The following is a 121,896-nucleotide window of genomic DNA, read 5'->3' as shown; positions in this document are numbered from 1 at the left end:
TCTGTGGTTTCATCACCCCTTGATCCATCGAGCCACAAGTGAGCCGTCCCTGACTGAGCCAAGGACAAAGTCTTTCCAATTGCCCCCGGCAGAACCCAGCCTGAGCTAAGAGCCAGTCCCACTAGTGACCAATTCCACACAATCTCTTCCTAAAAGTACAAAGGACGATAAAAATCACAGGTGTCAGACATTCCCAACGGATCTTCACCAGTGCATTTGGTAGTTTCGAAATTGGAACGTGAGTCCACATCCCCGAGGCACAGGTCACGCCTTATGCTTCCACCTGTGTTAGGATGGCTTCCACCTGGTTAGATTGGCCTGCCACCTTTGTTAGGTTGGTGGAACCCTGTTTGAACTTGTTGTTTCCGTTTCTTTTGTCTTCTAGACAGATTTCAAAGGTTGCAGCACCGGGGCATCTCCACCATAATGCACAACCTACTGTCTAGCAGTGTTTTCAGGCTGACAGCATCCAGGAGTTCCAGAAAATGAAAAAGTAGCCCTGCCACTCTCCACACCTCTTTAACCAAACCCTTCAAAGCAATAGCTCTAAAACTAAGTAAATGAAATTAAAAGCTTTTAAATGCAATCTTTTTTTTTTTTTTTTTGAATTAAAAAAGTGAAATTCCCTGGGGCAGCCCCGGTGGTTCAGTGGTTTAGCGCCGCCTTCGGCCCGGGGGCGTGACCCTGGAGACCCAGGATCGAGTCCCCACGTCAGGGCTCCCTGCATGGAGCCTGCTTCTCCCTCTCTGCCTGTGTGTGCTAATGTCTCGCTCTCTCTGTCTGTCAGGAATACACAATAAAAATCTCTTTTAAAAAAAGTGAAATTCCCTTCACCTGAATCCTAGAGCAAGAAATCATACCTATAAAAACCACCACCACCACCACCACAACAACCAAATACAGCAGGAGTTCCGGGCACTTGCACAAAAAGCCTAAAAGCAGTAATAGTAAAAATAAATACATTTCTGAACTTTTAAAATAAAATGAAAAAAAATAAAAATAAGATTAAAACTAAATTACAGTATTTTATAATTGAAAGATAAAATTGCTTTCGGTGTGAATCCTACAAAAAAAACATCATGTATTAAAAGTGAACACCAAGAGCAGGAGGCCTAGGCAGTTGTACTTTATGCTACACACCCTCCCCATAAGTCTCAGCTTAACTGGACGTAAGGTTCTTGCTTTCTCTGCTGTGTCATAGGTGTGACATCTTCCCCGAAGCCAATGCCCAAATATTTGTCAATTCACTCCTTTTGCAAACAGCTTATGCTTGTTTTCTGTAGATTAGTCTAATTAAACTCCGTGGTGCATTAATGTGAACGATTTTCTACTTCAGACTCCATCTGGATGTGTCCCGACAATGAAGTGTCGCCTAGTGATAACCCGTTCAGAAGATGCGCTCTGTGTGAGTATGTGTGCTTTTGGGCATTGATTTCTTTATAGTTCTATAAATACATATGTTTAAGTATTAGTATTATAAAATGTGCTCTGTCTAAATATATTATGTATAGGGACACCTGGGTGGCTCAGTGGTTGAGCCTGTGTGCCTTCCGCTCAGGGCGTGACCCCGGACTCCCGGGATCGAGTCCCGCATCTCCGGCTCCCTGCGAGGAGCCTGCTTCTCTCTCTGCCTGCGTCTCTGCCTTCTTCGTGAATAAATAAAAATCTTTTAAAATATATATATATATGTTTACATATATATGTATATGTAAAATTATGTACAATATCTACTGGTGTCTCCAAGTTAAATGTAAGTAATTTATACGTAAATATATATATGAACTCCATAAATATACCATCATATTATACTGATCAAATAATACGCGATGACTATATTCTAGAGAACCATTAATACCACATAATGATCTTACGATATCAACATATTGATGTGCTAATGAATAACATCAATTCATAGTACGTGACCATTGATTCGTATTTTTGTTTTAAGGTTTTATTTATTCATTCATTCATGAGAGACACAGAGAGAGGCAGAGATATAGGCAGAAGGGAGAAGCAGGCTCCATGCGGGAGCCCGATGTGGGACTCGATCCCGGGACTCCAGGATCGTGCCCTGGGCCAAAGGCAGGCGCCAAAACCGCCGAGCCACCCAGGGATCCCATTGATCTGTATGTGATCCGTAATTAATACAGTAAGGGACACGCTATTGGCTATATTATTATACAGGGATTATAATGGGCAATTCTATGTTACAGATGACTATCAATATGGGTGATAATTATATGAATGGATATGACCTCTATAAATGTATTTATGTTGGCTATAGCAATGATGTCCTACGGATATCTATGGTGTTTATCTGCTATAGGAGATACTCAGGAACTCCAATAAAAAAATATACGGGGAACACATAAAAAAGGAGATACTTAGGAAAAGAAAAGAATATGCTTTTGATATCCTGCATATTTTTACATGTACACTTAACATATCAAATACATATTCTGGGGATCCCTGGGTGGCTCAGCGGTTTGGGCGGCCTGCCTTTGGCCCAGGGCAAACGATCCTGGAGTCCCGGGATCGAGTCCCGGGTCGGGCTCCCGGCATGGAGCCCTGCTTCTCTCCTTCCTCCTGTGTCTCTGCCTCTCTCTCCTCTCTCTCTCTCTCTCTCTGTGTGTGTGTGTCTGTCATAAATAAATAATAAATAAATAAATAAATAAATAAATAAATAAATAAATAAATCTTTAAAAAATACATATTCTGTATTAGATAAATATATAGGCATATGTTCTACAAATTAAATGTATTTTATGTATTCTATAATTTATGTTACTACATTCCATATATTTCTACAGTACATATTTATAATATATAAAGTATATGTTAGTATATAGATCTATATTGCGTACAAAAACAGCACATATACTGTATATGATCTATACTTGTGATTATCTTTCTATTTCCATTTTTTTAGTTAGTTAATTTTTAAAGATGCTCTTTATTTATTCGTGAGAGACGCACAGAGAGAGAGGCAGAGACACAGGCACAGGGAGAAGCAGGCTCCATTCCGGGAGCCCCATGTGGGACTCGATCCGAGGACTCTGGGATCACACGCCCTGAGCCAAAGGCAGACGCTCAACCGCTGAGCCACCCAGGCGTCCCTATTTATACTACCTTTAAAAATCTATATAAATATGTGTATTATTCGTCTAATTCAGTGACATCTAAAAGTATACATAGGTACAGTTAATACAAACGTATATGTAGATTTGTATATAAGCGATCCCCTACTATACTAATTTTTCATTCCTTTTAGGAAATGACATTCCCTCTGGAAATGGGCAATTTCCAAAACCTGGGCTTTAGGTATCCCATGTCCCGTACCCCCCGCCTTCCCCACACCCCCCCCTCCTGCCCCAGACCCAAAAGTTCAACAACACTCCGTTCCCAAATCTAGAAAAGGCAACAAAAACCCAGGAAGGTGAGAAGCTCTCTCTAGGACAACGGTGCCCAAGTCCTGATGCCAGTTTTAGAATGCCTCCCAGCCACTTTGTTTTTTTGAGGTTTACTGACCTGCACTCTGGCTTCAGACACATCCATGAATCTTGCAAGCTCCTGGCTGAGGGGAGAAAATCACAAGTATTCAGTATGTGGAGTTTGGGGTGAATTAAATAAAATACAGTGTATTTTGTTCCTCTCTTTAAAAAGTTTTTTTTTTTGGGGGGGAGGGGGGAATGTCAGTGGCATTTTTCTGAACCAGTCTCTACACTGGAAAAAGTCACACCATTTCAGGATTTACAGCGAGATTCAGTTGACAGAGAATTTCAGGAAAGCCAAGTGTCGCGGGTAAAGGAGGCACAGTCCCCAAGAACACACGACACTCTGATGCAGTGTCTTTTAGTGTTACCAACTTGAAAATGAAGAAAAATGCCTGAGGAACTACCTCTATGGACTTTCAGTCGTTGCTCTTACCCATTTTATGGGATTAAACTAGAGCCCTAAAACAAGGTGCGGCCCATCCATCTCTCTCTCTCTGTCTCCCTCTCTCAGCGATGATCAAGTTGGAGTACATTGCTGCTGGGTGCTAAGGGATGGCACAAACTGCTGTTCATTCTTTGGTTGTGTTTAAAGTGTGGGTATCACTAAATTCCCCCCCCTCCTCTGTCCCCGAGCACGGCAGCAGAAACCATACCCCCCCCCCCCACAACACACACACACACACACACACACTGTTCTGTAATGGCTAGCTTGAGGCTTCCTTTTCTGGGGCAGTTTTCTGCCAAGCAAAATTTAAATTTAATTTCTATTCAGATTTAACTTTTATTTTTTTCAAAGATTTTACGTATTTATTTGAGAGACAGTGAGAGAGAGAGAGAGCAAGTGCACAGGAGCAGGGGCAGAAGAGAGGGAGAAGCGGACTCCCTGCCGAGCAGGGAGCCAGCCCCACTTGGGGTCCAATCCCAGGACTCTGGGATCCTGACCTCAGATGAAGAAGGCAGAAGCCTAACCCATCGAGCCACCCAGGCGCCCTCAGATTTTATTTTCAAAGAATCTCTACAGCCGGTGTGGAACTCCAACTTCCCACCCCAAATCAAGAGTCACATTCTCTACTGCCTGAGCCAGCCAGGCGCCCCCTTTTTCTTTTCTTTTCTTTCTTTCTTTTTTTTTTTTAATTTTAAGATTTTCAAAGACCTTGAGCAAAATTTCAGGGCATGCAGAATATTCACTCATCCAGTTTTTCAGCTGCAGTATTTAAAAATGTACAACGCGGGCAGCCCGGGTGTGTCAGCGGTTTAGCGCCTGCCTTCAGCCCAGGCTGTGATCCTGGAGACCGAGGATAGAGTCCCACGTCAGGCTTCCTGCGTGGAGCCTGCTTCTCCCTCAGCCTCTCTCTTTGTGTCTCTCAGGAATAAATAAAAAAAAAAATCTTTTTAAAATAGGACATAGCTACTTAAAAAAAAATGTACAAGTTGGTGCAGGGGCCCTACGGTGAGCGTAGAGATTCCTTCAACCCAATAAGATTTTAGAAATCAGCGCAGAAATACTTGAGGACGAGAGGACTGATCAGGATTTCATTCATTCATTCATTCATTCATTCATTCATTCATTCGACACACACACACACACACACACACACACACACAGAGAGGGAGGCAGAGACACAGGCAGAGAGAGAAGCAGGCTCCATGCAGGGAGCCCACGTGGGGCTCCATGCCGGGTCTCCAGGATCACGCCCTGGGCGGAAGGCGGCGCCAAACCTCTGAGCCACCCGGGCTGCCCTGCCGCGATCAGGATTTTAAACCACCTTAGTAGGTAGGACCCTAAGCCGGTTGCGCCCTCCGCCCCCCTCGCCTCTCGCCCACGGTGTTCGGCGGGACTTGTTTATGTCACCAGCTGGTGGACGCGCTGGCCCGAGCACATGGGCTTAACTTCCGCCGTCGCCGCCCTGGCCCCGCCCCCGGAGCGCTGGGCTCCCGACAACCGCCCGAGGCCGAGCCCGGAGCCCCAGTGCCCAGCCGGCCCCCCCGCCGCCTCGAGGCCGGTAGCTTAGACTTCAGCCTCGAGGAGAGAGACGGGTGATAACCGGCCCCGGGCCCTCCCGCTCCCCCGGCGCCCCGCGGGGCAGCCGGCTTACCGCGTAGGCGCGCTGGGGTACTGGGTGCGCTGGAACACGCTCTCCAGCTCATGCAGCTGCACGCGGCTGAACACGATGCGCTGGCCCGCCTGCTGCCCGTTGCCCGGCAGGGGACACGCGACGGTGGCCTGGGGGCGGCCGCCCTGGCGCTGGGGCCCTGGTCGCCGTGCCCCTGGGGGGTCCCGTCGCCCGCCGGCAGTGGAAATCCCGCGGCCTCGTCACCCATTGCCTCCTCGCCGTCGCGCTGGCCTTCACCGTCACGGTCGCGCTGGCCCTGACCGTCGTCACCGTCGCGCTGGCCCTGACCGTCACCGTCGCGCTGGCCCTGACCGTCACCCTCGCCGTCACCGTCACCGTCACCGTCACCCTCGCCGTCAGCTGCCTCCATGACCTGGTCTGCTCCCCCGCCGTGGTCAGGTGTGAACTCGGCCGCCGCTCCCTCGTGGGTCAGCGACATGGCCACAGGCTGGGTTTCTGCAAAGGAGGAAAGCCACACGGAGAGATCAGGGCATCGGAGCCTAGGCTGTGGGAGGCGGGAGGCAAGGGGCAGCAGCATCTGCGGGGCGTCGGGCCTGCTCCCCTCGCCCAGGGAACCTTCGTTTCTGGGGCTTGATGGAGGCACGTGTCCCAACCGGCACCGACCCTGCGGCTCTTCCCCGCCCTCGTCGACTCCCGGGCCGAGGAAGCCCATGACTTCGTCCCTGCGTCGGCTCAGAGGCTCCATAGCCCTCGCGCTGTTCCCTGCAGATCCCGCGCGGGGTCCTCCTGGATCCGTGGGTCGGGCGCAGAGAGGTGCCGCGCCGCCAGGCTCCCACGGAGCGGTCCTCGCGCTGTCAGGTTCCCCCCGCTTCTGAGCAGACGGCCTCTCTCTATCTATATACACCCCCTCCGGAGCGGGGCGGGGTGGGCTCGCCGAGGTGCGCATGCGGCTGGGCTTGGTACCCCCCGGGCGGTGCACTTGCAGGGAGAGCTCCGGTGGGGAGCACTTTCTTTGCCCAGTGCATCCGTCGGTCAATGCCTAGCGAGACAGGTTGAGTCTTCTTCAAGTCCCAGCTAGGCTCATGCGCCCCAAATCTGGGGAGGCTGAGAGGCAGACCTCCCCCTAGCTCTGGAGCCCTTGCAGAAGAAGTGTTGGGAGAATGTCTCTTGGGCCGGCCCTGCGTATCCAGCGGCGGCGACTAGGCAGGGAATAGGCATCCGACGAATGTCACGGGCTCCGAGGTGCCACTTGGAGGTTTTTCTGTGAGGCGCCTCAAGTCAGAGCCCGCCAGACTCCCCCTTCCCCCCCCCGCCTCCCCGCCAGACTCCCGGGTACCCGAGAACAGAAGCTTGGGCTCGGCTCTTCTGAGCGTGCCTGGTGCTCAGACGCGCACTATGCACAGAAAACCGAGCTTGCGCCTTGAGAATGTCCGGCGCCTCTAGAATTTGAGTAATTTGAGCCCGTCTCGGTACAGGGCTCCGAACCCGCACAGCGCTCAGGGCGTTCCTGGTCTGCTGGAACTGTACGAGCTCCGGCTTGGTGGCGTTTTTCCCAGGCCCTTGGCTCAAACCTTTGTTTCTCTCATTGCAACCATGGATCCTGAATCCCGTTTGGGCTCAGCGTCTATGCCTCTGCCCAGATGCTCTAGACAAGCATGCATGTATGCCCCTTAGGGTGGGACCCTTGGGATCTGGGTGATGACCCACCCACTTTCTTGCCACCGTTTCTCCCCCACCCCTTTCCTTCCTCCCCTTAGTTTTTCTTCGTGTGTGTGTGTGTGTGTGTGTGTTTCAAAGATGTTATTTATATATTCATGAGAGACACAGAGAGAGAGGAGGCAGAGACACAGGCAGAGGGAGAAGCAGGCTCCGTGCAGGGAGCCCGACGTGGGACTCGATCCCGGGACCCCAGGATCGCGCCCCGGGACCGACGACGGCGGCCCTAAACCGCTGAGCCACCGGGGCTGCCCCCAGAGCTGTTTTACAGATGCCCCAGCACTTTTGTTAGTATCCTGAATTTTGAACATAGATTCCAACAACGGGTCCTGTGCCGGACAACGGACTTGACTTACCCTACGTTTACCGCACAGCCTCACTCCTCCAACTCCATTTGAAATCAGAAGCTGGGCAGCCCGGGTAGCTCGGCGGTTTAGCGCCGCCTTCGGCCCAGGGCCTGATCCTGGAGACCTGGGATCCAGTCCCACGTCGCGCTCCCTGCATGGAGTCGGCTTCTCTCTCTGCCTGTGTCTCTGCCTCTCTCTCTGCCCCCACCCCCACCCCCGTGTATTTAAATAGATAAAAGATCTTTAAATAAATTGAAATCAGAAGCTGCCTCATTTCTGTGGGCTCCTAAAACGCATCTCGGGCCCTAGGTGCCTCACTAACTGTGCCTAAGGGGATGGAAGCGCGCCCCTTGCCCCGTGCTCCTGCAGGAGGGGCAAGAAACTAACTACAAAAGGTCTGTGGACCGATTCATTTTCAAAGAGGCGGTAAGGGATGGCAGTAGGACTGCCTCCTCCTGGCTCACACCCAATGTTTCCTCCCCAGGTTGGCCCCTCGTTGGGTGCCACAGGCGCCCACCCCACCCCACGCCCTCTTGGCCCGACTGGACCCAAGGCACAACTGTGGACTTGAGATCAGTTACTGCGTGAGAGACCTACAAGGGTTTTCCTCCTCTTGGTGTTCGACTACCTACGATATCTGTGGCGGCTTCCGTGGCAGGTTCTTTCCTGTCTCAGGGCGCCACGGAGCGTTCACTCCCGGGTGCTCTCCTTCAGTCACTCACGGGAGCCTGGCCATGCATCGCCCTACCTGGGCATCGGTTGTGGGTAGCGTTTACTTATTAAAATGTTTACTTAACCTTCTTCACACGTCGCACATTTTAAAAACCGGAATGGAGCATCATCCTCAGCAAAAACAGCCACGACTCATGGTTCCGTGGGCCGGCGTCATGGGAGGGGGCTCTGGAGCCAGTCGGCCGCAACCTGCACCCCGGCTCGCTCACCCCTTGTTAGCTGGCTAACCTGTGGAGCTGCTTATTCTCACTTTACCCTGGTTTCCCCTTCTGTAAAAGGATAGCAGCGACAACTACCTCACCAGGGTGTGGCCGAACTCACCGAGACGACAAAAATCACACATTCCCGGTGGCCGTACCTTGCCCGTCGCACATGTCCGATTTCAGTCCATTTGTGTTTTTTTCATTAACGAGGGTCCGTGAGAGCAGCGAGGTGATGGTCACCCACTGGCAGATGGCAATGAGGACAGCACGCTATCCTGTGACTATCAGGTCTGTCTTTGCCCTACCTGTCTTTGGGGGGGGACTTTCTGTTTTTCTGATTTTTTTGAAGTCCTCTCCACACCCAGTGTGGGGCTGGGGGCCGGTGACTGCAAGACCAAGAGTCGCCCGCTCCACCCGCTGAGCCACCCGGTCTCATTGTACCCCCGTAGGCTTCAGTCCATAAACCTCTTTGGCTGCTGTGTTTACAGGGCCCTCTGCCAGGCAGCGTGGGGAGCGTCTCTGGTCCAGACTCCGCCGCCGCCGCCGCCGTGCATCCTGCCCCTCCCAGGCTGGGGAGAGACATCAGCCCACCTGAGGGAAAGAAGCAGAGACTGATGGGAGTCCCACCACCTCTAACTGGCTCTGTCTGTGTCCCAGGTAAATAAATCAGCTGACATCTCTATGCGGCGTCCCATGCCGCCCCTCTGTAGCATGGGGCTCCTCGTGCTGGCCCCTGCTCTCCTGAGCTGTGCCATTTCCATTGATTGACACAGGGCCCACGGGGAGGGCTCAGACACCTGGAGCTGACGCTGGAGCTAAGAAGGGGTCAGGACCACGTGGGGTCAGGCTGCACCTGGGCCCTCACCGGGATCGGAGGTGCCGGCCCGGGAGCCTCGCCCCTGCTCCTGAGCGGCTATGACCTCCTGTGAGTGCTCACTGTGCCCCAGGGCCTGGCTCTCAATCCTACTACTGCCCCGAGGAGGGAAGGGGGTTTGGGTGGCTGGGGGCGGTGGAGGCCTCACTTTTTTTTCTTAACCAAGGCAGTGAAGGCCTAGAGAGTGTCCGTGACTTTGACAAGGTGCAGAGCTTGGTGGAGGTGGGGCAGGATACAAACCTCTGAAGAGACTGTTCCTCGCAGCCACGGGTAGAAGCACATTGGGCTTTTGGGGAGCAGTGGGGGTTTCCCTTACACCTCAGAGGGAGTCCAAGTTCCGCAAATGCTAAGCAGGCCGTGCATGGAACCTCAGTGCAAGGGGGTAGTAGGAGCAGCCCCAGGAGGGAAGAAGCATACAGCTCATCTCAGGGGGACCCAGACACAGCCAGGGTGGCTCTGGAGTGTGACCTGGAGAGGAAGCTAGAGAGGTGTCTGCAGAGAACTCTGTAATACTGAGGGGCACGTAGAGTTTACATGTTAGGTGGGTGGGGGGTGAATTCAAGGAGGGCGTTGGAACGTGTGTGTGTCTGGGATGATGGTTAACGTGAGAGAGTTTGGGGCCAGGGGGAGCCCTGGCGGAAGCAGTGTTTTAGGATGAGTTTCTAGGAGGCGATTCTCTCAGCTGGTTCTTGGTTCAGTTCCTTGCGGTTAGTGGGGGGGGGGGGGGGTGGGCACCCAGGTCCAGAGCCAGAGTCCCTGCTCGGAGGCCACCGCTGTCCACCAGGTACATCGGAGGTCCCCTTGAGTTGGAATGTAAAATTCTGTGTGTGTAGTGGCATCTGTCTAAGTCACGTGTGCACTTGCATGGGCTCGAGTGGAGACGGTGCCCCTCACCACCCGCTCCCACCTCAAGAAATCTTCTAGGGAAGACCAGGGAATTGAGGAAAGTAAGCAGGCCCTGGACTTGGAGCGCTTGCATCTGGTTTCAGGGCACAGTTTCACTCCTTCCGCTTTCCTGCTATCCGCTCACTATGTGACACTGGCAGGCCTGACTGTCTCTCGCCGCCTCTTCCCCAACCGAAAATAGGGCAACTATTCCTGTTACTACCAGGGTTCACTAAAATAATGGTAATCACCTCACAGAATTCTTATGAAGTACGGAAAGATGGTTTCCCTTTCTCTCTCCTTTCTTCTCTCTTTTCTCTCTCCCCCCTCCCCTTCCTCCCTCCTTTCTTCCTTCCTCCATCATCTACTCCTGTCTTCTCCGTCCCTCCCTCCATTCTTTCCTTTCATCTTCCTCTCCTCTGCCCATACTTCTCTTCTGGCTGTGATCATTTAAAAGAAACTCAAGGGCGGGGCACCTGGCTGCCTCAGGCAGTGGAGCATGGGACTCTCGATCTCCAGGTGGTGTGTTTGAGGCCCCTGTTGGCTGTCGAGATTACTTAACAAACAAAAGCAAAAACCAAACAAACAAACAAAAACAACCTTTTAAGAAATGAGTGAAACTCAAGACAGTATGTCTTTTCATCTCTACACTTTTATAGTATGGAGTTTCCAAAAAACTTAGACACTTCACCTCCATAGCCACAGCGCAATCCGAGCCTCGAAATAGCAGCAACAATCTGTTGGAGGGATGCCTGGGTGGCTCAGCGGTTGAGCGTCTGCCTTTGGCCCAGGGCGTGATCCCGGGGTTCCGGGTTCGAGTCCCGCGTCGGGCTTTCTGCATGGAGCCTGCCTCTCCCTCTGTCTGTGTCTCTGCCTCTCTCTCTCTCTCTCTCTCTCTCTCTCTCTCCTGTGTCTCTCACGAATATATAAATAAAATCTTTAAAAACAACAACAATCTGTTGGAATCATGGCCCAGTTGCCTACATTTAGAGTTTTCTGATTGCCTAAAAAGTAACTTTTTACAGGTGGTATTTTTAGAATTTAAGAGGCACCTGGGTGGCTCAGTCGGATAAGCGTCTGCCTTTGGCTCAAGTCATGATCTTGGGGTCCTATGGGACCAGTGGAGCTCCCCGCTCAGCAGGGAGCCTGCGTCTACCTCTCCCTCTGCAGCTCCCCCTGCTTATGCTTTCTCTCTCTCTCTCTCCTCTCCTCTCCTCCCCTTTCTGTCTCTCTGTCAAATAAATAAACTCTTTTTAAACATTTCTAGAACTGAAGATTTATTGTGTCTGCAGTGATAAAATATGGAAGTCTTGGGAGGCATCTGCGTGTAGAATTCTAGCCTTCAGGGGGTGAGGGTGAAATCAGAGATAGCTCCAATTTAACTATTACTGCTGATGATTGCAAGTGGCAATAAAGCACTGCAGATTTTGTGTTCTCTGCCCTATCTCAGGGCACCGTGGACCCTTCAGGTTTGTTCCAGGGAGCTGTATCATTTGGCTGCTGAATCCCAGTCTGCAGGAGCCTGGTACTGCAGGTTCCTCTGCTATACTGAAGTGTTAAGAGTAAAATTCCATGGATTTTTTTCTTTAAATTATGTCTGTTACATTAGTGCATTATGACAAAATGACCACGGTTAGTGGCTCCATGTGGTGAATATATATATATATACACACATACTTAAATATGTGTATGTATGTATGTATGTATGTATCTATCTATCTATCTATATAATGGAATATCATTTGGGCTTTAAAAATTAGGAAATGTCATTTATAAAAACTTGGATGAACCTGGAGGAAGTTATTTTGAATTATTAAATAAGCCAGACACAGAAAGACAACCTGCGTGATCCCATTTATATATGAAATCTAAAAAAATCCAACTCCTAGGGACCCCTGGGTGGCTCAGTGGTTGGGCGCCTGCCTTCAGCTCCGGGAGCGATCCTGGGGTCCCAGGATCGAGTCCCACGTCGGGCTCCCTGCATGGAGCCTGCTTTTCACTCTGCCTGTGTCTCTGCCTCTCTCTCTCTCTCTCTCTCTCTCTCTCTCTGTCATTCATGAATAAGGAAATAAAATCTTTAAAGAAAAATAAATAAAAGAATTCAACTCCTAGAAGCAGAGTGCAGAATGGTGGTTTTAGGAGTTAGGGTTTAGGGAAAACGTGGAGATGTTGGACCAAGGGTATCAAATTTCAATTATGCAACATTATTACGTTCTGGAGATTGAATGTACAGCATGGTGATTTCGTTAAAAACATGGTCTTGATACTTGAGATTCACTAAGAGAGTGGATCTTAAGTGTTGTTACCAGAAATAAAAGGCAACCAGGAAGGTGATAGGTATGTTAATTCCCTTGATTTTGGCAATCTTTTCACGATGTATACATACATCAAAATATCAAGTTGTAACTTCAAATATTTGAAATTTTAATTTGTCTTTTATACCTCAATAAAGCTGAAAAAAATTTTTCTTCTTTTTTTTAAAGATTTTATTTATTTATTCATGACAGACACAGAGAGAGAGAGAGAGAGGCAGAGACACATGCAGAGGGAGAAGCAGGCTCCATGCAGGGAGCCCGACGTGGGACTCAATCCCGGAACTCCAGGATCACACCCTGGGCTGAAGGCAGGTGCTAAACCGCTGAGCCACCCAGGGATCCCCGGAAAAAACTTAAAATAGACACAAATAGAGGAGAGGGGAGAAGCTGATAAATAACACCAGGTGAGGGAAGACATTTAAAAGAACATCGAGGGCGCCTGAGTGGCTCAGTGGTTGAGCTTCTTGGGATCCAGTCCGCCTTGGCCTCCACCACCACCACCACCACCCCTCCCCAGTCTGCTTTTCCCTCTGCCTCTGTCTCTGCCTCTGTGTGTGTGTGTGTGTGTGTGTGTGTGTGTGTGTGTGTGTGTGTGTCTCATGAATAAAATCGTTTTAAACATAAAAGAATACCTACAGCAATAATAATAGGAAAAACAGCTAACCATCCTTAGAGGAACTATAGCTAAGTTTATAGAGCGCTTAGGAAGGTCTTTTGTTCTACTCTGCTGCTTTAACTCTCCACCCTCCCCAACTCACAACAAAGAATTCGCATTCATAAATGGTGTTATTATCTCAAGCCAGAGATGTTTGTTCATCATCCCATAAGCAGTGGTCGAGTGCCTCCTTAGTGCCAGGCACTTTGAGTTCTGTGATGAATAAAACAGAGCTCCTAGAGTACACGTGTCATGATGGGCAACTGAATCATGTATAGAATTGTTGAATCACTATATCCTACACTTGAAACTAATACAACATTGTATGTTAACTATACTGGAATTAAAATAAAAGAACTTTAAAAAAATAGGACTCCTTACTTCCATGAGCTTTAATCTAGTGGCAAAAAATAATTATATATATAATTATATATATGTGTGTATATCTATATATATATATATATACACACACACACATACTCTGGAAAGATAACATAGAACAAGTAAATTCCTAATGTGGAGGGGATCTGGCTGCAGCATCTGTCACCCCACTGATCACCAGGGTTGATTCGTCTGCTCTGGCTGGAAAAAAGAAGAAAGGAAAGAAAGAAAGAAAGAAAGAAGAAAGAAAGAAAGAAAGAAAGAAAGAAAGAAAGAAAGAAAGAAAGAAAGAAAGAAAGAAAGAAAAGAAAGAAAGAAAGAAAGAAAGAAAGAAAGGAAAGAGAGAGAGAAAAGAAAGAAAGAGAAAGAAAGAAAAGAAAAAGAAAGACAGAAAGAAAGAAGAAAAGAAAGAAAGAAAGAAAGAAAGAAAGAAAGAAAGAAAGAAAGAAAGAAAGAAAGAGGAAATTAAAATTAAAATTAAAATGAGTAAATTCTAGTAGGTGGGAGCTCCCTGGCCGCGTCTGCTCCAATTCGGGAGGTGGCAGGTCCCTTACGAAGGGACTTGAGTAAGAGTGAGGATCTAAGGATCTAGGGATTTATAAGGGCTTGTCCTAGATGGATTGAAGACGAGGAGGAAACCGAGTGCAAGGCAGGCAGAAAACGCCCAAATAGGATCAGTCCAGAGCGGGATGAATGGTGAAGGGGCCTCTGAAGGCAGGCGGGCTCTTGGGGGCCACGATGCCTGCCCTCTCTCCTCGCCCGGGAGGCCAGGCCCCGCCGTCGCCCCCAACTCGCAGGCGCGCGCGGGCTCCGCGGCGGGGGCCGAGGCGAGGGCGTGCCCCGCGGTGCGCAGGGCGGGCCCTGGAGAGCGAGGCCGCGGACGGATCGGCAGGACCGGTGTGGGGAGCCTGGGGCGAGGCCGCCCCCCCGACGGCTCAGCTGAGCGGGGGACAGCAGCGGGCCCGCGGGGAGCGGGCGGGCCGGCTGCGCTCCGCGCTCTTGGAGCAAATGCGACGCTGCCGCTCGGAGTCCCGAGTCCGGAGTCCGAAGCCTCGGGCTCGGGGCGGTGAAAAGCGGCCACTGGAGCCGCTGTTGCCGCGAGCGGTGCCCTGGCTTCCGGGCTTCGATGCCACCCAGATGGATCTGCCCCCCGCAGAGACTTGGGACCAGCGCCGCAAAGTCCACGGGCCCTTAGCGCGGGCTCCTGCCCCGACGGGAGCCGCTGTGTGCATCCGCGCAAATGCGCCACGGAGCCAACGAGATCCCCGCATCCTTCCGGATGCTCAGGAGCCTCTTGGAGTCTACGCTGAACAGGACACCGCGTCTTTTCTCAGCCAGCTGCCCGAAATGACGGAAGGGAAGGGCGATGGGCCACAGGACACTTCACAGAGAGCCAGTTGGACAGGACAGTCAATTCATCAGCTTTTGCATTAAGGTGTGCGCGTGCGTGTATCACGTGTTCCATAATATAGGGTGCGTGCTCCGTCGTGTATAGATGCGTTTGTGTGTGTATATATATATGTATATACGCATGTAATATGCGAATGGCTCAAGTTGAAGTCCAAGTTTTTTCCAAAGGTTGTTTATTATTATTATTATTATTATTATTATTATTATTTAATGAGCGACACACACACAGAGGCAGAGACACAGGCAGAGGAGGAGCAGGCTCCGTGCAGGGAGCCCCACATGGGACTCCATCCCAGGTGTCCGGGATCACGCCCCGGGCTGCAGGCGGCGCTAAACCGCTGAGCCACCGGGGCTGCCCGCAAGTTTCTTAATCTCTCCTGAATTCAAAGAAAACTCTCTCTCGGGGCGCCTGGGTGGCTCAGTGGTTGAGCATCTGCCTGTGGCTCGGGACATGATCCCCAGTTCTGGGGATCGAGTTCGCATCGGGTTCCCTGCGGGGTGCCTGCTTCTCCCTCTGCCTGTGTCTCTGCCTCTCTCTGTGTGTGTCTCTCATGAATGAATGAATGAATAAATAAATAAAATCTTAAAAAAAGAAAAAAGAAAAATCTGAATGGAATGGGGAAAAATTACCAAGTATTGAAAATATTTTCTATGGAAATGGCACTATGTTTATATTACAGTTGCATTATTTAGTAGAAAAATACAGGAGGCTGAATTACATTTTTAAAAATATTGTATTTATTTATTTGACAGAGACTATGAGAGAGAGAGACAGAGAGAGCACAAGCATGGGAGTGGCAGAGAGAGGGAGAGGGAGAAGCAGGCTCCCTGCTGATCAGGGAGCCCAGTGCGGCGATCCATCCCAGGGCCTCAGGATCAGGACCTGAGTGGAAGGCAGATGCTTAACTGCCTGAGGCACTCAGGCGCCCTGAATTGCAGCTTCTAAAAGATTTTATTTATTTACTTGAGAGACGGAGTGCACAAGCTGGGGGCGGAGGGGCAGAGGGAGAGGGAGAAGCAGGCTCCCCACTGAGCAGGGAGCCCAATGTGGGGCTCCATCCCAGGCCCCTGAGATTATTTGACCCAAGCCAAAGGCAGGCAATCAACCAGTTGAGCCTCCCAGGTGGTCCTTTTTTTTTTCTTTTAGATACTTAAGAACATCTTAATTACAGATAAACAACAATATATTTTTCAATAAGAATGTCCCATGCAGAGGATCCCTGGGTGGCTCAGCAGTTAGGCGCCTGCCTTGGGCCCAGGGCGTGATCCTAGAGTCCTGGGATCGAGTCCCATGTCGGCCTCCTTGCATGGGGCCTGCCTTCTGCCTGTGTCTCTGCCTCTCCTCCTCCTCCTCTCTCTCTCTGTGCATCTCTCATGAATAAAATCTTTTTTTAAAAAAAAAAAGAATGTTCTATGCAATTTTTGGGATATACTTCTACGAAAAGATTATTTGTTGCTTATTTGAAATTCACATATAAGGGAAAGTTCTGCACCTTATCTGCGAATGGAAGTTTACTTCTGGATCTTGAAAATCAACAAGATTAAAATATTGAGGGCAGCCCAGGTGGCTCAGCGGTTTAGCGCCATCCTGGCCCCAGGGCGTGATCCTGGAGACCCGGGATCGAGTCCCACGTCGGGCTTCCTGCGTGGAGCCTGCTTCTCTCTCTCTGCTTGTGTCTCGGCCTCTGTGTGTGTGTGTGTGTGTCTCTCATGAATATATAAATACAATCTTTTTTGATTAAAATATTGATGCATTTAGGGGCACCTGGGTGGCTCAGTGGGTTAACCGTCTGCCTTTGGCTCAGGTTATGATGTCAGAGTCCTGAGATTGAGCCCCACGTTGGGCTCTGTGCTTGGCGGGATGTCACCTCCCTCTCCCTCTGTGTGCACATGCGCGCTCTCTCTGTCTCTCCCTCTCTCTCAAATAAATAAGAAATCTTCTTAAAAATAAAATATTGATACATTTAAAATCTTTTGAATTTCTGTTCTTTCATTCTTTTATATAATACCTTTAGTCATAAATGGTAATTGGCATTATGAAATTTCAGGGAATTCATAGAGGTCCAAAGCAGAAAGATCAAATCTACTCACAGCTCAGGAAGAAAAAATACTCTTGGTATTGGTGATACTCAGTCTTGCTTGATATCCTCAAGGATATTCCTACACACACAAGGATAAAGAAGAGGGGTGAATGGACGCACGTATGTATAGAGAGAATCTAATAAGGCTGGAATCATACTGTATGTGCTTTGAGAAATAAAAAAGTATTACAGTTAAATTTTACTGCATTTAGTAGAAGAAAAAGAAACCTAGGAGACTGAAAAAACTGCTGAGCTTCAGGAAATTGTTTCCTGACCAACAAGAGACAATTAGTTCCCTAAAATCCCCTTTTTCTTCTCCAGAGCACTCTGAACTTCCCAATCTGTTACCTTGTCTCCGAAGCATAATATTTTCTTAAGACTCTCCCCGAGATGCCCACTTATCATGAAGAACAGCTACAAAATGTTCCAGCAAGTATGATCAGGTCCTGTGGGGTCTGATTCATCACCAGAGGGCCTCCTGTCCTGGTCACTCAGATGTCTTCGTCCTCAGTGCTCAGAAATTTGAGATCAAAACCAGGTGAGTGAAAAATAAATAATAAAATTTTTTAAAAAAAGAACGAGGCAAGTGGCGTGAGAACTAAAGAAACTCAGAGGGACGCCTGGGTGGCTCAGCGGTTGAGCATCTATCTGCCTCCGGCTCAGGGCGTGATCCCCCGGGTCTGGGATTGAGTCTCGCATCGGGCTCCTTGGGGGGAGCCTGCTTCTCCCTCTGCCTGTGTCTCTGCCTCTCTCTCTCTCTCTCTCTCTCTCTCTCTCTCTCTGTCTCTCATGAATAAATAAATAAATAAAATCTTTAAAGAAAATAAAGAAACTCACAGAGGGGGACACAGAAGGGAGAGAACAAAGCATGTACGAGAGCAGGGCTTATAAACAGAAGTAGGAGGGTAGAATAATGGCATCCTAGGATGGTTAGCTTTTGTAGGTTCTTTTTTTTTTCTTTTTAAGATTTTTATTTATTTACTGTATTTATTTTTTTTAATCTCTTAAAGATTTTATTTACTTATGAGAGGCACGGAGAGAGAGATTGGGATTCTGCTTGGGATTCTCTCTCTCCCTCTCCTCTGCCCCTCCTTCCACTCATGTTCTCTTTCTCTCGCTCTCTCTCTCAAATGAATAAATAAATCTTTGAAAAATTTAAAAACAAAACAGAACATGTTTTCTTAGGGGTGCCTGGCTGGCTCAGTCAGAAAAGCATGGGACTCTTTGATATCAGGGTTGTGAGTTCAAGCCCCACGTTGGCTGCAGAGAACACTTAAATAAATAAAACTTAAAAAAAAAAAAAGCCCCAAAGCATGTTTTTCATTACGTGAAATGTCAGGCATACGCAAAAGCAGAGAGAATCCCAACAATATGCATCTTTTAAAGATTTTATTTATTCATGAGAGGCACGGAGAGAGAGAGAGAGAGAGGCAGAGACAGAGACACAGGCAGAGGGAGAAGCAGGCTCTGTGCAGGGAGTCCGACGTGGGACTCAATCCCGGGGTCCCCAGGATCAGGCCCTGGGCTGAAGGCAGGCGCTAGGCACTAAACCGCTGAGCCACCCGAGGTGCCCTATTTATTTACTTTAAAGAGAGCAAGAGCACAAGCGGAGGGAGCGGCAGAGGGAGATGGAGAGAGAGAATTTCAAGCAGACTCTGCTGATTAAGGAGCCTGATTTGGGGCTCCATCTCATGACCCCGAGATCCTGACCTGAGCCAAAACCAAGAGTCAGATACTTAACCGACTGAGCCACCCGGGCACCCCAGGTGTTGGTTGGTTGGTTGGTTGGTTGGTTTCTTTCTTTCTGACTTTCTTCGATGATGTTCTTCTGCTCCAGACAATGAAAATTGTTTAATGTTAGCTTATCCTGCAAAGGTTGCAACCTGGCAGCTGCAGCCTGACTCTAGTCCACAGACCTCTTTTAGATAGCTGGCACACTTTTCAATAAGACCTATTTCAGTTAGTTATAACAGTTAAAGAAATGGAAGGTTTCATATAGACGTTTGGAGTTGGGGCCAATCTTGAAAAAAAACCCGGAAAATCTGGCCATCTTGGCCCAACATTCCCCTGCAGCACAGTGAGCTGGGACTGAGTACAGGCCGTCCCCTTTGAAAGAGATGTGTTCTTCCTCAGTTTGCCCGTCTCCACTCTCCTTGCTGTTATGTTACCTGCCTTCATCGGCATTTGAGTTGGTAACTCCAGCCATTAAAGAACATGTTGTTTAGAGGCGCCTGGGTGGCTCAGTTGAACTGTCGAGCATCCGACTCTTGGTTTTGGCTCCGGTCATGATCTCAGGATCGTGAGATTGGGCTCGGAGCTCAGCGCACAGTCTGCTTGGGATTCTCTCTCTCCCTCTCCTCTGCCCCTCCTTCCACTCATGTTCTCTTTCTCTCGCTCTCTCTCTCAAATGAATAAATAAATCTTTGAAAAATTTAAAAACAAAACAGAACATGTTTTCTTAGGGGTGCCTGGCTGGCTCAGTCAGAAAAGCATGGGACTCTTTGATATCAGGGTTGTGAGTTCAAGCCCCACGTTGGCTGCAGAGAACACTTAAATAAATAAAACTTAAAAAAAAAAAAAGCCCCAAAGCATGTTTTTCATTACGTGAAATGTCAGGCATACGCAAAAGCAGAGAGAATCCCAACAATATGCATTCATCTCTCAGTTTCAACAATTATTCAGAACCAGCCTTGTTTCATCAATACCCTCACCAATTCAACACACTTGCATATGCCCCTGGATTATTTTGATGCAAATCAAGACATCACATAGTTTTCATCTGGAGATATTCCAGTGTCTCTAAAAGAACGAGAATGTGTAATTTCTAATCATGCCTCTTTCCGTTATGCCACGTATGCCATAGGTTATACTGTGGTGATAGGATATTTTATGCAATAATAGTAGTGAATTCTTTTGAAGATTTTTATTTATTGGGACGCCTGGGTGGCTCAGCGGTGAGGTGTCTGCCTTCATGCTCAGGCCATGATCCCGGAGTCCTGGGATCGAGTCCCGCATCGGGCTCCCTGCATGGAGTCTGCTTCTCCCTCTGCCTCGCTTTCTGTGTCTCTCGTGCATAAATAAATAAATGAGAGAGAGGCAGAGACATAGGCAGAGGGAGAAGCAGGCTCCCTGCGGGGAGCCAGATGTGGGAATTGATCCCAGGTCCCCAGGACCACGACCTGAGCTAAAGGCAGATGCTCAACCACTGAGCCACCCAGGTGCTCCTAAAAATAAAATCCTAAAAAAAAAAAAAGAAAAAGAAAAAGAAAAAAGAAAAGAAAAAAGTTATTTTTCGAACATGGCTAATTATTTCTCACCAAATAGTTTTTTTTTTTTCAGATAGATTAGCCTGGGTGCTGTCTTCAGTCACTTGCATGCATCTTGCAAGCTCCTTTCTGAGGTGAGCAACCCACAAATATTCAGTATTTGGAGCTAGAGGAAATGAAATTCATCATCTTCAGTTCATGCATGCTTTTAAATACCTACTCCCAGTGGGGTGCCTGGGTGGCTCAGTCAGTTGAGCCTCTGACTCCTGATTTCAGCTCAGGTCATGATCTCAGGGTTGTGACATCAAGCCCTGCATCCGGCTCAGGGTGGAGTCCGCTTGAGATTCTTTTCATTTGCCCCTCCCTCTGCTCTCTGGCTCTCTGGCTCTCTCACTCTCTCTCAAATAAACACAAAGATAAACTCAAAATGGATGAAAGATCTAAATGTGAGACAAGATTCCATCAAAATCCTAGAGAAGAACACAGGCAACACCCTTTTTGAACTCGGCCATAGTAACTTCTTGCAAGATACATCCACGAAGGCAAAAGAAACAAAAGCAAAAATGAACTATTGGGACTTCATCAAGATAAGAAGCTTTTGCACAGCAAAGGATACAGTCAACAAAACTCAAAGACAACCTACAGAATGGGAGAAGATATTTGCAAATGACACATCAGATAAAGGGCTAGTTTCCAAGATCTATAAAGAACTTATCAAACTCAACACCAAAGAAACAAACAATCCAATCATGAAATGGGCAAAAGACATGAAGAGAAATCTCACAGAGGAAGACATAGACATGGCCAACATGCACATGAGAAAATGCTCTGCATCACTTGCCATCAGGGAAATACAAATCAAAACCACAATGAGATACCACCTCACACCAGTGAGAATGGGGAAAATTAACAAGGCAGGACACAACAAATGTTGGAGAGGATGCGGAGAAAAGGGAACCCTCATACACTGTTGGTGGGAATGTGAACTGGTGCAGCCACTCTGGAAAACTGTGTGGAGGTTCCTCAAACAGTTAAAAATAGACCTGCCCTACGACCCAGCAATTGCACTGTTGGGGATTTACCCCAAAGATACAAATGCAATGAAACGCCGGGACACCTGCACCCCGATGTTTCTAGCAGCAATGGCCACGATAGCCAAACTGTGGAAGGAGCCTCGGTGTCCAACGGAAGATGAGTGGATAAAGAAGATGTGGTTTATGTATACAATGGAATATTACTCAGCTATTAGAAATGACAAATACCCACCATTTGCTTCAACGTGGATGGAACTGGAGGGTATTATGCTGAGTGAAGTAAGTCAGTCGGAGAAGGACAAACATTATATGTTCTCATTCATTTGGGGAATATAAATAATAGTGAAAGGGAATATAAGGGAAGGGGGAAGAAATGTGTGGGAAATATCAGAAAGGGAGACAGAACGTAAAGACTGCTAACTCTGGGAAACGAACTAGGGGTGGTAGAAGGGGAGGAGGGCGGGGGGTGGGAGTGAATGGGTGACGGGCACTGGGGGTTATTCTGTATGTTAGTAAATTGAACAGCAATAAAAAATAAATTAAAAATAAATAAATAAATCTTTAAAATAAATAAATAAATGATTACCTATTCCAGGGGCACCTGGCTGGCTGTCGGTAGAGCATGTGACTCTCGATCTCGGGGTTCGTGAGCTTGAGCTCCGTGTTGTGGGGTTGACTTTACTTTTAAATACATACGTACAGGGCAGCCCTGGTGGCTTAGCACAGCCTTCTGCCCAGGGCCTGATCCTGGGGTCCCGGGATCGAGTCCCACATCGGGCTCCCTGCAGGGAGCCTGCTTCTCCCTCTGCCTGTGTCTCTGCCTCTCTCTCTGTCTCTGTGTCTCTCATGAATAAATAAATAAAATCTTAAAAAAAAAAGAAGGAAAACCCTTAAAAAAATACAGACAGACAGAGAGATTTACCTATTCCACCACACTCTCTCCCGGTACATTGTTTTGTAATATTCAGATTGAGGCCTTGCTTTAGGGATGGTTTTTTTTCCTCCACACTAAGGGTTTTTTAAAATATTTTATTCATTTATTAATCAGAGGCAGAGACACAGGCAGAGGGAGAAGCAGGCTCCCTGAAGGGAGCCCGATGTGGGACTCGATCTCGGGTCTCCAGGATCACGCCCTGAGTCAAAGGCAGACCCTTAACCGCTGAGCCACCCATGCATCCCAAAACCTCAGGATTCCTGGTAAATGATACCTTTTGCACAACTTTTTAAAATAAAAAGTAATTATTATTAACAATTTATCAAAAAAATTTTATTTATTATTTTTAAAGATTTTGTTTATTTATTCATGAGACACACACACAGAGAGAGAGAGAGGCAGAGACTTAGTATGAGGGAGAAGCAGGCTCCCCCCAAGGAGCCTGATGTGGACTCGATCCCAAGACCCCGGGATCATGACCTGAACCAAAGGTGGATGCTCAAGCACTGAGCCACCCAGGGGTCCAAATTATCAAAATTTTAAAGAGAGACGGAATCTGATCCTTCACTTACACAACTGGCCACTCCTTACTCTTCTCACCATGATTTTAGTTAAACACGGTTTACAAAAACCTAGGTAGCATCAGGCTAGCATTTCCCTGCTTGATTGTTTTTTAAGAATTTTAAATAAATAAATAAATAAATAAATAAATAAATAAATAAATAAATAAATAATTTTTAGGGGCGGCCCCGGTGGCGCAGTAGTTTAGCAGCGCCTGCAGCCCTGGGTGTGATCCTGGAGACCCGGGATCGAATCCCACATCGGGCTCCCTGCATGGAGCCTGCTTCTCTCTCTGCCTGTGTCTCTGCCTCTCTCTCTCTCTCTCTCTGAATAAATAAAATCTTTAAAAAAATAACTTTTTTATGATTCATTTTTTTAAGGGCAACCTGGGTGGCTCAGCGGTTTGGCACCTGCCTTCAGTTTGGGGTCTGATCTTGGAGTCCCGATATCAAGTCCCACATCGGGCTCCCTTCGTGGAGCCTACTTCTCCCTCTGCCTGTGTCTCTGCCTTTCTGTGTCTGTCATGAATAAATGAATTAAAATCTTTAAAAATAAATAAATAAATAAATAAAAAGAGAGATAGACCCACTGAGTTTATAGCCCCGCAACTAGGGCAGTACTGTAGACCATGGTCTTGGTGGTGATTCTGAACATGGAAATGCCCTTAGCCCTTCACAGCATCTCGGAAATCCACAGGGCAGGACTCGGTCACTTGCATCTTTCTTTTTTAATATTTTATTTATTTATTCATGAGAGAGAGAGAGAGGCAGAGACACAGGCAGAGGGAGAAGCAGGCTCCCTGCAGGGAGCCCGATGTGGGACTCGATCCCAGGACTCCAGGATCACACCCCGGGCTGAAGGCGGCACTAAACCCCTGAGTCACTCGGGCGGCCCTACAGGTTTTATTTTTAAGTAATCTCTACACCCAGGGAGAAGCTTGAGCTCATAACCCTGAGACCTAGAGTCACAGACTCCATGGACCCTAAATGCTTAAAAGAATTTAGATTGAGCACCTGCTTGAAAGAGAGCTATCAGCTTGGATAACTACAGTAGAATAACTAGAGGTGGTTGTCCCTCTAGCAACCTCCAAGTCCTGTTTTTATTTGTTTGTGTTCTACTACCCACCAGGCCCCTAGGATGTTGGCCTACTATGCTAGGGACTAATGCTGCATGTAGGGAATCTCATCTTCAATATCTGTGAGGGACTGAAAATGAAGAAGCTGTAAACATATGTCAGCAGTCCAGATCCCAAAGCACAGCCAATGGCTCATGGTGTCAGATTCCAAATGCAACTGAACAACTGTCAGATCATATCCATATATAAAGGGAGAAAGGGGGATCCCTGGGTGGCGCAGTGGTTTAGCGCCTGCCTTTGGCCCAGGGCGCGATCCTGGAGACCCGGGATCGAATCCCACGTCAGGCTCCCGGTGCATGGAGCCTGCTTCTCCCTCTGCCTGTGTCTCTACCTCTCTCTCTCTCTCTCTCTGTGACTATCATAAATAAATAAAAATGTAAAAAATTAAAAAAAAAATCTTAAAGGGAGAAAGGCGCTGATGTTTGGTGAGCAAGAGTGAACACCATGCCTTAAATCTGGGGTCGCTTAGTGCTGAAACTGAGTGAGAAACCTTGATTGAAGAGCCCTTGGAAGGAGAGCTGTGTGCAAGAAGCTGAACCCTTCAACCCTAGTGAGCATTGCCCACACCTGGAAGGCTCCAGGCCCAGGGGAGTGCATGGCTGCCTAGAGCCTGAACTTCTGTGGGATGAACTCTGCATGCTCTTTCTTGCGGGGTAACCCCAATGCTCTGGGCTTGTGTTCCCTCATCTGTAATATGAAGGGAATGGACTGGATGCCTGCAAAAGTCTCTCACAGAAGAGAGACTACTGTGATTTATTCCTTTAACTTGGGTGTCACCTAGAAGACAAAGAGGTACTTTCTTTGGAAGAGCAGCATAAGATCGTGAGACTGGTTCTCTTTTGTTGCTGAACTATTACAGGGCCCGTGAACATTTGTTTCACTTGCCCAATGAAAGTAGCTTAAAGAGAGTCCCACAAAGGAAAATGAGTACTAGTTTGCCAAGAGGAAGTAACTGAGACAAGGACTGGCTCTCTCCGGGACGTCTTACTGCCTTGGCTTACTGGGAGTGAGCAGAAGTCTCAAATGAATCCCCAAATAAAAGTAATGGCATGCAGCATTCCTAGGATGAGGGGCATGTTACCACAGCTCCTGACTCCCAAGGCGTCTACTCAAGGTTTGGAGAATCCCAGTCAACATCCAGGGCTACAGCAAGTCGTTCGAGGCCAAGTTCAGCTTACCTACCAGGAAATGCAGTGAAGGACTCTATTTTTGCTCCATTATTCCACTTCTAGGATTCCAACATTTCGTAGAGGTGTCACATCAGCACCAAATGACTGCATGGTACGTCGGTACATGCCTCCGGGTGCTCAGAGTGTGTCCAATTAGCCCGACACCCCACAATCAGAACTCTGGCATATATATTTCTGTTCTTTTGAAGGCAACTCAGAACAAACTCCATTCCTCTGTTTTGTATACATTTATAGTAATTATTATCGTTATTTAAAATGTCACTTTTCATATATGTTTGGAGGGACCACTTTTTTTTTAAATCAAGAGTCACATGCTCTACCGACTGAGCCATCCAGGTGTCCCTGAGCGACCACACTATTGTATTGATTTTTTTTTTTTAAGTAATCTCTAAGGGCAGCCTGGGTGGCTCAGTGGTTTAGTGCTGCCTTTAGCCCAGGGTGTGATCCTGGAGACCCGGGATCGAGTCCCACGTCAGGCTTCCTGCATGGAGCCTGCTTCTCCCTCTGCCTCTCTCTGTCTCTCATGAATAAATAAATACAATCTTTTTTTAAAAAAATAAGTAATCTCTAAGCCCAACATGGGGCTCAAACTCATGACCCCAAGATGAATACTTGCATACTCTACTGACTGAGTCAGGTGCACCCCTACACTCTTGTACTGAGAAAAAGAATTATTTCTGGTCCCCTCCTTGCCCCCCTGGCTCTTTGTTTCTAGTACTTGTAGTTAAAATAGTTGTCTGGAATTTTGATTGTCAAGTACTTGTAAGTTAAATCTCCCAAGGTTCTGATCATGTTTGTTTGAATCAAGATCCAGGTTACATAAATCTAATTTTAATCAAAAAAAGTTTTTTCCCGAAAATAGTTCATGCTTTCCTCCCACTTAATTTGACCATCAACCTTACCATTTTGAAAGTTAGCTGGCATGTGTCGTTTATTGTGGAAAACTGTAGAAAGCAAGACTACATCCAGAACTATTAGATTACATTAAAATGCTAAATCTACTGTACTACTTAAAGGTTGTACTTACAACTTTTCAGCCCCAACCAACATCTATAGGGGTGCTTGGCTGGCTCAGTCAGTAGAGCATGCAACTCTTGATCTTGGGGTTGTAAGTTTGAACCCTACAGTGGGTTATACCCACTTAAAAAATAATAAAATATCGGGATCCCTGGGTGGCGCAGCGGTTTGGCACCTGCCTTTGGCCCACGGCGCGATCCTGGAGACCCGGGATCGAATCCCACGTCGGGCTCCCGGTGCATGGAGCCTGCTTCTCCCTCTGCCTGTGTCTCTGCCTTTCTCTCTCTCCCTGTGACTATCATAAATAAATTAAAAATTTAAAAAAAAATAATAAAATATCTTAAAAAACTAACATCTACAAAGACAACCTATCTCAGGTCAATGAAGTTGTTGGTAGCTAGTTTCTTTTTCCTTTTTTTAAGATTTTATTTTTAAGTAATCTCTGCACCCGACCTGGGGCTCAAACTTAAAACCCCAAGATCAAGAGTTGCCTGCTCCACCGACTAAACCAGCCAGGCGCCTCATTGGTAGCCAGTTTCTAAAGATTTTTTTTAATAAATCAAAGTTATTTCCTTATATTATAATAATTAATTCTTGTCTATGCCTCTGGGATATTTGAAATGTACATTAAGAGAAATTCTCTTTGGGGGATGCCTGGATGGCTCAGTTAGTTTAAAGTGTCTCTGGGTAACAATAACATCCTCCTTTTTTTGTTTGTTTTTAAAAGATTTTATTTATTTATTCATGAGAGACACAGAGACAGGCAGAGGGAGAAGCAGGCTCCCTGCAGGGGTCCTGATGTGGGACTCGATCCCAAGACCCCGGGATCATGCCCTGAGCCAAAGGCAGATGCTCAACCACTGAGCCATCCAGGTGCCCCTCACAACTGATCACTTTTAACACAGAACTCCATTAAAGGAGCCTCACATTGCTAAAGAGTCCTTAAAACCAAAGGTTGAACTGAGAAGTATGCTTTTTAAAAAGTGGGCCTGTACTCGCTTCAGTAGCATGTATACTAAAATTGGAACAATACAGATATGATTAGCATGGCTCCTGCAGGTGGATGACATGCAAATTCGTGAAGCATTCCTTATTTTAAAAAAAAATGGGCCTGGCCTCTTCACCAACCCTTCATTTTTTTTCCTACACTTGGCAGTTTCACACCAAGAAGACAGCATGAACAAAGCAAAGGTATGACTGTTTCTTCAGAAGTTATTATTCTAGAATACTGCTCTGGAGACCATCTCCTTACTCATGCTTTGTTGTTGTTTTTTTAAGATTTTATTTATTTATTCATGAGAGACAGAGAGAGAGAGAGAAAGAGAGAGAGAAGAGACACAGGCAGAGGGAGAAGCAGGCTCCACGCAGGGACCCCGATGCGAGACTCGATCCCAGGACTCCAGGATCACACCCTGGGCTGAAGGTGGCGCTGAGCCACCCAGGGATCCCCCTCTTGCTTTGAACAGTAGTAAACCAATAGGTCCCTTTTCAGTGTTTAACAACAGGAATCAGGGTCCTCTCAAGGATGTGGAAGGTGACAAAATACTTTTGAAGGTATGATAGTCAGCTTCTCAGCTGGGGAAAAATTGATAACATGCTTCTTTCCTAGGCTGGTGGGGGTGGGAGAAAGAAAAGGGAGAAGAGCCTCTTTCTGGCCTTGATGGAATCTCTTATTTTTCTTTTTATTATTATTATTTTTTAAAGGTTTTATTTATTTATTCATGAGAAACATACACAGAAAGAGAGGCAGAGACATAGGCAGAGAAAGAAGCAGGCTCTATGCAGGGAGCACAATGTGGGACTCGATCCTGGGACTCCAGGATCACGCCTTGGGACGAAGGCAGACACTCAACCGCTGAGCCACCCAGGTGTCCCTGCCAGAATGGCTTCTATTCCTCAATCTCCTCCACAAAAAGGATAGGTAGTTAACAGAATTTGAAACATACTGGATGAATGTTTGGTGGCCACCCTCCCATAAATCCCTGGGTAGCCTCTTAGGTTTTCCCTAGATTCCAGTGTTCAACTTGAACATGTCAGCATGAGGGGAGCTCCTTTCCCGAAACAACACTATTCTTTCACTAGGACTCATCACACCTCATCTTGCACCTATTTGTGGTCCTGAAGGGGCAAGGTGGGGATGAAAATGGGGTGAGGGATGGAAGAGAAAATATATGGGTCAGTGCAAGCTTATCATGGGTACTTGGGGAGCTTCTGTGACATGCAGGGCCTATATAGTGATTCAGGGATGTCGCCACATAAAAGGAAGCCTCCTTGTCATTCTGTTTCGATGGCATTTCCTTAACAATTTACGTACATACCCTATTTGCCCCCATTTGGTACACAAAGACAAATGCATGGTGAATTCACTTCTTTATTGACAACGCAACAAACTATTAGAGGAGATATGGGTGGAAGGGGCAGCATAGTTGGCCCAAGTGTCAGTGACACCAAAAGAACCCATCTCCAAACTGGTTTCTGAACAAGGATGGCATTCTAGGGCCCATCCAACATGAGGATGAAAAGGTGGTTCAGGTTGGTAGGTGGTGTGTTTCTGAGCTTTGATGCCCTCTCATCTCTCTTATACTTGGCTCTCCTGTTCTTAAACCAAACCTACAAGCAGAGAGAAAATTAGCAAAATTTAGCATATCGAACACTCAAAGTCATAACAGAAAAAAACCCTACATGCAACCGTATATGCCTTCGAGATTTTTCGTGCAGCACCAAGAGAAGCTGTTTACTCAGGAAAGCTAACACCACATCCCCTCCCTTTAGCTCGTCCTCAGTGAGCACCAGCTACGTGCCAGGTTCTGGAATACGCTTATTGCTTTGTCTCTCTTCTCCTAATTTTAATATTCAAATTTTTTTCAGGTATTGCATGCAGGTCTAGCTTATGAGTTGCACTGGGTCCTTGCTGTTGATCCAATGCCTGGTAACAGGACAAAGAAAGGTCTGTATCCTGACAGCTGATCATTAGCTCTCCAGTTAGCTTCTGCCCCTCCTCACTGGAGAGAATGTCACCTTGTTTTGGGGACAATCTGGGCATTGCAAATAGAGGGCCCTATTTAAAGACATATTGAGGGGAATGGCTCCCTACTTGAAAAGCCTATCATCAGGATGAAGTAAATAATTAACAGGAGGAAATGCATTGGGTTTTTAGACAGATTTCCTTTAAGGATGTCTAAAAGATCATTTGTCCTATGAAACCTCTTGAGAGTTAAAAAGTAGTCTGGCAAGGAAGGCCTAGTCAAGGGGTCCCGTGGAGTTTGTGCTTGTCTAGCTGGGACATGAGAGCTGCTGAAGCCATGAACATTCCCTTGATTTTAGCCTGCAGTGTTAAGGAAAGTGGAGACCAACTTGACCCAAATTAACTAAAATGCTCACTGAGCGCACTGAAGCTCACTGAGCTTTGGCCACCCAGAAGTTTAAGGGAAAGAGACACACCATTGTCGCTGTTGTCAATTTGGCATGCTCCAACCTGCCCCACCCTACAAACCTTCCTGGGCTCAGGACCAGGTCAGCTCACTCTGCTCTGGCTACAGTTCCAGGATCCTGGAGGAGCCGCTGTTGTCCAGCAGGGCAGGTTATCCTAGGCGTTGCTACTCAACCAGGAGGTCCCAATCCCATCCCTTATTCTTCCGGCAAGAAGGTGGAACAGGCATTTTAGGAAGATAGTCAACAATAGTGAGGGTAAGGGGTCATAAAATGGCTCCTTTCTACATATCTGCCAACTACTTTTGCAAACAAACACAGAAACAAAACTGTCACACTTTACCATCTTCTTTTTTAAAAAAAGATTTTACTTATTTATTCATGAGAGACACAGAGAGAGAGAGAGAGAGAGAAGCACAGACCCAGGCAGAAGGAGAAGCAGGCTCCATTCCATGCAGGGAGCCTGACATAGGACTCGATCCCGGGTCTCCAGGACCACACCCAGGACTGAAGGTGGCGCTAAGCCACTGAGCCACCCGAGCTGCCTTACCATCTTGGTATCCTAGTTGATGTGGTTAACATTATATTTAAATCGTTTCAGAAGTTTCCAAACTGCACATTTTAAGTGACACAAAGGGCTTTCTCTCTCTGAGGCCTCACATTTGCTCTCCTACTTTAAGATTGGTGGTATTGGGACACCTGGGTGGCTCAGTAGTTGGGTGCCTCCCTTCAGCCCGGGGCGCAATCCTGGAGTCCCGGGATCAGGTCCTACATCGGGCTCCCTGCATGGAGCCTGCTTCTCCCTCTGCCTATGTCTCTGCCTCTCTCTCTCTGTCTCTCTGTCTCTCTGTCTCTTATGAATAAATAAATAAAATCTTAAAAAAAATATTAGTGGTATTTCTGCAGCATGAATACAGAACTTTGACAAGGGCAGTGTAATAGAGCTCATGGGCGGGGGGGGGGGGGGAATCCAAGTGTATCAGTGGTCAGATCTCCATAGACATCAGGTAAGTAAAGCCCATAGCTAGCTGTCGTATGGGCCGTACCCTCAATATTGGTTTCACACAACAGTTCTATTTGCAAAACAAAGGAGGAAAATCATGTATTAAGTATCTTGGGGAAAATTCACGCTGTATGGTTTGGAAATATATGAGAACACTTAGTTTTCTCCCTGATTTATTTCTTGTGGCTTATGTTCCTTTCAGAATGCCGTGGAGAGAGCACTATATAAACCCAGAAAGGAGAAAAAGCTAGTCACCAAACCTTGCATTTTTCTTTTCCTCTGCACATGCCTTATCAGCCTGAACAAGTGCTCCCAACCTCTTTCCAGTTTTTCCAATCTGAGCTAAGCCTGGGGCCCCAGTCTCTGGGGTTGGGATGCCATTACTCAACGGTCAGCTTTGTTGGGCTGCTTTTCAGATATTCCCACCACCAGAGCAGCAACTCCCCTTCTTAAAATATATTTTTATTTTTTTTTAGTAATCGCTAAGCCCAGTGTGGGGCTCAAACCCACGACCCTGAAATCAAGAGTTGCACGCTCCTCCAACTGAGCCAGCCAGGCACCCCTGTAGCAACTCACATGCACTCTGTAGCAAAGCCAATACATCCATCCTGATTTCCTTTCCTTTCTTTTTTGGGCAAATATCACTTTGAAATAACTTAAATGGGTTTTGGGGGGTCACCTTTTTATCCCATGACCCACAAATTAGTCAACAATGCCCGAGGGAATAAAAGTATTTAAAATTAGCACTGTGAATCTACTCCAAAATAAGGGACACCTAAACCTTAAACAAATCCCACAAAACTCAATTCTTTAAAATAGTATCACCAAAATGAAAAAAAAAATCCTTAAATGTTAGAAATCCTCAAGAGAATATTCACTTATACATTTAGCAGATTTGTAACACTGAATTTGTGTAGCATCTATAAGGCCTATTTTAGCTATATGTAATTCTTCTCTAACCTTTTTTGCCCTTCTTAGGTCAATTAATAATCATTCGATATTGGATTTTTTTTTTGCTTGTTTCATTCTTTTTTTTTATTTTAATTTTTTTGTTTTATTCTTTAGACAAATTTCCAAAGCTTGCAAACTCTCTCCCCATTCTCACCATAACAGGACTGTTCTAGCAGTGTTTTCAGGTTGATACATCAAAGTATTCCAGAAAATTAAACCGTAGAGCTGCCATTCCACACTGCTTTATCAAACACTTAAACATAATAGCAGGACGACCAGGTACTCCAGGTACTCGGACTTTGAAGCTGTCTCACCTCATCAGTTTCAGCACCAATAAACAGACTTTAGTTACTTATATAGTGTGTTCTGAGGATACATTTCTCCCTCACCCCACTGTTTGGAATCCACCCACTTAGCTAAGAAGTTATGTTTGGCTTTAATATAGTACAACGGAATCCTCTCGTAACTTGCTCCTCTGTGCATTAATTTGAAAATTTCTACAGCCAGCCTCAGCCCCAATATGACTCCACACAATATGACTCTAAAGAAGATGTTAGAAGGAGCTAAACTTTACTGAAAACACACATATACATATATATATGTACTATATAGGTATATGGATATACCTATCTATATGCTTGCTATATAGATACACACATATATATACTTAATTTTGTATACAGAATAGGAGAAGCAACTCATTTCTTATTTTCCTTTAAGAAATCATATTCTGGGGCACCTGGGTGGCTCAGTGGTTGAGCATCTGCCTGTGGCTCAGGTCATGATCCCAGGGTCCTGGGATCAAGTCCCACATCAGGCTCCCTATGGGGAGCCTGCTTCTCCCTCTGCCTATGTTTCTGCCTCTCTCTGTGTGTCTCATGAATAAATAAATAAAATCTTTAAAAAAAGAGAGAAAAAAAGAAATCATGTTCCCTCTGGTAATGGGAAATATCCATAAGCTAGAGTTCATATATCCCATTTTCTACCCACAAAGACCCCCTACAGTCAACTTATTTGCCAATGTTAAAAAAGACAACTGAAACACACCAACTTGAGAATGTCTAGGACAAAAGTGCCCAAGTCCTAAAGCCAGTTTTAGAATTGGCTGCCCTGCCATCTAGGTTTACTGACCTGCACTCTGATTTCAGTCACATCCATGCGTCTTGCAAGTTCCTGTCTGAGGAGAAAAAAAACACAAATGTTCAGTATTTGGAGTTGTGGATAAAAGGAAATGTATCCATATACATTTTATGCTTGTTTAAAAATATGTACCCTCCCCCCTCAACCCCCCCCACCAAGGGTGCCTGGGTGGCTCAGTCGGTTAAGCGTCTGCCTACGGCTCAGGTCATGATCCCAGGATCCTGGAATCAAGTCCCTCGGCAGGCTCCCTGCTCAGCGGGGAGTCTGCTTCTCTCTCTGCCCCTCCCCCCACTCATGTGTGCTCATGCTCTCTCTCACTCTGTGTCTAATAAATAAATAAAATCTTACAAAAAAAGACCCCCTTCAAGTAAACTTTTCTGTCATTCTCAGCTCCAGCCTTGCTTTATAGATAGTTTCCCCTCAAAATTTAAGGTGTCATCAACAACTCGGTACTCAAGATAAACAATTTTAAAGCACTATTTAAAAAATAATAATTAATGCAAAAAATCTATGATGAACAAATTATCACAATTTTACTTATTTATTATTATTATTATTTATTTTTTTAAGTAAGCTCTATGACCAACATGGTGCCCCTCCCTCTAAATTTTATTTATTTATTTATTTATTTATTTATTTATTTATTTATTTATTTATTTTTAAAGTAGGCTCTATGCCCTATGTGGGGCTTGAAGGCTTGAACTCAAAACCCCAAGATCAGTAATCACATGCTCTTTGGACCGAGCCAGCCAGGTACCTCCCCCCTCGAGATTTTAAATGAAAGGATCTAACATCCTCGAGATTTTAAATGAAAGGATCTAAGGTTGCAAGAGTACCTTATTCTCCTTACCCTTATTTCAATAAAATTTTATTTACAAAAAGCCACCAACACAGACAATAACTGAAAAAATGTATAAATTAAACTACATCAAAATCAAAAACTTTTGTAGATCAAAGTACAAAATCAATAGAGTGAAAAGGCAACCCATGCAATGGGAAAAAATATTTGCAAATCATATATCTGATAAGGAATTAATATCCAGTGTATATTAAGGACTACAACTCAATAAATAAACATCATCCAGATTAAAAAATAGGCAAAGGACTCGGATAGATGTTTCTCCAAAGATTATATACAAATGGGTGTGAAAGACGCTCAACATCAGTAATGAACGTGCATATCAAAACCACACTAATACCACCTCATACTATTAGAATGAGTACTATCAAAAAAACAGAAAATAACAAGTGTTGGTGAGGATGTAGAGAAATTAAAGCCCTTGTGCACTGTTGGTAGGAATATAAAATAGTATAGCTGCTAAGGAAAACAGTAGAATAGTTGCTCAAAATTAAACACAGAATTGCCATATGATCCAACAATTCCATTTCTGAGTATATACTGAAAAGAATTAAAAACAGGGTCTTGGGAAGATATTTTCACACGTATGGTCATAGAAGTATAATCATAATAGCCAAAAGGAGCAACCCAAGTGCTCAATAATGAAAAATGGGTAAATAAAATATGGTATACACATGCAATGGAATATTATTCAGTCTTAACAAGGAAGGAAATTGTAGCATATGCTTCCACACAGAAGAACATTAAAGACTGTATGCTTGGGGAATAGGAGGATGGCCAAAATAGGTGAAGGGGAGAAGATACAGACTTCCAGCTATGAAATAAATAAATCACAGGAACTAAAGACACAGCTCAGAGAATGTAGTCAATGATATTGCAATAGGATCATATGATGACAGATGGTAGCTATACCTGTAGTGCACATAGCACAACATATAGAGAAGTTGATTTACTATGTGGTATATTTGTTGTTTTTTTAAAAAAGATTTTTTTTATTTATTCATGAGAGACACAGAGAGAGAGAGAGAGAGAGAGAGAGAGAGAGGCAGAGACACAGGCAGAGGGAGAAGCAGGCTCCATGCAGGGAGCCCGATGTGGGACTCGATCCCGGTCTCCAGGATCACACCTTGTGCTGAAGGCGGTGCTAAACCTCTGAGCCACTGGGGCTGCCCCTATGTGGTATATTTGAAACTAATGTAATATTGTTTGGCAACTATACTCAAATAAATAAAAAAATTAGTATTTTATTTATTTGAGAGAGGAGGGGGTGGGGAGAGGGACAAGCAAACTCCATGCTGAGTGCAGAGCCTGATGTGGGGCTTGTTGGAAGCTCAAGTGATTGAGCTACCCAGGGCCCCTAATTTTTTTTTTTTAAAGATGATACACGGGTGCCTGGGTGGCTCAGTTGGTTGAGTATCTGCCTTCGGCTCAGGTTATGATGACAGGGTCCTGAGATAGAGCCCCACGTCGGGCTCCCTGATCAGCAGGGGAGTCTGCTTCTCTTTCTTCCTCTTCCTCTGCCCCTGCTGGTGTTTGCTCTCTCTCACTTACTCTCTCAAATAAATAAAATATTATAAAAACAAAAAAATTCCAGCTATAAAATAAATAAGTCATGGAAATGAAAATACAACATAGGGAATATAGTCAATAATACTGGAATAACGTTCTATGGTGATAGATGGTGACTACACTTATCAGGGTGAGCACTGAGTAACGTATAAAATTGTCGAATCATTATGTTGTACACTTGAAACTAATACAACAGTGTATGTTAATTATACTTCAATAAAAAACCAAAAGGCTTATAAAAAATTAAAAGACTGTAGGCCATGTAAAATAAACCAGTGACAAAAAGGCAAATACTGCCTAATTCAACTAATATGAGGTGCTTAGTGTAGTCAAAATCATAGCCAGAAAGTAGAATGGTGGCTACCCAGGACTGAGGGGTGAGGTGGGAATGGGTGTCACTATGTAATGGTAATAGTTTCAGGTTTGCAATATAAAAAGATTTCTGGAAATAGATGGTGGTCATAGTTGCATGATAAGAAGTACTTTATACTACCCAACTGTACACTTTAAAATGGTAAAGACATTACATTTTATGTTAAATGTATTTTACCAAAATAGATAAATCAGGAAAAAATTAATAAATTAGTCTTAATAAAGAATAAAATGGGTCAGACTTGAATATGCATATTAAAAGATGCTCAACAGGGCAGCCCGAGTGGCTCAGTGGTTTAGTGCCTGCTTTCAGCCCTGGGTGTGATCCTGGAGACCTGGGATCAAGTCCCACATTAGGCTCCCTGCATGGAGCCTGCTTCTCCCTCTGCCTGTGTCTCTGCCTCTCTCTCTCTCTCTCACTTTGTCTCTCATGAATAAATAAACAAATAAATAAATAAAATCTTTCAAAAAAGAAAAATGCAAATCAAAACCATAATGAGATACCACTTTTCACATCCTTTGAGATGGCTAACAAAAAACGGGCACCTCACTGGCTCAGTCAGTGGGGCATGAAACTTTTTTTTTTTTTTTCCGGGAGAGAGCACCAGCAGGGGGAAGGGGAAAGGGAGAGGGAGAGAGAAAATCTTTTTCTTTTTTAAAAGATTTTATTTATTTATTCATGAGAGACACAGGAAGAGAGGCAGAGACACAGGCAGAGGGAGAAGAAGCAGGCTCCATGCAAGGAGCCCGATGCAGGGAATCCTGGATCACGCACTGAGCCAAAGGCAGTCGCCCAACCACTGAGCCACCCAGGCGTCCCAAGAGAGAAAATCTTAAGTAGGTTCCACACTCAGCATCCCAGCCACTCAGGCACCCCAAGCGTGCAACTCTTGATCTCCGGGTTGTGAGTTCAAGCCCCACCTTGGATCTAGAGAAAACTTAAGAATAAAACATTAAAACAGCCAGAAAATATCAAGTGTTGGGGTGCCTGCATGGCTCAGTCAGTTTAGCATTCCAACTGTTGATTTTGGCTCAGGTCATGATCTCAGGGTCAGGAGCTGGAGGCACGCATCAGGCTCCTGGAGACTGTGAAGCCTGCTTAAGATTCTCTCTCCCTCCCTCTGCCTCTCCCACTGTGCACCCACACTCTCTCTCACAAACACAAAAAAAGAAAAAAGAAAAAGCAAATAACAAGTGTTAACAAGAACTTGAAGAAATTAAAATAAATCCTTGTGGACTGCTAGTTAGAATGCAAAATGGTGCAGCCACTATGGAACACAGTAGAACAGCTACACAAAAAATTAAAAACAGGATTACCATATGATCCAGTAACTCCACTTCTGGGTATATACCCAAAATAATTGAAAACAGTGACTCTAACTGCAATTAGCACACCCAAGTTCATAGCAGTATTATTCACAATAACCAAACTGAAGTGCCCAATAATAAATGAATAAACAAAATATGGTATTTACAAACAATGGAAAATTACTCAGCCCTAAAAAGGAAGGAAATTCTGAGACATGCTACGTCATGGATGAACCCTGGGGACATCATACTAAGTGAAATATACCAGGCATAAAAAGAAAAGCACTGTGTAATTCTTAAATTACTTAAATGAGGCACTTACAATAGTCAAATTTATTAAAACACATAGTAAAAAAGGCGACTGCCAGGGGCAGGGGGAAATGGGGGAATAGTGAGTTGTTCACTGTGTAATCCTTTCAGTTTTGCAAGGTGAAAGGAGTTCTGGAGATTAGTTGTACAAAAATATAAATGTAATTAATACTACTGAACTGTACACTTAAAAATGGTTAAGATCACAAATTTAATCTTTATATTTTACCACAATTTATTGTTTTTAAAACTTTTTTTTTAATAATCTCTAAGCCAGGGATCCCTGGGTGGCGCAGTGGTTTGGCGCCTGCCTTTGGCCCAGGGCACGATCCTGGAGACCCGGGATCGAATCCCATGTCGGGCTCCTGGTGCATGGAGCCTGCTTCTCCCTCTGCCTGTGTCTCTATCTCTGTCTCTCTCTCTCTCTGTGACTATCATAAATAAATAAAAATAAAAAATATATATAATCTCTAAGCCAAAGGTAGGGCTCAAACTCACAACTCCAAGACCAAGAGCTGCACGTTCCTCTGGCTGAGCCAGGCAGGCACCCCTATTTTACTTGTTTTTTTTTTTAAGTCTTTTTATTTTTTTAAAGATTTTATTTTGGGCAGCGGGGTGGCTCAGCGGTTTAATGTGGCCTCCACACAGCGGTTTGGCGCCTGCCTTTGGCCCAGGGCGCGATCCTAGAGACCCGGGATAGAATCCCACATCGGGCTCCCGGTGCATGGAGCCTGCTTCTCCCTCTGCCTGTGTCTCTGCCTCTCTCTCTCTCTCTCTCTGTGACTATCATAAAAAAAAAAAAAATTTAATGTGGCCTCCAGGGCCTGATCCTGGAGGCCTGGGATCGGGTCCCGCGTCGGGCTCCCTGCACAGAGGCTGCTTCTCCCTCTCTCTCTCTACTCTCTGTGTCTCTCGTGAATAAATATTTGGGTTTTCTTTTTAAGATTTTATTTATTTATTCACGAGAGACACAGGCAGAGGGAGAAGCAGGCTCCAGGGAGCCCAACATCGGACTTGATCCGGAGCTGCAGGATCACGCTCTGAGCCAAAGGCAGATGCCCAACTGCTGAGCTACTCAGGTGTCCGTCATTTATTTATTTATTTATTTATTTATTTATTTATTTATTTATTTATTTATTTATTTATTTGATAGAGCACCGGAGAGGGGCAGGCAGAGGGAGAGGGAGAAGCAGGCTCCCTGCTGAGCAGAATGCCCTGCAAGCCAGCTCAGTGCTCTATCCCAGCCCCCACCCCCGCAAGGCAGCCGCTTAACCATCTGAGCCACCCAGATGCCCCTAAAGTCTTTAAGTTTATTTATTTAAGTAATCTCTATACCCAAATGGGGCTCAAACTCATGACCCCATAGATCAAGAGCTGCACCCTCCTCTGACTGAGCCAGTCAGGCACCATAGTTTACCACAAAATTTCTTTTTTTAGAAAAAAAGACACAGAGAGAGAGGCAGAGACATGGGCAGAGGGAGAAGCAGGTTCCCGTGGGACTTGGTCCCCGAACCGGGATCACGCCCCAGCGTAAGGCAGACAGACGCTCAACCATGGAGCCACCCAGGTGTCGCTATGACACATTTTTAAAGTTTTTTACGTTTGTTTATTTTTTTAAAGATTTTATTTATTTATTCATGAGAGACTCAGACTGAGAGAGAGGCAGAGACACAGGCAGAGGGAGAAGCAGGCTCCATGCAGGGAGCTCAATGCAGGACGCGATCTCAGGACCCCGGGATCACTCCCTGGGCCGAAGGCGGCGCTAAACCGCTGAGCCACCCCGGCTGTCCCTTTACGTTTATTTATTTAAAGAATCTCTACAGACAAGTGAGGCTCAAACTCACGACCCCCGCCCCACACCGCAGATCAAGAGCTACACGCTCCTCTAGCCGAGCCAACCAGGCGCCCCTATTTTACCACAAGTTTTTTTTTTTTTTAAAGCTCATTTAAGTAATCCCTGCTCCAACTCATGACCACCGCCAACGATCAAGAGTCCGGGCTCTCTCAACTGAGCCAGCCCCGGTGCCTCTACCACAATTTAAAAAACAAAAACAAAAAGACTACCCACCACAGTGTCCAGACTTGTTTCACGTAATTACTGTATAAAAATATTTCTCTTGATGCACAGAAGGCATTCTCCTTCCCTCAACCCTTGGCCCTTTTGGTTTCGACAGGAAAGAAGGAGGCTGAGGGGTGGGGGGAGAACCAAAGACACCTAGAAATGAGCCCACGGTCCCGGGAGAACTGGGCACCTCCTGGAACAAGCCTCTTACCTTGTGAGCACATCTGGATATTGAGTGTGCTGGAAGGCACTTTCCAGCTCCTGAACCTGCACCTGTGTGAACTTATTGCGCTGGGCTCGCCGTCTCCTTCGGGGCTGGGGAGCCCTAGCAGCCACCGCCTGGGGTAGCTCTTCAGGTGCCAGCTGCCCCAGCTCCTGGACGCCACCGCCGACCTCGTGGATCCCTTCACCTTCATGGTTCACGATGCCCTCGCGGTTGAAGTCACCTTCGCAGTTGATGTCGCCTTCGAGGTTGAAGTGGCCTTCGTGGTTGAAGTCGCCTTCGAGGTTGAAGTGGCCTTGGCGGTTGAAGTCGCCTTCGAGGTTGATGTCGCCTTCGAGGTTGAAGTGGCCTTCGCGGTTGAAGTCGCCTTCGAGGTTGATGTCGCCTTCGCGGTTGATGTCGCTTTCGAGGTTGAAGTCGCCTTCGGGGTTGATGTCGCCTTCGAGGTTGAAGTCGCCTTCGGGATTGATGTCGCCTTCGAGGTTGATGTCGCCCTCGCGGTTGATGTCGCCTTCGAGGCTGAAGTTGCCTTCGCGGTTGATGTCGCCTTCGAGGTTGAAGTTGTCTTCGAGGTTGAAGTCGTCTTCGAGGTTGAAGTCGTCTTCGAGGTTGAAGTTGTCTTCGAGGTTGAAGTTGTCTTCGAGGTTGAAGTTGTCTTCGAAGTTGATGTCTAGGTTCATATCGCCGTGGAAGAAGTTGATGGCACCTTCCAGGTTGATGTCCCCTTCGAGGTTGCTGCCATCGCCGTGGTACATGAATTTGTCCACAAGGCCTGGATTTCCTTCATCGATGTGGCTGCCTTCAGCTTCTGGTGCTGAACCCTGCACAGATTCACATCTTACTTGCACTTGATTCATTCCCAGCCAGTAGTTGCTGGGGTCATAGTAGTCACCCGGGTCATAGTAACTGCCTCTGGGCAGAGGATCCATGGCTGTGGCGCTGTGGAAGACCAGCGCTTCCACAAACCCTCTGTGGTTGAGAACAGAGGTGCAGTCTGAGGCGGAAGTTCCTCCTCTTTGGCGCCAGGGGGTTTGCGGCAAGTTCTACCCCCACGCACACCCCCTTAGACGATTGCTACTGGCTGTCCTTTTCCCGCCAATTGCAGTGGGTGGGGCTTGCTTACGCATGCAAGTGGCTGGGGTGTGGCCAAAAAATAGAGGCATGATGGGAAAGGTGGGGGCTGGTGGGGGGCTTGGCTGTGTGGAGAAGGGGAGGATCTGATTTACAGTTCAGTTTGCCACGCCCCACTTGACCAGAGTGCATATTCTGTGGAAGAGGCTATACTGGATTCAAACTGATCTGGGGGGGCGATCCCTGGGTGGCGCAGCGGTTTGGCGCCTGCCTTTGGCCCAGGGCGCGATCCTGGAGACCCAGGATCGAATCCCACATCGGGCTCCCGGTGCATGGAGCCTGCTTCTCCCTCTGCCTATGTCTCTGCCTCTCTCTCTCTCTCTGACTATCATAAATAAATAAAAATTTATAAAAAAAAAACTGATCTGGGGGCAATGGCTGGGGTAGGGGTTTGCGGGAAGAGATGAGGGCTATAGACTTCACACTATCTACCGAGCTCTTTTGGAAAAGTTTGGAGAAAGGCTCACGGTTCAGCCCTTTATGTTTGGCAGGCGGTGCACACCACAGTCTAGTAATAAAGTTAAAATCGTTAACTGAGTTTCTGCAAGGATACAGAAAGCACACCCCACTATGTTCCCAAGGGTACCCAGGGTGGGATCCTGGAGCTGGGTTTGCAGAGCTTTCTGGGTAAGATACACTCCACAAAATCCGAGGTGCCCCTTGAAAAAGTTCAAGTACTCCAGATTTTAAGTGATGAAACCACACCAGAGTGTAAGTGTAAACCCCCCAGTGCTTAGTGCACCCAAAAACTGTTGCATTTTACTAGCGCTGCACACCACAGATTATGTATCTTCTGTAGCGTTCCATTCCAGCATCTGTGGTCCCCGATACAACCTCAGCTGGTTCCTGTGCTGGGCTCGGGCAATGAACCCAGGTGAATTTCGACCTTTCCCCCTACAGCTCCCTCTACCCCTCCCTCCTCTCCACTTCCATTCCGAAAATTATCAACCTGATCTTTTGAACAGGAAAAAATAAAATTCTACTTATTGTCAAATAAAAGAGATGCAGGACGGTGCAGGGAAGGAAAAATTTTGCCCGCTAGCTTTCAAAGTCTTCTAGCTAGTCTAAGAATTAAATTGAGGGCAGCCCTCGTGGCTCACCGGTTTAGAGCTGCCTTCAGCCCAGGGCGTGATTCCGAAGCCCTGGAATCGAGTCCCGTATCAGGCTCCCTGCATGGAGCCTGCTTCTCCCTCTGCCTGTGTCTCTGCCTCTCTATCTCTCTCTCAGAGTCTCTCATGAATAAGTAAATAAAATCTTTAAAATAAAAGATTTTTAAAAAGAAAAAAAGATTTTATTTGGGGCACCCGGGTGGCTCAGTGGTTGAGTGTCTCCCTTTGGCTCAGGACCTAGGATAGAGTCCTGCATCTGGCTCCTTGAAGGGAGCCTGCTTCTCCCTCTGCCTATGTCTCTGCCTCTCATGAATAAATAAATAAAATCTTTTAAAAATTAAAATAAAAAGATTTTATTTACTTGAGAGAGTCAGCACAAGCAAAGGGAAGGACAACATGGGGCTCATCCTCGGACCCCAAAATTATGATCTGAGACGAAAGCAGGCGCCAAACTGCTGAGCCACCCAGGCTGCCCTTAAAAAAATGAATCATAAAAAGTTATTTTTTAAAGATTTCATTTATTCAGAGAGAGAGAGAGGCAGAGACACAGGCAGAGAGAGAAGCAGGCTCCATGCAGGGAGCCCGATGTGGGATTCGATCCCGGGTCTCCAGGATCACACCCGGGGCTGCAGGCGCTGCTAAACTACTGCGCCACCGGGGCCGCCCCTAAAAATTATTTATTTATTTATTTATTTATTTATTTATTTATTTATTTATTTATTTAAAATTCTTTAAAAAAAAATCAAGCAGGGAAATGCTAGCCTGATGCTACCTAGGTTTTTGTAAACCGTGTTTGACTAAAATCATGGTGAGAAGAGTAAGGAGTGGCCAGTTGTGTAAGTGAAGGATCAGATTCCGTCTCTCTTTAAAATTTTGATAATTTGGACCCCTGGGTGGCTCAGTGCTTGAGCATCCACCTTTGGTTCAGGTCATGATCCCGGGGTCCTGGGATCAGTCCACATCAGGCTCCTTGGGGGGAGCCTGCTTCTCCCTCATACTAAGTCTCTGCCTCTCTCTCTCTCTCTCTCTCTCTGTCTCTCTCTGTGTCTCATGAATAAACAAAATCTTTAAAAATAATAAATAAAATTTTTTTGATAATTTGTTAATAATAATTAATTTTTATTTTTAAAAATTGTGCAAAAGGTATCATTTACCGGGAATCCTGAGGTTTTGGGATGCATGGGTGGCTCAGCGGTTAAGGGTCTGCCTTTGGCTCAGGGCGTGATCCTGGAGACCCGAGATCGAGTCCCACATTGGGCTCCCTGCAGGGAGCCTGCTTCTCCCTCTGCCTGTGTCTCTGCCTCTCATTAATAAATGAATAAAATATTTAAAAAAAAACTTAGTGTGGAGAAAAAAAAACATCCCTAAAGCAAGGCCTCAATCTGAATATTACAAAACAATGTACCAGGAGAGAGTGTGGTGGAATAGGTAAATCTCTCTGTCTGTCTGTATTTTTTTTAAGGGTTTTCCTTCTTTTTTTTTTAAGATTTTATTTATTTATTCATGAGAGACAGAGACAGAGAGAGAGAGGCAGAGACACAGGCAGAGGGAGAAAAGCAGACTCCATGCAGGGAGCCCGGTGTGGGACTCGATCCCGGGACCCCAGGATCAGGCCCTGGGCAGAAGGCTGCGCTAAGCCACCAGGGCTGCCCTGTACGTATTTATTTAAAAGTAAACTCAACCCCACAACACGGAGCTCAAGCTCACGAACCCTGAGATCGAGAGTCACATGCTCTACCGACAGACAGCCAGGTGCCCCTGGAATAGGTAATCATTTATTTATTTATTTTAAAGATTTATTTATTTATTTGAGAGAGAGTGAGAGAGCCAGAGAGCCAGAGAGCAGAGGGAGGGGCAAATGAAAAGAATCTCAAGCGGACTCCACCCTGAGCCGGATGCAGGGCTTGATGTCACAACCCTGAGATCATGACCTGAGCTGAAATCAGGAGTCAGAGGCTCAACTGACTGAGCCACCCAGGCACCCCACTGGGAGTAGGTATTTAAAAGCATGCATGAACTGAAGATGATGAATTTCATTTCCTCTAGCTCCAAATACTGAATATTTGTGGGTTGCTCACCTCAGAAAGGAGCTTGCAAGATGCATGCAAGTGACTGAAGACAGCACCCAGGCTAATCTATCTGAAAAAAAAAAAAAAAAACTATTTGGTGAGAAATAATTAGCCATGTTCGAAAAATAACTTTTTTCTTTTCTTTTTTCTTTTTCTTTTTCTTTTTTTTTTTTAGGATTTTATTTTTAGGAGCACCTGGGTGGCTCAGTGGTTGAGCATCTGCCTTTAGCTCAGGTCGTGGTCCTGGGGACCTGGGATCAATTCCCACATCTGGCTCCCCGCAGGGAGCCTGCTTCTCCCTCTGCCTATGTCTCTGCCTCTCTCTCATTTATTTATTTATGCACGAGAGACACAGAAAGCGAGGCAGAGGGAGAAGCAGACTCCATGCAGGGAGCCCGATGCGGGACTCGATCCCAGGACTCCGGGATCATGGCCTGAGCATGAAGGCAGACACCTCACCGCTGAGCCACCCAGGCGTCCCAATAAATAAAAATCTTCAAAAGAATTCACTACTATTATTGCATAAAATATCCTATCACCACAGTATAACCTATGGCATACGTGGCATAACGGAAAGAGGCATGATTAGAAATTACACATTCTCGTTCTTTTAGAGACACTGGAATATCTCCAGATGAAAACTATGTGATGTCTTGATTTGCATCAAAATAATCCAGGGGCATATGCAAGTGTGTTGAATTGGTGAGGGTATTGATGAAACAAGGCTGGTTCTGAATAATTGTTGAAACTGAGAGATGAATGCATATTGTTGGGATTCTCTCTGCTTTTGCGTATGCCTGACATTTCACGTAATGAAAAACATGCTTTGGGGCTTTTTTTTTTTTTTAAGTTTTATTTATTTAAGTGTTCTCTGCAGCCAACGTGGGGCTTGAACTCACAACCCTGATATCAAAGAGTCCCATGCTTTTCTGACTGAGCCAGCCAGGCACCCCTAAGAAAACATGTTCTGTTTTGTTTTTAAATTTTTCAAAGATTTATTTATTCATTTGAGAGAGAGAGCGAGAGAAAGAGAACATGAGTGGAAGGAGGGGCAGAGGAGAGGGAGAGAGAGAATCCCAAGCAGACTGTGCGCTGAGCTCCGAGCCCAATCTCACGATCCTGAGATCATGACCGGAGCCAAAACCAAGAGTCGGATGCTCGACAGTTCAACTGAGCCACCCAGGCGCCTCTAAACAACATGTTCTTTAATGGCTGGAGTTACCAACTCAAATGCCGATGAAGGCAGGTAACATAACAGCAAGGAGAGTGGAGACGGGCAAACTGAGGAAGAACACATCTCTTTCAAAGGGGACGGCCTGTACTCAGTCCCAGCTCACTGTGCTGCAGGGGAATGTTGGGCCAAGATGGCCAGATTTTCCGGGTTTTTTTTCAAGATTGGCCCCAACTCCAAACGTCTATATGAAACCTTCCATTTCTTTAACTGTTATAACTAACTGAAATAGGTCTTATTGAAAAGTGTGCCAGCTATCTAAAAGAGGTCTGTGGACTAGAGTCAGGCTGCAGCTGCCAGGTTGCAACCTTTGCAGGATAAGCTAACATTAAACAATTTTCATTGTCTGGAGCAGAAGAACATCATCGAAGAAAGTCAGAAAGAAAGAAACCAACCAACCAACCAACCAACCAACACCTGGGGTGCCCGGGTGGCTCAGTCGGTTAAGTATCTGACTCTTGGTTTTGGCTCAGGTCAGGATCTCGGGGTCATGAGATGGAGCCCCAAATCAGGCTCCTTAATCAGCAGAGTCTGCTTGAAATTCTCTCTCTCCATCTCCCTCTGCCGCTCCCTCCGCTTGTGCTCTTGCTCTCTTTAAAGTAAATAAATAGGGCACCTCGGGTGGCTCAGCGGTTTAGTGCCTAGCGCCTGCCTTCAGCCCAGGGCCTGATCCTGGGGACCCCGGGATTGAGTCCCACGTCGGACTCCCTGCACAGAGCCTGCTTCTCCCTCTGCCTGTGTCTCTGTCTCTGCCTCTCTCTCTCTCTCTCTCCGTGCCTCTCATGAATAAATAAAATCTTTAAAAGATGCATATTGTTGGGATTCTCTCTGCTTTTGCGTATGCCTGACATTTCACGTAATGAAAAACATGCTTTGGGGCTTTTTTTTTTTTTAAGTTTTATTTATTTAAGTGTTCTCTGCAGCCAACGTGGGGCTTGAACTCACAACCCTGATATCAAAGAGTCCCATGCTTTTCTGACTGAGCCAGCCAGGCACCCCTAAGAAAACATGTTCTGTTTTGTTTTTAAATTTTTCAAAGATTTATTTATTCATTTGAGAGAGAGAGCGAGAGAAAGAGAACATGAGTGGAAGGAGGGGCAGAGGAGAGGGAGAGAGAGAATCCCAAGCAGAATCCCAATCTCTCTCTCCGTGCCTCTCATAAGTAAATAAAATCTTTAAGAGATTAAAAAAAATAAATACAGTAAATAAATAAAAATCTTAAAAAGAAAAAAAAAAGAACCTACAAAAGCTAACCATCCTAGGATGCCATTATTCTACCCTCCTACTTCTGTTTATAAGCCCTGCTCTCGTACATGCTTTGTTCTCTCCCTTCTGTGTCCCCCTCTGTGAGTTTCTTTATTTTCTTTAAAGATTTTATTTATTTATTTATTCATGAGAGACAGAGAGAGAGAGAGAGAGAGAGAGAGAGAGAGAGGCAGAGACACAGGCAGAGGGAGAAGCAGGCTCCCCCCAAGGAGCCCGATGCGAGACTCAATCCCAGACCCGGGGGATCACGCCCTGAGCCGGAGGCAGATAGATGCTCAACCGCTGAGCCACCCAGGCGTCCCTCTGAGTTTCTTTAGTTCTCACGCCACTTGCCTCGTTCTTTTTTTAAAAAATTTTATTATTTATTTTTCACTCACCTGGTTTTGATCTCAAATTTCTGAGCACTGAGGACGAAGACATCTGAGTGACCAGGACAGGAGGCCCTCTGGTGATGAATCAGACCCCACAGGACCTGATCATACTTGCTGGAACATTTTGTAGCTGTTCTTCATGATAAGTGGGCATCTCGGGGAGAGTCTTAAGAAAATATTATGCTTCGGAGACAAGGTAACAGATTGGGAAGTTCAGAGTGCTCTGGAGAAGAAAAAGGGGATTTTAGGGAACTAATTATCTCTTGTTGGTCAGGAAACAATTTCCTGAAGCTCAGCAGTTTTTTCAGTCTCCTAGGTTTCTTTTTCTTCTACTAAATGCAGTAAAATTTAACTGTAATACTTTTTTATTTCTCAAAGCACATACAGTATGATTCCAGCCTTATTAGATTCTCTCTATACATACGTGCGTCCATTCACCCCTCTTCTTTATCCTTGTGTGTGTAGGAATATCCTTGAGGATATCAAGCAAGACTGAGTATCACCAATACCAAGAGTATTTTTTCTTCCTGAGCTGTGAGTAGATTTGATCTTTCTGCTTTGGACCTCTATGAATTCCCTGAAATTTCATAATGCCAATTACCATTTATGACTAAAGGTATTATATAAAAGAATGAAAGAACAGAAATTCAAAAGATTTTAAATGTATCAATATTTTATTTTTAAGAAGATTTCTTATTTATTTGAGAGAGAGGGAGAGACAGAGAGAGCGCGCATGTGCACACAGAGGGAGAGGGAGGTGACATCCCGCCAAGCACAGAGCCCAACGTGGGGCTCAATCTCAGGACTCTGACATCATAACCTGAGCCAAAGGCAGACGGTTAACCCACTGAGCCACCCAGGTGCCCCTAAATGCATCAATATTTTAATCAAAAAAGATTGTATTTATATATTCATGAGAGACACACACACACACACACAGAGGCCGAGACACAAGCAGAGAGAGAGAAGCAGGCTCCACGCAGGAAGCCCGACGTGGGACTCGATCCCGGGTCTCCAGGATCACGCCCTGGGGCCAGGATGGCGCTAAACCGCTGAGCCACCTGGGCTGCCCTCAATATTTTAATCTTGTTGATTTTCAAGATCCAGAAGTAAACTTCCATTCGCAGATAAGGTGCAGAACTTTCCCTTATATGTGAATTTCAAATAAGCAACAAATAATCTTTTCGTAGAAGTATATCCCAAAAATTGCATAGAACATTCTTTTTTTTTTTTTAAAAAAAGATTTTATTCATGAGAGATGCACAGAGAGAGAGAGGAGGAGGAGGAGAGGCAGAGACACAGGCAGAAGGCAGGCCCCATGCAAGGAGGCCGACATGGGACTCGATCCCAGGACTCTAGGATCACGCCCTGGGCCCAAGGCAGGCGCCTAACTGCTGAGCCACCCAGGGATCCTCTGCATGGGACATTCTTATTGAAAAATATATTGTTGTTTATCTGTAATTAAGATGTTCTTAAGTATCTAAAAGAAAAAAAAAAGGACCACCTGGGAGGCTCAACTGGTTGATTGCCTGCCTTTGGCTTGGGTCAAATAATCTCAGGGGCCTGGGATGGAGCCCCACATTGGGCTCCCTGCTCAGTGGGGAGCCTGCTTCTCCCTCTCCCTCTGCCCCTCCGCCCCCAGCTTGTGCACTCCGTCTCTCAAGTAAATAAATAAAATCTTTTAGAAGCTGCAATTCAGGGCGCCTGAGTGCCTCAGGCAGTTAAGCATCTGCCTTCCACTCAGGTCCTGATCCTGAGGCCCTGGGATGGATCGCCGCACTGGGCTCCCTGATCAGCAGGGAGCCTGCTTCTCCCTCTCCCTCTCTCTGCCACTCCCATGCTTGTGCTCTCTCTGTCTCTCTCTCTCATAGTCTCTGTCAAATAAATAAATACAATATTTTTAAAAATGTAATTCAGCCTCCTGTATTTTTCTACTAAATAATGCAACTGTAATATAAACATAGTGCCATTTCCATAGAAAATATTTTCAATACTTGGTAATTTTTCCCCATTCCATTCAGATTTTTCTTTTTTCTTTTTTTTAAGATTTTATTTATTTATTCATTCATTCATTCATGAGAGACACACACAGAGAGAGGCAGAGACACAGGCAGAGGGAGAAGCAGGCACCCCGCAGGGAACCCGATGCGAACTCGATCCCCAGAACTGGGGATCATGTCCCGAGCCACAGGCAGATGCTCAACCACTGAGCCACCCAGGCGCCCCGAGAGAGAGTTTTCTTTGAATTCAGGAGAGATTAAGAAACTTGCGGGCAGCCCCGGTGGCTCAGCGGTTTAGCGCCGCCTGCAGCCCGGGGCGTGATCCCGGACACCTGGGATGGAGTCCCATGTGGGGCTCCCTGCACGGAGCCTGCTCCTCCTCTGCCTGTGTCTCTGCCTCTGTGTGTGTGTCGCTCATTAAATAATAATAATAATAATAATAATAATAATAATAATAATAATAAACAACCTTTGGAAAAAACTTGGACTTCAACTTGAGCCATTCGCATATTACATGCGTATATACATATATATATACACACACAAACGCATCTATACACGACGGAGCACGCACCCTATATTATGGAACACGTGATACACGCACGCGCACACCTTAATGCAAAAGCTGATGAATTGACTGTCCTGTCCAACTGGCTCTCTGTGAAGTGTCCTGTGGCCCATCGCCCTTCCCTTCCGTCATTTCGGGCAGCTGGCTGAGAAAAGACGCGGTGTCCTGTTCAGCGTAGACTCCAAGAGGCTCCTGAGCATCCGGAAGGATGCGGGGATCTCGTTGGCTCCGTGGCGCATTTGCGCGGATGCACACAGCGGCTCCCGTCGGGGCAGGAGCCCGCGCTAAGGGCCCGTGGACTTTGCGGCGCTGGTCCCAAGTCTCTGCGGGGGGCAGATCCATCTGGGTGGCATCGAAGCCCGGAAGCCAGGGCACCGCTCGCGGCAACAGCGGCTCCAGTGGCCGCTTTTCACCGCCCCGAGCCCGAGGCTTCGGACTCCGGACTCGGGACTCCGAGCGGCAGCGTCGCATTTGCTCCAAGAGCGCGGAGCGCAGCCGGCCCGCCCGCTCCCCGCGGGCCCGCTGCTGTCCCCCGCTCAGCTGAGCCGTCGGGGGGGCGGCCTCGCCCCAGGCTCCCCACACCGGTCCTGCCGATCCGTCCGCGGCCTCGCTCTCCAGGGCCCGCCCTGCGCACCGCGGGGCACGCCCTCGCCTCGGCCCCCGCCGCGGAGCCCGCGCGCGCCTGCGAGTTGGGGGCGACGGCGGGGCCTGGCCTCCCGGGCGAGGAGAGAGGGCAGGCATCGTGGCCCCCAAGAGCCCGCCTGCCTTCAGAGGCCCCTTCACCATTCATCCCGCTCTGGACTGATCCTATTTGGGCGTTTTCTGCCTGCCTTGCACTCGGTTTCCTCCTCGTCTTCAATCCATCTAGGACAAGCCCTTATAAATCCCTAGATCCTTAGATCCTCACTCTTACTCAAGTCCCTTCGTAAGGGACCTGCCACCTCCCGAATTGGAGCAGACGCGGCCAGGGAGCTCCCACCTACTAGAATTTACTCATTTTAATTTTAATTTTAATTTCCTCTTTCTTTCTTTCTTTCTTTCTTTCTTTCTTTCTTTCTTTCTTTCTTTCTTCTTTCTTTCTTTCTTTCTTTCTTTCTTTCTTTCTTTCTTTCTTCTTTCTTTTTCTTTTCTTTCTTTCTCTTTCTTTCTTTTCTCTCTCTTTCTTTCCTTTCTTTTCTTTCTTTCTTTTTTTCTTTCTTTCTTTCCTTTCTTCTTTTTTCCAGCCAGATCAGACGAATCAACCCTGGTGATCAGTGGGGTGACAGATGCTGCAGCCAGATCCCCTCCACATTAGGAATTTACTTGTTCTATGTTATCTTTCCAGAGTGTGTGTGTGTGTGTGTATATATATATAGATATACACATATATATATAATTATATATATAATTATTTTTTGCCACTAGATTAAAGCTCATGGAAGTAAGGAGTCCTATTTTTTTAAAGTTCTTTTATTTTAATTCCAGTATAGTTAACATACAATGTTCTATTAGTTTCAAATGTAGGATATAGTGATTCAACAATTCTATACATGATTCAGTTGCCCATCATGACACGTGTACTCTAGGAGCTCTGTTTTATTCATCACAGAACTCAAAGTGCCTGGCACTAAGGAGGCACTCGACCACTGCTTATGGGATGATGAACAAACATCTCTGGCTTGAGATAATAACACCATTTATGAATGCGAATTCTTTGTTGTGAGTTGGGGAGGGTGGAGAGTTAAAGCAGCAGAGTAGAACAAAAGACCTTCCTAAGCGCTCTATAAACTTAGCTATATTCCTCTAAGGATGGTTAGCTGTTTTTCCTATTATTATTGCTGTAGGTATTCTTTTATGTTTAAAACGATTTTATTCATGAGAGACACACACACACACACACACACACAGAGGCAGAGACAGAGGCAGAGGGAAAAGCAGACTGGGGAGGGGTGGTGGTGGTGGTGGTGGAGGCCAAGGCGGACTGGATCCCAAGAAGCTCAACCACTGAGCCACTCAGGCGCCCTCGATGTTCTTTTAAATGTCTTCCCTCACCTGGTGTTATTAATCAGCTTCTCCCCTCTCCTCTATTTGTGTCTATTTTAAGTTTTTTCCGGGGATCCCTGGGTGGCTCAGCGGTTTAGCACCTGCCTTCAGCCCAGGGTGTGATCCTGGAGTTCCGGGATTGAGTCCCACGTCGGGCTCCCTGCATGGAGCCTGCTTCTCCCTCTGCATGTGTCTCTGCCTCTCTCTCTCTCTGTGTCTGTCATGAATAAATAAATAAAATCTTTAAAAAAAGAAGAAAAATTTTTTTCAGCTTTATTGAGGTATAAAAGACAAATTAAAATTTCAAATATTTAAAGTTACAACTTGATATTTTGATGTATGTATACATCGTGAAAAGATTGCCAAAATCAAGGGAATTAACATACCTATCACCTCCCTGGTTGCCTTTTATTTCTGGTAACAACACTTAAGATCCACTCTCTTAGTGAATCTCAAGTATCAAGACCATGTTTTTAACGAAATCACCATGCTGTACATTCAATCTCCAGAACGTAATAATGTTGCATAATTGAAATTTGATACCCTTGGTCCAACATCTCCACGTTTTCCCTAAACCCTAACTCCTAAAACCACCATTCTGCACTCTGCTTCTAGGAGTTGAATTCTTTTATTTATTTTTCTTTAAAGATTTTATTTCCTTATTCATGAATGACAGAGAGAGAGAGAGAGAGAGAGAGAGGCAGAGACACAGGCAGAGTGAAAAGCAGGCTCCATGCAGGGAGCCCGACGTGGGACTCGATCCTGGGACCCCAGGATCGCTCCCGGAGCTGAAGGCAGGCGCCCAACCACTGAGCCACCCAGGGGTCCCCAGGAGTTGGATTTTTTTAGATTTCATATATAAATGGGATCATGCAGGTTGTCTTTCTGTGTCTGGCTTATTTAATAATTCAAAATAACTTCCTCCAGGTTCATTCAAGTTTTTATAAATGACATTTCCTAATTTTTAAAGCCCAAATGATATTCCATTATATATATAGATAGATAGATACATACATACATACACATATTTAAGTATGTGTGTATATATATATATATATATATATATATATATATATATATATATTCACCACATGGAGCCACTAACCGTGGTCATTTTGTCATAATGCACTAATGTAACAGACATAATTTAAAGAAAAAAATCCATGGAATTTTACTCTTAACACTTCAGTATAGCAGAGGAACCTGCAGTACCAGGCTCCTGCAGACTGGGATTCAGCAGCCAAATGATACAGCTCCCTGGAACAAACCTGAAGGGTCCACGGTGCCCTGAGATAGGGCAGAGAACACAAAATCTGCAGTGCTTTATTGCCACTTGCAATCATCAGCAGTAATAGTTAAATTGGAGCTATCTCTGATTTCACCCTCACCCCCTGAAGGCTAGAATTCTACACGCAGATGCCTCCCAAGACTTCCATATTTTATCACTGCAGACACAATAAATCTTCAGTTCTAGAAATGTTTAAAAAGAGTTTATTTATTTGACAGAGAGACAGAAAGGGGAGGAGAGGAGAGGAGAGAGAGAGAGAGAAAGCATAAGCAGGGGGAGCTGCAGAGGGAGAGGTAGACGCAGGCTCCCTGCTGAGCGGGGAGCTCCACTGGTCCCATAGGACCCCAAGATCATGACTTGAGCCAAAGGCAGACGCTTATCCGACTGAGCCACCCAGGTGCCTCTTAAATTCTAAAAATACCACCTGTAAAAAGTTACTTTTTAGGCAATCAGAAAACTCTAAATGTAGGCAACTGGGCCATGATTCCAACAGATTGTTGTTGTTTTTAAAGATTTTATTTATATATTCGTGAGAGACACAGGAGAGAGAGAGAGAGAGAGAGAGAGAGAGAGAGAGGCAGAGACACAGACAGAGGGAGAGGCAGGCTCCATGCAGAAAGCCCGACGCGGGACTCGAACCCGGAACCCCGGGATCACGCCCTGGGCCAAAGGCAGACGCTCAACCGCTGAGCCACCCAGGCATCCCTCCAACAGATTGTTGCTGCTATTTCGAGGCTCGGATTGCGCTGTGGCTATGGAGGTGAAGTGTCTAAGTTTTTTGGAAACTCCATACTATAAAAGTGTAGAGATGAAAAGACATACTGTCTTGAGTTTCACTCATTTCTTAAAAGGTTGTTTTTGTTTGTTTGTTTGGTTTTTGCTTTTGTTTGTTAAGTAATCTCGACAGCCAACAGGGGCCTCAAACACACCACCTGGAGATCGAGAGTCCCATGCTCCACTGCCTGAGGCAGCCAGGTGCCCCGCCCTTGAGTTTCTTTTAAATGATCACAGCCAGAAGAGAAGTATGGGCAGAGGAGAGGAAGATGAAAGGAAAGAATGGAGGGAGGGACGGAGAAGACAGGAGTAGATGATGGAGGAAGGAAGAAAGGAGGGAGGAAGGGGAGGGGGGAGAGAGAAAAGAGAGAAGAAAGGAGAGAGAAAGGGAAACCATCTTTCCGTACTTCATAAGAATTCTGTGAGGTGATTACCATTATTTTAGTGAACCCTGGTAGTAACAGGAATAGTTGCCCTATTTTCGGTTGGGGAAGAGGCGGCGAGAGACAGTCAGGCCTGCCAGTGTCACATAGTGAGCGGATAGCAGGAAAGCGGAAGGAGTGAAACTGTGCCCTGAAACCAGATGCAAGCGCTCCAAGTCCAGGGCCTGCTTACTTTCCTCAATTCCCTGGTCTTCCCTAGAAGATTTCTTGAGGTGGGAGCGGGTGGTGAGGGGCACCGTCTCCACTCGAGCCCATGCAAGTGCACACGTGACTTAGACAGATGCCACTACACACACAGAATTTTACATTCCAACTCAAGGGGACCTCCGATGTACCTGGTGGACAGCGGTGGCCTCCGAGCAGGGACTCTGGCTCTGGACCTGGGTGCCCACCCCCCCCCCCCCCCACTAACCGCAAGGAACTGAACCAAGAACCAGCTGAGAGAATCGCCTCCTAGAAACTCATCCTAAAACACTGCTTCCGCCAGGGCTCCCCCTGGCCCCAAACTCTCTCACGTTAACCATCATCCCAGACACACACACGTTCCAACGCCCTCCTTGAATTCACCCCCCACCCACCTAACATGTAAACTCTACGTGCCCCTCAGTATTACAGAGTTCTCTGCAGACACCTCTCTAGCTTCCTCTCCAGGTCACACTCCAGAGCCACCCTGGCTGTGTCTGGGTCCCCCTGAGATGAGCTGTATGCTTCTTCCCTCCTGGGGCTGCTCCTACTACCCCCTTGCACTGAGGTTCCATGCACGGCCTGCTTAGCATTTGCGGAACTTGGACTCCCTCTGAGGTGTAAGGGAAACCCCCACTGCTCCCCAAAAGCCCAATGTGCTTCTACCCGTGGCTGCGAGGAACAGTCTCTTCAGAGGTTTGTATCCTGCCCCACCTCCACCAAGCTCTGCACCTTGTCAAAGTCACGGACACTCTCTAGGCCTTCACTGCCTTGGTTAAGAAAAAAAAGTGAGGCCTCCACCGCCCCCAGCCACCCAAACCCCCTTCCCTCCTCGGGGCAGTAGTAGGATTGAGAGCCAGGCCCTGGGGCACAGTGAGCACTCACAGGAGGTCATAGCCGCTCAGGAGCAGGGGCGAGGCTCCCGGGCCGGCACCTCCGATCCCGGTGAGGGCCCAGGTGCAGCCTGACCCCACGTGGTCCTGACCCCTTCTTAGCTCCAGCGTCAGCTCCAGGTGTCTGAGCCCTCCCCGTGGGCCCTGTGTCAATCAATGGAAATGGCACAGCTCAGGAGAGCAGGGGCCAGCACGAGGAGCCCCATGCTACAGAGGGGCGGCATGGGACGCCGCATAGAGATGTCAGCTGATTTATTTACCTGGGACACAGACAGAGCCAGTTAGAGGTGGTGGGACTCCCATCAGTCTCTGCTTCTTTCCCTCAGGTGGGCTGATGTCTCTCCCCAGCCTGGGAGGGGCAGGATGCACGGCGGCGGCGGCGGCGGAGTCTGGACCAGAGACGCTCCCCACGCTGCCTGGCAGAGGGCCCTGTAAACACAGCAGCCAAAGAGGTTTATGGACTGAAGCCTACGGGGGTACAATGAGACCGGGTGGCTCAGCGGGTGGAGCGGGCGACTCTTGGTCTTGCAGTCACCGGCCCCCAGCCCCACACTGGGTGTGGAGAGGACTTCAAAAAAATCAGAAAAACAGAAAGTCCCCCCCAAAGACAGGTAGGGCAAAGACAGACCTGATAGTCACAGGATAGCGTGCTGTCCTCATTGCCATCTGCCAGTGGGTGACCATCACCTCGCTGCTCTCACGGACCCTCGTTAATGAAAAAAACACAAATGGACTGAAATCGGACATGTGCGACGGGCAAGGTACGGCCACCGGGAATGTGTGATTTTTGTCGTCTCGGTGAGTTCGGCCACACCCTGGTGAGGTAGTTGTCGCTGCTATCCTTTTACAGAAGGGGAAACCAGGGTAAAGTGAGAATAAGCAGCTCCACAGGTTAGCCAGCTAACAAGGGGTGAGCGAGCCGGGGTGCAGGTTGCGGCCGACTGGCTCCAGAGCCCCCTCCCATGACGCCGGCCCACGGAACCATGAGTCGTGGCTGTTTTTGCTGAGGATGATGCTCCATTCCGGTTTTAAAATGTGCGACGTGTGAAGAAGGTTAAGTAAACATTTTAATAAGTAAACGCTACCCACAACCGATGCCCAGGTAGGGCGATGCATGGCCAGGCTCCCGTGAGTGACTGAAGGAGAGCACCCGGGAGTGAACGCTCCGTGGCGCCCTGAGACAGGAAAGAACCTGCCACGGAAGCCGCCACAGATATCGTAGGTAGTCGAACACCAAGAGGAGGAAAACCCTTGTAGGTCTCTCACGCAGTAACTGATCTCAAGTCCACAGTTGTGCCTTGGGTCCAGTCGGGCCAAGAGGGCGTGGGGTGGGGTGGGCGCCTGTGGCACCCAACGAGGGGCCAACCTGGGGAGGAAACATTGGGTGTGAGCCAGGAGGAGGCAGTCCTACTGCCATCCCTTACCGCCTCTTTGAAAATGAATCGGTCCACAGACCTTTTGTAGTTAGTTTCTTGCCCCTCCTGCAGGAGCACGGGGCAAGGGGCGCGCTTCCATCCCCTTAGGCACAGTTAGTGAGGCACCTAGGGCCCGAGATGCGTTTTAGGAGCCCACAGAAATGAGGCAGCTTCTGATTTCAATTTATTTAAAGATCTTTTATCTATTTAAATACACGGGGGTGGGGGTGGGGGCAGAGAGAGAGGCAGAGACACAGGCAGAGAGAGAAGCCGACTCCATGCAGGGAGCGCGACGTGGGACTGGATCCCAGGTCTCCAGGATCAGGCCCTGGGCCGAAGGCGGCGCTAAACCGCCGAGCTACCCGGGCTGCCCAGCTTCTGATTTCAAATGGAGTTGGAGGAGTGAGGCTGTGCGGTAAACGTAGGGTAAGTCAAGTCCGTTGTCCGGCACAGGACCCGTTGTTGGAATCTATGTTCAAAATTCAGGATACTAACAAAAGTGCTGGGGCATCTGTAAAACAGCTCTGGGGGCAGCCCCGGTGGCTCAGCGGTTTAGGGCCGCCGTCGTCGGTCCCGGGGCGCGATCCTGGGGTCCCGGGATCGAGTCCCACGTCGGGCTCCCTGCACGGAGCCTGCTTCTCCCTCTGCCTGTGTCTCTGCCTCCTCTCTCTCTGTGTCTCTCATGAATATATAAATAACATCTTTGAAACACACACACACACACACACACACGAAGAAAAACTAAGGGGAGGAGGGAAAGGGGTGGGGGAGAAACGGTGGCAAGAAAGTGGGTGGGTCATCACCCAGATCCCAAGGGTCCCACCCTAAGGGGCATACATGCATGCTTGTCTAGAGCATCTGGGCAGAGGCATAGACGCTGAGCCCAAACGGGATTCAGGATCCATGGTTGCAATGAGAGAAACAAAGGTTTGAGCCAAGGGCCTGGGAAAAAACGCCACCAAGCCGGAGCTCGTACAGTTCCAGCAGACCAGGAACGCCCTGAGCGCTGTGCGGGTTCGGAGCCCTGTACCGAGACGGGCTCAAATTACTCAAATTCTAGAGGCGCCGGACATTCTCAAGGCGCAAGCTCGGTTTTCTGTGCATAGTGCGCGTCTGAGCACCAGGCACGCTCAGAAGAGCCGAGCCCAAGCTTCTGTTCTCGGGTACCCGGGAGTCTGGCGGGGAGGCGGGGGGGGAAGGGGGAGTCTGGCGGGCTCTGACTTGAGGCGCCTCACAGAAAAACCTCCAAGTGGCACCTCGGAGCCCGTGACATTCGTCGGATGCCTATTCCCTGCCTAGTCGCCGCCGCTGGATACGCAGGGCCGGCCCAAGAGACATTCTCCCAACACTTCTTCTGCAAGGGCTCCAGAGCTAGGGGGAGGTCTGCCTCTCAGCCTCCCCAGATTTGGGGCGCATGAGCCTAGCTGGGACTTGAAGAAGACTCAACCTGTCTCGCTAGGCATTGACCGACGGATGCACTGGGCAAAGAAAGTGCTCCCCACCGGAGCTCTCCCTGCAAGTGCACCGCCCGGGGGGTACCAAGCCCAGCCGCATGCGCACCTCGGCGAGCCCACCCCGCCCCGCTCCGGAGGGGGTGTATATAGATAGAGAGAGGCCGTCTGCTCAGAAGCGGGGGGAACCTGACAGCGCGAGGACCGCTCCGTGGGAGCCTGGCGGCGCGGCACCTCTCTGCGCCCGACCCACGGATCCAGGAGGACCCCGCGCGGGATCTGCAGGGAACAGCGCGAGGGCTATGGAGCCTCTGAGCCGACGCAGGGACGAAGTCATGGGCTTCCTCGGCCCGGGAGTCGACGAGGGCGGGGAAGAGCCGCAGGGTCGGTGCCGGTTGGGACACGTGCCTCCATCAAGCCCCAGAAACGAAGGTTCCCTGGGCGAGGGGAGCAGGCCCGACGCCCCGCAGATGCTGCTGCCCCTTGCCTCCCGCCTCCCACAGCCTAGGCTCCGATGCCCTGATCTCTCCGTGTGGCTTTCCTCCTTTGCAGAAACCCAGCCTGTGGCCATGTCGCTGACCCACGAGGGAGCGGCGGCCGAGTTCACACCTGACCACGGCGGGGGAGCAGACCAGGTCATGGAGGCAGCTGACGGCGAGGGTGACGGTGACGGTGACGGTGACGGCGAGGGTGACGGTCAGGGCCAGCGCGACGGTGACGGTCAGGGCCAGCGCGACGGTGACGACGGTCAGGGCCAGCGCGACCGTGACGGTGAAGGCCAGCGCGACGGCGAGGAGGCAATGGGTGACGAGGCCGCGGGATTTCCACTGCCGGCGGGCGACGGGACCCCCCAGGGGCACGGCGACCAGGGCCCAGCGCCAGGGCGGCCGCCCCAGGCCACCGTCGCGTGTCCCCTGCCGGGCAACGGGCAGCAGGCGGGCCAGCGCATCGTGTTCAGCCGCGTGCAGCTGCATGAGCTGGAGAGCGTGTTCCAGCGCACCCAGTACCCCAGCGCGCCTACGCGGTAAGCCGGCTGCCCCGCGGGGCGCCGGGGAGCGGGAGGGCCCGGGGCCGGTTATCACCCGTCTCTCTCCTCGAGGCTGAAGTCTAAGCTACCGGCCTCGAGGCGGCGGGGGGCCGGCTGGGCACTGGGGCTCCGGGCTCGGCCTCGGGCGGTTGTCGGGAGCCCAGCGCTCCGGGGGCGGGGCCAGGGCGGCGACGGCGGAAGTTAAGCCCATGTGCTCGGGCCAGCGCGTCCACCAGCTGGTGACATAAACAAGTCCCGCCGAACACCGTGGGCGAGAGGCGAGGGGGGCGGAGGGCGCAACCGGCTTAGGGTCCTACCTACTAAGGTGGTTTAAAATCCTGATCGCGGCAGGGCAGCCCGGGTGGCTCAGAGGTTTGGCGCCGCCTTCCGCCCAGGGCGTGATCCTGGAGACCCGGCATGGAGCCCCACGTGGGCTCCCTGCATGGAGCCTGCTTCTCTCTCTGCCTGTGTCTCTGCCTCCCTCTCTGTGTGTGTGTGTGTGTGTGTGTGTGTGTGTGTGTCGAATGAATGAATGAATGAATGAATGAATGAATGAATGAATGAATGAAATCCTGATCAGTCCTCTCGTCCTCAAGTATTTCTGCGCTGATTTCTAAAATCTTATTGGGTTGAAGGAATCTCTACGCTCACCGTAGGGCCCCTGCACCAACTTGTACATTTTTTTTAAGTAGCTATGTCCTATTTTAAAAAGATTTTTTTTTATTTATTCCTGAGAGACACAAAGAGAGAGGCTGAGGGAGAAGCAGGCTCCACGCAGGAAGCCTGACGTGGGACTCTATCCTCGGTCTCCAGGATCACAGCCTGGGCTGAAGGCAGGCGCTAAACCGCTGACACACCCGGGCTGCCCGCGTTGTACATTTTTAAATACTGCAGCTGAAAAACTGGATGAGTGAATATTCTGCATGCCCTGAAATTTTGCTCAAGGTCTTTGAAAATCTTAAAATTAAAAAAAAAAAAAGAAAGAAAGAAAAGAAAAGAAAAAGGGGGCGCCTGGCTGGCTCAGGCAGTAGAGAATGTGACTCTTGATTTGGGGTGGGAAGTTGGAGTTCCACACCGGCTGTAGAGATTCTTTGAAAATAAATCTGAGGGCGCCTGGGTGGCTCGATGGGTTAGGCTTCTGCCTTCTTCATCTGAGGTCAGGATCCCAGAGTCCTGGGATTGGACCCCAAGTGGGGCTGGCTCCCTGCTCGGCAGGGAGTCCGCTTCTCCCTCTCTTCTGCCCCTGCTCCTGTGCACTTGCTCTCTCTCTCTCTCACTGTCTCTCAAATAAATACGTAAAATCTTTGAAAAAAATAAAAGTTAAATCTGAATAGAAATTAAATTTAAATTTTGCTTGGCAGAAAACTGCCCCAGAAAAGGAAGCCTCAAGCTAGCCATTACAGAACAGTGTGTGTGTGTGTGTGTGTGTGTTGTGGGGGGGGGGGGGTATGGTTTCTGCTGCCGTGCTCGGGGACAGAGGAGGGGGGGGGAATTTAGTGATACCCACACTTTAAACACAACCAAAGAATGAACAGCAGTTTGTGCCATCCCTTAGCACCCAGCAGCAATGTACTCCAACTTGATCATCGCTGAGAGAGGGAGACAGAGAGAGAGAGAGATGGATGGGCCGCACCTTGTTTTCGGGCTCTAGTTTAATCCCATAAAATGGGTAAGAGCAACGACTGAACGTCCATAGAGGTAGTTCCTCAGGCATTTTTCTTCATTTCAAGTTGGTAACACTAAAGACACTGCATCAGAGGTCGTTGTGTTCTTGGGGACTGTGCCTCCTTTACCCGCGCACACTTGGCTTTCCTGAAATTCTCTGTCAACTGAATCTCGCTGTAAATCCTGAAATGGTGTTTGACTTTTTCCAGTGTAGAGACTGGTTCAGAAAAATGCCACTGACATTCCCCCCTCCCCCCCAAAAAAAAAAACTTTTTAAAGAGAGGAACAAAATACACTGTATTTTATTTAATTCACCCCAAACTCCACATACTGAATACTTGTGATTTTCTCCCCTCAGCCAGGAGCTTGCAAGATTCATGGATGTGTCTGAAGCCAGAGTGCAGGTCAGTAAACCTCAAAAAAACAAAGTGGCTGGGAGGCATTCTAAAACTGGCATCAGGGACTTGGGCACCGTTGTCCTAGAGAGAGCTTCTCACCTTCCTGGGTTGTTTTGTTGCCTTTTCTAGATTTGGGAACGGAGTGTTGTTGAACTTTTGGGTCTGGGGCAGGAGGGGGGGGTGTGGGGAATGGCGGGGCGGGGTACGGGGACATGGGATACCTAAAGCCCAGGTTTGGAAATTGCCCATTTCCAGAGGGAATGTCATTTCCTAAAAGGAATGAAAAAATTAGTATAGTAGGGGATCGCCTATATACAAATCTACACTATACGTTTGTATAACTGTACCTAGTATACTTTTAGATGTCACGAATTCGACCGAATAATACACATATTTATATAGATTTTTAAAGGTAGTATAAATAGGGACGCCTGGGTGGCTCAGCGGTTGAGCGTCTGCCTTTGGCTCAGGGCGTGTGATCCCAGAGTCCTCGGATCGAGTCCCACATGGGGCTCCCGGAATGGAGCCTGCTTCTCCCTGTGCCTGTGTCTCTGCCTCTCTCTCTGTGCGTCTCTCACGAATAAATAAAGAGCATCTTTAAAAATTAACTAACTAAAAAAATGGAAATAGAAAGATAATCACAAGTATAGATCATATACAGTATATGTGCTGTTTTTGTACGCAATATAGATCTATACTAACATATACTTTATATATTATAAATATGTACTGTAGAAATATATGGAATGTAGTAACATAAATTATAGAATACATAAAATACATTTAATTTGTAGAACATATGCCTATATATTTATCTAATACAGAATATGTATTTTTAAAGATTTATTTATTTATTATTTATTTATTTACTATTATCTATTCTATTTATTTCTGACCGACCCACACTACACAGGAGGAGAGAGGAGAGAGGCGAGAGAGGAGAGGCCGAGACACAGGAGGAAGGAGAAAGCAGGCTCCATGCCGGGAGCCCGCCCGGGACTCGATCCCGGGACTCCAGGATCGCTGCCCTGGGCCAAAGGCAGGCGCCAAACCGCTGAGCCACCCAGGGATCCCCCAGAAATATGTATTTGATTAGTTCAGTGTACATGTAAAAATATGCAGGATATCAAAAGCATATTCTTTTCTTTTCCTACGTATCTCCTTTTATTTGTTCCCGTATATTTTTTATTGGAGTTCCTGAGTATCTCCTATAGCAGATAAACACCATAGATATCCGTAGGACATCATTGCTATAGCCAACATAAAATACATTTATAGAGGTCATATACAATTCAATATAATTATCACCCATATTGATAGTCATCTGTACATAGAATTGCCATATAATCCCTGTATAATAATATAGCCCCATAGCGTGTTCCTTACTGTATTAATTACGGATCAACATACAGATCAATGGGGATCCCTGGGTGGCTCGGCGGTTTGGCGCTGCTTTGGCCAGGGCACGATCCTGGAGTCCCGGATCGCGTCCCACATCGGGCTCCCTGCATGGAGCCTGCTTCTCCCTCTGCCTACATCTCTGCCTCTCTCTGTGTCTCTCATGAATGAATGAATAAATAAAACCTTAAAACAAAAATACGAATCAATGGTCACGTACTATGAATTGATGTTATTCATTAGCACATCATATGTTGATATCGTAAGATCATTATGTGGTATTAATGGTTCTCTAGAATATAGTCATCGCGTATTATTTGATCAGTATAATATGATGGTATATTTATGGAGTTCATATATTATTTACGTATAAATTACTTACATTTAACTTGGAGACACCAGTAGATATTGTACATAATTTTACATATACATATATATGTAAACTATATATATATATTTTAAAAGATTTTTATTTATTCACGAAGAAGGCAGAGACGCAGGCAGAGAGAGAAGCAGGCTCCTCGCAGGGAGCCGGATGCGGGACTCGATCCCGGGAGTCCGGGGGTCACGCCCTGAGCGGAAGGCACACAGGCTCAACCACTGAGCCACCAGGTGTCCCTATACATAATATATTTAGACAGAGCACATTTTAAATACTATATACTTAAACATATGTATTTTATAGAACTATAAAGAAAATCAATGCCCAAAGCACACATACTCACACAGAGCGCATCTTCTGAACGGGTTATCACTTAGGCGACACTTCATTGTCGGGACACATCCAGATGGAGTCTGAAGTAGAAATCGTTCACATTAATGCACCAAGGAGTTTAATTAGACTAATCTACAGAAAACAAGCATAAGCTGTTTGCAAAAGGAGTGAATTGACAAATATTTGGGCATTGGCTTCGGGGAAGATGTCACACCTATGACACAGCAGAGAAGCAAGAACCTTACGTCCAGTTAAGCTGAGACTTATGGGGAGGGTGTAGCATAAAGTACAACTGCCTAGGCCTCCTGCTCTTGGTGTTCACTTTTAATACATGATGTTTTTGTTGTAGGATTCACACGAAAGCAATTTTATCTTTCAATTATAAAATTACTGTAATTTAGTTTTAATCTTATTTTTATTTTTTTCATTTTATTTTAAAAGTTCAGAAATGTATTTATTTTTACTATTACTGCTTTTAGGCTTTTTGTGCAAGTGCCCGGAACTCCTGCTGTATTTGGTTGTTGTGGTGGTGGTGGTGGTGGTTTTATAGGTATGATTTCTTGCTCTAGGATTCAGGTGAAGGGAATTTCACTTTTTTTAAAAGAGATTTTATTTGTTTATTCCTGACAGACAGAGAGAGCGAGGCATAGACCACACAGGCAGAGAGGGAGAAGCAGGCTCATGCAGGGAGCCTGACGTGGGACTCGATCCTGGGTCTCCAGGGTCACGCCCCGGGCCGAAGGCGGCGCTAAACCACTGAACCACCGGGGGCTGCCCAGGAATTTCACTTTTACTTCAAAAAAAAAAAAAAAAAAAGATTGCATTTAAAAGCTTTTAAATTTCATTTACTTAGTTTTAGAGCTATTGCTTTGAAGGGTTTGGTAAAGAGGTGTGGAGAGTGGCAGGGCTACTTTTTCATTTTCTGGAACTCCTGGATGCGTCAGCCTGAAAACACTGCTAGACAGTAGGTTGTGCATTATGGTGGAGATGCCCCGGGTGCAACCTTTGAAATCTGTCTAGAAGACAAAAGAAACGGAAACAACAAGTTCAAACAGGGTTCCACCAACCTAACAAAGGTGGAGGCCAATCTAACCAGGTGGAAGCCATCCTAACACAGGTGGAAGCATAAGGCGTGACCTGTGCCTCGGGGATGTGACTCACGTTCCAATTTCTGAAACTACCAAATGCACTGGTGAAGATTCCGTTTGGGAATGTCTGACACCTGTGATTTTTATCGTCCTTTGTCCTTTTAGGAAGAGATTGTGTGGAATTGGTCACTAGTGGGGACTGGCTCTTAGCTCAGGCTGGGTTCTGCCGGGGGCAATTGGAAAGACTTTGTCCTTGGCTCAGTCAGGGACGGCTCACTTGTGGCTCGATGGATCAAGGGGTGATTGAAACCACAGAAAGCCTAAGTGGAATCAAAGGATAATTTGGGGGGGAAAAAGAGAAATAAGAGGGAAAGAATGGAAAAGAAAACTCAGGGTGGGCTTGTTAGCTCTGCCGCACGCACAGGGTCTACTTCTGTGAAGGAAAGGGGCTGCAGAAGTGGACACGGGGAGGCCACCCAGGCAGCCCAGCAAAGCAGGCCCCAGAGAGCAGGGGCTGGGCTGCGGCGAAGCAGGCGTGGCCAGGGCTGGGGAGGCCCAGGCCCCTCTGCTCTGTCAAGCGGGCCAAGCAAGCTCAGAGAAGACAGACACCCTTGAGTGTGGGTGGGTTGGGGACGCCTGGGGACTCAGTGGTTGAGCGTCTGCCTTTGGCCCAGGGCGTGATCCTGAGTCACGGGATCGAGTCCCAAATCAGGTTCCCTGCATGGAGCCTGCTTCTCCCTCTGCCTATGTCTTTGCTTCTCTCTCTGTGTGTGTCTCTCACTAGTAAATAAATAAAATCTTTAAAAAAAAAAAAGCGTGGGCGGGTTGATTTTCCCCTCCATGGGCTTGCATAATGCTCTTTCAGCGGGGTTCTGAAGGGCAAAGGACCCATGAGAAACAAATGAGGAAAAACACCTAATGTCCTTCCTCCTCCCTTTGCAAATTCTACAGCATAATTTTCGCACACGTTTTCCCCAGTTTTTTTTAAAGATTATTTATTTATTCACGACAGACACACACACACAGACAGAGAGAGAGAGAGAGGAGAGGAGAGGAGAGAGAGAGAGAGACAGGCAGAAGGAGAAGCAGGCTCCATGCAGGGAGCCCGACGTGGGAGTCGATCCCAGGTCTCCAGGATCACACCCCGGGCTGAGGGTAGCACTAAACCGCTGTGCCACCGGGGCTGCCCAATTTTCCCCAGTTTTATTAAGACATGTTACATACAGCCTTGTATACATTTGAGGTGTACAGCATAATGATCTGCCTTACGTATATTGTGAAATGATTACCATGGTAGGTTTAGTTACCATCCATCATGTCCTAGAGAGAGAGATTTAAAAAGGAAAAAGAGAAAAAAGGAAAGCAAACAGTTTGTTCTTTGTGACTAGAAGTCTTGAAATTGAATCTCTAAACTGTCCTATATCCCATAAGGCAGGGCTCAGTATAGTCATCATGTTACTTCCTAGTCCTAGTCCTTATTTCTCTTAAAACTGCAAGTTTTTAGGCAGTTTCTGCACCCACCTCTTCTAGTGGTCACAAATCTGATCTGATTTCCTATGAAGTGGTTGGGTTTTTCATTTTTAGATTCCACATACAACTGAGATCATAGAGTGTGTGAAGACGATTTTTTTTAAACATGAGAGAGAGAGAGAGAGGGGCAGAGACACAGGCAGAGGGAGAAGCAGGCGCCTCACAGGCAGCCCGATGCGGGACTCGATCCCAGAACCCCGGGATCACGCCCTGAGCCAAAGACAGACGTTCAACCGCTGAGCCACCCAGGGGTCCCTGTGCGAAGACGATTTTGACGGATGTCCCCCACCTGCAGTGAGAGTTGTTTTCTGAATCCAGTATTAGAAATATGGAACTAGTATCGGTGACTATGTCACGTAGGCTACTTTGCATTTATGTAGATTTGGCCTCCGGTGAACTTGGATCCCCCAAGATGAGGTCCACAGCACTGGTGTTGTTAGACTACATTTTCATGCAGCAGGAAGGCCAACCAGGAAGATGGCAGAGGGAAAATGAGTCAACGGAGAAGAGTAGAGGCCCCTGGTCTCAAGGGACATTTGCAAATTGGGAATGTCTAATACGAAATACAAAGAAATTCCGTTAAGTAGGATGCAGAGAGGACAGTGGCCTCCAAAGCACAGGTTTCATTTGTAGGGTTCACAGTTGGCAGGTGTCAGAGAGGAGCCATTTTGTGACTCCTCACCCACACGGTGGCTGACGGTCTTCCTAAAATGTCAGTGTCACCTTCTTGCCTTAAGAATACCGTATGATCTTTTAAAAAGGATTTTGTTTATTTATTAGAGAGAAACAATAAGTAGTGAGAGAGAGCATGAGCAGGGAGGAGAGGGAGAAGCAGGTTCCCTGCAAGCAGGGAGCCCTACACAGGGCTCCACTCCAGGACCCTGAGATCGTGACCTGAGCCGAAGGCAGACGCTCAACTGCCACCGAGGAACCCCAGGAATACCATGTGATTGCACTTATACGTGTGGAATCATCAGAACAAAAGAAACGAACAAACAAAGCAGATACCGGCTCAAATACAGAGGACAAAATCGAGGTTGCCAGAGGGGAGGGGTGGGGTTGGGGGGACAAGCCAAACAAGTGAGGCGGATTAGGAGGTACCAAGGTCAGTTAAAAAAAGATAAATCAGTCCCGGGGATGAAGAGTATGACATAGGGAATATAGTCAGTAACACTGCCATCATTTTTGTATGGCCTTGAAGGGTGGTGACTCCACTTAGGGCGGCGAGCCATCTTGTGAGTAGAGAACCGTGGAATCAGTATGTCGTACGCCCGAGATGAATACAATATTGTAGGTCAATTATCCTTCAGCGAAAAACAGAAACAAGAATAAGGGGTGGGAAGGGGCCCTCCCGGCTGAGTTGAGGGGGTCTAGGGAGCCCCGCCCTGCTGGGCAGCGGGGGTCCTGTCCAGGGTGCTGGAACTGTAGCCCGAGCAGAGTGAGCTGACCGGGTGCTGAGCCCAGGAGAGCCTGGAGCAGGGTACGTCCGGGCTGCAGGCTGCAGAACTGACAACAGCGACAGTGGTGTGCCTCTTCTCCCTCAGCCCGTTGGCTGGGCAACGATTTTAAGGATTTCACTAAATCCGGTCCTAGTTAGTCTAAACATTCATTGCCCCCAACGTCTAAAATACTCAGGTCGCGTCCGCCGCCTCGGCTCCCTTCTGTCCCAGCCAGACAAGCCACGGGCTCCTGGGCCCTCCGTGCCCAAGCCTCGCTCACAATACCGTCTTTTCAAGCTAGGGAGAGGTTTCGGAAGATGAAACCTTTAGCCATCCATCCTTAAGGGAAAGCTGTCGTGGAAAGATCCAGCGCGTCCCTATTGATGATTTTCTGTACGTGGAAGGTGGGCGTTGTTCCCCGCAGCAGGACTTTTGAATGGCCCTGAGCTTCCCCCACAAGCGGCGTGACACCTGCCTGGTGACTAGGGGTGACTTGGACAGCTGGTGGTCAGCTGTGAGGGCACAGACATCCCAGGTGGAACAGCGGCAGCAGGGACGGAGCGCGGTTCCTCCGCTACACCTGCTGCTGAGAACAGGGGGCAAGAGCAATATGCAGGGTGGGAGGGCAGAGTCAGAGCAGTGAATCAGAAGAAAAACAGAAAGAAGGAAAGTCCCCCCAAAAGGGAACAGGTAAGTAGGGCAAAGACAGACTGATTAGTTCACAGGATAGCCGTCGGCTGTCCTCATTGCCACTTATGCCAGTGGGTCTGACCATCACCTCGCTGCTCCTCACGGACACCCTCGTTAATGAAAAAAAAACAAAAAAAAAACACAAAGGACTGAAAATAGGACATGTTGCGACGGCAAGGTTACGGGACACCGGCGAATGTGTTGGATTTTGGTCGTCTCTGGTGGTTGGAGTTCGGCCCACCATAGGTGAGGTGGGGGGAGGTAGTTGTCGCTGCTATCCTTTTAAAGAAGGGGAAAACAGGGTTTTTTTAATTTAAAGTGGAGGAAATTAAGAATAATAAGAAGTCCACAGGTTGTTAGCCAGCCTAAACAAGGGGGGTTGACGAGCCGGGAGTGCATGGGTTTTGCGGGCGGGACTGCTCCAGAGCCCACTCCCATGACGCCGGCCCCACGGAACCATGAGTCGTGGCGTTTTTGCTGAGGATGAGCTCATTCCGGTTTTAATTTAAAATGTGCGAGTGTGAAGAATGGTTAAGTAAAAATTTTAATAAGTAAAACGCTACCCACAACCGATGCCCCCAGGTAGGGCGATGAATGCCCAGAGCTCCCGTGAGTGGACCTTGAAGGAGAGAGCACCGGGGACCTGTGCACGCTCCGTGGCGCCTGAGACAGGGGGAGGAAAAGACCCTGGCACGGGGAAGCCGCCACAGATATCGTAAGGTATAGCGACCCCCCCGAGAGGAAACCTGGGTTCTCTACGACAGTAACTGATCTCAAGTTCCAGTTGTTTGTGCCTTGGGTGTCCAGTCGGGGGCACACGATGGGCCGTGGGGTGGGTCGTGGAGCCTGTGGCACCCCAACGAGGTGGCCAACCTGGGGAGGAAACTTGGTGTGAGCCAGGAGGAGGGAGGCGTCCCTACTGCAATCCTTTACCGCATCTTGAAAAAAAATGAATCGGTCCCACAGATTTTGTAGGTTTAGTTTCTTGCCCATCCTGGCAGGAGCACGGGGCGGCAAGGGGGCGGCGCTTTCATCCCTTAGGCACAGTTAGTGAGGCACCTAGGGCCCGAATTTGCGGTTTTAGGGAGCCCACAGAATCGAGACGGCAGCCTTTCTGCTTCAAATTATTTAAGATATTTTATCTATTTAAATACACGGGGGGTGGGGGTGGGGGCAGAGAGAGAGAGGCAGAGACACAGGCCAGAGAGAGGAAGCCGACTCCATGCACGGGGGAGAGCGCGACTGGGCAATGGGGATCCCAGGTGGTCTCCAGGATCACGGCCCGGGGCAGCGGAAGGCGGCGCTAAAACAGCCGAGCTACCCGGAGCTGCCAGCTTCTGATTTCAAATGAGTTGGAGGAGTAGTGAGGGCTGTGCGGGTAAAAGTGGGGTAAGTCAAGTCCGTGGTCGACAGGACCAGTTTTGTTTGCTTGGAAAGCTATGTTCAAAATTCAGGATAACTAACACAAAAAGTGCTGGGGCACATGTTTAAAACAGCCTCTGGGGGGCCAAGGCAGCCCCGGTGGATCAGCGGTTTAGGGGCCGCCGGTCGTCGTCCCGGGCGCGATCCTGGGGTCCGGGATCGGCGTCCACGAGGCTAACTGCACGGAGCTGCCTTCTCCCTTGCCTGGTGGCTCTGCATCTCTCTCTCTGTGTCTCTCATGAATATTATAAATAATCTTTGAAAAACAAACACACCACCCCACAACACACGAAAGAAAAGAGAAAAGAAAACGAAAAGAGAAATAAGGGGAGGAAGGCAAATAAAGGGGGGTGGGGGAGAAAGAAACGGTGGCAAGGGAGAAAGAAAAGTGGGGGGGTCATCACCCCCAGATCCCAAGGGTCCCACCTAAGGGGCATACAGCATTGCTTGTCTAGAGCATCTGAGGCAGAGGCATAGACGCTGTGGAGCCCAAACGGGAGTCAGGATCCATGGTGCATTTGAAGAGAAAACAAAGGTGTTTTATTGAGCCAAGGGCCCCCTCGGGAAAAAAAAAGGAAAAAAAAAACGCCACCAAGCCGGAGCTCGTTACACCGTGCCAGCCACAGACCAGGAACGCCATGAGCGCTTGTGCCTGGGTTCGGAGGCCCTTGTACCGAGACGGGGCTCAAATTACTCCAAATTTAGAGGCGCCGGACATTCTCAAGGCGCAAAAAGCTCGGTTTTCTGTGAATGTTTTAGGCGAGTTTCTGAGCACCAGGCACGTCAGCAAAAAGAATGAGAGAGCCGAGCCCCAAGCTTTATGTTCTAGGGTTTAACCCGGGAGAGTCTGGCGGGGAGAGGAAGGGGAGGGCGGGGGGGGAAGGGGGAGGTCTGGCGGGTACTCTGACTGGTAGGCGCCTCAAGAGAAAAAACCTCACAGTGGCTACACTCGGAGCACCGGTGCATTCGTCGGATTTGTGCCTATCCCCTGCCTAGTCGCCGCCGCTTGGATACGCAGGGCGGGCCCAAGAGAACCATCATTCTCCCAAAACACTTCTTCGCCAAGGGCTCCAGAGCAGGGGGAGGTCGCCTCTAAGCCTCCCCAGATTTGGGGGCGCCGCAACAGGAGCCTAGCTGGGGACTTGCTTGAAGAAGACTCAAACTGTCTCGCTAGGCATTGGACCCGACGGATTGCACCGGGGCAAAGAAAAAGTGCTCCCCACCGGAGTCCTCTCCCTGCAAAGTGCACCGGCCCGGGGGGTACCAAAGCCAAGCGCACATGAGCAACCTCGGCCGAGCCCACCCCCGCCCCGCTCCGGAGGGTTTTTTGTATATAGAAGAGAGAGAGGGCCGTTGCTCAGAAACAGAAGCGGGAGGGGGGAAAATGAAAGCGCGAGGAACCCCCCGCCTAAGTGGGAAGCCATGGCGGCTCGCGGGGCCACCTCTCTGCCGCCCGAACCAACGGATCCAGGGGGGGACCCCGCGCGGGAATCTGAGGGAAACACAGCGCGAGGGCTATGGAGGCCTCTGAGCCGACGCGTAGGGACGACAAGTCATGGGATTTTTTCATCGGCCCGGGAGAACAGTCGACGCAGGGCGGTGGGGGGAAAAAAAAAAAAAAAGAGAGCCGCAGGTCGTTGCCGTTTGGGACACGTGGCCTCCATCAAGCCCAGAAACGAAGGTTCCCTGGGCGAGGGGAGGGTGAGCAGGCCCGACGGCCCGCAGATGCGCTGCCCCTGCCCCGCCTCCCCACAGCCCTAGGCTCCGATTGCCCTGATCCTTGTTTTCTTTCCCCTTTTCACCGTTGTGGCTTTCCTCCTTTGCAGAAGGAAGAGAGAAAGGAAAAACCCAGCCTGTGGACCATTTGCGTGCTGCCCACGAGGGGGGAGAGCGCGCGGCCGAGTTCACCATGACTACGGCGGGGGGGGGGCGGGGCGGGGGAGGCAGACCAGGTCATGAGGCGGCAGCTGGAACGGCGAGGGTTTCTTGACGGTTTTTTTTTTTTTGGACGGTGACGGCGGATTGGTGACGGCGAGGGATTGACAGGTCAGGGCCAGCGCTGGGCGGTTGACGGTCAGGGCCAGAGCGACGGTTTTTCGACGACGGTCCAGGGCCAGAGTCGGGACCGTGACGGTGAAGGCCCAGCGCGACGGCGAGGAGGCAGGGGTGACGAGCCGAGGGGATATTTCCACTGGCCGGCGGGGCGAAACGCGACCCCCAAGGGGCACGGCGACCAGGGGCCCCCCGGCCAGGGCGGCCGCCCCCAAGGCCACCGTAGCGTGTCCCTGACGGGGGCAACGGGCAGAGGCGGGCCAGCGAATCGTGGTCAGCCGAGTGCAAGCGTTGCATTGGATGGGGAGAGCGTGTTCAAGCGCACACAGTACCCCAGCGGCGGCCCTACGCGGGTTTAAAGCCGGGCTGCCACGCGGGGCGAAGGGGAGGGGGGGGGGTGGGGGCGCCCCGAGAGGGGAGGGCCCGGGGCCGGTTGTTATCACCAGTATCTACTCATCGAGGCTGAACTGAAGAGTCTAGCTACCTGACTTCGAGGCGGCGGGGGGCCGGCTGGGCAATGGGGTCGGGCTCGCCTTCGGGCGGTTTGTCGGAGCCCCAGCGGCTCCGGGGGCGGGGCCAGGGCTGGCGAAGGCGGGAGGAAGGTGTGGAAGTTTGGAAGTTTAAGCCAATGTGCTCGGGCCCCCCAGCGGGGGTCCACCAAGCTGGTGACAATATAAACAATCCCGCCGGAAACACCGTGGCGCGAGAGGCGAGGGGGGCGGGAGGGCGGCAAACCGGGCTTAGGGTCTGACCTCCTACTAAGGTGGTTTTTTTTTTTTTTATTTTTTTTTAAAATCCTGATCGCGGCAGCAGGGCAGCCCGGGTTGGTAGAAGAGGATTGGCGCCGCCTTCGCACAGGGCGGTGGTGATCCTGGAGGACCGGCATGGAGCCCCAGTGAGGCTCCCTGCATGGAAGCCCTGCTTCTCTCTGCTGGCCCTGTGTGTCTCTGCCTCCCTCGCTGTGTGTTGGTGTGTGGTTGTGTGTGTGGTGTGTGTGGGCGCAATGAATGACATGAATGAATGAATGAATGAATGCAATTGGAAAAATCATGACAGTCCTCTTCGTCCTCAAGTATTTCTGCGGCTGATTCTTAAAATCTTATTGGGTTTTTGTTGAAGGAATCTCACCGCTCACCGTAGGGCCCTGCACACTTGTACATTTTTTTTTAAGTAAGCTATGTCCTATTTTTAAAAATATTTTTTTTTTTTAGTTATTCTTGAGAAGGACCAACAAGAGAGAGAGGCTGTAGGGAGAAGCAGGGCTCCACGCAGGAAGCGCTGACGTGGGACTCTAACCTCAGGTCTCCAGGGATCACAGCCGGGCTGAAGGCAGAATGGCGCTAAACCGATGACACACCCGGCGTGGCTGCCCGCGTTGGTACATTTTTTAATGACTTCAGCTGAAAAACGGATTGAAGTGAATATCTGCAGCCCTGAATTTTGCTCAAGTCTTTTGAAAATCTTTTTAAAAATTAAAAAAAAAAAAAGAAAGAAAGAAAAGAAAGAAAAAGGGGGACGCCTGGCTTGGCTCAGGGCAAGTAGAGAAAGGGGTGTGACTCTTGATTGGGGTGGGAAGTTGGGAAGTGCCACACCGAGCTGTAAGAGAGAGATTCTTTGAAAATAAATCTGAGGCGCCGGGTGGCTGATGGTTTTAGGATTCTGCCTTCTTCATCTGAGGTCAGGATCCCAGAGTCCTGGGATTGACCCCAAAGTGGGGACAACAGCAAACTGGCTCCCTGCTCGCAGGGAGTCCGCTTCTCCCTCCTTTCTGCACCCCTGCTCTCTGTGCACTTGCTCTCTCTCTCTCTAACTGTTCTCAAAATATCAAATACGTACAAATCTTTGGAAAAAAATAAAAAAGTTTTAAAATCTGAATAGAAATTAAATTTAAATTTTGTTGGCAGGAGGGAAAGAAAGAAGGGAAAAGGAAGCAGAAAACTGGCCCCAGAAAAGGAGGCCTCCAGCTAGCCATTACAGAACAGTGTGTGTTGTTGTGTGGTGTTTGTGTTGTGGGGGGGGGGTGGTTAGCTTATGGTTTTGCTGCCCGTGCGCAGGGGGACAGAGGACAGAAGGAGGGGGGGAATTAGTGCTACCCACCACTTTAAACACAACACAAAGAATGAACAGCAGTTGTGGCCCATCCTTAGCACCAGCAGCCAATTGTACTCCAACTTGATCATCGCTGAGAGAGGGAGGAGGACAGAGAGAAGAGAGATGGAGGGCCGCACACCTGGTTTTTAGGGCTCTAGTTTTTAATCCCATAAAATGGTGTTTAAGAGCAACGACCTGTGAGAAAGTCCATAGAGGTTAGTCGTTCTCAGGCCATTGTCTTCATTTTCAGTTGGTAACACTAAAAGACACTGCTCAGAGTTGGCGTGTTGTTCTTGGGGAATGCTGCCCCCTCCTTTACCCGCAAGGACACTTGGGCGGGGGGGTGGGAGGGGGGGGGGGGGGGGGGGGGGGGGGGGGGGTGGGGGGGGGGGGGGGGGGGGGGATGGGGGGGGGGGGGGGGGGTGGGGGGGGGGGGGCTTTTCACCGGATATGAAAATGTGAGAACTTGTGGATTTTGGATCATGAAACGCAATGCCTTGGTGACCCTGACGCACTTCATCCCATCCGGGTGCGGATATCAACTGCCCCCTCATCCCTTTTACCATGAAAGAAGTCAACATAGACTCTTTATTCTGCAACTGACTCACTGTGAAAAACTAACAACCCCCTCTGTCAATGAACATCCCCTCCACGTTGCCTTCCCGAAAACTGAAACTGGCCCTAATGCTCTACGCCTGAATGTCACCCTGACCTCAGATACTGCTGCCTACCCCCTGAAATCTCTTGTCAACCTGAATCTCGCTGTTAATCCTGAAATGGGTCCCCTAGTGACCTTTTCCATGTAAGGTGGGGAAAAAAATGGTTCGAAAAATGGCACTGACATTCCCCCCTCCCCCACAAAAAAAAAACACTTTTTGAAAGAGAGGAACAAAATACACTTGTATTTATTTAATTTCACCACCAAAACTCCACTACTGAATATTTGTGATTTTTACCCTCAGCCAGGAGCTTGAACAAGATTCATTGGGATGTTGTCTTGAGCCAGAGGCCGGCAGTAAACCATCAAAAAAACAAAGGTGGATGGGGCATTCCTATAAAACTGGCCATCTAAGGGCTTGGGGCCACGTGTCCTGAGAGAAGTTCTCACCTCCTGGGGTTTTTGTTTGCCATTTTCTAGTAGATTTGGGGAACGAGAGTGTAAGTGTGGTGTGAACTTTTGGGTATGGGCCGGGGAGGGTGGGGCGGGTGGTGTATGTGGGGAAGGCTGGGGGGTACGGGAAATGCGGATACCTAAAGCCCAGGTTGGAAAATTGCCATTTCACCGAGGGAAGTCATTCTAAAGGAATGAAAAGAAAAATTGAGGTATAGAGGGGGATTCGCGTATATACAAATCTGCAATATCGTTTGGATTATAACTGTACCTAGTTATACTTTTAGAGGTCACTGAATTCGACCGACATATAATCAAATATTTTATAGATTTTAAAGGTAGTAAGTAAAATAGGGGACGCTGGGGTTGGCCTCAGCGGTTGAGCGTCGGCTGACTTGGCTCAGGGCGTGTGATCACAAGAGTCCTCGTGATCGGAGTCCCACATGGGGGCTACGGAATGGAAGCATGCTTCTCCCTGTGCCTGTGTCTCTGCCTCTCTCTCTGTGGTTTCTCTCACGAAATAAATATAAGAAGACTTAAAAATTAAACTAACTAAAAAAAATGGAAATAGAAAGAAATCACAAGTATAGATTTCATATACAGTATATGTGCTGTTTTGTACAGCAATATTAGATTTTCGTACTAACATTATATTTATATAGATATATAAATGTGTAACTGTAGAAATATAGGAAAAATTGTAGTGTAACAAAAATTATAGAATACATGAAAAAATACATTTTAATTGTTAGAGAACAATGCCTAATATTTATCTAATACAGACATGATGTATTTTCTAAAGATTTTTATTTATTTTTACTATTATATATTATTTTATTTTGAAGACACAACACACAGCGAAAGGGAAACCGAGAGAGGGAGAGGAGAGAGAGAGGAGAGCAGAGGCAGAGAACAAGGAGGAGAGAGAAGAGAAGAGAAGCAGGCCCATGACCGGGGAGAGCCCGACCCGGGACCTCATCCGGGACTCCATGGAATCGCTGGGCCCTGGGCCAACAGGCAGGCGGCCAAACCGCTGAGCCCCCCATGGGGGGATCCAGAAATGTATTTGATAGGTTTAAGTGTGACATGTAAAAATATGCAGGGATATCAAAAAAAGCAAACTATTCTTTTCTTTCCTAAGTTCTCCTTTTATTTGTTCCCGTATATTTTTTTATTGGAGTTCCTGGAGTATCTCCTATAAGCAGAACAAACACCATAGATATCCGTTAGGAACATCATTGCTATAGCCAACCATATAAAATACATGTATAGAGGTCATATACAATGTAATATAATTATCACCACATATGGATAGTCAATTGTTACATACGAATTGCCATATAATCCCTGTATATAATATAGCCAAATAGCGTGTTCCTTACTGGATTAAACGGATCACAATACAGATCAATGGCGATTCCCTGGGTTGGCTGGCGGTTTGGCGCTGCCTTGGCCAGGGCACGATTCTGAGTCCCGGGATCGAAGTCCCACATCGGGCCTCCCTGCATGGAGGCTGCTTTCTCCCTCTGCCTATATCTCTGCCTCTCTCTGTGTTCTCTCCATGAATGAATGAATAAAATAAAACCTATACAAAAAAAAATACGATATCATGGTCACGTACCTATGAATTGATGTCGATTCAGTATAGACACCTATATGTTGAATAGTAAGATCATTATGTGGTATTATGGTTCTCTAGAATAGTCATCGGTTTTATTGATCAGTATAAATATGATGGTATATTTATGGAGTATAATAATATATTTAGTATAATACTTACATTTATACTTGGAGACACCAGTAGATATTGTGACCATAATTTTACATATACATATATATGTAAAACACTATATATATATATGTTAAAAGATTTTATTTATCACTGAGAGAAGGCAGAGAGACGCAGGCCAGAAGAAGAGCAGAAGGCAGGCTCATCCGGGCGCCAGGTGGAAAACGGAGCGGGACTCGATCCCGGCGAGTCCGGGGTCACGCCCTGAGCGGAGGCACACAAGGCTCAACCACTGAGCCTACCCAGGTGTTCCTATACATATATATTTAGACAGAGCAAACATTTTTAATACATATACTTATAAACAATGTATTTTATAGGAACTATAAAGAAAACTCAATGCCCAAAAGCACACAGTACTCACCACAGAAGCGCAATACTTCTGAACGGGATTTATCCTTAGGCGAACACTTCTTTGTCGGGACACATCACAGATGAAGGAGTTGGAAGTAGAAATCGTTCACTTATGCAACCACAGGAGTGTAATTAGACAATCTACAGAAACAGAAAAAACACATATAAGCTGTTTGCAAAAGAGATGAATTGACAAAATATTTGTGGGCATTGGATTACGGGAAGGGAAAGAAAAGGACGATGTCACCTCATGACAAGCAGAGAAGGCAAAGAACCTTACGTCCAGTTTAAGCTTGAGGGACTTATGGGGAGGGTGTAAGATCTAAACGTACAAGCTAGGCCTCTGCTCTTGGTGTTCATTTTATACTGATGTTTTTGTTTTTGTAGGGATTCACACGAAAAGCAATTTTTATTCTTCATATAAAACAATTACTTGTAATTTTAGTTTTAATCTTTATTTTTATTTTTTTCCTTTTATTTTAAAGTTCAGACAATGTATTTTATTTTACTATTACGCTTTTAGGCTTTTTTGTGCAAGGTGACCGGACATCTGCTGTATTTGGTTGTTTGTGTTGGGTGTCGTGGGTTGGTGGTGGGTTGTTTTATAGGTTATGGATTTCTGCTCTAGGATAGGTGAAGGGAGATTTTCCACTTTTTTAGAAAGAGATTTTTATTTGTTATCCTGACAGACAGAGGAGAGCGAGGCATCTAGCCACACAAGGCAGAGAGGGAGAAGCCAGGCCATTGCAGGGGCCTGACGTGGGATCGCGACTGGGTCTCCAGGGTACGCCCCGGCCGAAGGACGGCGCTCTTAAACACTGTGACACCGCGGGGCGCCAGGGAATTTCCTTTTAATTCAAAAAAAAAAAAAAAAAAAGATTTGCATTTAAAAGCTTTTAAAAAAAAAAAATTTCATTACTTGAGTTTAGAGCTATTGCTTTGAGGGTTTTTTGGTATAAAGAGGTGGGGAGAGTGGGAAGGGCTACGTTTTCATTTTCTGGAAACTCCTGGATGCGTCAGCATGCAAAACATGCTAGAGGACAGTAGGGTTTGATGCATTGGTGAGAGAGAGAGTATGGGGTGCCCCGTGCTGCAACCTTTGAAATCATGTCTAGAAGACAAAAGGATAAATCGGTAAACAACAAGTCAAACAGGGTTCCACCAAAATAACAAAAGGGTGGAGGATCTAACCAGGTGGAAGCATTCCTTAACACAGGTGGAAGCATAAGGCGTGACCTGTGCCCTCGGGGAGATGTGAACTCACGTTTCCAATTTCTGAAAACTGACCAAATGCACTGGTGAAAGAGTCCGTCTTGGGAATGTCTGACACCTGTGGTGTTTTATCGCCTTTGTCCTTTTAGAGAGATTGGTGGAATGGCCACTAGTGGGGACTGGCTCTAGCTCAGTGCTGGTTCTGCCGGGGCAAATTGGAAAAGACTTTGTCTTGGCTCAGTCAGGGACGGCTCAACTTGTGGCTCGATGGGATCAAGGGTGATTGAAACCACAGAAAGCCTCTAAGTGGAATCAAAGGCAAATTGGGGGAGGGAAAGAGGGAAAAAGAGAAATAAGAGGAGAAAAATGGAAAAGGAAAACTAATCGGGTGGGCTTTGTTAGCTCTGCCGCCGCACAGGGTAGCTACGTCTGTGAGAGGGGAAAGGGGTTTGCGAAGATAAGACGTGGACACGGGGAGGCCACCCAGGCAGCCAGCAACAGCAGGCCCCAGAGAGCAGGGGGGGGCGGCGAAGCAGGCGTGGCAGGGCGGGGAGGCCCAGGCCCCTGGCTCTTCAAGCGGGCACAAGCAAGCTCAGGGAAGACAAGACAACCCTTGGAGTGTGGGTTTGGGGAGTTGGGGACGGCACTAGGGTGGACTAGGTGGTGAGCGTTCTATTTGGCACCAGGGTGTCGTGATCCTGAGTCATGGGGATCGAGTCCCAAATCAGGTTTCCATGCCATGAGAGCCTTGTTTCTCCCTTGCTATGTCTTTGCTTTCGCTCTCTGTGTGTGTCTCCTACATAGTAAATAAATAAACTCTGTTAAAAAAAAAAAAAAGCGTGGGGGGTCGGGTTGATTTCCCCTTCCACTGGGCTGCATAATGCTCTTTCAGCGGGGTTCTGTAAGGGCAAGGACCCATGAGAAACAAATGGAGGGAAAAAAACACTAATGTCCTTCCTCCTCCTTTGCAAACTCTAAGCATAAATTTTCGCACAACGTTTTCCCCAAGTTTTGTTAAAGATTATTTATTTATTCAGACAGCCCACAACAACCCAACGAGACGAGCGGGAGAGAGAGAGAGAGAAGGAAGAGGCGGAGAGGAGAAGATGAAGAGAGGGAGATGCGACGGAGGAGGAGGTTGGAGAGAGGGAGGGAGGAGAGAGAGGACAGGCAGAAGGAGAAGCAAAGGCTGCATCAAGGGAGGCCCCCGACGTGGGGACCGACTGAGCCACCAGGTGCCTCTTAAATTCTAAAAAATACCACCTGTAAAAAGTTACTTTTTAGGCAATCAGAAAACTCTAAATGTAGGCAACTGGGCCATGATTCCAACAGATTGTTGTTGTTTTTAAAGATTTTATTTATATATTCGTGAGAGACACAGGAGAGAGAGAGAGAGAGAGAGAGAGAGAGAGAGAGGCAGAGACACAGACAGAGGGAGAGGCAGGCTCCATGCAGAAAGCCCGACGCGGGACTCGAACCCGGAACCCCGGGATCACGCCCTGGGCCAAAGGCAGACGCTCAACCGCTGAGCCACCCAGGCATCCCTCCAACAGATTGTTGCTGCTATTTCGAGGCTCGGATTGCGCTGTGGCTATGGAGGTGAAGTGTCTAAGTTTTTTGGAAACTCCATACTATAAAAGTGTAGAGATGAAAAGACATACTGTCTTGAGTTTCACTCATTTCTTAAAAGGTTGTTTTTGTTTGTTTGTTTGGTTTTTGCTTTTGTTTGTTAAGTAATCTCGACAGCCAACAGGGGCCTCAAACACACCACCTGGAGATCGAGAGTCCCATGCTCCACTGCCTGAGGCAGCCAGGTGCCCCGCCCTTGAGTTTCTTTTAAATGATCACAGCCAGAAGAGAAGTATGGGCAGAGGAGAGGAAGATGAAAGGAAAGAATGGAGGGAGGGACGGAGAAGACAGGAGTAGATGATGGAGGAAGGAAGAAAGGAGGGAGGAAGGGGGGGGGGAGAGAGAAAAGAGAGAAGAAAGGAGAGAGAAAGGGAAACCATCTTTCCGTACTTCATAAGAATTCTGTGAGGTGATTACCATTATTTTAGTGAACCCTGGTAGTAACAGGAATAGTTGCCCTATTTTCGGTTGGGGAAGAGGCGGCGAGAGACAGTCAGGCCTGCCAGTGTCACATAGTGAGCGGATAGCAGGAAAGCGGAAGGAGTGAAACTGTGCCCTGAAACCAGATGCAAGCGCTCCAAGTCCAGGGCCTGCTTCCTTCCTCAATTCCCTGGTCTTCCCTAGAAGATTTCTTGAGGTGGGAGCGGGTGGTGAGGGGCACCGTCTCCACTCGAGCCCATGCAAGTGCACACGTGACTTAGACAGATGCCACTACACACACAGAATTTTACATTCCAACTCAAGGGGACCTCCGATGTACCTGGTGGACAGCGGTGGCCTCCGAGCAGGGACTCTGGCTCTGGACCTGGGTGCCCACCCCCCCCCCCCCACTAACCGCAAGGAACTGAACCAAGAACCAGCTGAGAGAATCGCCTCCTAGAAACTCATCCTAAAACACTGCTTCCGCCAGGGCTCCCCCTGGCCCCAAACTCTCTCACGTTAACCATCATCCCAGACACACACACGTTCCAACGCCCTCCTTGAATTCACCCCCCACCCACCTAACATGTAAACTCTACGTGCCCCTCAGTATTACAGAGTTCTCTGCAGACACCTCTCTAGCTTCCTCTCCAGGTCACACTCCAGAGCCACCCTGGCTGTGTCTGGGTCCCCCTGAGATGAGCTGTATGCTTCTTCCCTCCTGGGGCTGCTCCTACTACCCCCTTGCACTGAGGTTCCATGCACGGCCTGCTTAGCATTTGCGGAACTTGGACTCCCTCTGAGGTGTAAGGGAAACCCCCACTGCTCCCCAAAAGCCCAATGTGCTTCTACCCGTGGCTGCGAGGAACAGTCTCTTCAGAGGTTTGTATGCCCCACCTCCACCAAGCTCTGCACCTTGTCAAAGTCACGGACACTCTCTAGGCCTTCACTGCCTTGGTTAAGAAAAAAAAGTGAGGCCTCCACCGCCCCCAGCCACCCAAACCCCCTTCCCTCCTCGGGGCAGTAGTAGGATTGAGAGCCAGGCCCTGGGGCACAGTGAGCACTCACAGGAGGTCATAGCCGCTCAGGAGCAGGGGCGAGGCTCCCGGGCCGGCACCTCCGATCCCGGTGAGGGCCCAGGTGCAGCCTGACCCCACGTGGTCCTGACCCCTTCTTAGCTCCAGCGTCAGCTCCAGGTGTCTGAGCCCTCCCCGTGGGCCCTGTGTCAATCAATGGAAATGGCACAGCTCAGGAGAGCAGGGGCCAGCACGAGGAGCCCCATGCTACAGAGGGGCGGCATGGGACGCCGCATAGAGATGTCAGCTGATTTATTTACCTGGGACACAGACAGAGCCAGTTAGAGGTGGTGGGACTCCCATCAGTCTCTGCTTCTTTCCCTCAGGTGGGCTGATGTCTCTCCCCAGCCTGGGAGGGGCAGGATGCACGGCGGCGGCGGCGGCGGAGTCTGGACCAGAGACGCTCCCCACGCTGCCTGGCAGAGGGCCCTGTAAACACAGCAGCCAAAGAGGTTTATGGACTGAAGCCTACGGGGGTACAATGAGACCGGGTGGCTCAGCGGGTGGAGCGGGCGACTCTTGGTCTTGCAGTCACCGGCCCCCAGCCCCACACTGGGTGTGGAGAGGACTTCAAAAAAATCAGAAAAACAGAAAGTCCCCCCCAAAGACAGGTAGGGCAAAGACAGACCTGATAGTCACAGGATAGCGTGCTGTCCTCATTGCCATCTGCCAGTGGGTGACCATCACCTCGCTGCTCTCACGGACCCTCGTTAATGAAAAAAACACAAATGGACTGAAATCGGACATGTGCGACGGGCAAGGTACGGCCACCGGGAATGTGTGATTTTTGTCGTCTCGGTGAGTTCGGCCACACCCTGGTGAGGTAGTTGTCGCTGCTATCCTTTTACAGAAGGGGAAACCAGGGTAAAGTGAGAATAAGCAGCTCCACAGGTTAGCCAGCTAACAAGGGGTGAGCGAGCCGGGGTGCAGGTTGCGGCCGACTGGCTCCAGAGCCCCCTCCCATGACGCCGGCCCACGGAACCATGAGTCGTGGCTGTTTTTGCTGAGGATGATGCTCCATTCCGGTTTTAAAATGTGCGACGTGTGAAGAAGGTTAAGTAAACATTTTAATAAGTAAACGCTACCCACAACCGATGCCCAGGTAGGGCGATGCATGGCCAGGCTCCCGTGAGTGACTGAAGGAGAGCACCCGGGAGTGAACGCTCCGTGGCGCCCTGAGACAGGAAAGAACCTGCCACGGAAGCCGCCACAGATATCGTAGGTAGTCGAACACCAAGAGGAGGAAAACCCTTGTAGGTCTCTCACGCAGTAACTGATCTCAAGTCCACAGTTGTGCCTTGGGTCCAGTCGGGCCAAGAGGGCGTGGGGTGGGGTGGGCGCCTGTGGCACCCAACGAGGGGCCAACCTGGGGAGGAAACATTGGGTGTGAGCCAGGAGGAGGCAGTCCTACTGCCATCCCTTACCGCCTCTTTGAAAATGAATCGGTCCACAGACCTTTTGTAGTTAGTTTCTTGCCCCTCCTGCAGGAGCACGGGGGCAAGGGGCGCGCTTCCATCCCCTTAGGCAACAGTTAGTGAGGCACCTAGGGCCGAGATGCGTTTTAGGAGCCCACAGAAATGAGGCAGCTTCTGATTTCAATTTATTTAAAGATCTTTTATCTATTTAAATACACGGGTGGTGGGGTGGGGGCAGAGAGAGAGGCAGAGAACACAGGCAGAGAGAGAAGCCGACTCCATGCAGGGAGCGCGACGTGGGACTGGATCCCAGGTCTCCAGGTCAGGCCCTGGGCCGAAGGCGGCGCTACTAAACCGCCGAGCTACCCGGGCTGCCAGCTTCTGATTTCAAATGGAGTTGGAGGAGTGAGGCTGTGCGGTAACGTAGGGTAAGTCAAGTCCGTTTGTCCGGCACAGGACCCGTTGTTGGAATCTATGTTCAAAATTCAGGATACTACAAAAGTGCTGGGCATCTGTAAAACAGCTCTGGGGGCAGCCCCGGTGGCCTCAGCGGTTAGGGCCCGCCGTCGTCGGTCCCGGGGCGCGATCCTGGGGTCCCGGGATCGAGTCCCACGTCGGGGGCTCCCTGCACGGAGCCTGCTTCTCCCTCTGCCTGTGTCTCTGCCTCCTCTCTCTCTGTGTCTCTCATGAATATTATAAATAACATCTTTGAAACACACACACACACACACACACACGAAGAAAAAACGGTAGGAGGAGGGAAAGGGGTGGGGGAGAAACGGTGGCAAGAAAGTGGGTGGTCATCACCCAGATCCCAAGGGGTCCCACCCTAAGGGGCATACATGCATGCTTGTCTAGAGCATCTGGGCAGAGGCATAGACGCTGAGCCCAAACGGGATTCAGGATCCATGGTTGCAATGAGAGAAACAAAGGTTTTGAGCCAAGGGCCTGGGAAAAAACGCCACCAAGCCGGAGCTCGTACAGTTCCAGCAGACCAGGAACGCCCTGAGCGCTGTGCGTGTTCGGAAGCCCTGTACCGAGACGGGCTCAAATTACTCAAATTCTAGAGGCGCCGGACATTCTCAAGGCGCAAGCTCGGTTTTCTGTGCATAGTGCGCGTCTGAGCACCAGGCACGCTCAGAAGAGCCGAGCCCAAGCTTCTGTTCTCGGGTACCGGGAGTCTGGCGGGGAGGCGGGTGGGGAAGGGGGAGTCTGGCGGGCTCTGACTTGAGGCGCCTCACAGAAAAACCTCCAAGTGGCACCTCGGAGCCCGTGGACATTCGTCGGATGCCTATTCCCTGCCTAGTCGCCGCCGCTGGATACGCAGGGCCGGCCCAAGAGACATTCTCCCAACACTTCTTCTGCAAGGGCTCCAGAGCTAGGGGGAGGTCTGCCTCTCAGCCTCCCCAGATTTGGGGCGCATGAGCCCTAGCTGGGACTTGAAGAAGACTCAACCTGTCTCGCTAGGCATTGACCGACGGATGCACTGGGCAAAGAAAGTGCTCCCCACCGGAGCTCTCCCTGCAAGTGCACCGCCCGGGGGGGTACCAAGCCCAGCCGCATGCGCACCTCGGCGAGCCCACCCCGCCCCGCTCCGGAGGGGGTGTGTATATAGATAGAGAGAGGCCGTCTGCTCAGAAGCGGGGGGAACCTGACAGCGCGAGGACCGCTCCGTGGGAGCCTGGCGGCGCGGCACCTCTCTGCGCCCGACCCACGGATCCAGGAGGACCCCGCGCGGGATCTGCAGGGAACAGCGCGAGGGCTATGGAGCCTCTGAGCCGACGCAGGGACGAAGTCATGGGCTTCCTCGGCCCGGGAGTCGACGAGGGCGGGGAAGAGCCGCAGGGTCGGTGCCGGTTGGGACACGTGCCTCCATCAAGCCCCAGAAACGAAGGTTCCCTGGGCGAGGGGAGCAGGCCCGACGCCCCGCAGATGCTGCTGCCCCTTGCCTCCCGCCTCCCACAGCCTAGGCTCCGATGCCCTGATCTCTCCGTGTGGCTTTCCTCCTTTGCAGAAACCCAGCCTGTGGCCATGTCGCTGACCCACGAGGGAGCGGCGGCCGAGTTCACACCTGACCACGGCGGGGGAGCAGACCAGGTCATGGAGGCAGCTGACGGCGAGGGTGACGGTGACGGTGACGGTGACGGCGAGGGTGACGGTCAGGGCCAGCGCGACGGTGACGGTCAGGGCCAGCGCGACGGTGACGACGGTCAGGGCCAGCGCGACCGTGACGGTGAAGGCCAGCGCGACGGCGAGGAGGCAATGGGTGACGAGGCCGCGGGATTTCCACTGCCGGCGGGCGACGGGACCCCCCAGGGGCACGGCGACCAGGGCCCAGCGCCAGGGGCGGCCGCCCCAGGCCACCGTCGCGTGTTCCCCTGCCGGGGCAACGGGCAGCAGGCGGGCCAGCGCATCGTGTTCAGCCGCGTGCAGCTGCATGAGCTGGAGAGCGTGTTCCAGCGCACCCAGTACCCCAGCGCGCCTACGCGGTAAGCCGGCTGCCCCGCGGGGCGCCGGGGAGCGGGAGGGCCCGGGGCCGGTTATCACCCGTCTCTCTCCTCGAGGCTGAAGTCTAAGCTACCGGCCTCGAGGCGGCGGGGGGCCGGCTGGGCACTGGGGCTACGGGCTCGGCCTCGGGCGGTTGTCGGGAGCCCAGCGCTCCGGGGGCGGGGGCCAGGGCGGCGACGGCGGAAGTTAAGCCCATGTGCTCGGGCCAGCGCGTCCACCAGCTGGTGACATAACAAGTCCCGCCGAACACCGTGGGCGAGAGGCGAGGGGGGCGGAGGGCGCAACCGGCTTAGGGTCCTACCTACTAAGGTGGTTTAAATCCTGATCGCGGCAGGGCAGCCCGGGTTGGCTCAGAGGTTTGGCGCCGCCTTCCGCCCAGGGCGTGATCCTGGAGACCCGGCATGGAGCCCCACGTGGGCTCCCTGCATGGAGCCTGCTTCTCTCTCTGCCTGTGTCTCTGCCTCCCTCTCTGTGTGTGTGTGTGTGTGTGTGTGTGTGTGTGTCGAATGAATGAATGAATGAATGAATGAATGAATGAATGAATGAATGAAATCCTGATCAGTCCTCTCGTCCTCAAGTATTTCTGCGCTGATTTCTAAAATCTTATTGGGTTGAAGGAATCTCTACGCTCACCGTAGGGCCCCTGCACCAACTTGTACATTTTTTTTAAGTAGCTATGTCCTATTTTAAAAGATTTTTTTTTTATTTATTCCTGAGAGACACAAAGAGAGAGGCTGAGGGAGAAGCAGGCTCCACGCAGGAAGCCTGACGTGGGACTCTATCCTCGGTCTCCAGGATCACAGCCTGGGCTGAAGGCAGGCGCTAAACCGCTGACACACCCGGGCTGCCCGCGTCTGTACATTTTTAAATACTGCAGCTGAAAAACTGGATGAGTGAATATTCTGCATGCCCTGAAATTTTGCTCAAGGTCTTTGAAAATCTTAAAATTAAAAAAAAAAAAAGAAAGAAAGAAAAGAAAAGAAAAAGGGGGCGCCTGGCTGGCTCAGGCAGTAGAGAATGTGACTCTTGATTTGGGGTGGGAAGTTGGAGTTCCACACCGGCTGTAGAGATTCTTTGAAAATAAAATCTGAGGGCGCCTGGGTGGCTCGATGGGTTAGGCTTCTGCCTTCTTCATCTGAGGTCAGGATCCCAGAGTCCTGGGATTGGACCCCAAGTGGGGCTGGCTCCCTGCTCGGCAGGGAGTCCGCTTCTCCCTCTCTTCTGCCCCTGCTCCTGTGCACTTGCTCTCTCTCTCTCTCACTGTCTCTCAAATAAATACGTAAAATCTTTGAAAAAAATAAAAGTTAAATCTGAATAGAAATTAAATTTAATTTTGCTTGGCAGAAAACTGCCCCAGAAAAGGAAGCCTCAAGCTAGCCATTACAGAACAGTGTGTGTGTGTGTGTGTGTGTGTTGTGGGGGGGGGGGGTATGGTTTCTGCTGCCGTGCTCGGGGACAGAGGAGGGGGGGGGAATTTAGTGATACCCACACTTTAAACACAACCAAAGAATGAACAGCAGTTTGTGCCATCCCTTAGCACCCAGCAGCAATGTACTCCAACTTGATCATCGCTGAGAGAGGGAGACAGAGAGAGAGAGATGGATGGGCCGCACCTTGTTTTAGGGCTCTAGTTTAATCCCATAAAATGGGTAAGAGCAACGACTGAAAGTCCATAGAGGTAGTTCCTCAGGCATTTTTCTTCATTTTCAAGTTGGTAACACTAAAAGACACTGCATCAGAGTGTCGTGTGTTCTTGGGGACTGTGCCTCCTTTACCCGCGACACTTGGCTTTCCTGAAATTCTCTGTCAACTGAATCTCGCTGTAAATCCTGAAATGGTGTGACTTTTTCCAGTGTAGAGACTGGTTCAGAAAATGCCACTGACATTCCCCCCTCCCCCCCAAAAAAAAAACTTTTTAAAGAGAGGAACAAAATACACTGTATTTTATTTAATTCACCCCAAACTCCACATACTGAATACTTGTGATTTTCTCCCCTCAGCCAGGAGCTTGCAAGATTCATGGATGTGTCTGAAGCCAGAGTGCAGGTCAGTAAACCTCAAAAAAACAAAGTGGCTGGGAGGCATTCTAAAACTGGCATCAGGACTTGGGCACCGTTGTCCTAGAGAGAGCTTCTCACCTTCCTGGGTTTTTGTTGCCTTTTCTAGATTTGGGAACGGAGTGTTGTTGAACTTTTGGGTCTGGGGCAGGAGGGGGGGGTGTGGGGAAGGCGGGGGGTACGGGACATGGGATACCTAAAGCCCAGGTTTTGGAAATTGCCCATTTCCAGAGGGAATGTCATTTCCTAAAAGGAATGAAAAAATTAGTATAGTAGGGGATCGCTTATATACAAATCTACATATACGTTTGTATTAACTGTACCTATGTATACTTTTAGATGTCACTGAATTAGACGAATAATACACATATTTATATAGATTTTTAAAGGTAGTATAAATAGGGACGCCTGGGTGGCTCAGCGGTTGAGCGTCTGCCTTTGGCTCAGGGCGTGTGATCCCAGAGTCCTCGGATCGAGTCCCACATGGGGCTCCCGGAATGGAGCCTGCTTCTCCCTGTGCCTGTGTCTCTGCCTCTCTCTCTGTGCGTCTCTCACGAATAAATAAAGAGCATCTTTAAAAATTAACTAACTAAAAAAATGGAAATAGAAAGATAATCACAAGTATAGATCATATACAGTATATGTGCTGTTTTTGTACGCAATATAGATCTATATACTAACATATACTTTATATATTATAAATATGTACTGTAGAAATATATGGAATGTAGTAACATAAATTATAGAATACATAAAATACATTTAATTTGTAGAACATATGCCTATATATTTATCTAATACAGAATATGTATTTTTTAAAGATTTATTTATTTATTTATTTATTTATTTATTATTTATTTATGACAGACACACACACACAGAGAGAGAGAGAGAGAGAGAGAGAGAGGCAGAGACACAGGAGGAAGGAGAAGCAGGCTCCATGCCGGGAGCCCGACCCGGGACTCGATCCCGGGACTCCAGGATCGTGCCCTGGGCCAAAGGCAGGCGCCAAACCGCTGAGCCACCCAGGGATCCCCAGAATATGTATTTGATATGTTAAGTGTACATGTAAAAATATGCAGGATATCAAAAGCATATTCTTTTCTTTTCCTAAGTATCTCCTTTTTATTTGTTCCCCGTATATTTTTTTATTGGAGTTCCTGAGTATCTCCTATAGCAGATAAACACCATAGATATCCGTAGGACATCATTGCTATAGCCAACATAAAATACATTTATAGAGGTCATATACAATTCATATAATTATCACCCATATTGATAGTCATCTGTAACATAGAATTGCCATATAATCCCTGTATAATAATATAGCCAATAGCGTGTTCCTTACTGTATTAATTACGGATCACATACAGATCAATGGGATCCCTGGGTGGCTCGGCGGTTTGGCGCCTGCCTTTGGCCCAGGGCACGATCCTGGAGTCCCGGGATCGAGTCCCACATCGGGCTCCCTGCATGGAGCCTGCTTCTCCCTCTGCCTATATCTCTGCCTCTCTCTGTGTCTCTCATGAATGAATGAATAAATAAAACCTTAAAACAAAAATACGAATCAATGGTCACGTACTATGAATTGATGTTATTCATTAGCACATCAATATGTTGATATCGTAAGATCATTATGTGGTATTAATGGTTCTCTAGAATATAGTCATCGCGTATTATTTGATCAGTATAATATGATGGTATATTTATGGAGTTCATATATATATTTACGTATAAATTACTTACATTTAACTTGGAGACACCAGTAGATATTGTACATAATTTTACATATACATATATATGTAAACATATATATATATTTTAAAAGATTTTTATTTATTCACGAAGAAGGCAGAGACGCAGGCAGAGAGAGAAGCAGGCTCCTCGCAGGGAGCCGGATGCGGGACTCGATCCCGGGAGTCCGGGGTCACGCCCTGAGCGGAAGGCACACAGGCTCAACCACTGAGCCACCCAGGTGTCCCTATACATAATATATTTAGACAGAGCACATTTTATAATACTATATACTTAAACATATGTATTTTATAGAACTATAAAGAAATCAATGCCCAAAAGCACACATACTCACACAGAGCGCATCTTCTGAACGGGTTATCACTTAGGCGACACTTCATTGTCGGGACACATCCAGATGGAGTCTGAAGTAGAAATCGTTCACATTAATGCACCAAGGAGTTTAATTAGACTAATCTACAGAAAACAAGCATAAGCTGTTTGCAAAAGGAGTGAATTGACAAATATTTGGGCATTGGCTTCGGGGAAGATGTCACACCTATGACACAGCAGAGAAGCAAGAACCTTACGTCCAGTTAAGCTGAGACTTATGGGGAGGGTTGTAGCATAAAGTACAACTGCCTAGGCCTCCTGCTCTTGGTGTTCACTTTTAATACATGATGTTTTTGTTGTAGGATTCACACGAAAGCAATTTTATCTTTCAATTATAAAATTACTGTAATTTAGTTTTAATCTTATTTTTATTTTTTTCATTTTATTTTAAAAGTTCAGAAATGTATTTATTTTTACTATTACTGCTTTTAGGCTTTTTGTGCAAGTGCCCGGAACTCCTGCTGTATTTGGTTGTTGTGGTGGTGGTGGTGGTGGTTTTATAGGTATGATTTCTTGCTCTAGGATTCAGGTGAAGGGAATTTCACTTTTTTTAAAAGAGATTTTATTTGTTTATTCCTGACAGACAGAGAGAGCGAGGCATAGACACACAGGCAGAGAGGGAGAAGCAGGCTCCATGCAGGGAGCCTGACGTGGGACTCGATCCTGGGTCTCCAGGGTCACGCCCCGGGCCGAAGGCGGCGCTAAACCACTGAACCACCGGGGCTGCCCAGGAATTTCACTTTTTAATTCAAAAAAAAAAAAAAAAAAGATTGCATTTAAAAGCTTTTAAATTTCATTTACTTAGTTTTAGAGCTATTGCTTTGAAGGGTTTGGTAAAGAGGTGTGGAGAGTGGCAGGGCTACTTTTTCATTTTCTGGAACTCCTGGATGCGTCAGCCTGAAAACACTGCTAGACAGTAGGTTGTGCATTATGGTGGAGATGCCCCGGTGCAACCTTTGAAATCTGTCTAGAAGACAAAAGAAACGGAAACAACAAGTTCAAACAGGGTTCCACCAACCTAACAAAGGTGGAGGCCAATCTAACCAGGTGGAAGCCATCCTAACACAGGTGGAAGCATAAGGCGTGACCTGTGCCTCGGGGATGTGACTCACGTTCCAATTTCTGAAACTACCAAATGCACTGGTGAAGATTCCGTTTGGGAATGTCTGACACCTGTGATTTTTATCGTCCTTTGTCCTTTTAGGAAGAGATTGTGTGGAATTGGTCACTAGTGGGGACTGGCTCTTAGCTCAGGCTGGGTTCTGCCGGGGGCAATTGGAAAGACTTTGTCCTTGGCTCAGTCAGGGACGGCTCACTTGTGGCTCGATGGATCAAGGGGTGATTGAAACCACAGAAAGCCTAAGTGGAATCAAAGGATAATTTGGGGGGGAAAAAGAGAAATAAGAGGGAAAGAATGGAAAAGAAAACTCAGGGTGGGCTTGTTAGCTCTGCCGCACGCACAGGGTCTACTTCTGTGAAGGAAAGGGGCTGCAGAAGTGGACACGGGGAGGCCACCCAGGCAGCCCAGCAAAGCAGGCCCCAGAGAGCAGGGGCTGGGCTGCGGCGAAGCAGGCGTGGCCAGGGCTGGGGAGGCCCAGGCCCCTCTGCTCTGTCAAGCGGGCCAAGCAAGCTCAGAGAAGACAGACACCCTTGAGTGTGGGTGGGTTGGGGACGCCTGGGTGGCTCAGTGGTTGAGCGTCTGCCTTTGGCCCAGGGTGTGATCCTGAGTCACGGGATCGAGTCCCAAATCAGGTTCCCTGCATGGAGCCTGCTTCTCCCTCTGCCTATGTCTTTGCTTCTCTCTCTGTGTGTGTCTCTCACTAGTAAATAAATAAAATCTTTAAAAAAAAAAAGCGTGGGCGGGTTGATTTTCCCCTCCATGGGCTTGCATAATGCTCTTTCAGCGGGGTTCTGAAGGGCAAAGGACCCATGAGAAACAAATGAGGAAAAACACCTAATGTCCTTCCTCCTCCCTTTGCAAACTCTACAGCATGAATTTTCGCACACGTTTTCCCCAGTTTTTTTTTAAAGATTATTTATTTATTCATGACAGACACACACACACACACACAGAGAGAGAGAGAGAGAGAGAGAGAGAGAGAGAGAGACAGGCAGAAGGAGAAGCAGGCTCCATGCAGGGAGCCCGACGTGGGAGTCGATCCCAGGTCTCCAGGATCACACCCCGGGCTGAGGGTAGCACTAAACCGCTGTGCCACCGGGGCTGCCCAATTTTCCCCAGTTTTATTAAGACATGTTACATACAGCCTTGTATACATTTGAGGTGTACAGCATAATGATCTGCCTTACGTATATTGTGAAATGATTACCATGGTAGGTTTAGTTACCATCCATCATGTCCTAGAGAGAGAGATTTAAAAAGGAAAAAGAGAAAAAAGGAAAGCAAACAGTTTGTTCTTTGTGACTAGAAGTCTTGAAATTGAATCTCTAAACTGTCCTATATCCCATAAGGCAGGGCTCAGTATAGTCATCATGTTACTTCCTAGTCCTAGTCCATATTTCTCTTAAAACTGCAAGTTTTTAGGCAGTTTCTGCACCCACCTCTTCTAGTGGTCACAAATCTGATCTGATTTCCTATGAAGTGGTTGGGTTTTTCATTTTTAGATTCCACATACAACTGAGATCATAGAGTGTGTGAAGACGATTTTTTTTAAACATAGAGAGAGAGAGAGAGAGAGAGGCAGAGACACAGGCAGAGGGAGAAGCAGGCGCCTCACAGGCAGCCCGATGCGGGACTCGATCCCAGAACCCCGGGATCACGCCCTGAGCCAAAGACAGACGTTCAACCGCTGAGCCACCCAGGGGTCCCTGTGCGAAGACGATTTTGACGGATGTCCCCCACCTGCAGTGAGAGTTGTTTTCTGAATCCAGTATTAGAAATATGGAACTAGTATCGGTGACTATGTCACGTAGGCTACTTTGCATTTATGTAGATTTGGCCTCCGGTGAACTTGGATCCCCCAAGATGAGGTCCACAGCACTGGTGTTGTTAGACTACATTTTCATGCAGCAGGAAGGCCAACCAGGAAGATGGCAGAGGGAAAATGAGTCAACGGAGAAGAGTAGAGGCCCCTGGTCTCAAGGGACATTTGCAAATTGGGAATGTCTAATACGAAATACAAAGAAATTCCGTTAAGTAGGATGCAGAGAGGACAGTGGCCTCCAAAGCACAGGTTTCATTTGTAGGGTTCACAGTTGGCAGGTGTCAGAGAGGAGCCATTTTGTGACTCCTCACCCACACGGTGGCTGACGGTCTTCCTAAAATGTCAGTGTCACCTTCTTGCCTTAAGAATACCGTATGATCTTTTAAAAAGGATTTTGTTTATTTATTAGAGAGAAACAATAAGTAGTGAGAGAGAGCATGAGCAGGGAGGAGAGGGAGAAGCAGGTTCCCTGCAAGCAGGGAGCCCTACACAGGGCTCCACTCCAGGACCCTGAGATCGTGACCTGAGCCGAAGGCAGACGCTCAACTGCCACCGAGGAACCCCAGGAATACCATGTGATTGCACTTATACGTGTGGAATCATCAGAACAAAAGAAACGAACAAACAAAGCAGATACCGGCTCAAATACAGAGGACAAAATCGAGGTTGCCAGAGGGGAGGGGTGGGGTTGGGGGGACAAGCCAAACAAGTGAGGCGGATTAGGAGGTACCAAGGTCAGTTAAAAAAAGATAAATCAGTCCCGGGGATGAAGAGTATGACATAGGGAATATAGTCAGTAACACTGCCATCATTTTTGTATGGCCTTGAAGGGTGGTGACTCCACTTAGGGCGGCGAGCCATCTTGTGAGTAGAGAACCGTGGAATCAGTATGTCGTACGCCCGAGATGAATACAATATTGTAGGTCAATTATCCTTCAGCGAAAAACAGAAACAAGAATAAGGGGTGGGAAGGGGCCCTCCCGGCTGAGTTGAGGGGGTCTAGGGAGCCCCGCCCTGCTGGGCAGCGGGGGTCCTGTCCAGGGTGCTGGAACTGTAGCCCGAGCAGAGTGAGCTGACCGGGTGCTGAGCCCAGGAGAGCCTGGAGCAGGGTACGTCCGGGCTGCAGGCTGCAGAACTGACAACAGCGACAGTGGTGTGCCTCTTCTCCCTCAGCCCGTTGGCTGGGCAACGATTTTAAGGATTTCACTAAATCCGGTCCTAGTTAGTCTAAACATTCATTGCCCCCAACGTCTAAAATACTCAGGTCGCGTCCGCCGCCTCGGCTCCCTTCTGTCCCAGCCAGACAAGCCACGGGCTCCTGGGCCCTCCGTGCCCAAGCCTCGCTCACAATACCGTCTTTTCAAGCTAGGGAGAGGTTTCGGAAGATGAAACCTTTAGCCATCCATCCTTAAGGGAAAGCTGTCGTGGAAAGATCCAGCGCGTCCCTATTGATGATTTTCTGTACGTGGAAGGTGGGCGTTGTTCCCCGCAGCAGGACTTTTGAATGGCCCTGAGCTTCCCCCACAAGCGGCGTGACACCTGCCTGGTGACTAGGGGTGACTTGGACAGCTGGTGGTCAGCTGTGAGGGCACAGACATCCCAGGTGGAACAGCGGCAGCAGGGACGGAGCGCGGTTCCTCCGCTACACCTGCTGCTGAGAACAGGGGGCAAGAGCAATATGCAGGGTGGGAGGGCAGAGTCAGAGCAGTGAGCTGAGCCAGGGCCTGGCGCCTGGTGGGTGCTGCTGTGTCAGGGTGAGCTGCAGGGAGGCCTGTGTCCCTAACTTCCCTAGGATGTTTTAGCGAGAAGGAAATAGCTTCCCCGGTGCAGGTTCCACCGTGCAGGGCAGAGAGAGAGAGTGGGCTGCGGTGTTGTTTCCCGTATGACATTCAGTGCTCGATGTACTAAACTTTTTCTCTCTCTCTCTCTCTCTCTCTCTGATTTTAGGTTTGGTTCAAGAACAGGAGGGCCAAGTGGAGGAGACACCAGAGGGCAGTGAGGTTCAGAACCATGCCTCCCGTGGCCCTGGTCCCCCCCATCGTCATTAACTTGGGTGGACCCTGCCGTACCATCCTCATTCAGGAGCCGAATCGCATATGGGTTCTTCAGGAGCCACTGCTGCTGGGGCCACCTCAGCCGCTCATGCCATCCTTTCCTGTGGTCTTCTTGCCTCCTCTGCCCTGGCTTCCTCCACCTCTCCCTCTGTGCGGCTACCCTCCCGTGGCCGGTCCGGCTTTCCTACCATCCCTAGTTCTGCTGTAAGCCCTCTGCCCCGAAAAGGGCCTCCGTGACCGCTTTTTCCCCACGGGAAATGCGCTCTGCAGCGCGTGCGGATTCTGTGTAGCTCACCATCAGGAGCAGTGCGCTACCTGCCGCCTGCTCGGTGGATGCAAGACAAGTGCAAATTCACTGACCCTCCGTTTTAGGGCACTTTCTGTCTCTTCAATAAAGTTGTGAACGAGTTCTCTGCGTATTTATTTCGCGTGTGGGACCGGGTCAGTCCGTGTGACGGCCGGTGCCGTCCATCCGGAAAGGCAAGGGGGTCTGCGTCCGTGCGGCCGCGTCCCTGGGCCGCCATCAGGAGGCCGGGCCCACCTGCGAGGTTCCCCAAGCGCCCACGGCCCGCCTGCAGGCTCCCGAAGGCCCACCCGGGGCCCCGGGGCCCCGGCTCCCCCTCCCCCCCGCCGCGCCGCAGCCGGACCACAGCGCCCTGCAAGCCCGGGTGGCGGCGGCCTCCAGGGAGGGAGCGGTGGGCTTCCCGGCGGGGCCGAGCCCCAGGCGCGGGGAGGAGCCGAGGCCCCCCCGGGGGCGGGAAAGGGAAACTTCTGAGGGGCTACTCACTGGGCTCTCGGAGAAGCGGCAGCCCCGCGCGCGGCGGGCGCTCTGCAAGCGGCGGCCGGTGCCCGCCCTCTGGGTGCCGGACACGCGGCGCCAGCCTCCGGGCGGCGGGCGGGCGGGCGGTGCCTGCGTCCGCGAAGGGAACGCGAGCCGAGACCCGCGTCTAGGCCGGCGCCGGGCTCTGCGTCCTCCCTCGGCCCCGCTCCCCGGGGGCGGGGGGGCCCGGCGGCGCTCGGTCGCCAGCTCCCGGCTGCCCCGCGGCTTTCCGCGACATCGGCCCCGCGGCCCGTCGTCCTTGCGGGCGGTCCTTCCGAGCCCGCGGCGGAGAAAGGACCCGGCTTTCCGTGCACTCGGACTTGGGGGGCGAGAGGGGTTCCTGCGGAACCCAGGCCGTGAACCTGTTGCCCGACCGGGTTACTTACACTGGCACACACCACCCTTCTGGTTGCCAGGACGACCCCAGCCCTGGGGACGAGTTTTGCCGGTGCACCCAAAATGTCTCCTCCGGTCCCCCAGGTTTGGGCTGTGGTGCCGCCGCGGGTTCTGTGAGCCCAGGCGTCCGGGAGCTCCCGGATCCCAGACCGGGCGGCCCCCTCCTGCGCTCGCCGTGGTTCCAGGGTCTCGCCTCGGGACGGGAGCAGCAGAGCCTTCCTTCCAGGCGCCCCCGCCCCCCGACTCCCGTCCCCCCGCCCCTCCGCCCCCCCGCCCGGCCAAGCCTCTGGCTTTCTGCGTAGCCGGCGCCGTGACTCACCTCCTTCCTGGCTGCAGAGACCTGGTTGGCCTCAGCCCTTAGCTGTGGGGCCCTCGCCCCAATCCTGCATCTCCCTCTCGAGGTGTGTTCTCAGGACCAGTGGGGCACCATCTTCACCTATGACTGCACGATCCTTGCGTGGAAATAGCTATTTCTTTTAACAGTATGAAATGTTTTTACTACACATGACCAGTAATTAAAATAGTCGAATGTCTTTTCGTATATATTTAATATATTAAACACACTACAATAAAATAACCCCCTACCTCGAACATTTTAGATTCACCTTTCTTGCCATTAAATACAAGGCTCACATGAGAATATAATGAAACATAATGATCCGTTCACAAGCCAAGGGACAGGCAAGCAGCAAATTAATATTTTTTAATATCTTAAACCGGAACAATTTCGTTTTTGAGTTTCATAAGCCAACGACAAGGACTACTTAGAACCTGAATATATAATATATTCCAGTGGTTATGAAATTAAATATGGACTTTGATAAGAACAGACATTTGTTTTTTTCTACTTTTTGGTCAGTTTCAGTTAGCAAATCAATGGAAACGTTTCAACTATAACATTCATTTCATTTTTTAGATCTTCAAGAACCACCTCTCCAGCCTGCCTTGCTAAAGTTCCCGCATAATCATTGCGTTCCTGCGGAAGATTAGCCAACTTCTCAAGAGGAGTGTTTCAGACACACTAGGCTATTGTCTAGATCTGCAGCCTAAATAGTAGTTTTTGAAACTACTTCCTGTTATGTTCCTTGATTGAGATTAAAGTATTCTTTTTCTTTGCGTATTTTAATAGTTTCATATGCTAGAGTTAAACTGGCTATTTTAAATTTTATTTTATTTTTAAAAAATTTATTCTCGGGATCCCTGGGTGGCGCAGCGGTTTGGCGCCTGCCTTTGGCCCAGGGTGCGATCCTGGAGACCCAGGATCGAATCCCACGTCGGGCTCCCGGTGCATGGAGCCTGCTTCTCCCTCTGCCTATGTCTCTGCCTCTCTCTCTCTCTCTCTGTGACTATCATAAATAATAAATAAATAAAAAAATTTAAAAAAAATTTATTCTCAAAATATAGTTGATATACAATGATATATTAGTTTCAGGTGTACATTATTGTGATTCGATAATTGTATATTCTGTGCAGAGAATCTGGCTGTTTTTAATTGTAATTATCTGGATTCATCAGTCCTCTGGCTTTAATTGTCTCATCACTATCCTAAGGGATGTAACTACCAGGAGACCTCAGATGGAATGGTGACTTATTACGGGTCATGTTTTTAGTGCTCATTTAAAGTCTTACTTGCGGGACGCCTGGGTGGCTCAGCGCTTGAGCATCTGCCTTTAGCTTAGAACGTGATCCTGGAGTCCTGGGATGGAGTCCCACATCCGGCTCCCTGCATGGAGCCTACTTCTCCCTCAGCTTGTGTCTCTGCCTCTCTCTGTGTCTCTCATGAATAAATAAATAAAATCTTTTTTAAAAAGTCTTACTTGCATTATCTGCATTAATTTCAGTATAAAAAGTGTAAGGCCTAACGTAGCATATGTTTTTAGGCTCTACTTGATGTTGAAATCTGAATAGTAAATCTTATTTTTCCACAGCTAAAAAGATAATAAGCCTTCCACAATTCAAAATTTGAGACAAAATTCAAGAAGAATGAAAAATATAAAAGGATTAATTACAAATTTTAGATTTAGCTCCTTTATACCTTAAGGCTTTTTTTTTTCCTTAAGGTTTTTCTTCTCAGTATTTATTCCATTTTTGGCAGTTTCATCAATATGTACTCAAACAGACAATAATCTAGATTTAACGAGAGTGGGATTGGATTGGGGGAATGCAGTACATAGAAGAGGCTTAGGACATTCAAACTGATGCATTGTCCCACATCTTATTCCACTTGTGCCCTTTATCACAATCTTTCCATAAAGATTTTTTCCCTTATGTTATTTTTGAAAATTGTGGTAAAATTTAAATAACATAAAATCACCCATTTTAAAGTATACAATTCAGTGGCATTTAATACATTCAGTGTTCTCCACCATCACCACCATCTACTCTCAAAGCATATTCATCACTCCAAAATGAAACCCCTTACCCATTTGGCAGTAACTGTCCATCCCTCCCTCCTGCAGCCATTGGCAACCACTAATGTGCTTTCTGTTTCTATGGATTTGCCTTCTGGATATTTAATATTTATGGAATCATACAATACGTGACCTTTGGCGTCTGGCTTCTTTAACTTAGCATAATGTTTTCGAGGTTCATCCACTTTGTAACAACCATTAGTATTTCATTCCATTTTTGAGTTGAATAATACTCTGTTATATGAATATGCCACTTTTGTTTATGCATTTCTCAGTTGATGGAAATTTGGGTTATTTCCACCTTTTGGCTGTTGTGAATAGTGCTACTATATACATTTATGTACAATTATTTGTTTGAATACCTGTTTTCAGTTCTTTCCGCTATATACATAGAAGCGAACTTCCTGAGTCATAGGGTAATTCTCTGTGTAAATTTTTTTAAAGATTTTATTTATTTATTCATGAGAGACACAGAGACAGACAGAGAGAGAGAGAGAGAGAGGGAGAGGGGGAAGCAGGCTTCATGCAGAGAGCCCAATGTGGAACTCAATCCCAGGACTCCAGGATCACATTCTGGGCTGAAGGCAGGCACTAAACCACTGACCCACCCAGATGTCCCTTGATTTTGATTTTGATGAAGTCCAGTTTATGTAATTGTTCTTTTGTTGCTTATGCTTTGGTGTCAAATTGAAAAATCCATTGCCAACTCCAAGATCATGAGTTTTTCCCTGTTCTCTCCTGAAGAGAAGAGGTTTTATAGTTTTATAATTCTCTTTCTCTCTCTCTCTCTCAGTATATGAGTTTTATATAACTATAAATGGGAGTTTTATTTTTTTAAAGATTTTATTTATATATTCATGAGAGACACACACACACACACACACACACAGAGGCAGAGACACAGGCAGAGGGAGAAGCCGGCTCCACGCAGGGTGCCCGATGTGGGACTCGATCCCGGGACTCCAGGATCACGCCCCAGGCCAAAGGCAGGCGCTAAACCACTGAGCCACCCGGGGATCCCTAAATGGGAGTTTTATAATCCTAATTCTTATGTTTAGTTTTTTTTCATTTTGAGTTAATTTTTTTGTATATAATGTGAGGTATATTTCCAACTTAATTCTTTTGCATAAAAAAATAAAAATAAGGGATCCCTGGGTGGCGCAGCGGTTTGGCGCCTGCCTTTGGCCCAGGGCGCGATCCTGGAGACCCGGGATCGAATCCCACGTCGGGCTCCCGGTGCATGGAGCCTGCTTCTCCCTCTGCCTGTGTCTCTGCCTCTCTCTCTCTCTCTCTCTGTGACTATCATAAATAAATAAAAATAAAAAAAAGATTTAAAAAATAAAAATAATTCTTTTGCATATAGATATCTAGTTGTCCATCATTTCCTGAAGAGACAATATTTCCCAATTGAATGGGCTTGGCGCCCTTATCCAAAATCAACTGACCACAGATGTATGGGTTTATTTCTAGTTTCTCACTTCTATTCTGTTGATCTCTATGTCTATCCTTATGCCAGTATGATACTGTTTGGATTACAATAGCTTTGTAGTAAGTTTTGAAATTTAGAAATCTGGGTCGTACAACTTTTATTTTCTTTTTAAAGATTGTTTTGGTTATTTAGATTCCTTTATAATTCCATATGATTTTAGAATTCCTTTTCCTTGTATTTTTTGTTGAAAACAAAGTAACAACTTTGGAAATCACATTTTCTCCCCTCTCCTAGGTTTGTTGTTCCTGTTTGGTTGAACAGAATAGAAATACCATACAATCCAGGTTTGCCTATTTAGTGACTTTTTTTTTTGTATGTGTGACTTTTTTTAAAGATTTTATTTATTTATTTAACAGAGAGAGATTGAGAGCACAAGTAGGCGGAGCAGCAGACTGGGGAAGAGGGAGAAGCAGGCTCCCCACTGAGTAAGGCCCTAACATGGGGCTCTATCCCAGGATTTTGAGATCCTGGGATCATGACTTGAGCCTAAGACAGATGCTTAACTGACTGAGGCACCCAGGTGCCCTGTGCCTTGCTTTTTTTTTTTTTTTGTAAGATTTTATTTATTGGGGAATCCCTGGGTGGTTCAGTGGTTTATCGCCTGCCTTCAGCCTGGGCATGGTCCCGGGGTCCTGGAATTGAGTCCCACATCAGGCTCCCTGCATGGAGCCTGCTTCTCCCTCTGCCTATGTCTCTGCCTCTCTCTGTGTCTCTCATGAATAAATAAATCTTAAAAAATATATTTTATTTATTTATTTGAGAGAGAGAGCCTGAGAGAGAGGGAAAGAGAGTGCATGAGGGGGGTGAGGGGAAGGGAGAAGCAGACTTCCTGCTCAGCAGGGAGCTGGATCCAGGACACTGGAATCATGACCTGAGCCAAAGGTAGATGCTTAACTGACTAAGCCCTCAGGCACCCATATTTAGTGACTTTCTAAGCTATTTTTGTAATATCTGTATTCATTTTTTAAAACTTAAGTATAAAAATGAAAAAATATATAGAAGAATAAAATTTCGGGATCCCTGGGTGGCGCAGCGGTTTGGCGCCTGCCTTTGGCCCAGGGCGTGATCCTGGAGACCCGGGATCGAATCCCACATCGGGCTCCCGGTGCATGGAGCCTGCTTCTCCCTCTGCCTGTGTCTCTGCGCCTCTCTCTCTCTCTGTGACTATCATAAATAAATAAAAATTAAAAAAAAGAATAAAATTTCAATATAGTTGACATACAATATTATATTAGTTTCAGGCATTCAACATAGTGATTTCACAATTATATACAGTATGAAATGCTTATCACAGTAAGTGTAGTTATCATCTGTCACCCTACAAAGTTATTATAATATGATTGACTATATCCCCTATGTTGTACTTTTCATCTCCATGACTCATTTATTTTATTTACTTATTTTTAGGTAAACTCGACCCCCAATGTGGGACTTGAACCCATGACCCTACTAAGTTCAAGAGTCATATGCTCTACCAACTGAGCCAGCTAAGTGCCCTGACTTATTTATTTTATAACTGGAAAGTTCTAGCTCTTAATCCCCATTCACCTATTTTGCCCATGCCCCTGCCTTTTTCCCCTCAGGCAAACACTAATTTTTCTCTGTATTTATGAGTCTGTTTCAGGTTTGTTAATTTGTGGGGGTTTTTTTATTCCACATATAAGTAAAATCACATGGCACTTGTCTTTCCGTCTGATGTTTTCCACTTAACATAATACCCTCTAGGTCTTTGCATGTTGTTGCAAATGGCACAATTGCATTCTTTTTTTATGGTTGAATAATATTCTAGTGTGTGTGTGTGTGTGTGTGTGTGTGTACACCACATCTTTACCATTTATTGGTAGACACTGAAATTGCTTCCATATCTTGGATATTGTGTATGTGCTGCGACATATGAAGCGAGCACATATCTTGGATGTTGTAAATAGTGCTGCATTAAATATATAAATACAGGGATGCCTGGGTGGCTCAGCGGTTGAGTGTCTGCCTTTGGCTCGGGTCATGATCCTGGAGTCCTGGGATCGAGTCCCGCATCGGGCTCCTTGCAGGGAGCCTGCTTCTCCCTCTGCCTATGTCTCTGCCTCTCTCTCTGTGTCTCTGATGAATAAATAAATAAAATCTTTTAAATAAATAAATAAATATAGAAATACATATATATTTTCAAATTAGTGTTTCATTTTCATTGGGTAAATACCCAGTAGTGGAATTACTGGTTGTATGATATTCCTATTTTTAATTTTTTGAGGAACCTTCATACTGTTTTCCATAACATCTGCACTCTTTGTCATATATAGCCACTGAAGTCTGTGTTCTATTAGCATAGTGGCCAGTTAGTGTTTTGAAATACTTACCATCAAAAAAAAAAAAAGAGGGCAGCCGGGTGGCTCAGCAGTTTAGCGCTGCCTTCAGCCCAGGGCCTGATCCTGGGGACCCAGGATCGAGTCCCATGTCGGGCTCCCTGCATGGTGCCTGCTTCTCCCTCTGCCTGTGTCTCTGCCTCTCTGCCTCCCTCCTTCTCTCTCTCTCTCTGTCATGAATAAATAAATAAAATCTTAAAAAAAAAGAAAGAAAGAAATACTTATATCAATTCCTGGATTCAAAAATGAATAAAGATAAACAAAACAAAAAGGCAACCTACTGTATGGGAGAAAGATACTTGCAAATGACATATTTGATAAGGGGTTAATATCCAAAATTTATAAGTAACTCATATAACTCAACACCAGAAAAACAGTCAAATTAATAAATGAGCAGAGAGCTTATTAGACGCTTTTCCAAACAAGACATCACTAATCATCAGGGAAATGCAAATCAAAACCACAATATCACCTCATAGCAGTCAGAATGGCTAGTATTCAAAAGATAAGAAATAAGAAGTGTTGGTGAAAATGTAGAGAAAAGAGAATCCTTGAACATTGTTGGTGGGAATGTAAACTGGTACAGCCACTATGGGAAACAGTGTGGAGTTTCTTCCAAAAATTAAAAATAGAAATACCATATAATCCAGTAATTCCACTAATGGATATTTAGGTGAAGAAAACAAAAACATTGGGGCACCTGTGTGGCTCAGTTGGTTAAGTGTCTGCCCTCAGCTCAGCTCATGATCCCAGGGTCCTGGGATTGAGTCCTGCATTAGGCTCCCTGCTCAACAGTCTGCTTCTCCCTCTTCCTCTGTCTGCCACTCCCCCTGCTTGTCAAATAAATAAATAAATTTTTTTAAAGATTTTATTTATTCACTCATGAGGGAGGCAGAGACACAGGCAGAGGGAGAAGCAGGCTCCATGCAGGGAGCCCGATGTGGGACTTGATCCCAGGACCCTGGGACCACGCCCCAGGCTGAAGGCAGGCGCTAAACTGCTGAGCCACCCAGGGATCCCTAAATAAATAAAATCTTTAAAAAAAAAAAAGAAAACAAAAAATAAATAAAAATTAAAAAAAGAAAACAAAAACACTAATTTTTAAAGATGTATGCAACCCCATGTTTTTGGTTTTGTGTTTTTTAATATTTCATTTTATTTTTTAAGATTTTATTTATTATTTATTTGAGAGAGAGAGCACACATAAGCAGGCAGAGGGAGAGGAAGAAGCAAACTCCCCACCAAGCAGGGAGCCCTATGTGGGGCTTGATCATAGGATCCCAAGATCATGACCTAAGCTGAAGGCAGATGCTTGACTGACTGAGCCACCCAGGTGCCCCACCCCTATGTTTATTGTAAGACATATGACATATGCCCTCCCATATTTATTGTAGCATTATTTATAATAGCTAAGATATGGAAGTAACCTAAGTGCCCATCAATAGATGAATGGAGGGACATCTGCCTGGGTACCTCAGTCATGTAAACATATGTCTTCCTCTCAGGTCATGATATTGGGCTTCCTGCTCAGTGGGGAGCCTGCTTCTCCTACTCCCTCTTCTGCTCCCCTGTTTGTGCTCACTGTCTCTCTGTCAAATAAATAAATAAAATCTTTTTAAAAATAGATGAATAAAGAAGATATGATAAACACACACACACACAATGGAATATCACTCAGCCATAAAAGGAATGAAATATTGCCATTTGCCATAATATGGATGGACCTAGAGAGTATTATGTTATTAAATATGTCAGATATAAAAAAAAAATAAAAAAAAATAAATATGTCAGATATAGAAAGACAATTACTGTATGACTTCACTTATATGTGGAATCTTAAAAACAAAACAAACAACACATGCACAAAAAAAAAAAATAGAAACAGAACAAACTGGTGGTTGCCAGAGGAGAGGAAGATGGGAAGATGGACAAAATAGGCAAAGGGGATTAAAAGGTACAAACTTCCACTTATAAAACAAGTAGGGATGCTTGGGTGGCTTAGTGGTTGAGGGTCTGCCTTTGGCTCAGGGTGTGATCCCAGGGTCCCGGGACTGAGTCCCACATCGGGCCCCCTGCATGGAGCCTGCTTCTCCCTATGCCTGTGTCTCTGCCTCTCTCTGTGTCATGAATAAATAAATAAAATCTTAAAAAAAATAAAACAAGTAATTCAGGGTGATGAAAAGCATGGCATAGGGGATACAGGCAATGATATCGTAGCAGTTTTGTATGGTAACAGATGATAACTACACTTAGAGTAGTAAACATTTCATAATGTATATAATGTTGAATCACTGTATTGCATACCTGAAACTAATATAACATTGTCTGTCAACTATACTTCAAAAAACAAGATGAAAAAAGAAAAAGAAGACATAATACTCTCCCAAGGTTTGGAGATTATCTCCATATTCTGCACTCCTTCGATGTTTATTTTTATTTATTTATTTATTTCTCCTTTGATGTTTAGCCAGACCATTGACAACTCTACTTTTTCTTTTACTTGCTGCTTCCACAAAGCTTGAGAACCATCCAGAAGTGAAAGCTTGTGGTATTCTCAGCTATTTTCTGAGCATGTGTCTACACATGGCCTTCTTGATTCCTCGATATACATAAGGCTTTTTTTTTTTTTTTACAAGCCTTTATTCTTCCACATACCTCTTTTCTCAGTCGTGTGTTTTCCACCCTTTCAGTTGTCTACTGCTTGTCCTGACTGTTGTCTCTTGCCCCAAGATGCTGTGGCCAGTACTTGTGCCTTTAAATGCTCTGGCCAGGGCAGCCCAGGCGGCTCAGTGGTTTAGCGCCGCCTTCAGCCCAGAGCCTGATCCTGGAGTTCCGGAATCGAGTCCCACGTTGGGCTTCCTGCATGGAGCCTGCTTCTCCTCTGCCTGTCTCTGCTTCTCATAAATAAATAAAAATTTTAAAAGATTTTATTTATTTATTCATGAGAGACAGAGAGAGAGAGAGAGAGAGGCAGAGGCAGAGGGAGAAGCAGGCTCCATGCAGGGAGCCTGATGTCTTGCGATTGAGCCCCACATCGGGCTCCCTGCTCAGCTGGGAGTCTGCTTCTCCCTCTACCTCTTCCTGTTCCTCGTGCTCTCGCTCTCTCTCTCTCTTAAATAAATAAATAAATAAATAAATAAATAAATAAATAAATAAAATCTTTTTTAAAAAGTAAAGAATTCTAAACAAAATTTGGGTGGAGGCAGTAAATTAGTAAAAGTAACAAGGTCTGTTTATATAGGCTCCTTGGGCCCTGAATTCCCTGTCTCTGATGTTAATAATGTTTGTCTGTCTCCTGGTGCAGATAGGGTGACTTTCACATGGGAGATTTATTCCCTACTTTCTGGAGACAAAGGTGGATCAGAGAGTTGTTCCTTCACTGGGTGTTTATTAACTTGAAGTCAAAATAATCAATATGCCACAGTGGATTAACTTAGGGTGGCCCACCTTGAGCCCCAACACCACAAAGTAGCAGATTCTTTTTATACCAAGCCTCATCTGGTTGTTGTGAGTTTTTAGCTGAATTCTAATGTTCACCAAAAATTGATCTTGACAGCTTTTGCCATCTCAGTTGCTTTTGGGGAAAGATGGAGCCCTGGGGTTCTCTATTCCACTGTTTTCCATTGTATTATAACTTCAGCCTCTCCTTTATGGTCTCTTTACCCTCTGTATATATTCATATATTTAAATTTCTTTAATGCTAAACAAAATTCCTCTTGACTTTGCATCCTCCTTCTGGCAATTCCCCAACATCTCTCTTTTTAACTTCTCAGAAAAATTTTCTTCAAGGAGTAGTTTCTATACCCTCCCTCAGTGGTGATAAATAAAAGTTGCTCCAGACATTTACTAATGTGACTCAGGTGAAAACTCATTCCAGATTGAGATCCACTATATTAACTCTAATTCCAAACATATTTGGATTTAATCTGTTTTCATTTTTTAAAAAAGACTTGTTTATTTATTTGAGAAACAGAGCATAGGAGACAAAGCAAGCACGAGCAAGGGGAGGAATGGGGGAAGGGCAGAGGGAGAAGCAGACTCCACAATGAGCAAGCAGGTAGCCCAACACAGGGCTCAATCCCAGGACCCAGGATGTGTATACACGTACACACGTACACACATACACACATACACAGGTACACACGTACGCGCGTATACGCAAGACATTATATTAACTAAACCAAACCCCCTCTACCCCCCATAAACTTATATTATTTACAATATACCTATTTGTTTTGTGTCCCGCCAAACCCCAAAAACAGGACTAAGTAAATGTAGCACTCATAAGCCATGTCTAAATTTCATACGATTATAACTCTAGTTAATTTAACAAAATAATTTCCTACGCCTAAATCTGCAATCTATCTATAGATAGGACTTCCTTGACTCCACCCCCTCCATTCAATTCACAAAAAATCCAAACCCATATTCTCACAACATAATATATAACACCATAGAACACCTGTTAATGTAGCTTAATAAATAAAGTAAGGCACTGAAAATGCCAAAATGAGTCATAAGACTCCATAAACACAAAGGTTTGGTCCTAGCCTTCCTACTAGTCCTTAGTAAGCTTACACATGCAAGCCTCCACGCCCCAGTGAGAATGCCCTCAAAATCACTAAGGATTTAAAGGAGCTGGTATCAAGCACACTCACACCAAGTAGCTCACACCACCTTGCTAAGCCACACCCCCACGGGATACAGCAGTGATAAAAATTAGGCCATGAACGAAAGTTCAACTAAGCTATACTAAAGAGGGTTGGTAAATTTCGTGCCAGCCACCGCGGTCATACGATTAACCCAAACTAATAGGCCCTCGGCGTAAAGCGTGGTTAAGATAATACCGTACTAAAGTTAAAACTTAACTAAGCCGTAAAAAGCTACAGTTACCGTAAAATATACTACGAAAGTGACTTTAAAACTTCTGACTACACGATAGCTAAGATCCAAACTGGGATTAGATACCCCACTATGCTTAGCCCTAAACATAAGCTATTCTATAACAAAATAATTCGCCAGAGAACTACTAGCAACAGCTTAAAACTCAAAGGACTTGGCGGTGCTTTATACCCCTCTAGAGGAGCCTGTTCTATAATCGATTAAAAAAAAAAAACAAAAACGATAAACCTCACCATCTCTTGCTAATGCAGTCTATATACCACCATCTTCAGCAAACCCTTTAAAGGAAGAGTAGTAAGCATAAAAAAGTTAGGTCAAGGTGTAACTCATGAGATGGGGAGAAATGGGCTACATTTTCTACTTTAAGAACATCTTATGAAAGTTTTTGTGAAATTAAAAACCGAAGGAGGATTTAGCAGCAAATTAAGAATAGAGAGCTTAATTGAATAGGGCCATGAGGCACGCACACACCACCCGTCACCTTCCTCAAGTAAAAACTTCACACATAATCATATTAACTATACCAAAACACGAGAGGAGATAAGTCGTAACAAGGTAAGCATACCGGAAGGTGTGCTTGGATTAACCAAAGTGTAGCTTAACCAAAGCATCTGGCTTACTTACACCCAGAAGATTTCATACATTATGACCACTTTGAACAAAAGCTAGCCCAACTAAACCTCAAACTAAAGTACTACAATATTATAAAACAAAACATTTAGTTAAACCATAAAAGTATAGGAGATAGAAATTTTAATTGGAGCTATAGAGATAGTACTGTAAGGGAATGATGAAAGATATTTTAACAGTACAAAACAACAAAGATTACCCTTTTTACCTTTTGCATAATGAATTAGCCAGAAATAACAAAGAGAACTTAAGGTAAGCCCCCCGAAACCAGATGAGCTACCTATGAACAATCTACAAGGATCAACTCATCTATGTCACAAAATAGTGAGAAGATTTATAGGTAGTGGTGAAAACCCTAAAGAGCCTGGTGATAGCTGGTTACCCAAAACCAGAATTTTAGTTCAACTTTAAATTTACTTAAAAAAATTAAAATTTTAATGGAAATTTAAAATATAATTTTAAAAAGTACAGCTTTTTAGAATAAGGATACAACCTTTCTTAGAGAGTATATATTAATGCTACCATAGTTGGCCTAAAAGCGGCCATCAATTGAGAAAGCGTTCAAGCTCAACAATTAATATGACCTAATTCCAACTATATTAAATTAACTCCTCATATTACTCTGGGTTAATCTATTAAAATATAGAAGCAACAATGCTAGTATGAGTAACAAGAATTATTTCTCCCTGCATAAGTTTGTATCAGAAACGGATAAACCGCTGATAGTTAACAATATGATAAAATTAATCCAAAAATAAAATACTTATAAATCCCATTGTTAACCCAACACAGGTATGCACCCAAGGAAAGATTAAAAGAAGTAAAAGGAACTCGGCAAACATAAACCCTGCCTGTCTACCAAAAACATCGCCTCCAGCATCCCCAGTATTGGAGGCACTGCCTGCCCAGTGACATCTGTTCAACTGCCGTGGTATCCTGACCGCGCAAAGGTAGCATAATCATTTGTTCTCTAAATAAGGACTTGTATGAATGGCTACAGGAGGGTTTAACTGTCTCTTACTTCCAATCAGTGAAATTGACCTTCCCGTGAAGAGGCGGGAATAATACAATAAGACGAGAAGACCCTATGGAGCTTTAATTAATTAACCCAAATTCATGGATCTTATTAACCTATCAGGTATAACACACTACCATTTTTATGGGTTAACAATTTAGGTTGGGGTGACCTCGGAATATAAAAAAACATCCGAGTGATTAAAATTTAGACTTACCAGTCAAAATATTATATCATTTATTGATCCAATAATCTTTGATCAACGGAACAAGTTACCCTAGAGATAACAGTGCAATCCTATTCAAGAGTCCATATCTACAATAGGGTTTACGACCTCGATGTTGGATCAGGACATCCTAATGGTGCAGCAGCTATTAAGGGTTAGTTTGTTCAACAATTAAATTCCTACGTGATCTGAGTTCAGACCGGAGTAATCCAGGTGGGTTTCTATCTATTTAATAATTTCTCCCAGCATGAAAGGACAAGAGAAATAAGGCCCACCTTACAAAAGCGCCTTAGAACTAATAGATGGAATAAGTTCAATCTAACCAGTTTATCTCCCCATAAGCCCAAGAAAGAGGGCTTTGTTAGGGTGGCAGAGCCCGGTAATTGCATAAAACTTAAACCTTTATCCCCAGAGGTTCAACTCCTCTCCCTAACACCATGTTCTTTATTAATATCATCTCATTAATTGTCCCAATCCTCCTTGCTTAGCTTTTCTAATCCTCGTAGAACGAAAAGTCCTAGGCTATGTACAACTCCGAAAAGGCCCTAACATCGTAGGTCCATATGGCTTTCTACAACCTATCGCAGATGTAGTAAAACTTTTCACAAAAGAACCTCTATGACCCCTCACATCCTCTATATCAATATTTATCCTGGCACCCATCCTAGCCCTGTCGCTGGCCCTGACTATATGAATTCCACCCCCATACCTTACCCTCTCATTAACATAAATTTAGGGGTACTATTTATGCTGGCAATATCAAGCCTCGCCATGTACTCTATTCTCTGATGCAGATGAGCTTCAAACTCCAAATACGCCCTAATTGGAGCCCTTCAAGTTGTTGCTCAGACAATCTCATATGAAGTTACACTAGCAATTATTCTCCTCTCTGTCCTACTAATAAACGGATCTTTTACATTATCCACATTTATCATTACTCAAGAACATATATGGCTAATCTTCCCTGCCTGACCCCTAGCCATAATATATTTATCTCTACCCTAGCAGAAACTAATCAAGCCCCCTTCGACCTAACCGAAGGAGAGTATGAACTAGTCTCAGGATTTAACTTAGAATATGCAGCAGGCCCATTTGCCCTATTCTTCCTAGCAGAATACGCTAATATTATTATAATATATATTCTCACAACAATTTTATTCTTCGGTGCATTTCGTAACCCATTCATACCAGAACTCTACACCATTAATTTCACTATCAAAACCCTTCTCCTGACCATTTCTTTCCTATGAATTCGAGCATCATACCCTCGATTCTGCTATAATCAACTAATACATCTTTTAAGAACAAATTTCCTACCCTTAACACTAGCCTTGTGCATATGACATGTTACCCTACCTATTATCACTGCAATCATTCCACCCCAATCGTAAGAAATATGTCTGACAAAAGAGTTACTTTGATAGAGTAATAATAGAGGTTTAAGCCCTCTTATTTCTAGAATAATACGTTTTGAACCTAATCCTAAGAATTCAAAGATCTTCGTGCTACCAAACTTACACCATATTCTACAGTAAGGTCAGCTAAATTAAGCTCTCGGCCCCATACCCCAAAAATGTTGGTTCATATCCTTCCTGTACTAATTTTTTTTATTATTTATTTATGATAGTCATACAGAGAGAGAGAGAGGCAGAGACATAGGCAGAGGGAGAAGCAGGCTCCATGCACCGGGAGCCTGATGTGGGATTCGATCCCAGGTCTCCAGGATCGCGCCCTGGGCCAAAGGCAGGCGCCAAACCGCTGCGCCACCCAGGGATCCCCTTCTTCCCGTACTAATAAAGCCCCCCATTCTCATTGCCATCTTAACAACCGTTATAACCGGAACTATAATTGTAATATTAAGCTCATACTGATTATTAATCTGAATCGGATTTGAAGTAAACATATTAGCCGTCATTCCCCCATTCTCATAAAAAAATTTAACCCGCGAGCCATAGAAGCATCCACAAAATATTTCCTCACACAAGCCACCGCCTCCATGCTCTTAATAATATGAGTCGCTATCAACCTCCTATACTCCGGCCAATGAATAATTTCAAAAATCTCAAACCCTGTCGATCATGACCTGAGCCAAAGGTAGATACCTAACCAACTGAACCACCCTGGCACCCTTCACAGGTACTTTTTAATTGTTTGGGGTTTTGTTTGCTTGGTTGGTTCTTGTTTCGTTTGTGCTGTATTGCTCTATGAAATTTTATCACACAAAAAAAGGAAATTTTATCACATGTGAAAATGCATGTAACCATCACCTCAATTAGGATATAGGACTCTTCTATTCATACAAAGAAACTCTTTGTTGTTATACAAACCATTTTTATTTTTTTCCCTTTTTTAAAAAGATTTTATTTATTCATGAGAGACACAGAGAGAGAGAGAGAGAGGCAGAGACACAGGCAGAAGGAGAAGCAGGCTCCATGCGAGCGGAGCCCGACGTGGGACTTGATCTCCAGGATCTCACCCTGGGCTGAAGGCAGCACTAAACCACTGAGTCACCTGGGATGCCCATTTTTCCCCTTTTTAAAAAATATTTTATTTATTTATTTATTAGAGAGAGAGAGAGAGAGAGAGAGAGCATGAGCAGGGGGAGGGTCATAGGGAGATGGAGAAGCAGACTCCCTGCCAAGTGAAGACACCAGCATGCAACATAGGGCTCTATCCCAGGACCCCAGGATCATGACTTGAGATGAAGGCAGATGCTTAACTGACTGAGCCATCCAGCCGCCCCACAAACCATTTTTCAGTGCAAATCACACAGTGTAGATGTTTTTAAGGTCATTATCAGGTCAAAAGTTAGACTGCATAAAAGATCATGCTACACGATTTTGTTTTCTCACAGATACCGATGTCACCTGTGATGTTGATGTATACATATGGAAGAGTTTCACTTTTACACATAATCTATGTGTAAATCTATTTAAGGCTGGACATGAAACATTTTATTTGAATTAACCACAATCTCCTTTTAATAAACATTTATTTATTTTTTTTTAATTTTCATTTATTTATGATAGTCACAGAGAGAGAGAGAGGCAAAGACACAGGCAGAGGGAGAAGCAGGCTCCATGCACCGGGAGCCGGATGTGGGATTTGATCCTGGGTCTCCAGGATCACGCCCGGGGCCAAAGACAGGCGCTAAACCGCTGCGCCACCCAAGGATCCCTTAATAAACATTTAAAAATGGTTTTTGGTTGTGCCTGTGGTTGTTTTATGATTGTGGTCGTTCCTGTTCTAAAAACATCAATGTTTAAGCTTGTATTCTGTGTTAGATACCATATTATATGTTATATTATATTATTATATTATATTATATTATATTATATTATATTATATTAATGTATGGTAATGGCTCCCTTCCTGGAACAGATGCTCCATCTAAATTCTTTTAGGCAAAAATAAATAAATAAATAAATAAATAAATAAATAAATAATAAATAAATAAATTCTTTTAGGCAATAAAATAAAATAATAAAATAAAATAAAGTAAAATAAAATTCTTTTAGGCAGTTAGCAGGAAGGCAAAAAAGAAAAACTTATTGGGCAGCCTGGGTGGCTCAGCGGTTTGGCACCACCTTCATCCCAGGACATGATCCTGGAGACCTGGGATCTAGTCCCACATTGGGCTCCCCCAGGGAGCCTGCTTCTCCTTCTGCCTGTGTCTCTGCCTCTCTCTCTGTGTCTCTCATAAATAAATAAATAAAATCTTTTTTTAAAAAGTCTTCTGGTTATTAAAAATAACTACCTAAAATCATTCACAACCAATGAAACACATTGGGGGGACGGGTAGAATTTGTTCCCCTACACATCCAAACCTAGAAGACTAAAAGGAAAGTTTTCCTTCCTCCACTACGGTACTCTGAGTCAAGAGGACCTCCTTTTCCCTGGGGACCTCGGTGGCAAGTAAAGGAGCCTGCAGGGCAGAGATGGCGGCTGACGCCAGAATCCTAAGCCCTTGGAGCAATCACCTTAGTAAATAGCCAGCCTGCATCTGCCACTGCTACACTTGGATCTGCTATTTTTTTAAAGATGTATTTATTTATTCATCACACACACACACACACACACACACACAGACATAAGTAGAGGGAGAAGCAGGCTCCTCATAGGGAGCCTGATGTGGGACTCGATTCCCAGATCCCGGGATCATGCCCTGAGCCGCTGGGCCACCCAGGCATCCCTGGATCTGCTATTGAAGACATCATCCTAGCCGCTCCCCAGAGAGAGATGGAGACCCTCAACCCTTGGGCTGAGCTGGCTGGTGTTACTTGAGGTGACTACAGCAGAGAAGCTGATATTCCTGTCTCTCCCGGTAAGGACGTTGCCATCCTACTGAACAGATGCTTCAAACCACCAGACTCATTGGGCTTTGACCCTGGCTGCTTCTGGCCAGGCAGACACCTGGTGAGGACACTGCCTGGGAAGAAGTAGAAGCTTCAACTGCTGGGGGAGATGAATCACAGAGGATTACCTGAGGAGGAGGACTGGTGTGCTCTAGGGGAAGGCAGTGAGGAGGACAACTTACCCTTGGCTTTGCTGGTAACCACCCACACAGTGATAAAGACAGAAAAGTTCAAATGGGAGTGCCAAGGGGGGGCTCCCTATTCCCTCCCAACACACACACACACACACACACACACACACACACACACAGACCCAGGCCCAGGCCCAGGCTGTCTTTCCCTAAGGACCTAACCCTGGAGCCAAGGAAAAGGAGGCTGCCTGGCTACCTGCAATGTTCTGCTGGGGAGGAAGCTCCGCTTAATGGGCTAAAATGAAACAATTGGCAGCCATAGTGCAAAAAACAAAAAGGGCCCCTCACACTTAGTGTGGGAGGCAGGAATTACCCCCAGAGGAGGTTTTACCCTGGTTCATATTGGCCTTGGTGACATGGATGTTTGGGTGTGGAGGGCTGCCCAACTGAAAGGAGGCCTCATGCTGACCTAGGCTGACTCAATGGAGTATCTAAGCTGAAGCCTCTCCCTGTCTGTCGCCTCTTTTCCCCTCTCCTGTCTTCCTATTTGGTCCTTCTGCTGCATGAGCATGTTGGCTAAAAAAGCCAGTGTCTTGGAGCTCATTTTGGGGGGACCCAAGTTTCTGGGGGTCAAATGTGCATAAATAACTAAAGCACAAAGCAGGCCCACTGAGGTACAGGCCTACACTAGTTCCGTATTTCCAATACCGGTTTCATAAAACAGTTCTTACCTGTTGTGCCTAATATTGCAAATCCGAGAAACCACCAAGGAGCCGACACTGATGCAAGTACACGAGGGTTTATTCACAAGCTCAAGCTTGGGTCCAAGTATACTTCACACAGCAGAGCAGGGGCTTGAACCCTGAAGTGGGTTACAGCTGGGTTTTTTATGGGCTGGTCTAGGGGATTTTCAGAAGGGGTGGAGGAATTTTTCCATTCCAATATGGGGGAAAGGGTGGGGGAGTTTCTTAAGATCTGATATGGGATTCTCTGCCGAGGGCATTCTGAGCTTTATCGTCTTTCCGATATGGGATTTCCTACCTAGGACATTCTGCAGTTTTTCTTGTAAAGTTCAGCTCTTATTCCCAGGGGCCTAAGATGGCTGTACTTGTGCTAATGCTAAACTTGAGGTAGAATGGCCTGAATTTTTCTCGGCCTCCACATTTCCCTCTCACAGAGGAACCTAAGGAAGGACTCAATCATGGGTCCAGGTTGGTCTCAGAGTGAGCCAGTGGGAATGATTAAACCATGATTCAAACCAACTTTGTTGCTGTTCTCGCTCCCGTCTACGTCTAGCCAAACCTTTTCTGACTTTTGCCATAGGTTCTCGGACTATTTCTGAGTGGTCAGTAAAGAAGCAACACTCCTTGTTTAGGGCAGCACATAACCCCCCTTGATGTAAGAAGACTAAGTCCAATCCCCTTCTGTTTTGAAGGACAACCTCAGACAAAGATGTTAGGGAGTCTTGGTGATGGGAAATAGAGGTTTCTATTCGTTCTAGGTCTAGATCGATTGCTGCTCTGAGACCATTATAGTGGAAGTTCTGCACGGCTAGTGAAGCAATACCTGTCCCTGCAGCTGCTACCCCAATTCCCAACAGCTTGGCAATGGTGATAGCCGAGATGGGCTCTCTTTTATCCTGTCTGTGGGTACCTGCATTGAACCACTGAAGTGCCTGCTCATCTGAGTGGTAGATAATTTTAGGAAGTAGTTGAACCAGCACACAGAAACCCTTTGTCTGATTTAGAATCTGACCATGAAAACAGGGGGTTAGGCCTGTAGAACATGCCCACCAACCGTCTTGAGGAGGTAGGTAGTAGTCTAGGCTAGATATAGATCTTGTATCATTACATAGGGGTTGGTATTGAGGTGAGGGGGTGCCTATACAGAGTCCCTGACCTGACATTGATTGTAAGGTGAGTCCTTGAGTCTTTTGATGCCACCTACAGGCATTAGGGTTGGAGGTTGTTCTGTACTGACCTAACATTGCAATTCCTTCATAAAAGGGAGGCTGGATGTCATAACAGAGCCAGCAAGATTGAGTAAGATTGGGTTTGGTTGCACTGTAAGCTTGGTACATTAGGTCCAAAAGTGGGTGCTGAGAGGGGCTGAGGAAGGGAGGATTCTTGTGGGAAGGAGGCTGGGTCGGGAGTGATTGTACCTGCATCAGGGATGTTATTGGATGCAGACAGCATAGTAGGTACAGGGGAAGGCTGTGGTGAGACTGGAGTTGTCCGAGGTTTAGGTGGAGTAGGTGCTAGCTCTGGGTTTGGGCTTAAGGCAGTTTGGTAAGCTCCGGTCTGGAGTTTAACAGTAAGCGGGATACTGGGATTCAATGCAAGGGAAGAATAGAAGCGTAGGCCCCAGGTAAGTCCACCTGCCATCTTGTATCTAGTTTGCTGGCCTCCATGAATTTTAGGGTTACCAGTCCGGCCAGTTGAGGGCCCAAATTGGTCCTTCGACGAGGCAGCCTGGAGGCTGCAGGGGAGCACTTTCACCTGTGCGAGACTGGTCTACTTCTAAGCTCTTTAAGGTGCTCACCCCATGCAGAGTTATGTTTAAGCGTGATTAGATCTCCTTTGTAGGGGGCTGTCCACCAAATTTCGCCCGTGGAGACACAGCTCCAACTGGCACAGTAAAAATGAGAGGGACCCCCACATAGTCTTGCCTGTTTTCCTTTTAGATATCCTGGGCAAACATAGAAGTGTTGGAGTGACCAACCTCCATATCTAGGTCCAGATCCCTGGTTTTCATAGACACGGTCTGTGGGTACAGGCAAGTTAAAAGTAAGGTCAGGGAACCAGGCTTGCAGTGGGGCGATTTTTGAGAGGGAATGTATAATTTCCCCAGAACCGTCTACTACCAGCCAGGTTAGGTTAAGTGGTTGATGGGGGTTGGTTCTGGCATAAAGAGGACAGAGCATAAGCAACATTAGTGGGGTAAGTGAGAATGACGCAGTCTTAGCTTCAGGGGATTGTCCTTGTCTGGTTGGCCTTTCCATTCTGGCCTGAGAACAGCGTGTGGGTCAGCTGGCTGGAGGTGGGTGTAGTGGACCCAGGGAGTAATCCTGTCGACCTTGAGAGCAGTGAGAGTGGTCAGGATCACGAGGTAGGGTCCCTTCCAGTGAGGTTGAAGTGTCTGGTGTTGGTATCTCTGGACATACACCCAGTCACCCAGCCGATATCGATGGGGGTCCAGGGGTGGCCTAGTCTCATAGAGAGCCCTCAGCTTAGGCCACACCTGTTCATGGGTTCGTTGTAACATTTGGAGGGAGAAAAGGAGTTGGTGATCATCAAACTCAGCAAGCACCTCAGGTTTTAAATTGGGGATAATAGGTGGAGGAAGACCGAACCTGATCTCGTAGGGGGTCAGTCCCATCTTATATGGGGAGGTCCTCACCCTATATAGGGCGAAGGGGAGGAGAGTCACCCAGTCCCCACTAGGCTCCAGGGCTAATTTAGTTAAGGTCTCCTTTATTTATTTATTTTTTTATATTTTATTTATTTATGACAGATACAGAGAGAGAGAGAGAGAGAGAGGCAGAGACACAGGCAGAGGGAGAAGCAGGGTCCATGCACCGGGAGCCCGACGTGGGATTCGATCCCGGGTCTCCAGGATCTCGCCCTGGGCCAAAGGCAGGCACCAAACCGCTGCGCCACCCAGGGATCCCCAAGGTCTCCTTTAATGTTCTGTTCATCCTGTCTACCTGTCCTGAGCTCTGGGGCCTACATGCACAATGTAATTTCCAATCTGCCCCAAGTACTAGTGTCACTCCCCGTGTTACCTTAGAGACGAATCCTGGTCCATTGTCTGATCCAATCTTAACAGGAAAACCATACCTCGGTAAGAGGTCTTCCAGCAGTTTCTTGGTCACGGTCTGTGCTGCTTCATGTTTGGTGGGAAATGCCTCCGTCCATCCTGACAAGGTATCTACAGACACTAGTAAATACTTGTGCCGTATTTTCCAGGTTTCACCTCAGTGAAGTGCACTTCCCAGTAGGCTCCTGGGCGGTCCCCCCGGAGCCGGGTGCCCGGTTAGATCCCTGGGCGGTGGCGTTAGTTAACCGGCATGCGTGGCCGCCTGCCACAATCCGCTCCATCCTTGCTCGAGAGTCTTTAATAGTGATCTTTGCATGTCGTACGAGGCCTCCCATCTCCCTTGTCCCCACGGGAGCGCTCCGACGCATTTTGGACAGGCCCCGCCGCCCCGGTTCCTCTGGCAGGATGATGCCGGAGTCTGCGGCCCTCCCCCAGCCACGCGAGCACTGGGTCAGAGGCAAGCGTTTGATCCGGCGTAAGCCAGTGTCAGGACAGTTGGGGGTGTCGGCCGGGTGGGAGCCCCCGGATGAGGATCAGGCCGCGTGGTTGTTAAAACCTGGGTCGCCGTAAGGGCCGCCTCCTGAGCTTCTGAGTCGGCTCCCGGCGCCCCGGCTCCTGGCGGGTCCAGACAGCGGATGACGGCCGGGGCCGCGGGCAGCCGGGGGGCCCTCGGGAGTTGGAGGAGCTGTTCGGCGCTTCACAGTCTTTCCCTCCGCTGCCAGAAGCCCTCTCTCCGTCAGGGCTCCGGGGGGGGGGGGGGGTGAGCGGTGGCGGAGGCGGAGGCGGACCTGCGTCGGCGTAGGTGTTGATCCGTTCACCTGCCCCCGTGGTCAGCGCCTTGGCCCGGGCCTCGCTCTGCCCGTTGAGCCGACGCTCCGGCTGCCAGTGGCCCTGCCCCGACGGCCTCCGGCTCCGTGGTTACGGCTGCCCCCGCCTACCTGACCCCTTCTCGGACAAAACTGCTGCCGTCCGTGTACCAGGTGACGTCCGCATTCGGCAGTGGCTGGTCCTGGAGATCAGCTCTGATTCCGTGCACCTGTGCCAAAATTTCTTGACAGTCATGCAGAGGGGGGGGGTCCCAGTCTGGGTTGGGGAGTAGTGTTGCCGGATTCAGGGTTGTCGGTGGTTTGAATAAAATTCTGGTGGGGTTTAGCAGTAGGCTCTGATAATGGGTCAGACGGGCATTGCCAATCCAATGGTCTGGGGGCTGTTTGAGTACCCCTTCAATAGCATATGCAGTTCTTGCCCCATGGCCAGCTTGTCTATGTCCTTGACCATAGTGGCCACCGCAGCAATAATTTTTAAGTATGGGGGCCATCCTGCAGCCACTGTGTCCAGCTTTTTGGAGAGATAAGCTATGGGTCTCTTCCAGGGACCTAAGTACTGGACAAGGACCCCTTTCGCCACCCTGTCTTTCTTGTCCACATATAGGTAGAAGGGCTTGGTTAGGTCAGGCAACCCAAGAGCCGGTGCAGACAGCAGGGTCTGTTTAAGGTCATTAAAGGCTTTGTTCATGGCCTCTGTCCATACAAAATTTTGCTGGTGCCTGGTGGCCTCATAGAGGAGTCTGGCCATCTCGGCAAAACTCGGAATCCATAATCGACAGAACCCTGCTGAACCCAGGAATTCACGTACCTGGCGAAAGGTTTGAGGCTGTGGGATCCTCAGGACGGTCTCCTTCCACGCGTCTGTCAACCATCTTTGTCCATCCTTTAATTTGTACCCTAGGTAGCTCACCTCTGTTCTGCAGATCTGGGCTTATTTATTTATTTATTTATTTATTTATTTATTTATTTTTATTTATGATAGTTACACACACAGAGAGAGAGAGAGAGAGGCAGTGACACAGGCAGAGGGAGAAGCAGGCTCCATGCACCGGAGCCTGACGTGGGACTCGATCCCGGGTCTCCAGGATCGTGCCCTGGGCCAAAGGCAGGCGCCAAACCGCTGCGCCATCCAGGGATCCCAGATCTGGGCTTTTTTAGCTGAGGCTCGGTATCCTAGAGTTGCTATTGTCCAGAGCAAGTCCCTGGTGCCTCGCAGGCAAGTGTCCTGGTCCTCCGCCGCCAACAGGATATCATCTACATATTGCAATAAGGTCAAATGAGGGTGCTCGGAACGGAACCCACCCAAGTCTTCGTGTAAGGCCTCATCGAAGATGGTCGGTGAATTTTTGAATCCTTGTGGCAGTCGAGTCCAGGTGAGCTGGCCATTGATGCCTTTCTCAGAGTCGTCCATTCAAAGGCAAAGAGGTCTTGGCTCCTGGGTGCCAGAGGCAGGCTGAAAAAGGCATCTTTTAAATCTAACACTGTATACCAGGTTTTGTCTGGAGGCAGGGTGGAGAGGAGGGTGTATGGGTTTGGGACCGTAGGGGCATATCCTCTACTCGCCGGTTGACTTCCCTCAAGTCCTGGACTGGCCTGTAATCGCAGAGTGCGGTTTCCGAACCAGCAGCAAGGGAGTGTTCCAGGCCGATTGGCAGGGCCTTAATATGCCCGAGTCCAGTATCGCCGTATGTGGGGTGTGATTCCCTTTCATGCTACTAGAGGCATGGGGTATTGGCGGACCCTGACAGGGTCTGCCCCGGGCTTTAGTTCTATATATATGACCGGGCGGTGCCGGGCCAGCCCAATTATCCCAGTTTCTGCCCACACTTGGGGAAATTCCTGCAACCAACGGTCAATGTCAGTCATCAGGGCTGAGGGTATTTGGTGGAGACGATATTCGTCTTCTAAACTCAGGACAAGCACTTCAATCGAGTGCCCCTCCTTATTTAGGATTTTAGCCCCTTCAGGGTGGAAGCGAATTTGTGCCCCCATCTTGGTGAGCAAGTCCCGGCCTAACAACGGGTAGGGACACTCAGGGATGACTATGAAGGAATGGGATTCCTGGCCCATGCCGAGATCCACAGTTTTTCAAGTAGTCCATGAGTATTGTTTGGTGCCCGTGGCCCCTTGCACCCATGAAGTCTTGCTTGCCAATTTCCCTTGGGGTTGTAATAAAACCAAGTGTTGTGCCCCAGTATCCACTAGGAATTCAACAGGTTGCCCCTCCACTCTAAGATTACCCTGGGCTTGGGGAGGGGTGTCGAACTTCGACTCCCCTAGTCATCCAGGTCCTCTATCTCCAAGGTCTTGGCAGGGGCCTTAGATCTTTTGTTAGGGCAGTCTCTCGCCCAGTGGCCCTCTTCCTTGCAAAAAGCACATTGGTTTTTGTTCAGTTTAGGGCGCTCCCGGCGGGGACCAGGGCCATCCTCCTTACCTGTCCCTGAAGCCAGTTTCTTGAGGTGCCTCCATCTTTCTCGTGGGTCATCCATGGTTGTGGCCAGCAGGATCTTGGCCAGGTTTTGAGTCTGCCGGTCACTTAGTTTGGTTTGTTGCTCTTCCAGACTTTCTCTATTATTATAGACTCTTTCTGCTACTATTACTAAGTCCTGCAAGCTCTTCTCTCCCAGTCTCTCTACTCTTTCCAATTTCTTTTTAATGTCGGAGCGGCCTGGTTAACAAAGGCCATGATAATTGCGGCCTTTGTTTCCGGGGCTTCTGGGTTCATAGGGGTGTACTGCCTAAAAGCCTCTATGACTCTCCCTAAGAAGGCTGCTGGACTCTCATCCTTACCCTGTCTCACATCATAGACCTTGGCCAGCTCGGCAGGCTTGCGCGCGGCAGCCTGGACACCTGCCCCTAGAGTCTGGCAGTGGACCCAGAGTCTCTCCTTACCTTCAGCCGAGTTGTGGTCCCAGGTGGGGAGGGATAAAGGGAAGGCAGCGTTTATGAGGTCTGGGTTTTGAGTCGGCTGTCTGTCCTCTCCCAGGACAGACTTCTGGGCTTCCACGTGCATTCGTTCTCTCTCTTCGGTGGTGAAGAGAACCTGCAAGAGCTGTCGGCAGTCATCCCAAGTAGGCTGGTGGGTAAAGAGAACAGTATCTAAAAGCCCGATTAGATCTCTCGGATTATCAGAGAACTTTGCATTTTGGGTTTTCCAATTATATAAATCACTGGTGGAGAATGGCCAGTACAACATTAGCTGTCCACCAGTCTCGTCGGGGGGTCCCATGGCCTGGAGGGGAGGGGCGGTGGAGTCCACAGCCCCGCGTTAGGGGGTGGGGCCGCCCAGTGGGTCCCTCGGCGTGTCACCGCCGCTGGCCTGCGCACAGGGACTCCCTCATCTGGGAGGGGGGCCCCTTCTGCAGCCCCCGGTGCCTCCAATGGAGGGGCGGAAGGGCAAGGGGTTGTCGGATGCGGTGGTGGGAAAATCAGGTCCTCCGGAGAGGAATCCTGCAAGACCGGATAAAGGGGGCACTTTCCTCTTAGAGTTGGTCTCCTTCTCGGCTTTCCACAGGGCTAGAATCTTGGTAGGTCCTGTTTGGGGGGGGGGTAAAAATAGTTTTAGCCAAGGAGGAGGACTCTCGATCATGTCCTGCCAGACCAGGATGTAGGGCACCTAGTCAGGGTGGCCGTCTGGTTCATCCCTGAAGATCACGGCCTTAACCTGTAAGATAATAGGTAGGTGGAAAGTTCCTTCTCGGGGCCATCCCATGTCAAAGGTCGGCCATTCTGATATGCAGTAAGTCTGAAATTTCCCTTTCTGTATGTCTGTGCTCAGATTATGAGCCCTTTTCTTAATGTCCGAGAAGTGGCAGAGCATAAGGGACAGGGGTGTAGTTTGTGTCTGCCCCATTATGTCCCCCGTCCACACCAAGGCACAGACAGTTATGACAGTTAACAAATAACACAGTTGGGCAGCCCTGGTGGCTCAGCGGTTTAGTGCCACCTTCAGCCCAGGGTGTGATCCTGGAGACCGGGGATCGAGTCCCACGTCGGACTCCCTGCACGGAGCCTGCTTCTCCCTCTGTGTCTCTGCTTCTCTCTCTCTCTCTCTCTCTCTCTGTGTGTGTGTGTGCCTCTCTCTCTGTGTGTGTGCCCCTCATGAATAAATAAATAAAATCTTAAAAAAAAAACAAATAACACAGTCAAACGCACAAACAGTTAACAGTGAACACAGGAACACAGACCAGTGCACAAAACAGTTAACAAGAACACAGTAACAGACAAATGTTCCAGTGCGGCCGCAGAGACAAAACAAAGTAACCCGAAGGGCTGGCAGCCGGCCCTCCTTACAGATGAGGACCCCGTCCTCCAGGCGGGGCAAGGGATGTCTCCTCAAGACCCCCGGTGGACGGCCCACCAGCGCGTCCGCCTAAGCCAATGTCGATCCAATCCAGATTGGAATTCCTAGAGGTAAAAATACAGCTTGGAGCTCTCAGAGAATATGCGCGCAAAAGGTGGAAAAAGTTGAGTGCACCCAGATAGGGTTCTGGAGGTCTCTCGGATCCCGGACGAGCCCCCAAATGTTGTGCCCAAGATTGCGAATCCGGGAAACCACCAAAGAG

At 47.7% G+C, this 121,896-nt stretch overlaps 4 protein-coding genes, 1 non-coding gene and 1 pseudogene across 15 annotated transcripts; 3 read left to right on the top strand and 3 right to left on the bottom strand.

Moving 5' to 3' along the window:
- The first annotated feature begins 1,360 nt into the window (after positions 1–1,360).
- Positions 1,361–20,780, top strand: LOC119878125. Its single transcript, XM_038588834.1, has 7 exons — positions 1,361–1,405; positions 5,350–5,497; positions 5,701–6,007; positions 8,778–8,855; positions 9,056–9,224; positions 17,490–17,706; positions 20,508–20,780. Exons 1-5 carry the CDS (start codon positions 1,361–1,363, stop codon positions 9,180–9,182), a joined length of 705 nt encoding a protein of 234 aa, XP_038444762.1. The 3' UTR covers positions 9,183–9,224; positions 17,490–17,706; positions 20,508–20,780.
- A 6,516-nt stretch (positions 20,781–27,296) lies between these two features.
- Positions 27,297–27,403, top strand: LOC119868596. The gene has a single exon (XR_005386588.1). It is a non-coding gene; the product is annotated as a U6 spliceosomal RNA (small nuclear RNA).
- A 1,255-nt stretch (positions 27,404–28,658) lies between these two features.
- LOC481034 (homeobox protein Wariai) lies at positions 28,659–63,571 on the bottom strand. 11 transcript variants are annotated; one of them, XM_038588195.1, is made up of 8 exons: positions 62,954–63,571; positions 55,507–55,584; positions 55,139–55,307; positions 46,714–46,930; positions 43,849–43,909; positions 39,519–40,351; positions 32,820–32,865; positions 28,659–28,915 (listed from the first exon to the last, which is right to left on the bottom strand). In XM_038588195.1, exons 6-8 carry the CDS (start codon positions 40,283–40,285, stop codon positions 28,799–28,801), a joined length of 930 nt encoding a protein of 309 aa, XP_038444123.1. In that variant the 5' UTR covers positions 40,286–40,351; positions 43,849–43,909; positions 46,714–46,930; positions 55,139–55,307; positions 55,507–55,584; positions 62,954–63,571; the 3' UTR covers positions 28,659–28,798. The 11 variants fall into 11 exon arrangements, 10 of the variants coding, with proteins under 10 accessions (XP_038444123.1, XP_038444125.1, XP_038444124.1 ...); XM_038588197.1 differs by having other exon boundaries at positions 43,849–43,905; XM_038588196.1 differs by having other exon boundaries at positions 55,507–55,714; positions 62,958–63,571.
- Positions 57,280–67,440, top strand: LOC119878124 (rhox homeobox family member 2-like). Its single transcript, XM_038588833.1, has 4 exons — positions 57,280–58,128; positions 58,297–58,768; positions 60,795–60,840; positions 67,306–67,440. The coding sequence occupies exons 1-4, from the start codon at positions 57,846–57,848 to the stop codon at positions 67,438–67,440; spliced, it is 936 nt and encodes a 311-aa protein (XP_038444761.1). The 5' UTR covers positions 57,280–57,845.
- A 13,253-nt stretch (positions 67,441–80,693) lies between these two features.
- LOC119878123 lies at positions 80,694–84,969 on the bottom strand. Its single transcript, XM_038588832.1, has 5 exons — positions 84,847–84,969; positions 84,337–84,707; positions 81,479–81,556; positions 81,111–81,279; positions 80,694–80,994 (listed from the first exon to the last, which is right to left on the bottom strand). The coding sequence occupies exons 1-4, from the start codon at positions 84,967–84,969 to the stop codon at positions 81,153–81,155; spliced, it is 699 nt and encodes a 232-aa protein (XP_038444760.1). The 3' UTR covers positions 80,694–80,994; positions 81,111–81,152.
- Positions 84,970–115,616: 30,647 nt separating this feature from the next.
- On the bottom strand, positions 115,617–120,452 carry LOC102155646 (annotated as a pseudogene).
- Between the last annotated feature and the right edge of the window lie 1,444 nt (positions 120,453–121,896).

Source organism: Canis lupus, chromosome X, assembly GCF_011100685.1.
Source record: "Canis lupus familiaris isolate Mischka breed German Shepherd chromosome X, alternate assembly UU_Cfam_GSD_1.0, whole genome shotgun sequence".
Lineage (NCBI taxonomy): Eukaryota > Metazoa > Chordata > Mammalia > Carnivora > Canidae > Canis > Canis lupus.
This window is presented reverse-complemented; position numbering and strand designations above follow the sequence as displayed.

Bases quoted from the DNA above. Each gene is read 5' to 3' on its own strand.
- LOC119878124 (XM_038588833.1), top strand. From the start codon at position 57,846: ATGCGCACCTCGGCGAGCCCACCCCGCCCCGCTCCGGAGGGGGTGTAT. The intron at 58,129-58,296 runs GTCGGTGCCGGT...CCTCCTTTGCAG, and splicing joins GGGCGGGGAAGAGCCGCAGG to AAACCCAGCCTGTGGCCATG. The intron at 58,769-60,794 runs GTAAGCCGGCTG...TTCTCCCCTCAG, and splicing joins TACCCCAGCGCGCCTACGCG to CCAGGAGCTTGCAAGATTCA.
- LOC119878125 (XM_038588834.1), top strand. From the start codon at position 1,361: ATGAAGTGTCGCCTAGTGATAACCCGTTCAGAAGATGCGCTCTGT. The intron at 1,406-5,349 runs GTGAGTATGTGT...TTATGTCACCAG, and splicing joins GTTCAGAAGATGCGCTCTGT to CTGGTGGACGCGCTGGCCCG. The intron at 6,008-8,777 runs GTGTGAACTCGG...TTCATTAACGAG, and splicing joins TGCTCCCCCGCCGTGGTCAG to GGTCCGTGAGAGCAGCGAGG.
- LOC481034 (XM_038588194.1), bottom strand. From the start codon at position 40,459: ATGGATCCTCTGCCCAGAGGCAGTTACTATGACCCGGGTGACTACTAT. The intron at 32,866-39,518 runs GTAAGAGGCTTG...TTTTCTCCTCAG, and splicing joins TATCCAGATGTGCTCACAAG to ACAGGAACTTGCAAGACGCA. The intron at 28,916-32,819 runs GTCAGTAAACCT...CTCTGCTTGTAG, and splicing joins TGACTGAAATCAGAGTGCAG to GTTTGGTTTAAGAACAGGAG.
- LOC119878123 (XM_038588832.1), bottom strand. From the start codon at position 84,969: ATGGGCTTAACTTCCGCCGTCGCCGCCCTGGCCCCCGCCCCCGGAGCG. The intron at 84,708-84,846 runs GTAGCTTAGACT...CACGCTCTCCAG, and splicing joins CCCCCGCCGCCTCGAGGCCG to CTCATGCAGCTGCACGCGGC. The intron at 81,557-84,336 runs GTGTGAACTCGG...TTCATTAACGAG, and splicing joins TGCTCCCCCGCCGTGGTCAG to GGTCCGTGAGAGCAGCGAGG.